This window comes from Macaca mulatta, chromosome 13, assembly GCF_049350105.2.
Source record: "Macaca mulatta isolate MMU2019108-1 chromosome 13, T2T-MMU8v2.0, whole genome shotgun sequence".
Taxonomy (NCBI): Eukaryota; Metazoa; Chordata; class Mammalia; order Primates; family Cercopithecidae; genus Macaca; species Macaca mulatta.
In genome coordinates, this window is record NC_133418.1 from 62,875,774 (window position 1) to 63,019,952 (window position 144,179).

The following is a 144,179-nucleotide window of genomic DNA, read 5'->3' on the forward strand; positions in this document are numbered from 1 at the left end:
TTATTTATTTATTTTTAAATGTGGTGAACTTCGACGTAGCAATTTTTCTTTTTCTTTTTTTTTTTTTTGAGATGGAGTTCCACTCTTGTCACCCAGGCTAGAGTGCAATAGCAGGTTCTCAGCTCCCTGCAACCTCCGCCTCTCGGGTTCAAGTGATTCTCCTGCCTCAGCCTCCAGAATAGCTGGGGTTATAGGCGCCTGCCACCACGCCTGGTTAACTCGTTTGTATTTTTAGTAGAGACGGGGTTTCATTATGTTGGCCAGGCTGGTCTTGAACTCCTGACCTCAGGTGATCCACCCGTCTCAGCCCCCCAAAGTGCTGGGATTACAGGCGTGAGCCACCGTGACGGCCAAAATAGCAATTATTACAACAAATGTTATAGTCTAAAGCTCAAACACAGTTTTGCAATTTTGAAATGAATTGCATACAAACCAAATAAAACTTACACAATAACAAATATTTCCATCTAAGACTGTGGGAGCATTTGAGCCTTCCCTGTTTGATCTCAGGACCTTTTCACGCAGGTGCTTTTCTATGTCATCAAAGTTATGTTCAGCTTCATTTTCGGTCTCCTTTGGCTTGTGCTCTGCCACTGGTTCTTGTGCTGAACAGCACAAGAATTGTTGTGGGAATAGCAATGGCTGCAGGAGTTACAGCCATTAGGCCATTAGGGCTAGCTGCCCCCACAGGCTTTTCCTTCTCATGTTTTTTGTGCTTCATGTATTTCTTATCCTTTTTATATTGCTTGTCCCATTCTTTTTTTCTGACTCCTTCTTCATAGGAATTCCTTGCCTGTGGTGGGCTTGATGTTTGAGCAGTCGCACTTGTGACCAGTTTGTAGAGTAGAGGATGACTAAGACTGGACAGAGTATGGAGGTTCTGGGTTGTTTGTGTTTTGTTTTTTCTTCTTCAGCTTCTGGCTCAAGAGATTGTGAGACAGACGGGGATAGGACTTGAGGAAGTCCAAGGAGCTTCATTTGGTTGTGCCTTCCAGGTAGACCCTTTCCTGTGCTTTGATGATGATGAAAGAGAACATCTCTTGGTGACTTGGGAAATCCTTTGTTTGGGAACTGAAGAATGGAAGATCCTGTGCTTTGTGGGTGGAGAAAGTGATGCCCTTTGTTTTGGAAGCTGAGGTGGAGAAGAGTATCTCCTCAGTTTTGGAGGAGAGTATCTTCTTGAGGAAGGTGAGTGTTAATGGAAGGAAAAGCAGCCCTTCCTGGTGGTGGTATCAAGAGACCTGTGCTGCAGCTGAGGAGGAGTGAAAGAAGGAAAATGTGCCTTCTGGTGGGTGCTGGGGAGGGACTTCTCTTCCATCTAGCATAAAAGGACGTCTTGGCCGGGCGCGGTGGCTCAAGCCTGTAATCCCAGCACTTTGGGAGGCCAAGACGGGCGGATCACGAGGTCAGGAGATCGAGACCATCCTGGCTAACACGGTGAAACCCCGTCTCTACTAAAAAAATACAAAAAACTAGCCGGGCGCGGTGGCGGGCGCCTGTAGTCCCAACTACTCGGGAGGCTGAGGCAGGAGAATGGCGTGAACCCGGGAGGCGGAGCTTGCAGTGAGCTGAGATCCGGCCACTGCACTCCAGCCTGGGCGGCAGAGCGAGACTCCGTCTCAAAAAAAAAAAAAAAAAAAAAAAAGAGGACGTCTTCTGGTGCTTTCATGGTGATGAAGAGGCACTCTGGGGAGCTGCCTGCCTGCCTGCCTATTTTTCACACGGAACTTCTTGACTTGCTCACCATCATCTGAGGAGAGGAGCAAAGTCAGATGAAGACTGCTGATTTTGTCATCTATATTGGTATCTCTGCTGCACAGAATCTGTGGCAGCCATTTTGCTACCTTTATCTTCTGATTCAGATAACTCAACTTTTCTTGCCTTTGGGTGCTGATGAAGGGGACTCTTTTTTTCTAAGTACCTTCACATTTTGTCACTTTACTAAGTTCTTCGTGGAGCAGCAAAACCACAACTTTTTCTTATATAGTTTGGCTGGGGTATTGGGGAATGATGCATTTTTGGCAGTGGACTTGCTGGAGGCGACAGCCAGTGCACACTCACCTTCAAGGATTTGCTGAAGGAAAGAACTTACTAGTTTTTCAGGGGGCGCTGGATGTCGTCTTGGGAGGCTTCTCTGGTGGTTCCTGGAAACAAGAGGACAACGAGCTACTCCTAGACAGGATGCTGATGAGTGCCTTTTTCATCTCACTGGAGATCTGCTCCCTCTATGGCTTGGTGGACTCCTTCAAGGGGATGGCCACTTTATTGGCCCTTTTGTTCTTGTAGGTGAATATCATCTTGATGGGATCAATGGTGCCATCTAAAGAAAGTATGATAAGGAAAGCCAGACGCATCTGTGATATTGATTTGGAAAATGACAGAGATCTTGGTTGAATCTTCTTTAACTTTTCAGATTTGTTTGTTTGTTTCTGGAGAAGGTTCGTTACTTGCTCTGGTACAAGTGCACGTTTGGGAACTTTCAGCTGTCACTAGTAGAAATGGCCTTTTGTACTAGGTTCTTTCACTTTCTTGAAAGGTTCTTGTAGTGCTAGAGTTTTCTCCTTTTCTGGAGCTGGGGAAGCTCTCTGCCTCTTGGTTCTGTGATGGGGAGATTGAAAATGACTGTGCATTATCTTGCTCCTGACAGGGTAGGATCCTCTTTTAGGAGAAGGAGATCTGAATTTACATTTTCTTGGGCTTTAAGACCTCTCCCCCTTTTCTCTGCTTTCTTTTTTCTTCCTTATCCTTATTTTTCTCTTTATATTGCTTTTTCATAGACACCAATTTTTTTCTTGTTCTATCTGTCCTCCTCCTCCTCCTCTTCCTCCTCCTCCAGTTCTAGGAAAGCAGAACAGATTCCAGTGATGTCTTCTTGTGCACTTAACAGCAGGGACTACAGTTCTCCCATAATTCTCTAGTAATTATTTCATTCAAAAACCCAGTCAGATTGCTTTGTATCATTTTGGAGTCTGGATTTTCCAAACACACATAAGGGAGTGCAGTGTGACATTGGGATGTCCATTCTGCTGAGACCTAATACAATGATGATGTTACACTTGAGATGCAAGGAATAACTTCCATTTTGGTTCATGTCTCCACTTCCACTTGGTTGAATATAAACTCAATCACAACATCTTCTTCAAACCCAAGGATTTCCATTATTCATATTGTTATCTAAGTCTTTATTAGCCTCCAAATTTACTTTGCTTGTGTCTGCCTTTTTTTTCTAGGCATCCTGCAAATTTCAGCTCCTTCAGTAGCATGTTTGTTGCTGAACCAATGATCTTGTCTTGCACTTGTTTCTTGGAAAGTCATTTTGCTTCTGAGCTCTGAGATTCCTGCCTAACCCAAAGTGCACTGGACCTCCTGGACCAGAGGGAAAGTCCACTTGTTGGGGGAGTGGCTCAGTAACATTTCATTGTATGCATACAACACATTTTGTTTATCCATTCAACAGTTGAAGGAGTGGCTCCTATTAATGCTGCGATGAACATTTGTGTAAACTACAACAAAGATCGAGGCTGGGCATGTTGGTTCATGCCTGTAATCCCAGCACTTTGGGAGGCTGAGGAGGGTGGATCGCTTGAGCCCAAGACCAGCCTGGCAACAGAAGTGAAACCCTACAAAATAATAATAATAAGTTGGGTGTAGTGGCCCGTGCCTACAGTCCCAGCTACTCTGGAGGCTGAGATGGGAGGATCTTTTGAGCCCGGGAGGCAGACATTTCTGTGGGCTGAGATCATGCCACTGCATCTCAGCATGGGTGACCAAAAAAAAAAAAAAATTGAGACACAGAGGTCAAAGGAAATAGGAAATATCATTTAATTTATTTGGGAAACAAAGAATTGCAATTCACATACACTGAATCAGAGCAGGCCTGAATAGTGTCTCATAAGGCAAGCACAGGAGAGGGTTTTTTAAAATAGGGGATTCCCAGTTTTCAGAGGCAGTTCATTGGCTGGGCGGAAATCTTAAATCGCAAACCCATTCTGATTGGTTGGTTAATTAGGGTACTCACCGCTGAGAGATAATGAAGGCTGGCAGATACTTACTGACTTCAGTTGTTTCTACAAGTCTATTCTGTGGTTTGACTTTTTACCAGGTGTGAATGCAATCCCCTAGCAATTTCCTGACTCCACTTTAGAAAGCCTTCACCTTAGTTACTTCATTTTCTTCCACATTGCACAAGTTTTTGTGTGAACATGTCTTCAATTATCTTTGCTGTATACCTAGGAGTGAGTCATATAGTAATTGTATGTTCAACTTTCAGAGGAACCGTCACAATTACTTTTAGCGGGTTTATAGCTTTATTTGACATATATGATGATTGGCAGTTAGTTCTCATCCACACTGACTATCTAGATTTTTGAAAGTGGTAACAGGTATACAGGTAACCAGAGTATAGAGCTTGTTTGGTGAATTTTCATCTTTGTTATGTTTTCTGAACAATCGCACATGTACATGGTGTTAGACATTCCTTATTCCTTTGGCCCTGATAGCTGTGTTAAGCCTGGTATCAGTGCACATATCTGGAGTGCCCATCTTCATGGCAAATTTCTGAATCTCTTTGAATGCCCACAGGGCATGCTTCTTAAAGCCCACTCCATGCATGTGAGCTAGTGACCCAAGTGCGTTCTTGAGTCACTACCTTGTTGATGGCAGAACAGCTCATCTTCTTGCCACCCTTCTTTGCAGGAGCCATTCTGCCAGGCCCAAGATGGAAAGGAAGAACATGAGCGACAGTGGGAGAAAGAAGGCCTAAACTTTTAAATAAAAGTGGCTGCACCATTTTACATTTAAGGCATTTTGACACACTGTATTTTTGTTATTATTTGACTCTCTATATAATTTCTGCCACGACTTTTTCTGTATGCACAAATTGTTTTTTGAAGAGTTTTAAATTTCCCAACTAAAAAGGCTTTTCTAGTTATTTTTCTTTTATAATGTCTAACTTGGCTGGGTGTGGTGGCTCATGCCTATAATCCCAGTACTTTGGGAGGCCAAAGCAGGCGGATTACCTGAGGTCAGGATTTTGAGACCAGCCTGGCCAACATGGTGAAACCCCACCCTCTACTAAAAATACAACATGTGCCACGTGTGGTGGTAGGCGCCTGTAGTCCCAGCTACTCGGGAGGCTGAGGCAGGAGAATCACTTGAACCTGGGAGGCGGAGGTTGCAGTGAGCCAAGATCGCACCACTGCACTCCAGCCTGGGCAACAAGGTGACTCCATCTTAAAAAAAAATTAAGTTTTGTTAATTACAATAAATTATGTCAAAAACAAAGACAATTTCTTTTTTTCTTTTTTGGAGACGGAGTCTCTCTCTGTCGCCCAGGCTGGAGTGCAGTGGCTGGATCTCAGCTCACTGCAAGCTCCGCCTCCCGGGTTTACTCCATTCTCCTGCCTCAGCCTCCCGAGTATCTGGGACTACAGGCGCCTGCCACCTCGCCCGGCTAGTTTTTTGTATTTTTTTTTTTTAGTAGAGACGGGGTTTCACCGTGTTCGCCAGGATGGTCTCGATCTCCTGACCTCGTGATCCGCCCGTCTCAGCCTCCCAAAGTGCTGGGATTACAGGCTTGAGCCACCGCGCCCGGCCCAAAGATAATTTCTTAAAACTCTTCACTTTCTCTTATGTTCCTTGCATCTACTGTATCTGTATGGTGGAAATACTATATAACGGTGTGCTACTAGACGTCTTTTCTCAAATTCGCGTTAAGTGATGTCATATTGGTGGCTTGAAATTGGCCATGATGGGAGTATTGACATCATGGAAATCAGCAAATGCTAAAAATTGGACATTTAAACTTAAGAAACTGATGTGGAAAATATTAATAATGCACAGTAAACTTAAAAGTTTGTGTTATCTGTAGCCTTTACATTGTGACTTGCAGAAAAAATTAAGAAAAATTCTTCCAGTGTTAGAAAAGTATTATCTATTTCAGCAAAGAAGTTGCTCATAACACTGACAAGTGAAATTCTGACATATATCTCGGATATGTCACTCTCATCCTAATCATATATAAAAACAAAAATATTAACCAACATTCATGTTGGAACTAGGTTGTTAATCGCAACCATAAGTTGGCCACAAATATAGGAGTACAGCATAAACCAACCAAAGCATTCTGAGAGAAGCAATTGTCTATGAGGAATTTACAGTAAAGAGAATAGTATATTTCAGTATTTATAATTCATGTGCTCTAATTCCTTATCAATACTTTTTTGTTGTTGTTTTTGAGACGGAGTCTTGCTTTATTGCCCAGGCTGGAATGCAGAGGCAAGATCCGGGCTACCTGCAATCTCCGCCTCCCGGGAGGGCGCCTGTAATCCCAGCCACTCCGGAGGCTGAGGCAGTTTTGTAGCCACAAAACTGGCTGCCGTGACTGACTGGAAATTGCTCCCCTGGACACTTGGCCATACCTGGCGGTCCATATCCCATGGTTCTAGCTCTGGCTTCTGCTTAGAACCCAGCCAGCATCTGTTCCAGCACTGGAAGGAACTGTTTAGCCAAAACAAAGAGCAGCCTGAAGGAAGTGGGGACGTGGGAGACTTTGCTGGCGCTCACACCCATACAGGAGAACAAAGGTTTGGTAAGGGCTCAGACCTTAGAGATGGATTCTCGACGATGTGCAACGCATAACGAGGAAAATACTGACCGGAGGGGGCCTGTCCTAGGGCTGGGGAGCGGGAGGAGGGCAAAGGATAGAGAGGGGTAGATAGGGAGGGAGTAGATAGGGAGCGGCAGCCTCGGCCTCAGTAAGCAGGGGCTTATGGAGCAGATGCCTGAGACTGCACCACGTCCGCTATTTTGAGGTTTGGCTTCTCTTACGACCACGTGGTGCAGAGGGAAGGCGCCATTTGATGCGTCCAAATCCCGAGTGGAAAGAGAAGATACGGATGAGGGAGATGGGTGTGTCTGTGATGACTCTTGGGCACTCGCGCCGTTCAATCCTGTCACTCTCAAGCTGATGAACCCAAAGCAAACGCCAGGTTTACACTACCTGCACCCTCACTCATTAGTGGGAGGGTCAGGCACCACCCAACTCTGGGCTTTTATTGGTCAGGCCAAGAAAAACGCTAGAGGGACAACTGGGAGCCTCCTTCTGATTGGTGGATTCCTACTAGCCCTCAAGTAAATCAGAGTAGAATGCACCTCCCTCCTTCCCACGCTGGCTCCCGCGGGAGACATGTTAGGTAGCGCGACGCCAACCTTGCCACTCTTCAGAGGCCGCCACCCAGTAATACGCCCTGCTTTCCTCCTCCGCCGCCGTCTCCTCCATCAACCGTCTCCTTCTAACATATTATTGCAGTTAATAAAAAAGCGCTCTTTTCTTCACAAAAGCAGTTGTTTCATTGTATAATGTGAGAAGTCTGCGTTCAGGCGGTTAAACGCAAAGGAGAGGAAAAGTGCCCTGTTCAGCCTGCCAACCTTCGGAACCAGCAAACAGACTCGGTACTGACCGCCATGATCCAGTAAGCACCCGACTCGGGTCTCTGGCAGCCTGAGAGGAGTTTTTGTGACTTTTGGTCCCTGGCGGCTCCTGTAGTGTCCCCAGTTACGGCGCCCATAGCAACCGGCTCCCTAGCTAGGAGCCCCCGGGTCGCCAGGGACCGCACCAGCTTTCCCGCCCCGGGCCAGCGCAGGCGCTCAGGTCCCGGAGGCGGGGCGATGGCCGCCTCCCACCGAGCGGCAAAGCTGGTGGCCTCCAGTCTCCAGACTCCTGTAAATCCCATCACTAGAGCGCGGGTCGCCCAGTACGAACGCGAAGACCCCTTACAGGCCCTGGCGGCAGCAGAGGCGATCTTGGAGGACGAAGAGGAGGAGAAAGTGGCGCAGTCCGCTGAGGCGTCGGTAATACTGGGGCGGGACGTGGGTTGGGACCTCGCACGGGCTGGGTGCTGGCTGAGGGCTGTCCGGGTCCCCGCCCAGCTGAGGGCAGGCTGGTAAACGCGGGACCCTGTGCACATACTCCCTACTTGGTGGTCCTGGCCCAGCCCCTTCTCTACGCTCACGAAAAATACTCTAAATCGAGGCGTTGAAAAGTGTTTTAATTTTCACCAGAGAGTCTGTTGTAAAAGTTTCCTAGACAACATTTATGTTACTCTGTTTCTGGCGAGTGCAAAGTATAGAATTTTACTCTTTACTCTCTAGCATCTCGGGAATGGATGGATAGATAGATAGATTTTATAATTTGAGGAAAACTGTTCTGTCAGGTGTGTTTCGTTATTACCTTAAGAACTTGGTTATAAGTGGATCTCAACATAATGCTGGAGAGAGGCGTGTTTAAAACCATCACGTGTTCACTGGCTAAATCAGACACGGATACAGATAAGCAAATCACTGAGGTTTCAGTGTTTCCTAAACGGCTCTTTAGGGTACAGCGAGACAGCCTTTTCACTGATCAGTTTTCAGTGTTAAATCTGTTGTGGACACCAGTCTAGCAGGTGGAGGGCAGGGTCTGCCATCTGCTCTATTCACTTAAAAGATGGGAATCTTGGCTGGGCGCGGTGGCTCGTGCCTGTAATCCCAGCACTTTGGGATGCCGAGGCAGGCAGATTACGAGGTCGGGAGTTCGAGACCAGCCTGACCAACATGGTGAAACCCCGTTTTTACTAAAAATACAAAATTTAGCCGGGCATGGTGATGCGCGCCTGTAATCCCAGTTACTCGCAAGACTGAGGCAGGAGAATCGCTTGAATTTGGGAGGCGAGGGTTGCAGTGAGCTGAGATCTCAGACCCAGTCTCAAAAAAAAAAAAAAAAAAAAAGGAATCTTGAATTTAAACTAGCAATCTGCAGATAGAAAAAGTTTCTTTTTTTTTTTTTTTTGAGACGGAGTCTCGCTCTGCCGCCCAGGCTGGAGTGCAGTGGCCGGATCTCAGCTCACTGCAAGCTCCGCCTCCCGGGTTTACGCCATTCTCCTGCCTCAGCCTCCCGAGTAGCTGGGACTACAGGCGCCCGCCACCTCGCCCGGCTAGTTTTTTGTATTTTTTAGTAGAGACGGGGTTTCACCATGTTAGCCAGGATGGTCTCGATCTCCCGACCTCGTGATCCGCCCGTCTCGGCCTCCCAAAGTGCTGGGATTACAGGCTTGAGCCACCGCGCCCGGCCAGAAAAAGTTTCTTAATACCATGTGTCCAAAGCTTCTCAAACACAAAACTTATGATTGAGGACTAGTTGAAATCCCTGGATATTTTGGAATTCTAATCTCTTTAATCTACCATAAAATTGTTAATGAAAGCATCTTTAGCAACACCTTTTGTGACCAATCTTTCTCCAGTAAACAACTTGAAGTTATCCAGAGTAAGGTAGACTGAGACCCTGAATGTGAACCAGGATCAGAGTGCTAGGACTGATTTTGTTCATTATAACCTACCCCTCAACACAATTTTCAGTAGGCAACAAGGCAGCGTGATGGAGAAAAACTATTTAAGAGTTACATATTAGGATCCATTCCCTGCCACTCCCTAGGTGGTGTTAGGACACACTTTCTTTAAATCTCGGTTTCCTCATCTGTAAAATAACTATAATAATTGTCTCTTTTTCCCATCTCAGCTCTATGAGAACCAAATGAAAGAATGTGTGTCTCCTCTAAAGAGCAATCTATATAAAAGAGTAATCTATATAAACGAGATGCCAGTGGGAGTGTCATTTGTGTGCCTTCCCAAAGATTAAACTACTTTGGCTTGCTGTGGGAAAGGAGTCAGTCACTTCTAAGTTGCAGATATGCTTCCAAAGTGCCCTGTTAAACTACAAATTTGTTTTTTTTTTTTTTTTTTTTTTTTTTTGAGACGGAGTCTTGCTCTGTAGCCCGGGCTGGAGTGCAGTGGCCGGATCTCAGCTCACTGCAAGCTCCGCCTCCCGGGTTTACGCCATTCTCCTGCCTCAGCCTCCGGAGTAGCTGGGACTACAGGCGCCCGCCGCCTCGCCCGGCTAGTTTTTTGTATTTTTAGTAGAGACGGGGTTTCACGGTGTTAGCCAGGATGGTCTCGATCTCCTGACCTCGTGATCCGCCCGTCTCGGCCTCCCAAAGTGCTGGGATTACAGGCTTGAGCCACCGCGCCCGGCAACTGCAAATTTGTATTAGAAACTGTTATTACCTTAGGAGGGATCAGTTTATACAATAATCTAGTATGGAAAGGACAGGATCCTACAAAAAACAGAAGGAATCCAAGTCTTAAGAATCTGATACTGTTCTGAGACCACCACACATGAGGGATCTAAAAGTAAAGCTGGGTAAGCTGCCACAGTGGGTCTGATAGCCAGGCGCACAGGGCTTGGGGAAGAGGCATTAAAAAGGCAGGAAGAGTGCAGGAAAGAGACTCTGATTTCTTCACTGGTTGGCTTGGGTCTCCATCTTGATTTCTTTTTTTTTTTTTTTTTTTTTGAGACGGAGTCTCGCTCTGTCGCCCAGGCTGGAGTGCAGTGGCCGGGCGCGGTGGCTCCATCTTGATTTCTAAAGGTTAATTTGCCTTAACCTTATCATCTATAAAATGTAGTAAAGTCAAATATTATACCTAACCCACAAGATTGATTTGAGAACCACCCATCACAATAGGCCTCTTTCAGCTCTTTGGTTTTGCCAAAGCCAGACCACTCATCGCACCCCACACTACCCCCCCCAACCCCTGCACCATCCCTATACACCCTCCTGGCTCTGGCATGCACATGCATCCCCCCTTGCAGTGCCCATATTGGGCACTGATGCCTGTTCCTTGAATCTAGACTTAGTCAGAGATGTTGGTCCACATATCCTGTTATATGGCTGATGATGACACAGGTAAAGCAATGTTCTGTAATTCGCAATTAAAATCTCACTCACTTTGGGAGGCCAAGGCGGGTAGATCACTTGACGTCAGGAGTTTGAAACCAGCCTGGCCAACATGGCAAAACCCAGTCTCTACTAAAAATACAAAAAGTAGCCGGGCGCGGTGGCTCAAGCCTGTAATCCCAGCACTTTGGGAGGCTGAGACGGGCGGATCACGAGGTCAGGAGATCAAGACCATCCTGGCTAATGCGGTGAAACCCCGTCTCTACTAAAAAATACAAAAAACTAGCCGGGTGAGGTGGCGGGCGCCTGTAGTCCCAGCTACTCTGGAGGCTGAGGCAGGAGAATGCAGTAAACCCAGGAGGCAGAGCTTGCAGTGAGCTGAGATCCGGCCACTGCACTCCAGCCTGGGCGACAGAGCGAGACTCCGTCTCAAAAAAATGAGTAAGTAAAAATTAAAAAATCTCACTCCTAATGCGGCAACCTTATCTTTTCAACAAATATTGAACATTTATTAGGTGCTGGTCATTAACTATTCAGTGTATAGCTCACATCCTCACAGAATTTTCAGTCTGGTAAGGGAAATTAGACAATTAAAAACGAACAGGGCTGGGCGTGGTGGCTCACGCCTGTAATCCCAGCACTTGTTGGGAGGCCGAGGTGAACGGATCACCAGAGGTTGGGAGTTCGAGGCCAGCCTGACCAACATGGAGAAACCCCGTCTCTACTAAAAATACAAAATTAGCCAGGCATGGTGGCACATGCCTGTAGTCTCAGCTACTTGGGAGGCTGAGGCAGGAGAATCACTTGAACCCAAGGTGGAAGTTGTGGTGAGCCGAGATCACGCCATTGCACTCCAGCCTGGGCAACAAGAGCGAAACTCCGTCTCAAAAAACAAAAAATGAACAGACACATAACTATAACATGGGAAATGTTGGGAAAGAAATGAACAGCCAACATTGATTAAAATAAATAGGAGATAATGATTAAAAATAAATAGGAGATAACCCATTTTTTTTCTTCTGACTCTACTTTTTGTTTATTTATTATTATTTTTTGAAACAGAGTTTCACTCTGTTGTCTGGGCTGGAATGCATTGGTGCAGTCACAGGTTGCTGCAGCCTCAACCTCCCAGGCTCAATCTCCTCACCTCAGCCTCCCAAGTAGCTGGGACTAAAGGTGCATGCCACCATGCCCAGCTAATTTTTATATTTTTTTGTAGAGACAGAGTTTTGCCATGTTCCCCAGGCTGGTCTTGAACTCCTGGGCTCAAGTGATCCACCTGCCGTGGCCTCCCAGAAGTGCTGGGATTATAGGCGTGAGCCACTATGCCTGGCTCCACTGTCTATATACATACATACACACATATACACACACACATATTTTTTTGAGATGGAGTTTCACTCTTGTTGCCCAGGATGGAGTGCAGTGGTGTGATCTCGGATCACCACAACCTCCACCTCCCAGGTTCAAGCGATTCTCCTGCCTCAGCCTCCCAAGTAACTGGGATTACAGACATGCGCCACCATGCCCGGCTAATTTTGTATTTTTAGTAGAGACGGGGTTTCTGCATGTTGGTCAGGCTGGTCTCGAGCTCCGGACCTCAGGTGATCCGCCTGCCTCAGCCTCCCAAAGTGCTGGGGTTATAGGCATGAGCCACCGTGCCCGGCCTATATTTTTTAATTCAACGGTTATTTTAGATACAGAGGTGCATGTGCAAGTTTGTTACATGGGTATATTGCATCCAGGTAGTGAGCACGGTACCCAATAGGTAGTTTTTCAACCTATGCTGCCCTCCCTCCCTCCCCACCTGGTGATAGTCTGCAGTGTCTATTGTTTCCTTGTTTATGTGTTTATGTTCATGTGTACTCACTGTTTTACCTGCCACTTATGAGAACATGCAATATTTGGTTTTCTGTTCCTGTGTTAATTTGTTTAAGATTATGGCCTACAGCTCCATCCATGTGACTGTGAAGGATATGATTTCATTTTCTTTTTTTTTTTTCTTTTTTTTTTTTTTGAGACAGAGTCTCGCTCTCTCGCTAGGCTGGAGTGCAGTGGCACAATCTCGGCTCAATGAGACATGTGCCTCCTGGGTTCAAGTGATTCTCCTGCCTCAGCCTCCTGAGTAGCTAGGACTACAGGTGCACACCAGCAGACCTAGCTAATTTTTGTATTTTTAGTAGAGACGGAGTTTCACCATGTTGGCCAGGATGATCTCAAACTCCTCACCTCAAGTGATTCGCCAGCCTTGACCTCCCAAAGTGCTGTGATTACAGGCTTGAGCCACCATGCCTGGCTTACTTTTTTTATTTTTATTTTTATTTTTTGTAGAGACGAGGTCTCACTATGTTGCCCAAGCTGGTCTCAAACTCCTGGGCTCAAGCAATTCGCCCTCCTCGGCCTCCCAAAGTGCTCGAATTAGAAGTGTATGCCACCACGCCAGGTGACATTCTTCTCTTAAAATATCAAATGTTACATATGAGGCTTAGACCCTTTTAACAGCTCTCCCCCAAAGAGAAAATATGAATACCTACTCCCTCCCTAATGGTAGCCACTGTTTCAAAATTGATATGTATTCTATTCTTCTGTCCGTTTTTCTATCTCCTCCATATATTTTAATATACAGTACATACTATAAATATGCATATATCTAGAGAGGGAGATAGTTCTGCAACTTGCTTTTTTTCTTATTTATTGGGAGTTTACCCATGTTAGTACGTGTAGATCTGTGTCATTCTTTACAAATTCAGTGAAAAATTTTTTTCAAAAATTACAGATTGCAGATGAAACTATGTGGGCTATAGCACAAACAGTTCTTCATGGGTGCTGATTACTAATAAAGCAACAGGTGCTGGAACGATTCATTATCTAAATGGGTCAAGCCAATCTAGGGAAGATTATCCTCTAATCTGGTGGCTGCATTTACAACATTCCACAAAAAGCCGATTAAAGGGAGAGGATGCTATTTTAGGCTCTTGGAAAAATAATGTCTATGGCCCTTATTTTGTATACTAAATATTTTCTCAGTGGACAATTAAAGATTAAATTAGAATTGGAGGTCATTTACTAGCCATTCATCTGTTTTAGGTTAAACACTGTGAGATCAGTTTATCTGAAAAGTTCCAGCTAGCGTTAACAGTATTAAGCTGAAAACAGAATGGATCCAGTGCAAAATCAGTACATAAGTATAATTTATCAGACCTGCTGCATCTTTCAGAAGCTACTCATTCTTCTATATGGTTTTCAAACGGTTCTTCCAGGTCCAAATAAATTTGATCCTTCTTGTGTAAATGACTGCTATAAGACTTTTAAGAGATATTCTAAAAGAATGAATGAGAGCACATAAATTCTTTTGCTTAAAAACAGTTCTTTGGAATACCCTCCCTGTTTTAATTATAGTTTTTGGAACATAGGCCTTTTACTTAATACTTGGTGGAATATAACTCTTTAGAGCAGCCAGCATTTCTTTGCATGGTTCATTCTTTTGGGAGGGAGTAACTGCCCTCTTCCCATGGTGGAATTTTTTTTTTTTTACTGTACATTTATTCATTCATTCAGCAAATATTCCTTGAACATCTGCCATTAGCCAGGTACTTTTCTAGACACTGGGTACACAACATTGAACAAAGCAGACAAATCCTTGCCTTTGTTTTTGTTTTTGTTTTTGTTTTTGAGACAGGGTCACACTGTTACCCAGGCTGGAGTGCAGCGCCTCCATCATAGCTCACTGCAACCCCAACCTCCTGGGCTCAGGTGATCCTTCTGCCTCAGCCCCCCAACTAACTGGGACTACAGGTGCATACTACCTCACCAAGTTAATTTTTTGTAGAGATGAGGCCTTGACATGTTACCCAGGCTGGTCTGAAACTCCTGGGCTCAAGCGATCCACCTGCCCCAGCCTCCCAAAGTGCTGGGATTACAGGCCTGAGCCATCATGCCTGGCAAATTCTTGCCTTTGTAATGTTTACTTTTTGTTAGGGGCAGACATGTAATACCCAATCAAGTATAGATACGTAGAACATCAGTGGTGATGAGTACTTCTGGGAAAAATAAGACAGACAAGGGGGCTGACAGTGAGTCCTAGGAGGAGTTGTAATTTTAAATAAATAGGAGAGTCAGTGAAGACCTTGTTGAGAAGATAACATTTACATAAAGACCTGAAGGAGTGAGCAAGTGGGCCATGTGGATATCTGGAGGAAAAGCATCCTAGGGAGAGGGAACAGCAAGTGCAAAGGCCTTGAAGTAATTCTGTGGATTTTTCTTTCTTTCTTTTTTTTTTTTTGAGACAGAGCCTCATTGTGTCGCCCAGGCTGGAGTGCAGTGGTGCGATCTTGGCTCACTGCAACCTCCACTTCCTGGGTTCAAGTGATTCTCCTGCCTCAGCCTCCCGAGTAGCTGGGATTATAGGCATACACCACCACACCCGGCTAAGTTGTGTTTTTAGTAGAGTTGGGGTTTCACCGTGTTGGCCAGATTGATCTTGGATTCCTGACCTCAAGTGACCCAAAGTGCTGGGATTACAGGTGTGAACCACTGCGCCTGGCCAATTCTGTTGATTTTTCTAGCGCAAACTGCAAACTGGATTCAGACACTGCTACTAAAACGAATTGCTGCTGCCCAGATGAAGAACCATTGCTGGGCTGACACAAGCAGACAGGAAGCAGACAGAGGGCTAACAGGAAGGAGTAAGTCCCCTCTTTCTCCTCTAGCCTTGTGTCTCCCTCTAACTCCACTTTTGGCAGAGTCTGATGAGAAGCACTGGCAAAGCAGAAGTGTGGTTTGCAGAGTTCCAGCTCTGGCATTGCAAAGCAGAGTCGAGAAGGGTGGCATTGGAGCTGAGAGACACTAGTTTAAAACCTGGCACACCTACTTTATGGATCTTAAAGCTGATGTTCAAGAAGTTCGTGCCCACATCACATTGCTAAGTGCAGAACTCAGACTTGACTGATTATCCTGATATCACATCTGAAATCTTTCTCCTAAGCTGTGAGAACACTCCAAACTAAAAGTTATTTAACTCCCACCCAACACTTTCATCTTAGAAGGGTCATAAGGGGGCTGAAACGAGGTGACCAGTAATCAGGAGCCAGTGGTAGACAGGAGAGGGAAACCCCTTCTTGCTTGCCCTAACCTCCCTTTCTAGGTTTGCTTCCCAAAAGTGCTTTATGGGTTTTCGTCTCCTTTTATCTGGCAGCCCTGTACACCTTGCCCTCTGCTATGCACAGCCTCCCCAACCCCAGCCTGCACATTTGCTAATGCCATTTCCTTTGTCTAGGGTACTTCCCCCCCTCTTTCCCATAAACACTCTGTGATCCTATAGATTTCTCCATTCTTCTTCTTCTTTTTTTTTTTTTTTTTTTTGAGACAGAGTCTCGCTTGGTCGCCCAGGCTGTAGTGCAATGGCTCGATCTCAGCTCACTGCAATCTCTGCCTCCCAGGTTCAAGCTATTCTCCTCCCTCTGCCCCCTGAGTAGCTGGGACTGCAGGCACACACCACCACGCCTGGCTAATTTTTGTATTTTTAGTAGAGAAGGAGTTTCACCATGTTGTCCGGGCTGGTCTTTAACTCCTGAGCTCAAGTGAGCCACCCACCTCGGCCTCCTAAAGTGCTGGGATTACAGGCGTGAGCTACCATGCCCAGCCTTCTTTTTTCTTGAGACAAGGTCTCACTCTGTCGCCCAGGCTCAAGTGCAGTGGTGCACTCACGGCTTACTGCAGTCTCAACATCCTGGGCTCAAGTGATCCTCCCGCCTCAGCCACCACATCCAGCTAATAAAAAAAAAAAAAAAAAAAAAAAAAAAAAAAATTTGTGGCGACATTGTCTTCCTCTGTTGCCCAGGCTGGTCTGGAACTCCTGACCTCAAGTAGTCCTCCCACTGCAGCCTCCCAAAATGCTGGGATTGCAGGCATGAGCTGCCACACCTGGCCTCCATTCTTTATGACTCATCTCAAATATCACCTCCTCCAGGAAGTCTTTCCCTATCTTCCAAACTCAAGCCAAACAAAAGTTCCCTCCATTTCCTGTCTACCACTGGCTCCTGGTCACCGGTCACCTGGTTTCAGCCCCCTTATGACCCTATAAAGGTGAAAGGGTTGGGTGAGAGTTAAATAACTTTTAGTTTGGAGTGTTCTCATGGCTTAGGAGAAAAATTACGGATGTGGTGTCAGAATACTCAATCAGAGGCTCCAAAGGCCCTTATCAGTTGGTCTTTGTATCTCTCATGCCACTTTCTACCTCCTATTACTCCTCCTTCCACTGCTTATTTAAATGTTGGTGTTCTCTAACATCTCCATTCTCGGGTCCTCTCATCTCTTGTTGCCCACACTCCCTCCAGGCAGACTCGTCCATATCCAAGGCTGCACCTGCTACTTCTATGTGGATTGGTGGCTCCTGTATCTGCTCTCCAGCCCAGCCTTCTCACCAGGTCTCCAGACATATTTATCCATGTGTTTCCTGGTGATGGATGTTCTAGCACTATGCCTCGGATTTATTTATTCCTTTTTCACTGCCTCCCTGATCTGGCAAACTTTGTCCTCATCCAACCATATGTCTCTAGTTTGACTCACCTCTGTGAATTGTGCCTCTGTCTCTTAGTATCTGACATTGTTACGTACATCTGCCTCCCTACTTAGCTGGAAGTAACTTGTGGGCAGGAATCAGGTGTTCTGTCTCGTTCTAAGTCATCTGTCAATTATTTATATACATGTCCTTTCCTAAGCTAGCTGGAAACTTCTCAAAGGTAGAGTTTTGTTTGTTTGTTTGTTTGTTTTAAGTGAGACGGAGTCTTGCTCTGTCACCTAAACTGGAGTGCTATGGTACGATCTTGGCTCACTGCAACCTCCACCTCCTGGGTTCAAGTGACTCTCCTGCCTCTGCCTCCTGAGTAGCTGGGACTACAGGCACGTGCCACCATGCCCGGCTAATTTTTGTATTTTTAGTAGAGACAAGTTTCACCATGTTGGCCAGGCTGGTCTCAAACTCCTGACCTCAAGTGATCTGGCTGCCTCGGCCTCCCAAAGTGCTGGGATTGTAGGTGTCAGCCACTGCACCTGGCCTCAAAGGTAGAGTTTAAAAAAAACTGACATACCTTTTAGCAGCTAGCTGATTGCAAGATAGCCCCCAAATATTTAATGAATGAGGAAATTCACAAAGTAGTCATCCTACAGGTAAGAAGTTTATGGTGAGAAGCACATACAGAAACAGCAGAAGATATCAGAGAATTCTCTTAATTGAATTGTTTGACATACTTAAAGCAGTTCTGATTCATAGAGTTGTTAGTAGCAAATTTCTACATATAAGTTCTATTGAAGACTGATTTTTTTTTTTTTTTGGAGACAGAGTCTTGCTCTGTTGCCCCAGGCTGGAGTGCAGTGGCACGATCTTGGCTCACTGCAAGCTCTGCCTCCCGGGTTCACGCCATTCTCCTGCCTCAGCCTCCCGAGTAACTGGGACTAGAGGCGCCCGCCACCATGCCCAGCTGATTTTTTGTATTTTTAGTGGAGATGAGGTTTTCCCGTGTTAGCCGGGATGGTCTCCATCTCCTGACCTCATGAACCACCTGCCTCGGCCTCCCAAAGTGCTGGGATTACAGGCATGAGCTACCGCGCCTGGCCCCTGAAGACTGATTTTTTAAAACTTGTTTTCTCTAAGTTACCCCAAATAGTACAACATTGTCCTCTTATACACTGATTTTAGCCCATTAAAAAAACACCATATCTTCTGAGAAGCCTCCAATGGGAAACAAAAACACCACATCTATAACTACTATTTATAATTGACTCTTCTGAATTTTTCTTTTGAGAGAAGCTAAACAGATTTATTTTCTAGAGTCTTATCAGATTGGATCTATAATTTTCTGTAGCAAATTTTTTCATTTTGCGTCTGTTCCAGACAGTAGACTAAATTTAAAACCGTGGTTGGCAGTCTTTTATGCATAGTATCATAAATAATTTCAACTGTTTCTCAACTGAAAACATAATAAAAATTGTATATTTATAGAGAAAATGGGGTTTTATCTCTTTAGTTGCTTCAATTAAAAGAACTGAAAGGGTAGGGCACAGTGACTCACACCTGTAATCCCAGCACTTTGAGAGGCTGAGGGGAGTGGATCACCTGAGGTCAGGAGTCCGAGACCAGCCTGGCTAACATGGTGAAACCCCATCTCTACTAAAATACAAAAATTAGCTGGGTGTGGTGGTGGGCACCTGTAATCCCAGCTACTCGGGAGACTGAGGCAGGAGAAGGCAGAGGTTGCAGTGAGCCGAGATCACACCACTGCACTCCAGTCTGGGTGACAGAGTGAGACTCTGTCTCAGAAAAAAAAAAAAAAAAAAAAAAAAAAAAAAAAAAAACCTGAAAGGTATGTAAAGGGAGTGAGGGAGAAAGGCCAGTCAGACCCTTCTAAACATGATCTGTGTGTTGAATAATTACACCATTTTTTCTTCTCTGCTTTGTTGTCATCCCAAAGTCCCTGTCACCCATGGGAGCTACTGCTTTTGTGCCCAGGAGCAGCTGCCCTGAAAATCCCTCCTACCCCCTCCCATGTCCTCTTACTCCCTCCCAAGGTCTTGCCCCACTGTGAGGAGGGCTTCTCCCTGGCTCCTTGATAAGCCACTGAGAACTTTGTCCCCGCCTCCATTCCCTCTATTTCCCTGCCTTCTCTCACTGGCAGTCCTTGGAGGCACACTTCAGAAGCGCAGCTGAAGGGAGAGCATTGGGCTGTGGTTGCCTGGTTTGCAGCAGGAAGAACTGTGTTCCTCTTCATCTCAGTTAAGACTTACAACTCAAGCCGGGCGCGGTGGCTCACGCCTGTAATCCCAGCACTTTGGGAGGCTGAGGCGGGTGAATCACGAGGTCAGGAAATCGAGACCAACCTGGCTAACACAGTGAAACCCCGTCTCTACTAAAAATACACAAAATTAGCCAGGTGCGGTGGCGGGCGCCTGTAGTCCCAGCTACTCGGGAGGCTGAGGCAGGAGAATGGTGTGAACCGTGGAGGCGGAGCTTGCAGTGAGCCATGATGGCGCCACTGCACTCCAGCCTGAGCGACAGAGCGAGACTCTGTCTCAAAAAAACAAAACAAAACAAAAAAAAACTTACAACTCAGGAGGCTCCTTATAGAAATACTTTGTAAACAATTGTTGGGTTCTATCCTGTTATACCTTTTGTTGGTTGATCTGGGAATCTAACCATCCTTTATCAAATGGATTAAATAACATTTATTTTCTGACAGTTTGGTCTCGCTCCCTCTTGTTCTTAAAATATCACTGGGGAAAATGTACACACAAATAACCTGTAACTCATTCTATATGCATAACCCATAATTAACGTATAACCTAACTAGGTGGACTCTTTAGGAAGCAGCATTTTGGATCAGTGTCAGCTTAATTTGTCTTTCAGCTCCAGTCACCATATAACAGGTGTTTTCTCCCCACCAGGCTGATTTGAACACCAGCTTTTCTGGGGTGGATGAACATGTACCAATAAGCTCTGAGGACTTTGTGAACTTTCCTGGTATTCACCACTCTAATGAGGAGTATTTCAAGAAAGTAGAAGAGTTGAAGGCTGCCCACCTAGAAACTATGGCAAAATTAGAGAAAATGTACCAGGATAAATTACATTTAAAGGAAGTTCAGCCAGTGGTCATCAGGGAAGCCTCTCTTAGTGACGGTTCCAGGTAAGCTTGTAACTCAAAGTTATTTGTGGAGTATAAAATAAAATGTATCCTTAAAAGGACAGAACATAGTTATTTCAGAATATTTTCTCTTAAGTAGCCCTTTGTACTCTTAATGATATACAGAGGTAGGATTTTCTTCAAAATGTTTAATGGCTTATCAGCTTACTAGATGACTTTTGCTTGAGGGTCATTTGGTGGCCATTTGGTCTTTTCTCTCTGATCCACCCATAGAACTGAGGGCATGTATCAAAATACTTAGTCTGGGCCATTTTAAATGGTAAACATAAAAGTTTAACTTTAAAAGCTCTTTATAATATGTGGATTAACATGAGCTCATTAAAGATCTAGTACAAAGAGTTCAGAACTAGGAGACATGTATCTGATTTATGTTTTCAAAATAGTCTGCAATTTCAAGACCCATTTCTGCTGTGAATTCACCTGCTCTGAGACTTACACATCTAGTCAGTCAGCGATGCTTGCATGTCTCCTGTATGCCAGACTATACCTGGGCACTGAGGAGTCAAAAACAAGATGCCCTCAAGGAGCTTAGAGACTAGCTGAGAACCAAAAATTGCATTACAGCATGATGTAACAGAGTGTTACAGAGGAAGAAGCAGTTGGTTATGCCAAGCTTTTGGAGGGATGCAGGCCAGAATTTTCCACTGAAGTGTTACATCTGAGTTCAGTCTTGGAGGAGGTATAAGTAGTGGTCTTCTAGCCAGCAGCAACCATGTATGCAAAGGCAAGATGGCATGAGAAATAATATCGTGTGTGAGGAACTTCACAGGACTGGATATGAATGCAGAATGGAGACTGGGGTAGCCAGTGGTGAGGAGTAAGACTGAAAAGATAGATGCCAGTCTCAAAGGGCTTGTAATCTAGGCTTGACTTTGTAGCAGTAAGGAATTATCAAAAAGTTTCAAGCAGGAGAATGACATGATCAGATCTATGCTTCAGAACTGTGACTCTGGAAATTGTGGGGAGAATTTAATAGAGGTTTGTCACAAGGAGCCTCTGCCATCTCAGGTTCCTTCTCTGTAAAATGAAGAAGTCAAAGTAGATAAGGTATGGGCATCTCCCAGCTCTGTTCCAAATAAAAGTGATAATTCTTACAAGCCCTGTCCAGCTCCTCTCTTCTGATTATACCCTGATCTTAGAAATGTAACTCTTCGCTGGGCGCAGTGACTCACGCCTGTAATCTCAGCACTTTGGGAGGCGGAGGCAGGCAGATCATGAGGTCAGGAGATTGAGACCATCCTGGGTAACATGGTGAAACCCCATCTCTACTAAAAATACAAAAAATTAGCTGGGCACGGTGGCACATGCCTGTAGTCCCAGCTACTCGGGAGGCTGAGACAGGAGAATCAACCCGGGTGGCAGAGGTTGCAGTGAGCTAAGATCAGGCCACTGCACCCCAGCCGGGGCAACAGAGTGAGATTCTGTCTCAGACAAAAAAAAAGAAAAGAAAATATGTAACTCTTAATTTTTATATTTGGTCACATACAACTGAAAGTATAACATAGTTATTCTTCTCATTTAGATCTGTGTCAGAAAAGAACTCCTATCACCCTGTCTCATTAATGACATCATTTTCAGAGCCTGATTTAGGCCAGTCTTCCTCCTTGTATGTGTCCTCCTCTGAAGAAGAGTTACCCAACCTAGAAAAAGAGTATGCTAGGGAAAACAGAATGATGGCCTATGCTAAGGAGCTTATCAACAACATGTGGAAAGACTTTTGTGTTGAAGATTATATTCGCTGTAAAGATACTGGCTTCCACACAGCTGAGAAAACAAGGAAGAAACGAAAAGAATGGGTGCCCACGATTACAGTACCGGAGCCTTTTCAAATGATGATAAGAGAACAGAAGAAAAAAGAAGAGTCCATGAAATCTAAATCAGATATTGAAATGGTAGATAAACTGCTCAAAAAACAAGAAGAGGATCCAGAGTGTAAGAAGAAATTCCGAGCCAATCCAGTTCCTGCATCTGTCTTTCTCCCCCTTTACCATGATTTAGTCAAGCAAAAAGAAGAACGGAGAAGGTCTCTGAAGGAGAAAAATAAAGAAGCTCTTTTGGCCTCACAAAAGCCATTTAAATTTATAGCAAGGGAGGAACAGAAGCGAGCAGCCCAGGAAAAGCAGCTGAGAGACTTTTTTAAGTCTAAAAAGAAAACAAATCGATTTAAAGCCAGACCCATTCCTCGATCTACTTATGGTTCAACTACCAATGACAAGTTAAAAGAAGAAGAGCTCTATCGAAACCTTAGGACGCAGCTGAGAGCCCAGGAGCGTTTACAGAACTCATCTCCTCTGCCTTGTAGGTCAGCTTGGGGACGCAGGAACCCCACGTGTCCCGAACAGGCTGTAAAGTTGAAGTGTAAACACAAGGTTAGGTGCCGGACTCCTGATTTTGAGGACCTTCCTGAGAGATATCAGAAACACCTCTCAGAACACAAGTCTCCAAAACTCTTAACGGTGTGTAAACCATTTGATCTTCATGCATCTCCACATGCATCTATTAAAAGAGAAAAAATTTTGGCAGACATCGAAGCAGATGAAGAAAAGTTAAAAGAAACACGTTGGCCTTATTTGTCTCCAAGGCGTAAGTCTCCAGTAAGACGTGCAGGTGTAAAGCCTGTGCCTTGTAACTACAACCCTCCAGTGCCCACGGTGTCTTCCAGAGGACGAGAACAAGCTGTAAGGTAAGTAACTAAGACACAGTACTGACTGACTCAGGGTTACCAGATGAGTGTATGTAGCTCTGTGGAGTTTATGTTGGTGAATTTGAAAATATTTAGAAATTATTATTGTATCTATAAAATATTTTACTATATAATATATGACATTTTGTCAGAGAGTATTCTAAGAAATGAATGTATTTTTCATTTTATAAATTTTCGTGGATTAGAAAATATTAGTCTTAAGATTTCTAGTTTTACCTGGCCAGGTGCAGTGGCTCACACCTGTAATCCCAGTGCTTTGGGAGGCCGAGGTGGGTGGATCACAAGGTTAGGAGTTCAAGACCAGCCTGGCCAAGATAGTGAAACCCCATCTCTACTAAAAATACAAAAAATTAGCTGGGCATGTGGCAGGTGCCTGTAATCCCAGCTACTCAGGAGGCTGAGGCAGGAGAATCGCTTGAATCCAGGAGGCAGAGCTTGCAGTGAGCCAAGATCGCGCCGTGGCACTCCAGCCTCAGCGACAGAGCGAGACTCCGTCTCAAAAAATAAATAAATAAATAAATAAAAATTTCTAGTTTTACACGTCAGATCCTTTTCAAAGGGTTGCCTTTTTTCAAATTTTGAATTATCAAAATTCAAATTATCCCATGTTGAATCTTTGCTAAACAACATTCGCATTGGCTTAAAGTGGATTAAGCCTTAGTTTGTTACCCTCAGGAGATCACTTGAGGAAAAGAAAATGTTGGAAGAAGAGAGAAATCGGATCCTAACTAAACAGAAGCAAAGAATGAAAGAATTGCAGAAACTCCTGACAACCCGGGCTAAGGCTTATGACTCACATCAAAGTTTAGCTCAAATATCTAAATCCAGAGTAAAATGTCTCAGGTATCATAAAAAAATCTTGAACCTCCAGACCACTGGTTTTCAAACTTTCTTTTTTTTTTTAATCAGTAGATAGTAAAATATGAGCAGATTGAAAATGGCATTAGTGTTTTAGCTTATGGATTTAAATTGTCATCAGTTACTTATGTTCAGCACACACACACTCACCTCATGGTGAGAACCAACATATATACTCACTTTCATGGTAAGAACCATGAAGCTATGTTGAGGAATACAAACATTTTCTATTGTGGCCTTAGTTAATAGTTATAATCTTATACCAGTATCTAATCTTGTTCTTTATATTATTTTTGATTGCAGTAAACTGATATATCAAAGAGCTTTGTTCTAAGGTTTGGATGAAATCTGATAGCACAAATTAACACATTAAACATCCATTATGTGATGTGTTCATTAGCACATATGTTAATGTTTAGTAGTATGTGTTGCATTTTGTTAATTTCAATATAAAAATAAAAATATTCACGGAATCCTTAGAACCCCTTCACTAGAATTCTGCAGTACAAAGTTTGAAAACCAGTGTTCCAGATGTTGCACATAAAAATGTTGATGTTTAAGTAGGAAAATATCTCCCTCAAAGCCAGGTAAGTAATATGATTTATTACTTTTTAATCTGATTTCTAAATATACATATGTGCTTTTAATTACAATGAGTATTCTTTTATAATTTAGCATTAATCCATTGACAAAGGGAGCTTAATTTGGTTAACTTGAGCATAATGTTTCTTAGAAATAGATTACTTACCCTCAGGAAGTAAACTATTAATAGCTTTTTTTTTTTTTTGAGACAGAGTCTTGCTCTGTCGCCCAGGCTGGATCGCCCAGGAGATCAAGCGATTCTCCTGCCTCAGCCTACAGAGTAGCTGGGATTACAGGCACTCACCACCACGCCCAGCTAATGTTTTTTTTTTTTAGTAGAGATGTGGTTTTACCATGTTGGCCAGGCTGGTCTCAAACTCCTGACCTCAGGTGATCCGCCAACCTCGGCCTCCCAAAATGCTGGGATTACAGGCGTGAGCCACCGCACCCGGACGATAGCTTTTTCATAACCCCAACTTGTGTATAATTAAGCCTAATTATTTGGAAGTATAATTGTTTTCCCCAATCCATTAATTTTATTATCTTGGTAGCAATTAAATAGTGTAGTTTAATTTATTATAGGACCTTGCCCAAATAGTGAGAACACTTACGGTAAATTTATATATTTTGGTTCCTGTTTCTCTTTATGTTATGTTTCCATGCGCTTTATTTCTCCTTTGACTTGCTCCCATTGAATTAACTTTGCCACTAACCTGTAGGAGATCTTATTTAGGGGGAAAAAATAACAGCAAAGGCTGGATGCCATGGCTCACATCTATAATCCCAGCGCCTTGGGAATCCAAGGCAGGAAGATTGCTTGAACCCAGGAGTTTGAGACCAGCCTGGTAAACATAATAAGACCCCCATTTCTACAAAAAATTTTAAAACATTAGCCAGGTGTGGTGGCATGCACCTGTAGTCCCACCTACTCGAGAGGCTAAGGTGGGAGGATCATCTGAGCCCAGGAAGTTGAAGCTGCAGTCAGCCATGATTGTACCACTGCACTCCAGCCTGCGCAGCAGAGCAAGAACCTGTCTCAAAAATAATAGGCCGGACGCGATGGCTCATGCCTGTAATCCCAGCACTTGGAAAGGCCGAGACAGGCAAATCACCTGAGGTCAGGAGTTCGAGACCAGCCTGGCCAACATGGTGAAACCCTCGTCTCTACTAAAAATACAGAAAATTAGCCAGGCATGGCGGTGCACGCCTGTAATCTCAGCTACTCAGAAGGCTGAGGCATGAGAATTGCATGAACCCAGGAGGTGGAGGTTGCAGTGAGCTGAGATGGCGCCACTGTGCCAGCCTGAACAACAGAATGAGACTCTGTCTCAAAACAAAAAACAAATAACAACAATAAAATAATAAATAAGAGCAAGGTCTTGTTTTCTTTTTTTTTTTTTTTTTTTTTTTTTTTTGAGACGGAGTCTTGCTCTGTCGCCCAGGCTGGGGTGCAGTGGCCGGATCTCAGCTCACTGCAACCTCCACCTCCCGGGTTTACGCCATTCTCCTGCCTCAGCCTCCCGAGTAGCTGGGACTACAGGCGCCCGCCACCTCGCCCGGCTAGTTTTTTGTATTTTTTAGTAGAGATGGGGTTTCACCGTGTTAGCCAGGATGGTCTCGATATCCTGACCTCGTGATCCACCCGTCTCGGCCTCCCAAAGTGCTGGGATTACAGGCTTGAGCCACCGCGCCCGGCCAAGGTCTTGTTTTCGGAAGAAATTCCTTACAGAGAAGATAGCTGATTTGTTCCAAAATGTTCTTGGTTTTATACACTTATAAATGAGACAAGAGGGCTTTCATTCATCTCTTCAGGTCAGTTTGAAGTCCCTTAACATATGTATGCCTTGGGGATTTCAGAAATTAAAGTGTTCAGACTATTCCTAGAGCATAATATGTGTGGTCTCAGAACCTAGGATTTTATTCTGCATTCCGTGAGAATTAACCAGTACAGAAGAGGAATCGAGGTAAACTGTGAACTGTGCTCATAATTTCTGATTTGTCAGCTAAGCTAAATGTTATTTCTTTTTTTTTTTTCATTGACTTTGTAGAGGTTGATAAGTTAAATGTTACATATGTAAGTTCTTATTTCTTAGATGATCTTTTAAAAAATTCCATTGCTTTTATTTAATTTTAGAAAGAGCGAAAAGGAAAGGATGAGAGAATACCAACGAGAACTAGAAGAAAGAGAAGAAAAATTAAAAAAGAGGCCACTGCTATTTGAAAGAGTTGCTCAGGTTGTGTTTATTGGAATTTAAGAGCTATTGTCAGTTGTTGTTGTTGTTGTTGTTGTTGTTGTTTTTTTACAGCTTTAGCTCCTAAATTTACAGTCCATTTTTCTTATGTGTTATATAACTGTTGGGATACATTATTGCTGTTTATGTTGGCTTCATCATATCAGCCAATGAGTAATTTTGCTTAAATCCGAGCATTTAACCAAGTGTGGTGGTGTGCACCTGTAGTCCCAGCTACTTGGGAGGCTGAGGTGGGCAAATTGCTTGAGCCCAAGAGTTTTGGTCCAACCTGTGCAACGTAGCAAGACCTCATCTCAAAAAAATAATCTGAACATTGAATCTTTTTGATGAAGCACATAAGTTTGATAAATAACATGCCAATCCAGTAGTTTGTAAAATAATTTTGCAAGCTGTTTTCTAATGGCTAGTCTTTTTTCAGTACAAACTTGGTTAGATATTAAGATGAGGCTTCATGATATCACTTGGAGGTCTTTGAAGAATTAAAAAAATGAAACAAAATGGCTAATTGAATCAGAGTTATTTCTGCCAGTTTTTTTTTAAGTGAGTTTGTAATTCACTCTTCTCTGCAATTACTAAAAAAACTTCCTTTCTATAAGAAAAACAAACTAGCCTTACAGACAGTAGACCCTGAGTTTACTCAGTTTATGCCCAGTTTTATAATCTTTCCCTTAAGGGAGATTTGTTCATTTTAGGTCATCTTCTCCTTTATCCCATAGGGGAGGCATCTGTATGGGTGACATGGCTTAACAATTGACAAAATCACTGGAGGTTGCAGGTTCTAAATTGTGAATTTGAAGCTGTTATAATTGGACAATAGACAGTTGGAGAATTTACCTGTAACAGATGAGCATGGTTACAGAACTGTACTTGTCAGTGACTCAGTGAGGACAGTGGACATGTATTGTGAGTGAATCTGCACGTTACAGTCTCTCAAAGTTACATAATCTTTTTGCTCACTGATCTAGATATAATTTTATGTAATGCCTTTCATTTTAAGGGATGGATTTTTTTAACATCTTTATTTCAACTTTAGGGGGAAAAATCATTTTAAGCTGTTATACATTATAATCATAAAGTGATTGGCTTTTGCCCGAAGACATTATCTCCAGCTTTGAACTGCAAGTTTTTTGTTTTTGCTTTTTACACTGCTTCTGGGTTTTTCTTATTTTAATTTTTTTCAACTTTTATTTTAAATTCAAGGGGTACATGTGCAGGTTTGTTACAAGGGTATGCCAGGTGCTATGGCTCATGCCTGTAATCCCAGCCAGCATTTTGGGAGGCCGAGGCAGGTGGATCACCTGAGGTCAGGGGTTCGAGACCAGCCTGGCCAACATGCTGAAACCTCATCTCTACTGAAAATACAAAAATTAGCCGGGCATGGTTTTGTGTGCCTGTAATCCCAACTACTTGGGAGGCTGAGGCAGGAGAATTGCTTGAACTTGGGAGGCGGAGGTTGCAGTGAGCTGAGATCGCATCATTGCACTCCAGCCTGAGCAACAAGAGCGAAATTCCATCTCAAAAAAAAAAAAAAAGGGGGTATATTGTGTGAGCTGGGGTTTGGGGTATGATTGAACTCATCACCCACGTAATGAGCATAGTACCCAATACGTAGTTTTTCAACCCTTGCCCTCCTGCCTCCACTCTCCCTCTTATATTCTCCAGTGTCTGTTGTTCCCATCTTTATTTCCATGTGTACCCAGTGTTTAGTTCCACTTGTAAGTGAGAACATGTGGTGTTTGGTTTTCTGTTTCTGCTTTAGTTTGCTTAGGATAATGGCTTCCAGCTGCATCCATGTTGTTGCAGAGGACATGATTTCATTCTTTTTTATGGCTGTGTAGTATTCTGTGGTATATGTGTAACATATTTTCTGTATCCAATCCACTGCTGATGGGCTGGGTTGATACCATGTCTTTGCTGTTGTGAATAGCACCAGCACTTGTTATTGTCTGTCTGGTTTTTATAAAAAACTATTTTTAGAGACAGGGTCTCACTCTGTTGCCCAAGCCGGTGCAGCAGTACAATCTCACTGTAACCTTGAACTCCTGGACTCAGATGATTCCCAGTATCAGCATCCCTAGTAGCTGAGACAAAGGCCCACATCATCATGCCCAGCTAATTTTATTTTTTGTAGAGACTGGATCTCACTGTATTGCCCAGGCTGGTCTTGAACTCCTGGCCTCAAGTGATCTTCCCACCTCCACCTCCCAAGTTGATGGGATTATAGGCGTGAGCCGCTGCACCTAGGCACCCAGGCTGGAGTGCTGTGGCCGGATCTCAGCTCACTGCAAGCTGCACCTAGGCACCCAGGCTGCAGCTTGCACCCAGGCTGCACCTAGGCACCCAGGCTAGAGTGCTGTGGCCGGATCTCAGCTCACTGCAAGCTCCGCCTCCCGGGTTCCCGCCATTCTCCTGCCTCAGCCTCCCGAGTAGCTGGGACTACAGGCGCCCACCACCTCGCCCGGCTAGTTTTTTGTATTTTTTAGTAGAGACGGGGTTTCACCGTGTTAGCCAGGATGGTCTCGATCTCCTGACCTCGTGATCCACCCGTCTCAGCCTCCCAAAGTGCTGGGATTACAGGCTTGAGCCACCGCGCCCGGCCTTCAACTGTTCTTTTATCTTTTTCATTACAGACTCTATCTACTAGCTTATTGATATGGTAGGTGAGGATTTAGCTGTTTTACCACATTCTCTCGGAAGCACACTTACCTTACCTTTCTCTGTCTTTCCATCCTTCCATTTCCCAGTCAGCTTTATCACAGATCAGAATTCATTGTTATGACTTAGTAAACAATGTTAGCAGCTGAGCCCTATATTATTATCATCACATTCCTTTTTCTTTTTTTTTTTTTTTTGAGACAGTCTTGCTCTGTCACCCAGGCTGGAGTACAGTGGCACAATCTCGGCTCACTGCAACCTCTGCCTCCTGAGTTCAAGCCATTCTCCTGCCTCAGGCTCCTGAGTAGCTGGGATTACAGGCGCGCACCACCACGCCCAGCTAATTTTTTTTGTGTTTTTTAGTAGAGATGAGGTTTCACCACGTTGGTCAGGCTGGTCTCGAACTCCTGACCTGATGATCCGCCCACCTTGGCCTCCCAAAGTGCTGGGATTACAGGTGTGAGCCACCGAGCCCGGCCCATCACATTTCCTTTAAAAAAATTTTTCCTTGTGTTAATAATTACTAATTTTGTTTGGTCCTCCCCCCACCTTCCCTCATTCCCTGCCAATGTATATATCATTATTATTCTTAAATTTTTCTGTTAGCTCTCAAAAATCCCCCTCAAACAGTTAAACACATTGTTAATTCATCAGTTCCTTTCCTCCCCTGGAGCCCACAAGTGTCCTGCTCCACTTTGGAATGGTTTCTCTCTAGGCCAGCAGTCCTCAATCTTTTTGGCACTAGAGACTAGTTTTATGGAAGACCATTTTTCCACAGACCAGGGTTGCATGGGGTGGGGTGGATGGATGAGGGAATGGATCATTTCTGGATGGAACTGTTCCACCTCACATCATCAGGCATTAGATTCTCATAAGGAGCATGCAACCTATATCCCTGGCATGAGCAGTTCACGATAGGGGTCACGCTGCTATGAGAATCTAATGCTATAGGAGGCAGAGCTCAGGTGGTAATGCTCACCCTCCCACTGCTCACTTCCTGCTGTGTAGCCTGGTTCCTAACAGGCCACAGCCCCGTACTTAGTTCGTGGTAATGACCCCTGCTATAGGCCTCTGGCATAAGTGACATTTTAGGACCTTTTTCACTGTTACACTGGGGATTAGTTAGATATTAACCTTTTGGATTTATCTACATTTCTTGTATTTCTTTTAAAGTCACTATTAGTTTATTCTGGTTCTGGAAGGTTTCCTCAAATTTATCTTCCAAATCTGCATTTTTTGCTCACCTAATGAAAAATGACATAATTTCCAGAATGCTTCTCATTTATTTATTTATTTATTTATTTATTTATTTATTTATTTATTTATTTTGAGACGGAGTCTCGCTCTGTCACCCAGGCTGGAGTGCAGTGGCCGGATCTCGGCTCACTGCAAGCTCCGCCTCCCGGGTTCACGCCATTCTCCTGCCTCAGCCTCCCGAGTAGCTGGGACTATAGGCGCCCGCCACCTCGCCCGGCTAGTTTTTTGTATTTTTTAGTAGAGACGGGGTTTCACCGTGTTAGCCAGGATGGTCTCGATCTGCTGACCTCGTGATCCGCCCATCTCGGCCTCCCAAAGTGCTGGGATTACAGGCGTGAGCCACCGCGCCCGGCCGCTTCTCATTTATTAAATGTTCCTTTGGTATTTTTCATGGGTGCAGTACCTTTTTTTTTTTTTTTTTTTTGAGACAGGGTGTTACTCTGTCCCAGGCTGGAGTGCAGTGGCATGATTGCGGTTCACTGCAACCTCAACCTCTTTTGCTCAGGCGATCTTCCCACCTAAGCCTCCCAAGTAGTTAGGACTACAGGCACAAGCCACCGTGCCAGGCTAATTTTTGTATTTTTCGTAAAGACAGGGGCCTTACTATGTTGTCCATGCTGGTCTTAAGCTCCTGGGCTCAAGAAATCCTCTTTTCTCAGCCTTCCAAAGTGCCGGATTCCAGGTGTGAGCCACCACACCCAGCCTCTTTTATATCTCTGCGCATACTGGTGATGTTGTCTCAGTTTCCTTCAAGTTTCTTTTTCTCTTTTTTTAGCCTCTTGTCTATCATATTAGAAGCTTTTCTCAGATTATCTTTGGTTGTCTGTTTGCATTTAAGAGGGAGATTGTACAAAGTTATTTGGAAGGTGGTTTCTAATGTTTTTTGTGAGGTTACTGAAAGACAAGCGCTCCACTAAGCACTTTATATGCATTATCTTAACTGACCTTTACACTGCCTCTGTGAGGTTCTTATTTCACAGATGAGGGACATCTCAAGGCTTAGATGATACAACCAGAAGAAGGGGAACCAGGATTCAAACCCAGACTTGGCTGTCTTCGTGTGATTGTTTTATCTGTCATCTTGTTTTCCTGCCCCCTTCTCAACAAATGCTTTTTGAATATCAGAAAATCCCTTGAGACTCTTAAAGTCAGATAGAAACAAGACCGACAAATGTAGTCATTCAAGACACACAACTGCAGCAATTACAGATGTGTATTAAGACAAAATTGTCAATATGATTGTTTGGGAGGTTGGGGGAATGGTCAGATTGATATATTCTTTTTTTCTATTAACCTCAATTCCAGGGAGCCAGGTACATAACTTGGGAATACTAATATTTGTGTTAGTGACATGTGAGGCTTGTTCCAAGAGGTCTAGAAAAAAAAAAAGGAAAGTAAATAAAATGCTAAATTAAAGGAATCTTTATGGGTGATACTATAAAACCAGAAAGAAAGTATGAGGTATTATTTGGGAAGACCAAAAACTGAACACATATACAGCAATGATTTATTATAGTGCTGTTTGTCTAAGAAATATCTTTTTTTTTTTTTTTTGAGACGGAGTCTCACTCTGTCACCCAGGCTGGAGTGCAGTGGTGCAATCTCAGCTCACTGCAACCTCCGCCTCCCGGGTTCAAGTGATTCTCCTGCCTCAGCCTCCTGAGTATCTGGGATTACAGGCGTGCACCACCATGCCTGGCTAATTTTTTTTTTTTTTTTTTGAGACGGGGTCTCGCTCTCTTGCCCAGGCTGGAGCGCAGTGGCGCAATCTCCACTCACTGCAAGCTCCGCCTCCCGGGTTCACGCCATTCTCCTGTCTCAGCCTCCCGCTAATTTTTTTTGTATTTTTAGTCAAGACGAAGTTTCAGCATGTTGGTCAGGCTGGTCTCGAACTCCTGACCTTGTGATCCGCCCACCTCAACTTCTCAAAGTTCTGGGATTACAGGTGTGAACCACCACATCCAGTCAGAAATATCTTTATATTAGAAAAATTAGGCCAGTGACTCACACCCTGTAATCCCAACACTTTGGGAAACTGAGGGGACAGGATCATTTGAGGCCAAGAGTTTGAGACCAGTGTCTACTGTTCTCTTTTTTTTTTTTTTTTTTTTTTTGAGACAGGGTCTCACTCTTGTCGCCCAGGCTTGAGTGCAGTGGCGTGATCTCAGCTCACTGCAACCTCTGCCTCTTGGGTTCAAGCAATTCTTCTGCCTCAGTCTCCCGAGTAGCGGGGATTACAGGTGCGCACCACCACACCTGGCAAATTTTTTTTGTATTTTTAGTAGAGATGGGGTTTCACCATGTTGGCCGAGCTGGTCCCAAACACCTGACCTCAAGTGATCCACCTGCCTCGGCCTCCCAAAGTGCTGGGATTACAGGCATGAGCCACCGTGCCTGGCCTACTGTTCTCATCTTCATATCTGTGTGTACCCAGTTCCTCCCCATTCAGCTGGTCATTGAGAGACCTGTCAAATTTTCTTCCTAAATAATTTTTGGATCTGCCCTTCACCATCCTTGATGGTGAAATGCCAGGTGGAACTTTTATTTCCTATTTGAATCATAATAGTTTGATTGATTTTTCTGCCTTGCTCTTTGCAGAACCATTCATTATATCTTCACCTTACCATTTCCATTCCCCTACTAACATGTTAACCCTGGGTAGACAGTTAATAAGCCTTTATAACAGGGGCAATCATCCATTCTCACCAATTCCATTTATTCTCATTTTCAATGAATGATATCAAGGGGTCTTCTCATTAACTCCTCAAACAGAGTTACTGTGGCAGTGAATCACCATTGCTTTTTTTTTTAGTACATTTTTTTTCCTGCAGTGTATTTTGCTGGAACTATTGCTGCTAATTAACAGTTGGTTTTATTAAAAACAATTTTTATAGCTTGCAGCTATTTGCTTTGCCCATTTATAGGAGTTAATTGTGGTCTCACTCCTGCTGAGTGATTCCCTAACACAATATGCCTGTGATTCTTTACAGAATAAACTATGTTGTCCTGTTTCTTGGAAATCACAGGATTAATTAACTGAGAAGATGTTAGATTGAATTTTAAACCAAAGTCAGATGAAGGCTTACTGGCACAAATTTTGACTAATGTCTTACATATTTACTTTGCTGAAGTCAAAATATACTATTGGTAATGCATTCAGAGCTAGGTTTGGGGTTTCTTTATTCTTCTCTGTAGTCTTTAGGGTATAGTTCTTATTTCTCATTTTGCCCTTCCTTTCAGTTCCCCAAGGCTTGTCTGTTGATATTCACAGACTCTGGATGGGTTTTTACTTACATTTCTAAAAAATATTATTGTTATTCACAGTGAGTGCATTTTAGCAGCAGTTTGAGTGCTTCTTTTTCAGTTTTCCAGAGTATCAGGAAATGCACTGGTGATAGTTTTATCCATTGTAATCAGTCCTTGCTATTTCGGGTTCTCCTGTGTAACACTAGACTCCATGGTCCCTCGTTATACTAGATTTGGCAAATATCTGACAACTACATTGCTCAAGTCAGGCTTTAGGTCACCTTCAAACCCTAGAACAACCATTACCACTTAGAGAAAGCAACATGATGTAATATAAAAGACCTAGGAAATGGTCAAGAGACTTGGTTCTACCACTCACTAGCCTTGTGACCTTAATCAAACAATTTCACCTTTGAGGCAGGGGCCGGGGGAGATTTGGTTTCTTTATTGATTAAATATGGGGGTTAGACTGGATGCTCCTCCACACACTTCCCAGTATGAATGCCATTGGTACATTGGAATTGGGCTAGTCCTAGTCACCTTGCTCTAGTTGGAGGTCCAGAGGGCAGTTCTTGGCCCTCTCACAGTTCAGATCCACTCATAGGAGCTAAAATGGACTAAAGTCGAGGCACTAGTGTGAACCCAGGCACTTTGTGACTCCATAAAGCCTGCCATCTCTGGAATTGTGATGACTTCAGTTTGACCCAGGTATGAGAGAGTCATCACAATTCCAAAAGATCTTAAAGCCAGGAAGTGACATTCTACAGATTTGAACCCAGTTCTAAATTCATATTGTTTTCGTTATATCCCTTGCTTCCTCCACAGAGTAAAGATTACAACACTGGTGCTTTTATCATTAATGAATTGGGGATATGGCTCATAAAGAGTAAAAATCACAGTAGATACATAAAATAAAAGAATTTGGCTGGGCGCCATGGCTTATGCCTATAATCCCAGCACTTTGGGAGGCCAAGGCGGGTGGATCACTTGAGCCCAGGAGTTTGAGACTATCCTGGACAACATAGTCCCATCCTACAAAAAATACAACAAGCCCCATCCTACAAAAAATACAAAAATTAGCAGGGCATGGTGGTGTGCGCCTCTGGTCCCAGCTACTCTAGAGGCTGAGGTGGGAGGATCGCTTGAGTCCAGGAGGTTGAGGCTGCAGTGAGTTGTGTTCACACCACTCCAGCCTGGGTAACAGAGCAAGACCCTGTCTCAAAAAGAAAAGAAAAGAATCCTCTGACAACAATTATTGCATGAAATCTTTTTTTCAGATATCTTTATAAACAGTCATAAAAGTATATAAAACCTAGGTACAATATAAAAAATAATTATAGATCAATCTAATGTGGCCGCCACCCATGTTAACAGACCATTGCCCGCACCCCAAAAACCCTACGTGCCCCTTGCAAATCACAGCCCTTCTGCCTCTCCCCAAGAGGTAACCACCATTCTCTCGGGATAAGTACTTCCTTGTTTTTCATTGCAATTTTACAGTGTGTGTACCTATCCTCAAACAATATAGTTGTTTTGCCCATTTCAGAACTTTATATAGATCATACAATATGTACTTGTTAGTGCTTTGCTTCGTTTGCTCAGTATTATATTTGTGAGATCCATCCATGTTGTGGCATGTAACTGTAGTTCATTCATTTTCATTGCTTTATTTTACTCCATTATAGGAATAGACCACAATTTATTTATCCATCCTTCTGCTAATAGATATTTGGGTGATTTCCAATTTGGGGTTATTGAAGGACAGTACTATCCTGAACATTCTTGTATATGTCCTCCCTTGGGACACATATGTGGGAGCTTCTCTGGGCATATTCCTAGGAGTGTAATTGTTGGTCATAGGGTATGCAGATTTTCAACCAACTGTGACTGCTGAACTTAATTATCACTGGCACTTTTAATCCATACATTTTTAATGAAAATTTAAAGTCTTCTGTTCTCGTCTAAAAGGGTTTGTCTTTCCTATAGAAAAATGCAAGAATGGCAGCAGAAAAGCATTATTCTAATACCCTAAAAGCACTAGGAATATCTGATGAGTTTGTTTCAAAGAAAGGCCAAAGTGGAAAAGTACTTGAGTACTTCAACAATCAAGAGACAAAAAGTGTCACTGAAGACAAAGAAAGGTAACATGTATAAGATGTCTGAATGGCTTACCTTTGAAAAAGTATTACCTGCAGAAAAGCACAATTTTATACTATATATACTTTTTGTTCTATATTGTTTTAAAAAGATCTTTTACCCAATAGTAAAAGACGTGTGAACTGTTGTAAAACATACTGATATTTTAACATGTTTGACACATTAACGTTCACATGAAGTATTTTATTTTTAAAGCAGAATAACTTAGATTTCTTACTGACATAAGTAACAAAAATAATAGCATGCTTTCAAATGAAGTTTAAAGAATCAATCACTCAAATTTTGAAATAGGGCAGGCGCGGTGGCTCACGCCTATAATCCTAGCACTTTGGGAGGCCGAGGCAGGTGGATCACAAGGTCAGGAGATCGAGACCATCCTGGCTAACATGGTGAAACCCCGTCTCTACTAAAAATACAAAAAATTAGCCGGGTGTGGTGGCAGGCGCCTGTAGTCCCAGCTACTCGGGAGGCTGAGGCAGGAGAATGGCATGAACCTGGGAGGCTGAGCTTGCAGTGAGCCAAGATCGCGCCACTGCACTCCAGCCTGGGTGACAGAGACTCCATCTCAAAAAAATAAAAAAATAAAAATTTTTGAAATAAATTAATTTTCAGGAATATTAAATTTCTCAATGGGCACTTTTATAGCATTTTCTTTCTTTTTTTTGAGCTGTCTTGATAACAAATTGGAATTCATACACTTGAGGAAGACTGGCTACATGGTGGCATACTTGCAGAGGGTTTGTTTACTTTTAAACTAACTCATTTTTCCTTTGAAAGATTGATAAATTTCTTCCCCTAGCTTTAATGAAGAAGAAAAAATAGAAGAAAGAGAGAATGGGGAAGAAAATTATTTTATTGATACCAACAGCCAGGATTCTTACAAGGAAAAAGATGAAGCCAATGAAGAAAGTGAAGAAGAGAAATCTGTTGAAGAATCACACTGAATCATCAAGGTCTCCTCTATATGCCCTTGCTGTTGTTTGCAGCGTCAGGGTGTCAGCAGCTGCATTTGTGTTTAGAACATCTGTGGGGATGCCTCTGATATGTGCAGGGCTGTTGATCAAAGTCATCTGTAGCCTGAAAAGCCTGAATCCAGCTGATTGGTCATTTGATCAGTTAGAGTAAGGCTTTGCCTATTCAGTTTTAAAAATCACTGTATATGATCTGTTTGCAACTATGATTTTGTATTTTTAAAAAGTGTTTCAGAACCACAGCTGTCACAAACTGATTAGTTTTAAAAAAATACATTATTTCATTAATTTTACCGGAAAAAATGGCGTAGTATTGAAAGCAGAGAGAAGTATTGGTCTTTGGTGATTTACTTTTTAAAAATTTTGGAAAGTGTGAATCAATAAGTATTTTTAATTATACTATTTGCCCATTCTTTTTCTCTGCAATACATTTCACAGAATAAATCCTCGAACTTGTTTTGCTGCTCTGAGCCATTTTTAAAAGTATAGAAAAAAAATAGATACTTGCAAATTTACATTTATTTTTGCACTGAAAGTTTACTGTTAAATTGTCTACACCATCATCCCTTTTTCTTTTTATCCTTAGTTCTACTCCAAATTATTTTTGATATTATTGGGAAAGTTTTTGTACTAGCTTTTTTAACCCTATGTATTATTACAGATGGAAGGAATTATGGCATGTGCTAAATTAGGGGCAAGTATCCCTGTTTTATATATGATGAAATTGTGCATAATAACTTGGCTAAGGCAAGTCTTCAAAGTAATTCAGATTTAATTCTTTACTGCTAGATCCAGTTGTGTTCAACTTTTTACATATTATTGCCAACACGCTTTGTCTCTCTGTGTACAATGTTAATCTGATTTTATAAATCTATAATTTTTTTCTGTAAGCAAATTTTTGTTTTAAAATTTGAAGTCAGTCATAAAGATAATACAGCATAAGACATTTTCTTCTCTAAAAACAATCAGCATCATTTTAAAAGGATGAACTAATACAGGTGTATGTAATAGCAGTGTTTCCCAACTGGCAATTTATGCTTTAAATTAAAAAGTAAGGTCGTTTTTCTCCATTAGAGGCAAATGTTTACTCGTAATTTTCTCCCTACAGTTTGTGTTAAATTGCTTTTCACTATTATTATATTGTAAACTCCTTGGGAGTTGGCACCACTTAAAAATTCATCTTTGTATTCCCTTAATATTTGGCACAGGATTGTACATATGGTAGGTACTTAATAAAGGTTCGAATGAATGTGTAGATGAATATGGTTTTTATACACTTACAGCTACTTCAGAATGAGTACACATGGGATTAAAAACATTTCCCTCCTAGCTCATTGGGAACCTGTGAAACACAATCTGCAAATTGTAATAGTGCTTAAAACATTACTTGCTTTCAAGGATTCATGCCTGTCCCTTCTCAATTTCATGGGGAGAATATGGGCTTTGGTCATGAAACACTTGGCTTCAGGACCAATCTCGTTTTCTTACCTTTAAAAAAATGGGAATAGTACCTATCTTGAGTGGCCGTGGGAAGGACTGGATGAAATCATGTATGGAAAGGTCTTTGCAAACTGTGATATACAAATGATGGTGTCAGAAGACAGAATATTCCTGAGGAAACTATTAACTTAAAATACTTGTACTTAAATGAGATACACTGTGATTTAAATATTATTTTGTTAGAAATAACTTTTGAAGCACTTTGTTAGACATGATCTGGTAAACACAGAACCAAAGTTAAAAAGAGAGAGAGAGACACTGACAGCTTCAAATCATTCTATGCATATCACTGTTTTCTTAAGAAAGCCGTCAAATTGACGGCTGAAAGATTACTTTAGCAGGTCACATTACACAGTGATGGTCAGAAGTCAATTGGTTAAATCAAACATGTTTTCAGGTGTTAGGTAACTGAAAATTTTTTACATTTGTATCATCTGAATTGGCTCCAGAATTCCTTTTGCTTATGGGATTTTACTTTATACAGGATTAACCTAACATCAAGAAAAAGGTCATGCTCTTTTTTTCTTTCGTAATATTACTGGATACCCTATGACTTCATATTTATTTCTGCAGAAGAAATGGCCTGCAGACTTGTTGGAGAATTAAGTTATTTTAGACATACACAAACACATGTATATACGTATCTATATATATGATGGAAGGCTGGATGCGGTGGCTCATGCCTGTAATCCCAGCACTTTCGAAGGCAGAGGAAGGCGGCTCACTTGAGGTCAGGAGTTCAAGATCAGCCTGGGCAACATGGTGAAACCCTGTCTCTACAAAAAATACAAAAGTTAGCCCGGCAGGGTGTCATGTACCGAGTAGTCCCAGATACTCAGGAAGCTAAGGTGGGATGATTGGTTGAGCCCAGGTGGTTGAGGCTGCAGTAAGCCCTGATCACGCCACTCCAACCTAGGTAACAAAGTGAGACCCTGACTCAAAAATAAAATATATATATGATGGAAAATTTCACTTTTTTTTTTTTTTTGAGACAGAGTCTCTCACTCTGTTGCCCAGTCTGGAGTGCAGTGGCGTGATCTCGGCTCACTGCAACCCCTGCTGCCCAGGTTCAAGCGATTCTCCTGCTCCACCTCCCAAGTAGCTGGGATTACAGGTGCCTGCCACCACGCCTGGCTAATTTTTGTATTTTTAGTAGAGACGGGGTTTCACCATCTTGGCCAGGCTGGTCTTGAACTCCTGACCTCGTGATCCACCTGCCTCGGCCTCCCAAAGTGCTGGGATTACAGGCGTGAGCCACCATAACCAGCCACCAATTATTCTTTTACTCTGTTGAGTTAGTCTACACAATAAAACAAATGAGCCTTTAAGGGTATCTGGTATTTTTCTCTTACACAGTATTTCTCAAGTTAATTCTAGTCACTTGAGAATAGCAAAGATTTCAACATTTGGACCTAGGCAATAAAAAGTCATTAACTTCAGGCCGGGTGTGGCAGCTCATCCCTGTAATCCCAGCACTTTGGGAGGTTGAGGCAGGCGGATCACCTGAGATCAGGAGTTTAAGACCAGCCTGGCCAACATGGTAAAACCCCGTCTCTACTAAAAATACAAAAAAATTAGCCACGTGTGGTGGCATGTGCCTATAATCCCAGCCACTTGGGAGGCTGAGGCAGGAGAATCGCTTGAACCTGGGAGGCGGAGGTTGCAGTGAGCCGAGATTGTGCTACTGCACTACAGCCTGGGCAATAAGAGTGAAAATTCTGTCTCAAAAAAAATAAATAATAACTTTATAAAAATTACCGACCAGGCACGGTGGCTCACGCCTGTAATCCCAGCACTTTAAGAGGCCGAGGGGGGCGGATCACAAGGTCAGGAGACCAAGACCATCCTGTCTAACATGGTGAAACCCCGTCTCTACTAAAAATACAAAAAATTAGCCGGGCGTGGTGGCAGGTGCCTGTAGTCCCAGCTACTCGGGAGGCTGAGACAGAATGGCGTGAACCTGGGAGGCAGAGCTTGCAGTGAGCCGAGAGCGTGCCACTGTACTCTAGCCTGGGCGACAGAGGGAGACGAAGTCTCCAAAAAAAAAAAAAAAATTGCCTCTGCTTCAAAGAAAAATGTATGCCCTTCTCAACCAACTATCACATGTGTATATGTGTGTTTTAGTGGTTGTTTAGAAGGGAGCAAGTTATTGTGAAATGAAGTTTTTGTCAATTTGACAAGATTTAGACTGTAATATTATAGTGTCAAAGTTATTACTTTGTCCTAAATGCGTTAGGCAGTCTCATTTCTTGTCACTTATATGTAGTCCTGATGTGGCCTGTGGCTGGCTAACTTACCTGTATTGTTAGAAAAGTTATAGGAATAACTTTTTTAATTTTTAATTTTAATTTTAATTTAGCTTAGAGACAGTGTCTCGCTATGTTGCCCAGGCTGGTCTCAAACTCCTGGGCTCAAGTGATCCTCCTGCCTTGGCTTCTCAAAGTGTTAGGATTACAGGCATGAGCCACCGTGCCTGGCCAGGAATAACTTTTATGTTATAGCAACTTTGTTTTTAAGGGAGGAAATAATAATCAGGGTCACAGTATATAGTGTGTTTTTTAATTTTTACTTAAAAATTACAATATTCTGCCAGGCACAGTGGCTCACACCTGTAATCCCAGCACTTTGGGAAGTTGAGGCAGGTGGATTACTTGAGATTGGGAGTTTTGAGACCAGCCTGACCAACACGGTGAAACCCTGTCTTTACAAAAAATACAAAAATTAGCCAGGTATGGTCGTGGGCACCTGTAATCCCAGCTACCCAGGAGGCTGAGGCAGGAGAATCCCTTGAACCTGAGAGGCAGAAGTTGCAGTGAGCTGAGATCATGCCACTGCACTCCAGCCCGGGCAACAGAGCAAGACTCTGTCTTAAAAAAAAAAAAAAAAAATCCAATATTCTGGCCAGATGCAGTGGCCTACACCTGTAATCTCAGCACTTTGGAAGACTGAGGTGGGAAAATCACTCGAGTCCAGGAGTTCAAGACCAGCCTGGGCAACAGAGTGAGATCCTGTCTCAGAAAAAAAGAAAAAAAGATATTCAGATTCTATTTTACAACTAATATAGATGGAGTAAATGAAAAATAAAACTATGGCTTGAAAAATTTTCTAGTTAAGAAAGCAGATATACTAACATTTAGATGTCTACTTTATTTTTTCATTTGTGTAACAACTAAGACTGTGGTCCTTGGCAAATTATAAATCTCAATAAGAGAAGGAGATAAAAAATTGAGAAGGAAAAAAATTGGTATATAACTATTAAAAGTCAAGGCATAGCCGGGTGCGGTGGCTCACGCCTGTAATCCCAGCACTTTGGGAGACCAAGGCAGGCAGATCACAAGGTCAGGAGTTCAAGACTAGCCTGGCCAATATGGTAAAACCCCATCTCTACTAAAGGTTCAAAAATTAGCCAGGCATGGTGGCGGGCGCCTGTAGTCCCAGCTACTCTGGAGGCTGAGGCAGGAGAATCGCTTGAACCCGGGAGGCCAGGGTTGCAGTGAGCCAAGATTGTGTCACTGCACTCCAGCCTGGGTGACAGAGCAAGACTCTGTCTTAAAAAAAAAAAAAAAAAAAAAAAAAAAGAAAGAAAGTCACAGCATAAAATGCATGCTTATATCTAAGTCTGAAAAGATATACCAGAAAATAAAAATGTTAATAGAGTTAGCCTCTAAGAGGTGATGGAAGAGAGACTTCATTTTTTTGTTTCTTCCTTTTCAACACTTGCATATGTTAAAGAAAAATATAAACGAGGCTTTAGCTTTGTAGGAAGGTATTTTCTAGTCATATCTTCTAGATGTGCCCATCACCTAATGTCAAGAATTATCAACTCACAATTAAGTTTATTTCTTCTATATTCCCACTCTCTGGCCCCTAGTTGTTTCGAAGCAAATCACAGACATATTTCATGTATAAATATTTCAGTATAGATCTTTAAATGATAAAAACTTTGCCTTGTTACACAGCTCCAATACCATCATCACACATACAAAAAAGAATAATACAAAAAAGAATAACCCCTTAATACCAGTTATCTAGCAGTGTTACATTTATCCTACTGTCTTTAAGGTGATGTTTTTCAGTGTCTTCCTTAATGCCACCAACAAATAACTTCTTAACAGCCGAGTGGCACCTGGTCTATGAGAACATTCTCTTGAGACATCCCTCTTTGGTTCCACAGCTCTCCCATCCACCTTGTGTGGCCTTGTATTCATGACTGCATCCACCTGCTCCACAGTGTCATAGGTGACAAACCCAAACCCCCTGGAGTGCTTGGTGTTGGGATCTCTCATGACCACAACCTGTGAGCATTCCCCATTGCTCAGAATGGCTCCTCAGCCTCTCATCAGTCGTTTCAAAGCTCAGCCCTCCAGTGAAGAGCTGCCACAGCTGCTCGGCTCTTTAGGATACTGACTTAGACATGACGGCAGTGGGAAGAGAAATTTTAACCATGCTTCCTGGTGGCAGCCATGGGCAGAAAGTGGGTTTCTATTAAATGCAGCAGAACACAGTTCCTAATTCAAGAGATACACCCAACCCATCATTAAATATACTGTATGAAGTAACATTTCTGAATTTCCACCAGCTACATGTGTCTGTGATGTACAGTGAGGTTCATCATTTACTTCTCTTAGAAGAATGCTCACTTCTTCCAAGACAAAAAATATCCTCTATGAGGAAAAAATGCAAAACAAGACATTAACATTGTATAATAGAAAAAAATCATAAAGGAGCCTTTCTCAAACAAATAACGATATTCGTTTATCTTGAATGCTTAATAAAAAGATGGTATACTTCATTATGAAAATAAGTTACCCTGTTGCATTATAATAAAGCTCAGATAGATGAAAAAAAACCCACAGCATCCTTTTGCTAACCCTAAAATTTATGTTCCTGAAAACCATGCCAAGAGAGTATGTGGTCGAGGAACTGCAATACTTCATGGGGAACAAAAAGAGGAATCAAAATAGGACAGGAGGAAGCCTGACAAAGTCAGTGATTTAAAAAAATGTTCACTAATATAGAACAGTCCACTGAAGATAATGTCAATGACATTAATGTACAATTAGTTGTTTTTTGTTATTCCTTGCTCATCACCACATTTTCAGGACTTCTCTTTCTATCAGATTTGAACAAGATTTTGGTTTTTTTTTTTTGTTTTGAGATAGAGTCTCACTCTGTCACCTAGGCTGGAGTGCAGCAGCGGGATTGTGGCTCACTGTAACCTCCACCTCCTGGGTTCAGTGATCCTCCTTCCTCAGCCTCCTGAGTAGCTGGGACTACAGGCATGTGCCACCACCATGCCCGGCTAATTTTTGTACTTTTTGTAGAGACAGGGTTTTGCCATGTTGCCCAGGCTGGTCTTGAACTCCAGGAATCCAGTGATCCACCCACCTCAGCTTCCCAGATTGCTGGGTGCATTTAGTTTTGACAGCTCTTTAGTCTCTTTTTGTCTAAATAGCTCTCTGCCTTTTTTGTCCTTCATTTCATTGTTACTTTGTAAGAGTCCAGGCCAGTCATCTGTAGCCTGGCATATAATTTAGATTTGTCTAATTGTTTGCTTTGATTGGATTCTGGTTAAACATTGTGGGCAGGAATACTACCTAGCTAATTTGTGTACTTTGTATGACATTAAGTGGGGAGGCACAGAATGTCACTTTGTCGCATTATTATTGATACTAAATTTGATCACTTGGTTAAAGGGTTATCCATCCATCAGTTCTCTCCATTGTAAAGGCACCTGTATCCCTTGATGGCTTAAGTAACCTAGTAGTGTCGGGGGGATACTTGACACGGTGTGAACATCCTGTTCCCCAACACATTTTACCTAACGGTTTTAGTATTCCTTGATGGTCTTCACCTGAATAAGTTGTTATGCTGGGGGTTGCAAAATGGTTGTTTTCTAATTCTATTATGCGTTCTATATTAGCTGATAGTCTCTGTAAAGAAGAGCTTCCCAGTCTCTATTATGTGAGGTATCACCATGATGCACAAATTCTTCATTTATTCAATGTGTTATAATGTGTTACCATCATTAAAATTTTATAATTATGCTCAAATTGTCCTAAATTTGGCCAGTGGGAGCTCCTACAAGCTGGTTTGTGTGTTTTATTTATATCTTTCCATCAGTCTTTGTGCACTTTCTTACTTTCTGGAACAAGAAGAAATCCAAGGATCATCTTGTACTTTCTCTGCCCCAGCCCTGGCATCAGCCATTTATTTGACAGACCCTGAAGCCTTTTAATGGAAAATGGTGTTCAGAAATTAGGATCCAGCCGGGGATGGTGGCTCATGCCTGTAATCCCAGCACTTTGGGAGGCCGAGGCGGGTGGATCACATGAGGCCAGGAGTTTGAGACCAGCCTGACCAACATTGTGAGACCCCATCTCTACTGAAAACACAAAAATTAGCCGGGCGTGGTGATGGGCGCCTGTAATCCCAGCTACTCGGGAGGCTGAGGCAGGAAAATCGCTTGAACCCGGGAGGTGGAGGCAGTGAGCCGAGATTGCACCACTGCACTCCAGCCTGGGTGATAGAGACTCCAACTCAAAAAAAATAAAATAAAAATAAAAATTAGGATCTGAATGTTAGGGATACTCATTGTTACTAGATGTCATTGTTTCTAGGTCTGGGAAACATACATGCTTCCTGTTTTGGTTTGGTTTTGGTTTTGTTGCTTGTTCCAGACAGGGTCTTGCTTTGTCACCCAGGCTAGAATACAGTGGTAGAATCACTGCAGTCTCAACCTCTGGGTTCAAGTGATCCTCCCACCTCAGCCTGCTGAGTAGCTGGGACCACTCTTACAAGCCACCACACCTGGCTAATTTTTAATCATTTTTGTAGAGATAGGGTCTCACATGTTGCCCAGGCTGGTCTTGGACTCCTGAACTCAAGCCATCCTCCTGCCTCGGCCTCCCAAAGTGTTGGGATTACAGGCATGAGCCCCTGCACCTGGCCTATGTTTCTTTGTTTTTGAAAATGTTGGTTTAACACTTGGTGATGAAGCAACTTCAAGGATTTGTCCTAAGCTGAGTGTATCTCAATGCTGGGCTTGAATGTCTGTCACACGAAAAAGAGACCCCACCAGGCTCCATGCTCAGGATCCAGTATTCACATATGGTGAGTGTGTTATTAATTATATTGAATTTAAATTCTTATTTCAATAATCTTCTTGATAATTTTGAATTTGTTGGCTTAGTCCAAAGTAAGAATTGGTTAGATCACCATTATTTTTCCTCCTAATGTAACTGATTAAGAGCTTGTACCAGGTACAGAGAAGCATTCTTGCATTTTCTTGTTTCCTTGTGCTGTGTTAATAGTATTATCTTCAGTCTGAGGTTTCTCTGCAGGATTTTCTTTTAAAGCTGCTTGTCTGTTTTGTGAGGATTGGTTTTGGAAAGCTGCTAATATGATCTGTGAAGTGACTCACAGGGCACACACAACGTGAGGGGCATGGCCAAGTTCCATGCAAATGAAAGCGAAGGGCCCTGTCCCCGCGTGGCACTCGGCCGTCTGCAGACCAGATCATGTGAGCAGCCAGTGACAATCCACATATTAAATCTTGGTAAAGTTTTATTTCCTTTTTAGACAAAGTTAGTATAAATGTTCTACCTATTTCAGTTTTGAATTGCAGTTTCTTTCTGCAGCAAATGGGTCATGTTGCTCCCCTCCCGCCCTGGGTGTGTGACCCCACTTGGAAAATGCCTGCTTGGGGCCCCTGCGACTGACTCCCGGCTGCTTTCCCTGCTTCCTCTCTGGCCGATGCAGCCAGTGTGGCTAGAATGAAGAGTGACTATAGGACTGTGATTGCTGAGGCAAGTAGGGCAAAGAATGAAGGGCCATTTGCTCTAAGTTAAAGTACACACAGGCTGGCGCTGTGGCTCACACCTGTAATCCTAGCACTTCAGGAGGCCGAGGTGGGAGGATCATGTCCAGGAGCTCGAGACCAGCCTGGGCAACATAGCGAGACCCTCCCCCCGCAATCTCTACAAAAAATACAAAAATTAGCCACACCTAGTGGTGTGTGTCTGTGTTCCCAGCTACTCAAGAGACTGAGGCAGAGGATTGCTTGAGCCCAGGAGGTCGAGGCTGCAGTGAGCAGAGATTGCACCACCATATTCCAGCCTGGGTGACAGAGTGAGACCCTGTCTCAATTAAAAAAAAAAAAAAAAAAAAAAAAACGTCAGTTTACAGGAAGCCAGGATGGAGAGAGAATAAACCCGAACTCCCCAACCCACCATTGCCCCAGTGTCGAGATGATACTTGTAGATTTGGGCAAGGGATGAAGGGATGCCTCCGCTGTCAGTCAAGGTCAGAGTGCTAATGTGACCCAGGCAGTGGGAGGGTGAATGTAAGGTAATAAATAAAGTGAAAACAGTGTGTTCACAGGAGTAAGACTTCTATGCGTAGCTCAAATGTGGGGTTTCAGAAGAAATGCATCCTCAGGGTGGAGGTGTGTTCAAGTTTATGCTATGGGAGAAAGCCAACGTCAGTGGAGGTCTCATTGCCACCCAAAGATCCACGCTTACCTCCTCTCAAGGGGTAGAGGTTGTGGGGGAAGCAAGCAAGACTTGAGCTTAGGAGGCCTCTCTGCAGAGCCAGCAGCAACTGGTTTAGGGCTCAAGAAAAGATGTTGATTTTCCACAGAAGCCTAAGGATGAAAAATTTGCAAGACACAGAAAAAAGGGGATAGGCTTTCAATTATTTTTGTTGGGAGGACTGGTTTGCTTTGGGTAAAAGGAGGTACAGTGGAGGAGGGACAAAACATAGGGAGAGGCCGGGTGTGGTGACTCACACCTGTAATCCCAGTATTTTGGGAGGCTGAGGTGGGCAGATCACTTGAGGTCAGGAATTCAAGACCAGCCTGGCCAACCTGGTGAAATCCGGTCTCTACTAAAAACATAAAAACCATCTGGGCATGGTAGGGCATGCCTGTAATCCCAGTTACTTGGGAAGCTGAGGCAGGAGAATTGCTTTAACCCGGGAGGCGAAGGTTGCAGTGAGCTGAGACCGTGCCACTGCACTCCAGCCTGGGTGACAGAACGAGACTTCATCTCAAAAAAAAAAGAGACACATCTTTCAGGGTGGACACGGAGGATTTTGCCAGTAAACAGCAAACATTTTGCTCAGGTTGGAGAGGCTTCTGGCCCTTTGTACGTGCTTTCCTGGGGCGATACAATTGGCCGTCAGGACATTAGTCATAAGTTGTCCCCTCCCTTGAGGCTGATTCAACAAACAGGTTCTTTCCTGCTCTCCAAGCACGCCATCATACAGCATGCTGGCATGGCATTTGGACAAAGATTTTCTACCTAACTTTGTACTTATATGGAATCTCTCCGAGAAAGGTCCTCCCAGATAATGGTGTGACTTACTAGAGGACAGTAATTTAAAGCTGTAATTTGTTAATCCCATGAGTATCCCTAGAGGAGGAAAAATCTTGATTGTATGGAAGCTGTGGGGACTTAAGGTCTTTATAAAAGAATTGACCCAGGGCTGCCCCTGGTCATCTGATGGGAACAACTCCTTCTTTGTGGACCCCTAGGCATCAAGGAATAGCTTCACACCCACAGATAGTGACTGATTTGGACAAACGGAGCTGATCACTCACTCTTCAGACTGATAGAGACTGTCAACCGAAAAATCATGAGAAATTCCAGCATCTCTAACCTCACTCTGAGAGTGGCAGCCCTGGAAAGGAGAAATTTATTTCTTAAGAAAGGGATTCAGCCTCCGGCTGAAAAACTGAAAGCAAACTCTTTGAAAGAGAAGAGCTTGGCAAGGGATTTATACTGAAGTTGGCCAAGTATACGCATTCAACAGGTTGTAGGAGGAGCTATGAATATTCATGAAGGGGGTCCTGATCACGCATTTTGAACAAACATGCATTTATTTCCTCCTGTCTTGCCCTGCTGCCCAGGCTAGAGTGCAGTGGTGCAATCATGGCTCACTGCAGCCTTGACCTCCTAGACTCAAGCAATCCTCTCACCTCAACCTCCCAAGTAGCTGGGATTACAGGTGCACATCATCAAGCCTGGCTAATTTTTGTATTTTTTGTAGAGACGGAGTTTCGTCACATTGACCTGGCTTGTCTCAAGCTCCTCTCAAGCAGAGGAAAGGAAGAGAAGCAGAGATACAGATTACGATTGTGCTAACAGTTGTCTGAGCATAACTGTATAACAGTATTACAACTACTGCATTTCAACTCATGTTACAGCAAGCATTTCAATGATATGACAATATCTTTGATCAAGGCATTCTGTAGTTCAGGAGTGGGCAGAAAGCAGTTAAAAGATCTAACAAAACTAATAAGAAGCAAAAAAGTTCAAAGAGCAAACTGTCAGGAACCTAGGAACTCAGATAAAATGGGGATAAGTTCTGGACGAACAGAATTTACGTACAGAATTCCAATCCATTTCTGAGGCAATAATTTTCTCACTGGTAGGTGACACTCCAGCTACCCACAAACCTCATGCCCCTTGTCTCAGTGGTGCTCCCCTTTGCCCCCTGACTGAATCTGAGGGGCTTCTGCATTTTCCTTCCCACTGCTGCCTCCAGGATGCATCTTTCTGGCATCTCTAACCTCACTCTGAGAGTGGCAGCCCTGACTGCCTGGCACTTTACACACACTGCTAAGTCAGAACTCCTCAGGGTTGGGTCATAATTGTTGTAAGGTTGTATCCCTGAAGGCCAGATTTTATCTTTCCACTTTCTATCCCCAGGACTGGCCCGGAGTCCAGTATGTAGGATGGGCTTAATCCATGTTTTTGAGTGAATGACTAATACATAAATCCATAATAATCAAGCACACTATGTTTCAGCAAACACCTCAACAATATAGCTATCAGAGTGACTTTTTTCTTTCTTTTTTCTTTTTTTTTGAGACAGGGTCTTGCTCTGTCACCCAGGCTGGAATGCAGTGGCACAACTGCAGCTGACTGCAGCCTCACCTTCCTGGGCTCAAGTTATCCTTCCACCTCTGCCTCCCAAATAGCTGGGACCACAGGTGCGTGCCACCACATCTGGCTTACTGTTTTTTGTTGTTTTTTTTTTTAGGTGGAGTCTTGCTGTGTCGCCCAGGCTGGAGTGCAATGGCATGATCTCAGCTCACTGCAACCTCTACCTCCCGAGTTCAAGCAATTCTTCTGCTTCAGCCTCCTGAGTAGCTGTTACTACAGGCGTGCATCACCATGCCTGGCTAATTATTGTATTTTTTTTTTTAGGAGAGACCAGGTGTCACCATATTGACCAGGCTGGTCTTGAACTCCTGACCTTGTGATCTACCCGCCTCGGCCTTCCAAAGTGCTGGGATTACAGATGTGAGCCAGCATGCCTGGCCACATCTGGCTAATTTTTTAAATTACTTGTAGAGATGAGGTCTCTCTAGTTGCCCAGGCTGGTCTTTAATTCCTGGGCTCAAGTGATCCTCAGCCTCCCAAAACGCTGGGATTACAGGCATGAGCCACTGCCTAGAATATCTTTTTTCTCTTTTTTTCTGGTATTGTTACTTTAATCTTCATAAGAACATAACACAAGACTATTCACTACCAAATTTACACTTAAGCATTCTGGTTTTTTTTGTTTTTTTTTTCTTAGACGGAGTCTTGCTCTGTCGCCCAGGCTGGAGCACAGTGGTATGATCTCAGCTCACTGCAAGCTCCGCCTCCCAGGTTCATGCCATTCTCCTGCCTCAGTCCCCCAAGTAACTAGGGCTATAGGCACCGCCACCACACCTGACTAATTTTTTTGTATTTTTAGTAGAAATGGGGTTTCACTGTGTTAGCCAGGATGGTCTCAATCTCCTGACCTCGAGATCCACCCGCCTCGGCCTCCCAAAGTGCTGAGATTACAAGCGTGAGCCACCGCACCCAGCCAGTATTCTTTAAAGGATGGAATGTTTGTTGTTTTTGTTGTTGTTTTGGTTTTTAAGAGTCTCACTTTTTTTGCCCAGGGTAGAAAATAATGGTGCGATCTCGGCTGACTGCAAACTCTGCCTCCCAGGTTCAAGTGATTTTCCTGCCTCAGCCTCCCGAGTAGCTAGGATTACAGGCGATGCCCGGCTAATTTTTGTATTTTTAGTAGAGACGGTATTTCACCATATTGGCCGGCTGGTCTCGAACTCCTGACCTCAGGTGATCCACCTGCCTTGGCCTCCCAAAGTGCTGGGATTACAGGCATGAGCCACCATGCCCGGACTAAAGTATGGAATGTTTTATTGGAGGCTTTTAATTATTTTATTTCAACCAGAGAGCTAACTTATAAATAATCCATATAAAATCATCAGACTGTCCCATAATACATGCTAATTCATTAATTAACAAAAACTTAATCTAGGTACTGAGAATACATCACCAAACAAAAAAGAGAGTCCCTAGTCCCATAAAATTTACATGCCAGTTGGGGGAGGATTGGACATAAGCAGTATAAAAATAATGTCAGTTGATTAATAAAAAAAAATAAAGCAAGGTGAAGGGGTGAAGAGTAACTTGGGGAGAGTTTGCCTAGTTAGAGTCAGGAAGGCCTCTCCAATAAGCGACATTTGAGTAAAGGCCAGAAGGAAGTTAGGGCTGTATGTCTGTGGATAACTGGGGGAGGCATCTTAGATAGAGGAACAGCAAGTACCCTGGGCCTGGGGTTTTGAATTACGGGGAAACCCATGAGGCCACAGCAGTGAGATGTGGAGAGAGTTGCAAAATGTGAAGTCAGAAAAATAGCAGATTCAGTGGGGCCTTCTGGGACACAGTAAAGATTTTGCATTTTATTCTGAGTGAGATAGGGAACTTTGGGAGGGGTGAAAACTGAGGAGGGACTTGGGTTTTAAATGGTCACTCTGGGCCAGGCACAGTGGTTCACGCCTGTAATCCCAGCACTTTGGGAGGCTGAGGCAGGAGGAGTGCTTGAGCCCATGAGTTCAAGACCAGGCTAGGCAACATAATGAGACCACACTTCTACAAAAAATAAATTTAGGCCAGGCGTGGTGGTTCACACCTGTAATGCCAGAATTTTGGGAGGCCGAGGTGGGCAGATCACTTGAGGTCAGGGGTTCGAGAGCAACCTGGCCAACATGGTGAAACCAGTCTCTACTAAAAATATGAAAATTAGCCGGGTGTGGTGGAGCTCACCTGTAATCTCATCTACCCTGGAGGCTGAGTCAGGACAATTGCTTGAACCTGGGAGACAGAGGTTGCAGTGAGCTGAGATCGTGCCACTGCGGCACCAGCCTGGGCGACAGAGTGAGACTCCATCTAAAAGAAAATAAATAAATAAATAAATAAATAATTAGCCAGGTGTGGTGACGCATACCTGTAGTCCCAGCTGCTTGGGAAGCTGAGGTGGGAGGATTGCTTGAGCCTAGAAAGTCAAGGCTACGGTCAGCCACGATCTCATCACTGCACTCCAGTCTGGGTGGACAGACCAAGACTCGATCTCATAAAAAAATAATAAATAGGTGGTTGCAACAAGCCAATAATCCAAGTGAGAGGTGCTGGTTGCTTGCACCAGAGTTGTAGTGGAGGAGGTAGAAATATTTGGATTCTGGATATATTTCAAAGGTAACACTAAAAGGATTTGAATGTGAAGTGCGGAAGAAATTAATGCATCCAAGGATGAAGTTTCTGTGGGAAGCAATTGGAGGATGGTGTTGCCACTTAATGAATTGGGGAAGATTTGGGAAGAAATGGGTTTCGGGAGTTAGTAGATGCTGTGATGTCCTGTCCTGCATCCTCCTGGCCTACCTCTGAGTTTGCTTGCAGCCAGGGTGGACAGTTCCTGTATATGCTGATGGCTTCTACCTCAAGTTCACCTTTGTTCCTCTACTTCCCTGCCTGCAAGATCTCTCCATTGCCAGCGACCTTATTCAGCTTGGCTGCACAGCAGATCACAAGTGCTGGGGACCAGGCCAGGCGCAGTGGCTCATGCCTGTAATCCCAGCACATTGGGAGGCCGAGGTGGGTGGATCATCTGAGGTCAGGAGTTTGAGACAAGCCTGGCCAACATGGAGAAACCCCCTCTCTACTAAAAATACAAAAATTAGCCGGGCATGATGATGCATGCCTGTAATCCCAGCTACTCAGGAGGCTGAGGCAGGAGAATTGCTTGAACCTGGAAGGCGGAGGTTGCCATGAGCCGAGATCGCACCATTGCACTCCAGCCTGGGCAACAAGAGTGAGACTCCATCTCAAAAAAAAAAAAAAGGAAGTACTGGGGACCTAAATCCCCCGGGGAACCACTGGCCAGTGAGGCATAGGGTAAGGAATTAATTGGTGAGTAACCTGGCTTCTCTTTCCGTGGCGAGACTGTTCTGAGATACCTTCTACAGGACTCCTTACAGGGTATCCAGCAGGATTTAGCTTCAATTGCCCACAGTAATAACCTGCTCCTTATAGCACCCCTTATTAACTCTCCTCCCTTCTCTGTCTTACTTCTTTTATTTCCTCACTTGTGCTTCCTGGGATAACTTCCTCTGTAATTTAGTTTCTGCTGCATAATAAACCACCCCCAAAATGCAGTGGCTTACAACGGCCATTATTTTCGCTCATGATTCTGTGGGTCAACAATTTGGGCTGGACTCAACTGGGCGACAAATTTTCTGCTGGTCTTGCCTGGGCTCACACAGTGGCTACAATAATATGGTGGCTTGACTGGGGCTGGAAGGTTTAAGATGCCCTCCAATGGTAGATAGTGGATGCTAGCTGTCAGCTGGCTGATTTCAAAGGCCTCAGATGGGTTGGCTCATGTAGTCCAAATGCCCTCTCCTCTCCATCAGGCTAGACTGGGATTCTTCACATGGCAGTCTTGGGCAGTGTTCCAAAGTGACAAAAGTGGAAGCTGTGAAGCTTCATGAGGTCCACAGTGCTGCTCCTACTGCATTCTTTCCATCAAAGCAAGGCTCAGGTGCTAAGCCAGATTCAAAGGGTAAAGAGACAAATTCCACTTCTTGAAGGCAGGGAAGTCAAAGTCACATTGCAAAGAAAATATCATACAAGAAGGAAAGAATGCTAAGGCCATCTTTGCAAACAACCTACCCATCTCCCCCAACCCCCAAATTGCCTACGGATCTCCTTATCTCAGAGTCTGCCTTTGGGGGAATCCACACTAAGCTGGGGTGGGTAGGAATCAAAGCTCTGCCGCAGACATGCTAAGGGAGATGCTTCCTGGAGGAACCCAAGTGGAGACTTTGAACTGGCAGTTGGATTTATGAATCTGGAATTCAGAAGGGAGGTCTGGACTGGAGATAATCTGGGAGTCAACGAAATATATGTAAACAAAGATAGTCCTAGTTTGGACAAGAGCATATAAGGAATGTATGTAGAGAAAAGACGTCAGAATGCTGAACCCCAGACCACTGCAGTGTTGACGGGTCAGGGAACAAGAGGGGGCAGCAAAGGACGCTGAGAAGGAGCAGCAGGTAAGGACACCAGCAGTAGTATCCCGGGGGCCAAGGAGAGAGTGTTTCAAGAATAGCACTAGATGGGGCGCGTTGGCTCATGCCTGTAATCCTAGCACTTTGGGAAGCTGAGGCGGGTGGATCACCTGAGGTCAGGAGTTTGAGACTAGACTGACCAACATGGCGAAACCTCATCTCTACTAAAAATACAAAAATTAGTTGTGTGTGGTGGCAGGTGCCTATAATTCCAGCTACTCTGGAGGCTGAGGCAGGAGAATTGCTTGAACCTGGGAGCAGGAGGTTGCATTGAGCCGAGATCACACCACTGCACTCCAGCCTGGTGACAGAGCGAGATTCTGTCTCAAAAAAAAAAAAAAAAAAAAAAAGTCAACATTACAGTGTTTGTTTACAATTAACTAGTGATTGGGCCTTTCGGGTCTTCTCCACTCCTCGCTCCCACCCAAATTTTGCCTCACTATTTGTGCCTCATTTTATGTTACCCAGAATGCTTTGATTCCTCCCCTTCCCCAAAGAGTAGCAATTTACCTTTTCTCCTCCAAGCCTTCCTGAACTTATTCTTATCAGGCATTCCAGAATGTAGTAATGCTATAATTTCCTGAATATCGTATTCTATGCCCAAAAGAAAAAGAGCCAACCATAAAAATCTGGATTCAGCTCAAAATTAAAGAATTTTTCCGGCTGGGCACGGTGGCTCACGCCTGTAATCCCAGCACTTTGGGAGGCCGAGGAGGATGGCTCACAAGGCCAGGAGATCGAGACTATCCTGGCCAACATGGTGAAACCCAGTCTCTAGTAAAAATACAAAAAATTAGCTGGGCGTGGTGGCGGGCGCCTGTAGTCCCAGCTACTTGGGAGGCAGAAGCAGGGGAATTGCTTGAACCTGGGAGGCGGAGGTTGCAGTGAGCTGAGATTGTGCCACTGCACTCCAGCCTGGGCAACAGAGCAAGACTCCATCTCAAAAATATATATATATATCTTTCCCACTGTCTGTAAGCAGTTACTAGGAAGCTTTAATTACATTTCCTGTTAATAACTGAAACCTCAAAATACTTTTTTTGAAAAGATAAGACAATTTCCTCTCTCTGCCCCCTCAGAGATTGGCAGATAGCAGGTGGCCATGTCACTGCCTCACCCCTTCACTGAGCTCCCTGCCATCACCTCCCAAATAAATCCTTGCAGCCAATCCTGGTCTCAGGGTTAGCTTTTAGGGGACCCCAGGACAGTGTTCTCTGGAATACCCAAATGTCTAGCAGCACTGGACCCACACTTTGTGTGGCAAAAAATGGAGTCTGGATGGACACAGTGGCTCACATCTGGAATCCCAAAACTTTGGGAGGCCAAGGCAGGAGGTTCATTTGAGGCCTGGAGTTTGAGACTAGCCTGGACAACATAGTGAGACCGTGCCTCTACCAAAAATACAAAAATTAGCCAGGTGCGGTGGCATGTGCCTGTAGTCCCAGCTACTCAGGAGGCTCAGGTGGGAGGATTGCTTGAGCCCCGGAGGTGGAGGTTGCAGTGGCCCCAGAGGTGGAGGTTGCAGTGAGCCATGATCACGCCACTGCACTCCAGCCTGGGTGACAGGGCAAGACTCTGTCTCAAAAAAAAAAAAAAAAAAAAAAAAAAAAAAGTCTGGAGTCTAGAGGCAGCTAACCCTTTCAGGGTCCCAGAATAGGCTATGCAAAGTAGGGGATATGGTCCCCCACTGCGCCTGGCAGGAAAAATTATTTAATTTTGAGCTGAATCCAGATTTTTACGGTTGGCTCTTTTTCTTTTAGGCATAGAATACAGTATTCAGGAAATTATAGCATTACTACATTCTGGAATGCCTGACATTCTGGACATGGTCCCCCACTTTGCAGAACCTCTTTTGAGATCGGCCCAGTGGGCATCTGAGCTTGTAATCCAGCACATGTAAGATATAGGCAAGGGGAGTTCTTTTTTACATTTTAAAGTAGTGAGAGAAGAGACACACAACAAACAGACATAGTTTTACAATTTCATAACCATAGTATAATCTGTGTAATGCTTATAATGGAAAAAAATAAATACTTAAACAAAAAAAACCCTTCCTAAGTGCCTTTTATTTTGTGATTTTTTTTTCTTTTTCTAGTTTTTTTTTTTTTTTTTTTTTTTCCTGCCTCTTTATTTTCTCAAGTTGGGATTTCCAGAGTTTCATTTCAAGAACCAACTTGCTTTGCTTCATTTCCGTCCTCTGGGCTTTTGTTACCTGATGAGTTTGAGTGCTTTCAGGACATTCGATGCTTCAACTTCAATTAGCAAGCCCTCCTGGAAGAAAGAACACACCGTTGTCACTTCTAAGTTAATTCTATAACCTTGCAAAATTTGATTTCCACGCAAGAATGTGAAAATTATCTTAGATAATTTAGGCAGCAATTTATCTGACAAATGTGAGACTCAATTCTTTCAAATAAAAGGATGTGGAGCCGGGTGCGGTGGCTCATGCCTGTAATCCCAGTACTTTGGGAAGCTGAGGGGGGAGGATCACGAGGTCAGGACATCGAGACCATCCTGGCTAACACGGTGGAACCCCGTCTCTACTAAAAATACAAAAAGTAGCTGGGTGTGGTGGCGGGCGCCTGTAGTCCCAGCTACTCAGGAGGCTGAGGCAGGAGAATGGCGTGAACCCAGGAAGTGGAGTGTACAGTGAGCTGAGATCACACCACTGCACTCCAGCTGGGGCAACAGAGCTAAACTCTGTCTCAAAAAAAAAAAAAAAAAAAAAAAAAAAAAAAGACGTGGAAAGCAAAATTGCTTTCATGTAAAAAAATTAGAGCATACATGTGATTTCAACTTTTTAATATCAATTACTCATTAAATCTTCCCCTAGGTTTATTTCTAAATCAGAAAGTTTCATCTGTGTGAAAACTAAAAACTGAGAATTAGTATTAAATTTTCAAGACCATTAATGCTTTATCTGATTTTAAAGCATGATTAATTTTCCCTTCTCTAGGTGTTTAAAATGAATATCTCACAATGACAATGACAGAATGACAGAATAATAGGGGGCAACTGCAATCACTGCCACATCTGAAGGTGGTTCATTGTAAAGTAATGCTACACTCTTAACCTGGGACTAAAAAATAATGTGAGTTTTTAAACAGAACTTTAACATGCATGTTTTCAAGTAGTGATGGCGCCCTCAAAAGAATGGTTCTAACCATCCTTCCAGATTGCAATTTCTTTCTTTTTTTTGAGACAGATCACTGATCTTGTTCTGTCGCCCAGGCTGGAGTGCAGTAGTGCAATCTCAGTTCACTGCAACCTCCACCTCCTGGATTCAAGCGATTCTCCTTCCTCAGCCTCCCAAGTAGCTGGAATTACAGGCATGTGCCACCACACCCAGCTAATTTTTGTAGTTTTAGTAGTGATGGGGTTTTGCCATGTTGCCCAGGCTGGTCTTGAATTCTTGAGCTCAAGTGATCCTCCTGCCTCGGCTTCCCAAAGTGCTGGATTTACAGGTGTTAGCCACCATACCTGACTGAGAACAGGTTAATTTTTATTTTTTATTTTTATTTTTGTTTTTTTTGAGACAGAGTCTCGCTCAGTCGCCCAGGCTGGAGTGCAGTGGCGCGATCTCAGCTCACTGCAAGCTCCGCCTCCCGGGTTCACCCCATTCTCCTGCCTCAGCCTCCCGAGTAGCTGGGACTACAGGCACCCGCCACCATGCCCGGCTAATTCTTTGTGTTTTTAGTAGGGACAGGGTTTCACCGTGTTAGCCGGGATGGTCTCGATCTCCTGGCCTTGTGATCCCCCCGCTTCGGCCTCCCAAAATGCTGAGAGTACAGGCGTGAGCCACCGCGTGTGGTGGAACAGGTTAATTTTTAAAAAGTAACATAAGTGATTTGATAAAAAGCCTAGCGAATAAGATATGTAATCAAACTAATAGTATTGACTTAGGGAAAAAAAAAAAAGCCTAGCAATAAAAGAATGAGATTGGTGTTTTTGCATTGCTCGGAATCTGCCTCTGGGTGAGTCTGTTTTGGGCACTGCAACAGATCACTGGCAGTTGCAGCTCCATGAGGGCAGGGACCTGTGCCTGGTACAGGACTGAACTGGGGTCTGCTCACCTGGCTCAGTAAAGCCAAACATTCACTCTGCAGTTTGCCTTAGGAGGAAGAAGGGTATTTATCTTTGCAGTGCACCAAGCAAGAAGAATCAGGCAGCTCATACTTAAGACCTGATCTCCCCAATGGCTTGCAAGTAAGGGTTTTTATATTTATTTAGTTTTTGAGATGGAGTCTTGGTCTGTTGCCCAGGCTGGAGTGCGGTGGCGCGATCTTGGCTCACTGCAATCTCCCAGGTTCAAGCAATTCTCCTGCCTCAGCCTCCCTAGTGGCTGGGATTACAGGCTCCCGCCACCACGCCTGGCTAATTTTTGTATTTTTAGTAGAGACGGGGTTTTGCCATATTGGCCAGGCTGGTCTCGAACTCCTGACCTCAGTTGATTTGTCCGCCTTGGCAAGGGTTTTTAAAGGCAGAGGCAGAGGTTACAGGCAAAGTCATAAATCAATACATGGAGGCTATATGCTGGTTTGACCTAAAAAGACGGGACATCTCAAAGTGGATGGTGGGGCATGGGCCGGGTTACAGGTCATAGATTCAAAGATTTTCTGATTTGCAGTTGGTTAAGATGGCAAAGGTTTGTCTAAAAATTTGGGGTCAGAAGAAAAGAGTGTTAGCTTTGGCTCATGGGCGTGACTTCCTCCAGGCCCCTCAGAAAGAACTTCAGAAAAAAAAAATAGCGGTTAGAGTTGAGTCCTCAGTTCCCGCTTACCTGAAGTCTGGGTGCCAGTGGATTCATTTGCTGGGCATCCATGTTTCTGAAAAACAACTCAGTGACCTATGTTAGGAGGTTATCTTTAGTTTCTCTTTCTTTCTTTCTTTTCTTTTCTTTCTTTTCTTTCTTTTTTTTTTTTTTGAGACAGAGTCTCTGTCACCCAGGCTGGAGTGCAGTGTTGGAATGTTGGTTCACAGCAATCTCCACCTCCCAGGTTCAAGCGATTCTCTTGCCTCAGCCTCCCACGTAGTTGGGATTACAGGTGCGCACCGGCACGCTTGGCTAATTTTTGTATTTTTAGTAGAGACGGGGTTTCACCATGTTGACCAGGCTGGTCTCAAACTCCTGACCTCAGGTGATCCGCCCGCCTCGACCTCCCAATGTGCTGGTGTCAGAGGTGTGTGAAACCAGAGCAACTCCATCTTGAAAAGGAGCTGGGTAAAAGGAGGCTGAGACCTACTGGGCGGTATTCCCAGATGGTTAAGGTGTTCTCTAAGTCACAGGATAAGATACAAGGTCAGCACAAGATACAGGTCATAAAGACCTTGCTGATAAAACAGGTTGCAGTAAAGAAGCCAGATAAAACCCACCAAAACCAAGATGGTCGTGAGAGTAACCTCTGGCCGTCCTCACTGCTACACTCCCATCAGCCCCATGACAGTTTACAAATGCCATGGCAACATCAGGAAGTTACCCTATATGGTCTAAAAGGGGAGGCATGAATAATCCACCCCTTGTTTAGAATATTATCAAGAAATAACCATAAAAATGGGCAGCCGTGGGAGCTGCTCTGTCTATGGAGTAGCCATTCTTTTATTCCTCTACTTTCCTAATAAATTTGCTTTTGCTTTGCACTGTAGACTTGCCCTGAATTCTTCCTTGCGCAAGATCCAAGAACACTCTCTTGGGGTCTGGATCAGGACCCCTTTCCTCTGACATTGAGATTACAGGCATGAGCCACCGTGCCAAGCCTCTTTTTTTTTTTTTTTCGAGACAGAGTCTTTCTCTGTGCCCAGGCTGGAGTACAATGGTGCAACCTCGGCTCACTGCAACCTCGGCTCACTGCAACCTCCACCTCCCGGGTTCACACTATTCTCCTGCCTCAGCCTCCCGAGTAGCTGGGATTACAGGCTGGTCTTGAATTCCTGACCTTGTGATCCACCCGCCTTGGCCTCCCAAAGTGCTGGGATTACAGGCGTGAGCCACCGCACCCAGCCTTATTAATGCTATTGTGAAAAATCCTCACGGGCTGCAGATAACATCCTTGCAGTACCTTTACTCCTTCGGCTTTTTGCCAGCACCAACATTGGCCTTTGCAGTCCCCCTGACTTTCTCCATTCTCTTCTTGCATTCTTTTAGTTGGTTTCTTGAGGTCTTTTTCTTCTCATACAGGCCTTGTCTTGCAAGTCTGTGTTTGGTATGTTTGGGTTCATTTTACTTTACATAATCCAGGGAATCATAAATTGTGCCAAAGCCACAACCAACATGAGTTCTGAATCCAAATACAAAGATGACATCCAGTGTGGTCTTGTACATTTTGGCTAGTTTTCCCTGAATTTCTGTCTCAGGCACTGTTGCCTTCCAGGGGTGAAGGACATCAATGAGCATCTTTTTCTTCTGAAGTAGTCATGAACTTTCTAGTTAGGATAGTTACCGTGTGGTTCATGATGGCAGCCTACCCTCAGCCAGCCAGGGGGGAGAAGAGTTCTCTTTAGTTTCTGTAGGGAGCAAAACATCCCGGAATTCAAACTTTCTTGGCTATTGTTTTAAGCTACCATTACCTTCTTGCTTATCAAGTTGCTCATTTACTTCTCAGGGCTCACTAGGTGACTGGAATTTCCCCTGTGATAACTAAAACTTTTCCTTTATTTCCATGCTTGGAGAAAGTGCACGGCAGGCTCCTAAGAGAAGTCCCTGCTACATCTTATGACCATCTTGCGAATTACTGTACCCTAGCAACTACTATGGTGCCTGGTGCATAGGAGGATGATTGATTGAATATATGCAGAAATTCACAATGTGACTAATTCAAAGTACCTGACACTCATTTGAATGCACACATTTGAAATAGTTTTTAAAAGAAAATAGCTTCCATAATTTCCAAATACAACAATAACAGTTTATAGGAAATGTCCCAAGCTAGTCCACTTACTTCTGTTTCTTTTTCACACAATACCATCTTCTGAATGTATTCCATATTGCAAAATAAAAAAGCACTTTACGGTGATTATGTTAAATAGAGCCAACAGCATCATCCCTGTTTTATAGATTAGAATGTGGGGATGTGGAACAGTGAGTAATTTTTTCAACATTAGTATTATTAATTAGAATCCCAACCTATACTTACTAATGCCCATTTCTGCCCAAATCACTGGAGGAAGGGCGGATTACCTATGGCGCTGGGGGTGGGGTCAGTTTCTCGTAGGTATGGGATGGGGAGATACTTGAGCAAGATTGGGGTACTCCAGAGAAGGAACAAAGTGGGAGCAGATCCTGCATAGGTCTTATGTCCCCTGCAGTCACCAACTAATAAATGGAAGAACTGGCACTCGCACTTAGCTCTCCTGAAGTTAAATGTGGTACTTTTGTTTTTAGGGAATGTGTTACAACAAACAGCTCATTTTAAAGAGAACTTTTAGGGATTAATAAGTTTTACCCAGATAATAGATCAGGAGTTTTATTCTAATTGAAAATTAAATCTGATTTATGTGTCTCATGTGTTTTGATTCAGTGTAATACATTTTACAAATGAAGAGATGTGGGAGACTGCAAATTATAGAAGTTTGTGTTTGTTTTGTTTTTAAATCTAAAGTTGTATACATTCCTAGAGTCCTTTTAGCAGCATTATTCAAAACCCCTTATTAACATTATTCAAGCCAGGCACAGTGGCTCACATCTGTAATCCCAGCACTTTGGGAGGCTAAGGTGGGCGGATCACCTGAGGTCAGGAGTTTGAGACCAGCCTGGCCAAGATGATGAAACCCCATCTCTACTAAAAATACAAAAATTAGCCGGGCGTGGTGGCGTGCATCTATAATCTCAGCTACTCAGGAGGCTGAGGCAGGAGAATCACTTGAACACAGGAAGTTACAGTGAGCCGAGATCGTGCCATTGCACTCCAGCCTGGGTGACAAGAGTGAAACTCCATCTCAAAGAAAACCCAAAAAACAAAAAACATTATTCAAAAGCATCTGCAGAACCTAATCCAGTAATTTATTTCTTTATTTTTGAGACAGAGCCTTGCACTGTCGCTCAGGCTGGACTACAGTGGCACGATCTCGGCTCACTGCAACCTCTGCCTCCTGGATTCTACTACCTCAGCCTCCGAAGTAGCTGGGATTACAGCCCTCGCCACCACACCCAGCTAATTTTTTTGTATTTTCAGTAGAGACGGGGTTTCATTATGTTGGCCAGGCTGGTCTCAAACTCCTAACCTCATGATCTGCCCGCCTCGGCCTCCCAAAGTACTGGGATTACAGGCATGAACCACTGCGCCAGGCCAATCCAGTAATTTTTAAAGTGGTATTCTTTAAGATTTCCCTGCAGAGGAAAATTGTTTCCTGTGAGCATCAACCCTAAGGCCTCCTAAGAAATTTCTGAGCTCAATAAATAGCAGATTTATGGCTGAGTGCGGTGGCTCACACCTGTAATCCCAGCACTTTGGGAGGCTGAGGCAGGCAGATCATTTGAGGTCAGGAGTTCAAGACCAGCCTGGCCAACATGGCGAAATCTTGTCTCTACAAAAATTAGCTGGGTGTGGTTGTGCATGCTTGTAATCCCAGCTACTTGGGAGGCTGAGACAGGAGAATCACTTGAACCTGGGAGATAGAGTGTGCAGTGAGCTGAGATTGCACCACTGCACTCCTGCCCGGGTGTGACAGAGTGAGACTTCATCTCAAATAAATAAATAAATATCAGATTTATAATGAGCATCTTTAAGACACATTTTATGCCAATGTGGCAGACACTGCCAGCTGCTTGCCAATAGCCATTTTCCCATTGTGTTTACTCACAGAATCCAATTTTATTCTGGGCACAGTCTACCCACTTAAAATATTGAATGCCCAGCCTCTCTTGTAGTTGGGGTTACTTTATGACATGATCTGGCCAACTCTCAGCTCTATAAACAGTGGCTTCGTGGTGCTTCCAGGAACATGCCCATTGTCCTTCTTCCTCCTGCCTGACTCATGGACTCGATGCTTGATGGTCAAGTAGCTGTCCTGCCACCATGAAGATGAAAGCAACAATCTAAGGATGGTACAGGGAGCTAGGAGGAACCTGGGTCCCTAGAGCAGCTGCAGCAGCCTGGCCTGCCCACCTTTGAATCCTGACCATGTGGAAAAACAAATCCCTATTTGGTAAAGACATGGTAGTTGAGTTTCTGTTTGCATGCATGCAGATACAATGCTGACTAATACGTTCAATATTTCCATTTTTGTGCCTTTTGTACAGCTCCAATAAGACCAAGTAACAAGATCATTGCTACACAAAATCTTCTCCTCCCTAACCTCCTGAACATAGTCCTTTCTTCTATGATGTGTTTCTGTAATAATAGGTCACATGTAAATTGGTAATTAGGGCACTGAGGACAGCATAACATGGAAGTCACATGGTTTCTATGCTATTTTTCATTGCACATTAATATTTTGAAGCAATGTATGAAGATCTTAAAGGAAAAAAAAACAAATCCTGAAGAAATACTTTCCTTTTGTGCAAGTAGTGGCAATATAGTGACTTTAAAGACCACGAGTTTTTCCCCAATGTTAAGCTATCTGGTAAAAGTGCAGACGAAGAAGTTATGTGTACATGTCATTCATTTAATTCCAGAAGCCTTTTTTCCCAATGAAGATGATCTCTAATTCCCTCACGTGTCTACATCTCAGAGTAGGTAGTGTGAGCCCAAGGGTTTGATGCTGCAAAGGCTGGCTGACGATGAAGGTGGGTGCACATGCAAGTGTAGATAGAATGGGCTCATATTTTTTTTTTATCAGCATTATGATTTTTTTTTTTAGTGCTCTGGTTACAACATCGCATTAGGATTTGAGCAGTTTGCTACTGACCTATTTCCCTGAAGTCCAGTTTATTTTATTTTATTTTATTTTATTTTACGAGACAGAGTTTCACTCTGTCACCTAGGCTGGAGTGCAGTGGTGCGATCTTGGCTCACTGCAACCTCTGCCTCCGGGGTTCAAGTGATTCTCCTGCCTCAGCCTCCCGAGTAGCTGGAATTACAGGTGCCTGCCACCAAGCCCGCCTAATTTTTGTATTTTTAGTAGGACAAGGTTTCACCATGTTGGCCAGGCTGGTCTTGAATTCCTGACCTCCTGACAGGGTTACATCATATTGCCTACGGCTGGTCTTGAACTCCTGGGATCAAGCCATTTACCTGCCTTGGCCTCCCAAAGTGCCGACATTGCAGGCATGAGCCGCCACACCCAGCTGAGAATTCATTCTTTTTGCTTCTTCTGGCTTCTGATGGCTGCTGGCATTCCTTGGCTTGTGGAAGCATCACTCCAATATTTGCCTCTGTTTTCACATTACCTCTTCTATGTCTGTCTCAAATCTCTCTCTGCCTATCTCTTACAAAGATGCATGTGATGGCATTTAGGACCCACCTGGATAATCCAGGAGAATCTCCCTATCTAAAAATAAATCTGAAAAAAAAAATCACATCTTCAAAGAGCCTTTTCCAAATACGGTAACATTTTCAGGTTCCAAAGGTATTAGGGATTAGGACTTGCTATCTTAGGGGACCATTGTTCAGCCCACTACACTAATGTTCTTGTAGCTGGAGGAAAATTCCTACCAGGAGAATACCAGGAAGTATCTTTTGCTTTCTGCTTTTGTCCTTTTCTGTCCTTGGAAAATATGTTTATTTCTGGAAAACTAAGAAACATGATGTCTTAGTTTGTTCAGACTGCTGTAACAAAAATACCATAGACTGAGTGGCTTCAACAACAGATTTATTTCTCATAGTTCTGGAGGATGGGGAGTCTAAGAGCAAGGTGCTAGCAAAGTCAGTGTCTGAGGGTCCACTTCCTGGTTCAGACACAGCCATCTTCTTGCTGTATTCTCACAAAGCAGAAGGAGGGCCAGAGAGCTCTCTGGGGTCCCCTTTTATAAGGACACTAATCCCATTCATGAAGGTTCCATCCTCATGACCTTATTTCCTTCCAAATGTCCCACCTCCTGATACACACCAGTGGTTAGAATTTCAACATTTCAACATATAAATTTGGTTGGGGGTGAGGGGAGCACAAACATCAGTCTATTGCAGGTGATGACTGTTTTCTTATAAAACAATAAGAATTACATTTTCCAAAGAATCAGTGTAATAGTATTTGCGACTCATTCATAAAAATGTTTGATTGTCTTCCATCAAGAAACTCCTACCAAGTTAAATTAATGAGCAGTGGAGGTGGCAAAGCAATACTTGGGAAATTTTACATGCTGTGCCATTAGATCCATCATGATTTGCACACAGAATATAAAATCTTTGGCGTTCACCACTTAAAGTCGTTATCACCACATCACAAAACCAGGCTGTGACCTCAGGGTCCTTGCCAAATGCCACTGGACACAGGGGTGTCTTGCTTCATAGAGAGAGCTGGAGCCTTAGCAGGCTTTGGTGTGTTTGAGAGCCCCTAGAATGAAGGCACAAACAAACCCTGTTAATAATAAGGTGATTCTGGAACGATTAAGTCTTTCTGAAATCTGGTTTGGAGGTCCAGAATTTAAACTTGCCCTGGTTTTAGACTAAAAAAAAAAAAAAAAAAAAAAAAAGTGTTCTACAACTTTATTAAAATAAAGTTTTCTTTAATAGGAAAGAATATTGTATTAGTCCATTCTCATGCTGCTATAAGGGACTGCCCAAGACTGGGTAATTAAAAAAGGAAAGAAGTTTAATTGACTCACAGTTCGGCGTGGCTGGGGAGGCCTCAGGAAACTTACCATCATGGTGGAAGGGGAAGCAAATACATCCTTCTTCACATGGCAGCAGGAAAGAGGCAGTGCTGAGCAAATTGGGAAAAGCCCCTTATAAAACCATCAGATCTCATGAGAACCCACTTGCTGTCATGAGAACAGCAGCATGGGGGTAACCACCCCCATGATTCAATTATCTCCCACTGGGTCCCTCCCATCACACGTGGGGATTATGGGAAATACAATTCAGGATGCGATTTGGGTGGGGACACAGCCAAACCATATCAAATATTATGGATTAATTAACTATGGCCAAATTTAATCAGTGCAAAGTCACACTTATTTTTCAGAATAGTATTTTAGTCTTGTAAAAACTCTCATTCTTAAGTAATACACATTCTATTGAGAAAGTCAGGTCTAAGAAAAGGAAGAGTTGAATGATTCTCATGGGTCTTATCTCATTTATAACAGATTTGGGGGGACATTTTATTTTATTTTTTGTAGAGACAATATCTCGCTATTTTGCCCAGGCTGGTCTTGAACTCCTGGGCTCAAGTGATCCTCCTGTCTTGCCCTCGTAAAGTGCTCGGATTAGAGGCATAAGCCACCACACCTGGCCAAACATTTTAATTTCATTTCTCACATCAGTTTTTTTTTTAAAAAAATCAAACCATGACAGTAAATTGGGAATTTCTCCTTTATCAGAAAACCTACTTTTAAAGAATTGGATTCTAATTTAGTCCATAAAATTGATGGCATACATATTTTTTCTTGGGAATTAAAAATGTTTCAAATATTCCACTTATTCATGCAACATGAACAGGTTCCTTTTTTAAAAAAAAAAATTAATTTTAGGTTCTGGGATACACGTGCAGAACGTGCAGGTTTGTTACATAGGTAAATGTGTGCCATGGTGGTTTGCGGCACCCATCAACCCATCACCTAGGTATTAAGCCCCTCCCTCCCCCAGCGCCCCCAACAGGCCCCAGTGTGTGTTGTTCCCCTCCCTGTGTCCATGTGTTCCCACTGATGAACAGGTTCCTAGTTTCTAAACACCTATTATGGACCAGGCACACTAGACACTGGGATACAAAAGTCAACAAGACCTGGTCCTGCCCTCAGGGAGCCTGAAGTGTAAGGGGATGGAGAGAGGACCCAACTTCTCATGGGCTGTGAATGGTCCAAGGGACTGGGCTAGGCTGGGCTGGGCTGTGAGAGTGAAGCAGAACCCAGCCAGTCTCAGGGAGGCTAGGGGCCTCTTCCAAAAGGAAGCTAAGGCCTGAAGAAGAAGAAAAAAGCCATTTCCTTCAACAGTGACTGCGTGAGGGAAGGGGGTGTGTATAAAGGCCCAGAAGTGATGTGCTTGAGAAAGGGAGGCTGCATGGCACAAGCACCAGGTTAAAAGAAGAGGCTGGGCCAGCCCCAGAGTGGCCTCATAAACTTATTAGAGGGTTTGGACTCCAAAACAATGAAAGGATCCCTTCCTTCTATTCCTTTTCTTTCCCTTCCTCTTTCTTCATTCCTTTCCTCCTTCCTCCCTTCCTTCCTTTCCTTTGTCTTCCTCCCTTCCTTCCTTCCCTTCCTTCCTTTCATACTCCCTCCCTCCTTCCCTTTTTTCCTTCCTTCGTTCCTTCCTTCCTCCCTCCCTCCCTCTCTTTTTTCTTTCTCTCTCTCATCTTTCTCTCTCTCTCCCCCGCCTTTCTTTCTTCTCCCCACCCTTCCCTCCTCTTTCTCACACTCTCTCTTTCTTTCTCTTTTAGACAGGTCCTCACTCTGTCACCCAGGCTGGAGTGCAGTGGCAATCATAGCTCACTGCAGCCTCCAACTCCTGGGCTCAAGCCATCCTCCCACCTCAGCCTCCCAAATAGTAGGGATTACAGGTGTGCACTACGACACCAGGCCATTGAAGGATTTTCAAGCAGGGCAAAGACATACTCAGATCTGCATTTTATAATGATCATTCTACTTGCTGTCGAATGGCTCAGATGCTGGCAAGCCTGGAAGCAGAGAACCCTCAAGGTAGGGAGAGGCAGATCTAGGGGAGAGAGTGTGGTTCCCTGAACTATGACTCAGTTGGGAAGAAAAGAAGTGGATGGATTTGAAAAACAATTTCCCCTAGCAGGTTCCCCTACTGCAACCTCCACCTCCCAGGTTCAAGCAATTCTCCTGCCTCAGCTTCCCGAGTAGCTGGGATTACAAGTGCACAGCCACCACGCGGGGCTAATTTTTGTATTTTTAGTAGAGACAGGGTTTCGCCATATTGGCCAGGCTGGCCTCTAACTCCTGACCTCAAGTGAACCGCCCACTTTGGCCTCCCAAAGTGCTGGTATTATAGGCATGAGCCACCATGCCCGGCAGCCCTAGTGATATTCTTGAAACAAACAACAGTTAAATACTTAGGTATTCAATACATCTAACTACTTTCTTGGAGCCATGAAAAATGTCAGTGGTCTGTGGTGAACGAGTTTTCAAATCTCTTGCTTACAGGCCTAATTTTATACCTACAAGAGCAGGCTTGAAAATTGCTTTCTCTAATTTTTATTCCTAAGGTCATATGACATTAGCCTAAATAAGTAAACTTCACCTGTTCACACACTATAGAAGCACATCAAAGCTGCTCCAGGCTGGATGCCGTGGCTCATGCCTGTAATCCCAGCACTTTGGGAGGCTGAGGCAGGCGGAATACACCCACCAGGAGTTCAAGACCAGGAGTTCAAGACTAGCCTTGGCAACAAAGAAAGACCCTGCCTCTACAAAAAAAAAAAAAATTAGCCTGGCGTGGTGGTGGGCGCCTGTAATCCCACCTACTTGGGAGGCTGAGGCAGGAGAATTGCTTGAACCCTGGAGGCGAAGGTTGCAGTGAGCAGTGAGCTGAGATCGCATCACTGCACTCCAGCCTGGGTGACACAGCAAGACTCCATCTCCAAAAACAAAACCAAACAAAATAAAAAAACGGCAGCCATAAAAAAGGATGAATTCATGTCCTTTGCAGGGATATGGATGAAGCTTGAAACAATGATTCTCAGCAAACTATCACAAGAACAGAAAACCAAACACCGCATGTTCTCACTCATAGGTGGGAGTTGAACAATGAGAACACATGGACACAGGGAGGGGAACATCACATACCAGGGCCTGTCGGGGGGTGGGGTCTAGGGGAGGGATAGCTTTAGGAGAAATACCTAATGTAGATGATGGGTTTAAGGGTGCAGCAAACCACCATGGCACATGTATACCTATGTAACAAACCTGCAGGTTCTGCACATGTATCCCAGAACTTAAAGTATAATTAAAACACACACACACACACAACACAAAAACAAAAACAAACAACAACAACAACAACAATAAAAACCCAACCCTGCTCAGATCCTCACAGCAGCAGGTGTGGCCACCGCTCCTCTTACCATTGCACTTCCCCGGCTTCTCTCCAGCAGGGGAGTCCGCCTGCTGTTTTGCGGTTCGCCGAGGTGCCCACCCCCACAGTAAAGGGAAGGGTGCAGGTCGCACACACCACACTCCACAGGAATGGAAAGGGCGGGAACCCGCCTTTGCCAGAGCCCACCGCACATAGCACATACCGTTCTTCAGCCTTCACCTGGAGCACCAGGGCGGTGCCTTGGAGCGCGGGATGATTTCGGGCTGCGGAGGCGGCGGCACAGGCCAGACACGGCGGCAGGCGTCCGGCTGCACTTCTTCTCTTCTCCAGCAGGTGGCAATGAGTTAGCGGCAGCCTTCAAAGAGAACTAACTTCACCGCCGAGGCCGGAAGGCACAAATATTTAAAATTCTTTTATTTTTTTTTAGACGGAATCTCGCTCTGTCGCCCAGGCTGGAGCGCAGTGACATGATCTCGCCTCAGTGCAACCTCCGCCTCCCGGGTTCAAGCGATTTTTCTACTACAGCCTCCCGAGGAGCTGGGATTATAGGCGCGAGCCACCACGCCCGGCTAATTTTTGTATTTTTAGTGGAGATGCGGTTTCACCATATTGGCCAGGCTGGTCTCGATCTCCTTTCTTCGTGATTTTAACTGCCAACTTTAAAAATATTTAAATTTTGCTTAAACTAGAATAAAACAAAAGGTCCTAGGAGCTGTGAACAAGGAGAAGGCATCTGAAAATGCTCATAGAAATAGAATCCTAAATTTTATGACTTTTTTTTTTTTTTTTTTTTTTGAGATAGGGTCTCACTCTGTTGCCCAGGCTGGAGTGGAGTGGTAAGGTAACCTCCGAGTAGCTGGGATTACAGGCGTCCGCCACCATGCCCAGCTAACTTTTTATATATTTTTTTAGAGATGGAGGTCTCGCCATGTTGCCCAGGCTGGTCTCCGGCTCCCGAGCTCAAGTTATTCTCTCCTGCTTCGGTCAACCAAAGTGCTGGGATTACAGGCATCAGCTATCGCCCCGGGCCCCTTTATGGCTTTTTATATTAAAAGATGATGCCACTGACCAGTGCCAGTGGTGAAACAGTAGAGTCTGAAGATGACTCTGGGCTTCCAGGACGGGGGAAGAGCTGTAACCCAGTGCCTTCCTATTTCTTCCAAACTCAGCTTCCCATGACTTTCTCCCTCCCCGCTGGAGGGGCTGCAACTTCCAGTGAGCACCCAAGACTTCCAGATAAGAGGCAACTGGCCTTCTCAGATAACTCCTGACTCTTGGCATCTACATCAAGACAGCCTGATGCCACATTGTCTATGTGGACCCCACGGATAAGAATGTTCAAGTTTTGGTCTTGAAAAAGAGAGAACAAAAAGGGAGGGATGTGCCTTCACTGGAATGCTCACTATGACCTGTCCAACAGAACACCCCGTTAGTGGTGGTAGTTCCCTGCAGATCTGCATCTATGATGCTGTGACTTTGCCTGGGCTCCGTTGTACAACATCTGCTTGCCTTCTCAGAAGAAAGAATTCGAATGAGGAGCATAAGGCCGAAGAAAGGTTGTGGCAAGTTTTAGAGCAGGAGTAAAAGTTTATTAAGCTTTAGAGCAGGAACTAAAGGAAGGAAAGTACACTTGGAAGAGGGCCAAGTGGGCGACTTGAGAGACCGAGTGCACTGTTTAAACTCTTGACTTGGGGTTTTATACGTTGGCATGTTTCCAGGGTCTCGTATTATTTCTTCCCACTCCTGAGATCTTATCGGGAAGCTGCTGATCACCAGTTCTTTCTTTTCCTTTCCTTTCCTTTCCTTTCCTTTCCTTTCCTTTCCTTTCCTTTCCTTTCCCTTTCCCTTTTCCTTTTCCTTTTCCTTTTCTTTTTTTTTTTCATCAGAGTCTCACTCTGTCACCCAGGCTGGAGTGCAGTGGTGCCATCTTGGCTCACTGTAACCTTGGCCTCCCAGGCTCAAGCAATCCTCCCACCTCAATCCTGAGTAGCTGGGATTATAGGCGTGTATCACCATATCCGGCTAGTTTTTGTATTTTTTGTAGAGATGGGATTTGGCCATGTTGCCCAGGCTGGTCTTGAACTCCTGGGCTCAAGTGATCTGTCCGCCTCAACCTCCCAAGGTGCTGGGATTACAGGCGTGAGCCACCATGCCCAGCCTTCAGGCATTTTCTTTTCTTTCTTTCTTTTTGAGACAGAATCTCCCTCTGTTGCCCAGGCTGGAGTGTAGTGGCACCATCTCAGCTCACTGCAACTTCCGCCTCCTGGGTTCAAGCGATTCTCCTGCCTCAGCCTCCCGAGTAGCTGGGATTACAGCCACCAGGCCCGGCCAAGCATTTTCTAGTTATTAGGAGACTGCCTTTCCCTGGTGGTGGCTGTGACCAATTATTACTTTAGAAAGACAGTTAACAACTGCCAGACCATCACCTGATGGTCGATGGACACTCCTGGTGTGTGCGTGAGGGGAGCCCTCTCCTGCCCTGCCCATACCTCACTAGCTACCTCCTGTAACAGCCCTGGTCCCAGCATATCCCCCATGCCTTCTCTTGCAGGCTCTCAGCTTGTAAGTTTCCCAGTAAAGCCTGCTCCTTTATCTACGATGCTGTGACTTTGCCTGAACTGCATTGTACAACATCTGCTTTGAGCTGCTTTCCAGATGATGAGTATTTCTTTTCCTTCCATGCTCTCACCATTGTAAGCTCTCTGGGGACCAACATACAGAATGAAGCAGCAATCTTTCTAATTGGAAGAAGGCAAATAAAACCATGATCTATTTTCCAGTGGGATGTCTTTTTTTTTTTTTTTTTTTTTTTTTGAGACAGAGTCTCGCTCTGCCGCCCAGGCTGGAGTGCAGTGGCGTGATCTTGGCTCACTGCAAGCTCCGCCTCCCGGGTTCACGCCATTCTCCTGCCTCAGCCTCCCGAGTAGCTGGGACTACAGGCGCCCGCCACCTTGCCCGGCTAGTTTTTTTGTATTTTTTTAGTAGAGATGGGGTTTCACTGTGTTAGCCAGGATGGTCTCGATCTCCTGACCTCGTGATCCGCCCGTCTCGGCCTCCCAAAGTGCTGGGATTGCAGGCTTGGGTCACCGCGCCCGGCCTAGGGATGTCTTTAAAGCACTTAAAAAGCATCATTTGGATTTGGTGTGAGACTTGAGAAATATATAATTTTCATTTCTCCTTTCTTATTTATGGCACTATCAGTTTAGTTGATTTGTAAAATTTATCCTGGCATTTTCTGCCCTACATCTCTATGGAAATATCAAGGTTAGCTGAACATGCCTCTTTTCTCTGGATTTGATGGAGGCACTGAAGAAAAGAAGTTGCCCATTGTGACATCCACTTATATACTCTTTTGTGCTTCAAAATACATGCATAAAGACCTTATCAATTATACAACAACACAGTGTCATGATTTCACAACTTCTTGTAAACTGTTTGTATAAACAAACTCTTTTATATTTGGCCTACTAAACTAATGAAGAGAGAACAGCTGTCTAAAGTTACATTATGGAAATCTCTGTTGTGCCAACATACAAAAATTGTTATTCTCTTGAATATGATTAAGGTATTGTGTTTGGAAGTAGCCTTGAGGGTTCAACCTTTTTTTTTTTTTTTTATTTTTTAGACTGGGTTTTTTGAGACTCTGTTGCCCAGGCTGGAGTGCAGTGACGTGATCTTGGCTCACTACAACCTCTGACTGGGCTCAAGCCATCCTCCCACTCAGTCTCTCAAGTAGCTGGGAATACAGGCTCATGCCACCATGCTCGGCTAGTTTTTGTATTTTTTTGTAGAGACAGGTTTTTGCTGTGTCACCCAGGCTGCTCTCCAACTCCTGAGCTCAAATGATCTTCCTGACTCGGCCTACCAAAGTGCTGGGATTACTGGTGTGAGCCACCGTGTCCAGCATAAAATTTCTCATTACACCTCAGTTTCAGGTACAATTTTTGGTAACTCAATCCCAGCACTTTACATGTGTTCTTCTATTGATTTTTTTCCTTTTCAATGAGGAAAATCAGCATCTGATTGTTGCTGAATTCTGTTTCTTTTTAATAGCCAAATGATTTCTATCTTTGTCTCATACTAAGTGTATGAAAACTACACTTGCCATCATTGATATCAACCCTTTGATTTTTCCTTCCTTCCTTCCTTTTCCTTCCTTCCTTCCTTCCTTCCTTCCTTCCTTCCTTCCTCTCTCTTTCTTTCTTTCTTTCTTTCTCTTTTATTTTCTTTTTCTTTTTGAGACACAGTCTCCCTCTGTCACCCAGGCTGGAGTGCAGTGGTGTGACTTCAGCTCACTGCAACCTCCACCTCTCAGGTTTAAGCGAATTTCCTGTCTCAGCCTCCTGAGTAGCTGGGATTACAGGTGCCTGCCACCACACCTAGCTAATTTTTGCATTTTTAGTAGAGATGGGTTTTTGTCATGTTGGCCAGGCTGGTCTAGAACTTCTGACCTCTGGTGATCCACCTGCCTCAACTTCCCAAAGTGCTGGGATTACAGGCATGAGCCATTGTGCCCGCTGGCTTCCCTTCATTTTATTAATAAAATAGGAGCAAAATGCAATCGAACATTCAAATAATTGCATAAACAAACTCATCACAAAAGGTAGTGACTGCCAAAACTGAACTGAAACTCTTGGCTGTATCACCATACTGTAGTTCAAAATACCAATTCATCAGCTGATATAGAAAAACCTGAACTGAATGAAAGGTGGGTTGGAGTGAGAATGTATAATACATAGAAGAGCAGGTGGTAAAATTGGAAGGACTACCTATATATCATTACAGTCAATGACTCTATCTAGTAGTTTAAAAGCTTATTTTCAATTTTTTCTTAATAGACTTTAACAGGCCTACTTTTTCCAGGGAAGCAATGACAGAAGAGTGTGCCAGGTACAGGATACATCAATGTCCACTGAGGCTAAGGATCCATTTGTACTAGTAATCTTCAAAAACCAGACACCCTTCTCAGAGCCCCTACTGAGGATCTCAGCTTCTGCAAGATTCCTCTAAATAGAGGCCTCCACTTCCCCTGATTTTCCAGGAGAATGCTGATCTCTTATTTCCCTCTAAACCTTTTCACTTTTATTCTGTTTTTTGTCAGATTGAAAAGAAATCACCGAAGGTTTATTTCAAGGTTTCTTCACATCGGCATAATTAGGCTTATTGTCTTTAGCCAATCGGGTATTGTTCCTTTTTAAGTAATTATATAATTCTTCTTAAAAACATCCAGAAACCCCGGCTCTTAAAGACAAGGATGGAATACTTTGACTATCTAACAGGAGCAGATCTTTATCTTTAATCAGATGCTTATTGTGAAGGAAGAAAAAAACAGTAGAACACACACACACACAATGCTAGAATGATTTTATTCATTGATTCAACAAATATATGAATCCTTATGAGCAAAGTGCTAGCTTCTAAGAGGGTACAAATTGTATAAACTTGGGTCATTACCCTGAATTTATTATCTCACTGGGGCAACTAGGCATACATGCTAAAAAAGGTCATGATACTAAGGGAGTTTATGAATAAAGCATGAGATGTGTTATACAGATTATAGTTGCTGTGGAAGTTCCGCCCTTTTATATTCTCGGTTCATTACTCCTCTTATAATTTCAGATGCCCTTGTACCCTGTCTAGACTTCATGCCCAGCCACTTTAATTACATTAGCATCTCAGAATCCTCTGCCCACTTGATCTTTCATATCTGCCTTATTAATCCCCACACCTGGGTAAGCTCCACTGTCTGCTTTCTCAGCTTACTCTCCCAGGGTGCTAAGCCTAGCTGGAGAGAATTGTGTTCTTTGCTTTATCTGATTGTCTATGTGATATCGAACAGTAGCTCTTCCAATTTTTCCTGCTCTTGGAGCTCTTGATCCCAGAGGTTCCTTTATCTCAGCAGAAGACCTGATCTCCTCCTTTGATGAAGGAACCAAGAACTTGATATCACCTTCCATTTCAGATCAAAAAATCTGAAAATTTTTCTGATCCTCACTCTTTCTTTCCAAAAATAACTTCACTCTTTACTGATGATCCTACCCCCTAGAAACTTCCTCCAGAATTTAACCTAACTATGATTTCCCCTCTCCTTGTGTGATCTTCACTCTCGGTCTCCACTGGCTCCTTCTTCTCAATCCACAAGCATGTTTAAGACTCTCTTTTTACAGCTGTGCGTGGTGGCTCACTCCCCTAATCCCAGCACTTTGGGAGGCTGAGGCGGGTGGATCACCTGAGGTCAGGAGTTCAAGATCAGCCTGGCAACACGGTGTAACCCTGCCTCTACTACTAAAAATACAAAAATTAGCCAGGTGTGATGGTGTGCTCCTGTAATCCCAGTTACTCAGGAGGCTGAGGCAGGAGAATCACTTGAACCCGGGAGGTGGAGGTTGCAGCGAGCCAAGATCATGCCATTGCACTCCAGCCTGGGCAACAGGAGTGAAACTTTGTCAAAAAAAAAAAAAAAAAAAAAAAGAGAAGACTCTCCTTTTCCAACCTCCTGCATTAGTTATCTATTACTGCATCACAAATTACCTCAAAGTTTAGTAGATCCAACAACAACACGGGATCTCATAGTTTCTGTAGGTCAGGAATAGGAGACCAGCTTAGCTTCTGGTGGTTCCAGCTCTGCATCTTTCACGGGGCTGCAATCAAGATGTCAACCAGGGCTGTCATCATCAGAAGGCTTTACTGGGGCTGGAGAATTCACTTCCAAGGTTGAGCATCCTCACAACATGGCAGCTGGCTTCCCCAGAGCGAGTAATCTGAGAAAGTAAGCAAGAAGGAAGTCCCAGTGCCTTTTATGACCTAGTCTCAGAAGTGGCACACTGTCACTTCTGCCTCATTCTATTTGCTAGTAGTCAGTTGCCACATTCAGCCCACATTTAAAGGAGCAGAATTCATCACTGCCTCTTAAAGAAAGGAATTTTAAAAAACTTGTGGACATATTTTTAAACCACCATATGTCTCAAATAAACCATTTTTCAAGGCAGCTAGTCCTTCAAGCTATTTCTCCATTCTCTTCCTCCTTTCAGGGCCACTCTTCTCAATGTACTGATCTCTTTCCTTCCCTTACTTTTTCGTCTTTTAACATTCAACTTCTGACAGTCCAGATTATAGTCCCCCTAACAGAACAACACTGCTCTTGAGCATAATATCCAAATTAGCACGGCATTCAAGGCCTAGCCATAAGCTTGAATTTTCATCTTATCTCCCACAGTGTCCTTTACATATCAGCCAGTTGGATTTCTCAGCATTCCACAAACATGCCTTCGGTTTTCCCACCTCCATGCTTTCGCTTAGATGGTTTCCCTCACCAGGAAGCATCTTCTACTCAAGTCTTTTTTTCTTTTTTTTTTTTGAGACAGAGTCTCACTCAGATGCCCAGGCTAGAGTGCAGTGGGGCGATCACGGTTCACTGTAGCTGCCACCTCCTGGGTTCAAGCGATTCTTGTACCTCAGCCTCCCAAGTAGTTGGGATTACAGACATGTGCCACTATGCCTGGCTAATTTTTGTATTTTTAGAAGAGATGAAGTTTCGCCATGTTGGCCAGGCTGGTCTCGAACTCCTGACCTCAAGTGATCTGCCCACCCTGGCCTCCCAAAATGCTGCGATTATAGGCGTGAGCCACCGTGCCCAGCCTCAGGTTCTCATTTTCAAGACCCAGTTCAAATGTCATGTCATGCAAGAAGACTTCCTTTATCTCCCTTCCTCCTTCACACTCCCAGAGCACATTGATCATCAGCTTTACCATAGTCATCCCATTTTACACCATTATGGTATTGGTACATGGCTCTGTGTTCTTTTTAGTACCCTGAACAACACTTTGCTCAGACTAAGTTCTTAATCTTTTTTGATGAATAAATTTACCTAAATCATTAAGATTTAATTTTACTCTCACCAAAAGGCAAATTAAAGTCTCTATAATCTCCAGTACTATTAGATTAACATATGGAGCTAAGAGAAATTGCAGAAGGGTCTCTGCTGAAGAAAAATACAGTTTTATTTTCTATTATTTGAACAGTTTCAATGGAGTGACTCAAAGTAAATCACAATTATTCTCTAAAAAGGTCTGCTTCTAAGATATGTTTGCATATAGTATTTTTACAATTCCTGGTCAACATGTAATTTCCATGGAAACAGATCACACACACTGGAGAATAAAGGAATTGAATTGTGTTTGAGCTGCAGTTTGTCATCTCCATGGAGCTATTTGTGCTAAATATTTGAGTATTCAGGGAAACTATAATTTAAAATCACCGAAGTAAAGACATAATTGATGCTTTTACAAATTGCAATATCTGCTATTAATTTTAAAGATTTTTATTAATATGTAGAGATAATATAAAGGGAAGTTTGAATATGTCTTAAATCATACTTTAACATCAATAAACAAAATACCTTTTTTGGCTGGACATGGTGACTTAAGCCTGTAATCCCAGCACTTTGGGATGCCGAGGTGGGCGGATCACGAGGTCAGGAGATCAAGACCATCCTGGCTAACATGGTGAAACCCTAGCTCTACTAAAAATCAAAAAACAAATTAGCCAGGCGTGGTGGCAGGCACCTGTAGTCGCGGCTACTCAGGAGGCTGAGGCAGGAGAATGATGTGAACCCGGGAGGTGGAGCTTGCAGTGAGCCGAGATCGCGCCACTGCACTCCAGCCTGGGTGACAGAGCGAGACTCCGTCTCAAAAACAAACAAAAAAATAAAGAAAAACCAACCTTTTCTTGCCTCTTTGCTAGTGCAGAAAAGGGAAAGAATTAAAAGCTCAGCCTGGGCCAGGCACAGTGGCTCACACCTGTAATCCCAGCTACTCGGGAGGCTGAGGCAGGAGAATGGCTTGAACCCGGGAGGCGGAGGACGCAGCCAGCCGAGATGGTTCCACTGCACTCCAGCCTGGGCAACAGAGTGAGACCCTGTCACAAAAAAACAAACTCAGCCTGCAAAGGGTGGTGGTGTTGTTTTTGGTCTATAGATAAAATAATCTGCTCTGATGTCATTCAACTGTACAAAAAAGGCCTGCAGTCTACATTTGCTGTCTAGCAATAAGCGGTCTAAATTTTGATTCCAAATATTACTAATCAAATAAACAGTTTGTTTAAAACACATGCATAGAAGCGATATGACGAAGATGCTTTCACTCGCTTGCTAGTGCTGTAAACTTTTATGACTTGTGTAATGTATTATTTCCTCAAGCATTGTAAAAACTCACCCAGAAACTTCAAATCACTAGAAATATCGCATTTTGAAAATACGGTATTTCTCTAATCTATTTTTGGAATAATAATCTAAGCTATTTTTGGACTAATAGTCTAACTTTGTAAATGAAAATTCACAGACACCTATTCAAACATCTCGAAATGTTCAAGAGGCATCAGAAACACCACCAGATTTTCCTTTGATTCTCATGTATTGTACATCAATTGCTGATTTTTATTTTTACATTTCAATAAATGTAATCAGAACAAACATAACAGAAAAAAGGAAAATAATTATAAAAGCCATACATACTTTTCATTTAAAATGTGCACATAGGCTATTATTATAAAGAAGTTACATCTCACTTCCACTGCATGTTCCACAATCATAACAACTGTTTTTTGTCTGTTTGTTTGTTTGAGACGGACTTTCCCTTTTGTCGCCCAGGCTGGAGTACAGTGGCACGATCTGGTCTTGCTGCAAGCTCCTTCTCCTGGGTTCAAGTGATTCTCCTGCCTCAGCCTCCTGAATAGCTGGGATTACAGGTGCCCGCCACCACGCCTGGCTAATTTTTTGTATGTTTAGTACAGATGGGGTTTCGCCATGTTGGCCAGGCTGGTCTGGAACTCCTGACCTCAGGGGATCCACCTGCCTCAGCCTCCCAAAGTGCTGGGATTACAGTATGAGCCACTGCGCTTGCCCTTTGTTTTTCTTTTTTTTCGAGACAAGGTCTTGCTCGTCGCCCAGGCTGGAGTGGAGTGGTGCGAGCTCAGCTCGCTGCAACCTTTGGCTCACTGCAACCTCCACCTCCCACACTCAAATGATCCTCCCGCCTCAGCCTCCTGAGTAGTGGGACTAAACGTGCCCACCATCATGCCTGGCTAATTTTTTGTTGTTGTTGTTGCCTAGGCTGGTCTCAAACTCCTGGGTGCAAACAATTTGCCCGCCTCAGCCTCCCAAAGTGCTGGGATTACCAGCATGGGTCACTGCGCTGGGCCTCAACTGTTCATTTTTACTGTTAATGAAAGAATGCATTGGTAGAAGGCAATTTAAGTGTAACACACTTAGCGTCTTTATAGACGTCTCTCTTTACATCTGTCTCTCTACGCTAAAATGTATGGTTCTTTTTCTTGCAAAAAAGAACCATATCTCATTCTGCCAGTGGCAAAAACTTAAAAAGCAAGAAGGTAAAAGTCCAAAAAAAAAGCAGCAGAAAGCTGCCAACAGAGTATTCCTTTCATTGGGCCAGTTTTCATTATTTTCTGGTAGTTATGCTCCAGTGGAAATCGGAATGAAGCCTTTACTTATTTGGACGGAATCCGGCAGAGTGATAACAACCCCCTCACAGAGGTTTGGTTCATGCTCAGCCCCTTCCTCCAGCCAGGGAGGGCTGCCTCCTAGGGCTGCGCTTCTGTTCCCTCACAGGGCACTGTAGGGCTGCCTGCCCCCTCAGCTAAATAACTGGCACCATGCTCAGAGGAGTAAGAGCTCCAGTTATGCGCTTGGTCCCAGTTACTCTCTCCTGTCCCGGCTTTCCTTTTCTGGCTTTGATTGGAATTAATAGCGACCCAGGGGTTCGGAGATGATTCAGCTTTGACCCTCCCTGAAAGTGTGTGAATTTAGTGGACAGAGGGCCTATGGTAAGCCTAAAATCCAAGATGTAATAACAGAGGCAAAAACAGATGGGAAAGCCAAAATACTCAGGCCTGGATACCCTCTTTGAGTCAAGTTAATAGCAATGTGCATGCCATAGACAGTCTTCTATTTTTCCCTTCAGATTAATTCTCTAGCCTTTTTTTGCCGGCTCTGTGCCCTGAGAGGCGGACCCTCCTGGACTGCATCACTGGGCTCCCTTACCTCCCGGCTTCTAGTGGGTTCAACACATGTGGAGGGTTGCTGGTTCTGACAGGAAGTTGGTGAGACAGTGAGGAAGGGGTGCTTATTTCCCTGGCTCCCCCACTGCCACATAGCCACAGGTTGGCTTTTCTTCTAGCGAAAGCTATGGCTCCTGTCAAGGGCTCACACAACCCAGTTCTCCCTCAAGGGTTTAGCAACCACCCCTACTCTTTCCCCCTTCAAGCATTAGGGGGGTCATAGCTCCCTGCTGTTACTAGCCTGGGGGTACTACAGCATCCCCCACCCATTTTTCTTGTTTTTTTTTTGAGACGGAGTTTTGCTCTGTGGCCCAGGCTGGAGTACAGTGGCAAGATCTCAGCTCACTGCAGCCTCTGCATCCCGGGCTCGAGCCATCTTGCCACCTCAGCCTCCTGAGTACCTGGGACCACAGGCGCGCACCACCAGGCCCAGCTAATTTTTGTATTTTTTGTAGAACGGCGTTTCACCATGTTGCCCAGGCTGGTCTTGAACCCCTGGACTCCCACCTTGAATTCCCAAAGTGCTGGGATTACAGGTGTGAGCCACTATGCCCGGCATCCATCCACCTTATTTTGTCTAAGCCTTGCCTTTATAAATATCTCCTTTAATAAACTCTCCTCACCCAGTGTGATAGTCCTGTCTGTTTCCAGGATCCTGACTGATACAGATGGTATGGATTGTCCCCAAGAAATCTCAGAAACATGACATTCTACATCACAACTCAGATACTCAATAACATTCATGTTATGGAGGCATTTCTTTGTTCACAGCACATTTTACAATGAAAACCGTCCCAATCCTCCACTCCGCATCTCCAAGATATCCCTGGAGGTACACTGCTTTCTCTCTCTGCACTAGTGAGGGATTCAGAACAGTACTTTCCATCCTGTAGATGAACTGAGACCCTGTGCACATTCAAGAACAATCAGTCAGTCCGTCGCTTTCCTTCAAGGACTAGTCTAACTTTCAATCCTTGTTACTGGATTCCAGTTGCAGCACCCTGCTGGGCCAGGAGCCTGGCTTGAGTCCCAGCCTTGTAAATCTTGCCAGTACTTTACTCAGAGATTTGCTTGTTTCCCATTGTCTTTCAATGTCTGGCTGCTCCCTGTGTCACCCAGATGGACGTCCTTGTCATTAGGTTTCTGACCTACTCCTAAACCTAAAAATTATTTGCCTCAAAGTGTCTTCTATTATATTGCCTAGTCCCTCAGATTGGAATAATATTCACTAATTCTCCCAGAATTTTCTTTTTTTAAATTTTTTTTAAGTTTTAATTTTCTGTAGAGACAGTCTTGCTGTGTTGCCCAGGCTGGTCTTGAACCCCTGGCCTCAAGCTCACGCCTGTAATACTAGCACTTTGGGAGGCCGAGGTGGTAGGAGCACTTGAGGCCAGGAGTTTGAAACAAGCCTGGGCAATATAGCCAGATCCTGTCTTTACAAAAAATAAAAAAATTAGCCAGGCAGGGTGGTGGATGCCTGTAGTCCCAGCTACTTGGGAGTCTGAGGTGGGAGGATCACTTGAGCTCAGGAGTTGGAGACTGCAATGAGCTATAATTGCACCACTGCACTCCACCCTGGGTAACAGAGTGAGACCCTGGCTTTAAAAAATAACTAAGCACTTAAACATTTTAAATTAAAAGAAGTAATAAAAAAAACACAATTGAGTTTTGTATCCTGCAACCTTGCTAAACTCACTTATTTGTCCTAGATTTTTTTTTGACAGATTATTTAGGATTTTCTTTGTAAACAACCATGTCATCAGCAAATAAAGAAAGGTTTTGTTGCTGTTGTTGTTTTCCTTCTTTCTAATCTGTGTGCCTTTTCTTTCTTTTTCTTGCTAACTGGCTAGGACTTCCATAACCATGCTGAGTAGGAGTGGTAAGAGTAGACAGCTGTGCCTTGTTCCTAATCTTAGGGGGAAAGCATTCAGCCTTTCATCACTAAGGATAATGTCAGTTGTAGGTTTTTTTTTGAAGATACCCTCTATCATGTTGAGGGAAGTCCCTTCTATCCCTAGTCTGCTGAGAGGTTTTATTTTCTTTCAATCATAAATTGGCATTTACCTTTTCTATTTTTCTCAATTGATACACGATTGGTAATTATGTATCAATTAACAATCATGTAGTTTTCCTTCCTTAGGCTGTTAAGATGGTAGATGATATTGATTTTATTTTCTCTCTTTTTTTTTTTTTGAGAGGGAGTTTTGCTCTCGTTGCCCAGGCTGGAGTGCAATGGCGAGATCTCAGCTCACTGCAAACTCTTCCTCCTGGGTTCAAGCGATTCTCCTACCTCAGCCTCTTTAGTAGCTGGGATTACAGGTGCCCACCACCATGCCTGGCTAATTTTTGTATTTTTAGTAGAGACAGGGTTTCACCATGTTGGCCAGGCTGATTTCAAACTCCTGACCTCAGGTGATCCGCCCACCTCAGCCTTCCAAAGTGCTGGGATTACAGGTGTGAGCCACTGCACCTGGCTGACATTGATTTTCAAATATGGAACCAGTCTCACATTCCCAAAATAATCCTTGCTTGGTCATGATGTGGTCAATTTGTTGTTACTGAATTAAATTTTATTGAAGATTTTTCTGTCATTAAGGTACATTAATGTGTAGCTTTCTTTTCTGTAATGTCTTTGATTTTAATATCAGCCTAATGATGGCATCATAAAATGAGGTGGGGCTTGTTCCCTCTTCATCCCTTCCTATTTAATTTTGGGTGAATTTTAGTAGTTTGTGGTGTTAAATCAAGTTTAGCCTAAAGCTGCCTCCTTGAATATTTAAGTTCGACCTAAAGGTTTTTCTGTACATCGTGAACTATAACAAGTGGAGGTATAAACCGAACATAGCCCACACCTGTGCCAGTCACTGAGTTTTGGCCAATCAAATGTAGCCAACTGTTCAAACCGTGTTCCAATAAGGCAAACGCTGAACTGTAACCAATCTAGCTGTTTCTGTACCTCGCTTCCATTTTCTGTATGTTACTTTCCTTTTTCTGTCCATAAATCTTCTTCCACTACATGGCTGTGCTCGAGTCTCTCTTAATCTGCTGTGATTTTGAGGGCTGCCTGATTCACGAATCATTCCTTGCTCAGTTAAACACCTTTAAATTTAATTTAGCTGAAGTTTTTCTTGTAACAGTGGTTTGCGAGGAATTGGTCCATTCCATCTAAGTTGTTGAGTTAATGTGTATATGGTTTATGTGTATAAAGTCGTTTATATTGTTCTCTTATTATCCTTTTAATGTCTGTAGAGTTTTAGTGGTACAGCCTCTTTCAGTCTGGATATGGGTAATTTGTATTATCTCTTTGTCAGTCTTGCTAAAAGTTTGTCAATTTTATTGATCATTAAAAAAAACCAACTTCTGGATTATTAATTTTTCTCTATTTTTCTGTTTCCAATTTAATTGATTTTTATGCTCTTAGTTTTATTATTTCCTTTCTTCTGCTTGCTTTGGGCTTATTTTACTCTTCCTTTTCCTAGTTTTCATAAGATGAAAACTGAGGTAATTGATTTGAGAGCTTTCTTTTCTAATATAAGCATTTCCTACTATTATTATTATTATTATCATTATTATTACTTTTCAGACAGTCTTGCTCTGTCCCCAAGGCTGGAGTGCAGTGGCACTATCTCAGCTCACTGCAACCTCTGTCTCCTGGGCTCAAGGCATCCTACCACCTCAGCTTCTTGAGTAGCTGGGACCACAGGCATGCACCACCATCCTTGGGTAATTTTTGTATTTCTTTTTTTTTTTTTTTTTTTTTTTTGAGACGGAGTCTCGCTCTGTAGCCCAGGCTAGAGTGCAGTGGCCGGATCTCAGCTCACTGCAAGCTCCGCCTCCCGGGTTCACGCCATTCTCCTGCCTCAGTCTCCCGAGTAGCTGGGACTACAGGCGCCCGCCACCTCACCCGGCTAGTTTTTTGTATTTCTTAGTAGAGACGGGGTTTCACCGTGTTAGCCAGGATGGTCTCGATCTCCTGACCTCGTGATCCACCCGTCTCGGCCTCCCAAAGTGCTGGGATTACAGGCTTGAGCCACCGCACCCGGCCTAATTTTTGTATTTCTTGTAGAGATGGGGTTTTGCCATGTTGCCCAGGCTGGTCTCAAACTCATGAGGTCAAGCGATCCATCTGGGCCTCCCCAAAGTGCTAGGATTACAGGCATGAGCCACCCTGCCTGGCCTAATATAAGCATTTTAATGCTATAAAATTTCCTCTAAACATTGCTTTAGCTGCATCTCACAGTTTCGATATGTTCCATTTTCTTTTTTAAAAAAAACTTCAAAACATTTCCTGATTTTCTTTTAGACTTCCTCTTTGATCCATGGATTATTTTAAAGTGCATTGTATAATATCCAACTGTTTGGAGATTTTCTTGTTATCTTGTTTCTGTTATTGATTTCTAATGTCATTATGGTCAGACAACATAGTTTGTATTATTTTCTGTTCTTTTTAATTGGTTATTGTTTGTTTTATGATCCAGTACATCGTCTATCTTTGTTAATCCTCCTTGTGCCCTTAAAAAGAATATGTATTCTTCTGTTGTTGGGTGAAGTGTTATATTGTATTAGACCTTGAAGTTTAATTCTTCCATATCTGTATCTTCTATGTTTTTGTTGATTTTCTGTCTGTTTTATCTGTTTGCAAGACTGGAGTGTGGAATTCTCCAATAATAATTGTGGATTTGTCTATTCTTTTACTTCTTACAGGCTTTGCTTAATGTATTTTGAAGCTCTATTGTTAGGTGCAAAAACAATTAGAATTCTTATGTCCACTTAATGGACAGACTCCTTTATTGTTATGAAATGACTTTCTTTATCCCTGGCCACTTTATTTGCTCTGAAGTTTATCTTGTCCTATATCCATATAGCCATCCAGGTTTTCTTTTGATTAGAGTTTGCATGTTATATCTTTTTCCATTCCTTTACATTTAATCTCTATATCATATGTGACACAAGTTTCTTATAATAGCACATATTGGGTCATGGGTTTTTTGAGGTTCATTTAGACAATCTCTGTTTTTAGTTGGTGCATTAAGGTAATTTACATTTAATATAACTACTGATATATGGGTTTCAGTCAACCATTTTATTACTTGTTTTCTATTTGGTTCCTCTGTTTTCCATTCCTTTATTTCCCCTGTCCTGCATTCTTCCGTGTTTTATTTGAGCATTTTTTAGTATTCCTTTTTTTTTTTTTTGAGATGGAGTTTTACTCTTTTTGCCCAGGCTGGAGTGCAATGGCGCGGTCTCAGCTCACTGCAACCTCCTCCTCCTGGGTTCAAGTGATTCTCCTGCCTCAGCCTCTGGAGTAGCTGGGATTATAAGTGTGCGCCACCACACCTGGCTAATTTTGTATTTTTAATAGAGATGGGGTTTCACCATGTTGGCCAGGCTGGTCTCGAACTCCTGACCTCAGGTGATCTGCCCGCCTTGGCCTCTGAAAGTGCTGGAATTACAGGCGTGAGCCACCGTGTCTGGCCTAGTATTCCATTTTAATCGATGTATTGACATTTTTACTATATGTTTTTGTCCAATTTTTAAATGATTGCTCAAGGGATTGAAACATATATAACTTTTCAATGTCTACTTAAAATTAATATATTACCACTGTAGGTGAGATTTAAAAACATTACCACTGTATACTCCCCCTCCATATCTTATTGCTGTCTTATGTACGACATCTGTAATCACTGAAAACCCTATCAGACATTGTTATAATTTTTGCTTTTAACCATCGAACATATTTTAAAGAACTACAAGCATAGAAGAATAATTCATTATATTTACCTATATACTTACCATTTCTGTTGCTCTTCATTTTTTTTTTTTTTGAGACAGGGTCTCACTCTGTTTCCCCAGCTGGAGTGAAGTGGTGTGATCTTGTCTCACTGCAACCTTGGCCTCCTGGGTTCAAGTGATTCTCTCACATCAGCCTCCCCAGTAGCTGGGACTACAGGCATGCACCACCATGCCCAGCTAAATTTTGTATTTTTAGTAAAGATGGGGTTTCACCATGTTGGCCAAACTGGTCTTGAACTGCTGACCTCAAGTGATCTGTCCACCTAAGCTTCCCAAAGTGCTGGGATTATAGGTGTGGGCCACCTCACCCAGCCTCTTTATTCCTAATGTCCTAAGTTCACTTTTAGTATAATTTCCCTTTTGCCTGAAAACTTCCTTTAGCATTTTTTTTTTTTTTTTTTTTTTTTTGAGACGGAGTCTCGCTCTGTCACCCAGGCTGGGGTACAGTGGCCGGATCTCAGCTCACTGCAAGCTCCGCCTCCCAGGTTTACGCCATTCTCCGGCCTCAGCCTCCCGAGTAGCTGGGACTACAGGCACCTGCCACCACACCTGGCTAGTTTTTTGTATTTTGTTTAGTAGGGACGGGGTTTCACCGTGTTAGCCAGGATAGTCTCGATCTCCTGACCTCGTGATCTGCCCGTCTTGGCCTCCCAAAGTGCTGGGATTACAGGCTTGAGCCATCGTGCCCGGCCTTTTTTTTTTTTTTAAGCACAGGTCTTGCCACAAATTCTCTTAATTTTCATTCATCTGAGACTGTTTTATTTCACCTCAATTCTGAAGGATTTTTGTTGGCTATAAAATTGAGGGGAATATTAAAATCTTTCAGCACTTTATAAATTATTTGCCTCTTCTGGTCTTCATTATTTCTTATAAAAAAATCCATCATTATTTTTCCCCTATGTAATGCATTTTTTCCCCTCTAGATTCCTGGAAAAAATCTCTTTCAAGAGTTTTTTGGCTGGGTGTAGTAGCTCACACCTGTAATTCCAGCACTTTAGGAGACGGAGGTGGGAGGATTACTTGAGGTCAGAAGTTTGAGACCAGCCTGTGCAGCATAGTGAGACCCTCTCTCTACAAAAAAGGACAAAATTATGCAGGCATGATGGTATACACCTGTGCTCCTAGCTGCTCAACAGGCTTTGGCTGGAGGATCTCCTGAGCCCAGGAGGTTGAGGCTGTAATGAGCGTGGGCAACAGAGTGAGACCTTCTCTCTTAAAAAAAGGAAGGTTTTTTGTATGTGTTTAGTTATCCACCAGTTTGATTATGATGTGTCTGAGGATGGATTTCTTTGGGTTTATCCTTTTGAGGTTTGTTGGGATTCTTGAACCTGTATGTTCACGTCTTTCAACAAATTTGAAAGGTTTTCAAGCATTATTTCTTCAAATGCCTTTTTCTTTTTTCTTGAGACGGAGTCTCACCGTTGCCTAGGTTGCAGTGCAGTGGTGTTGTAACCGATCTCAATCCCTGGTGGACTGAACGAAGGGAAGCGAGCGTGGGAATAAAGACAAAGACAAAAGAGTATGTTTGGAAGAAGGGGTCAGGGGGCACCTTGCCTCTAGTAGACAAGGGTCCTGAGCTTTACACAGCCCTCCATATTTATTAGGCAAAAGAGATAGCGAGAAGGGGGTGTGTGGAAGAAGAGGTCAGCTGCTTGGTCTACAGTAGGCTTGCAAGACTGCATTCCTTGAACAATAGACTCTAAATGTCCCAGTAGATAACCTCAAGGAGTCCAGCACTACCACATCCGGCTAATTTTTGTGTTTTTAGTAGAGATGGGGTTTCACCATGTTGGCTGGGCTGGTCTCAAACTCCTGACCTCAGATGATCCACCCACCTCGGCCTCCCAAAGTGCTGGGATTACAGGCAAAAGCCACTGCGCCTGGCCAAACACCTTTTTCTACATCATAGTCTTTCTCCTCTCTGGGACTCTAATAATATACATGAGGCATTTTAGTACTATCCTACAGATCCTCAAGGCTCTGTTCTTCTCTATTTTTTATATAATTTTTTCTCTCAGTTGTTCAGATCAGTAATTTCTATTATGTATCTTCTAGGTCACTGACTCTTTCCTCTGCCATCTCCATTCTGTCCTGATCCCATCCAGTGGGTTTTAAATTTTGGCTATTGTATTTTTCAGTTCTCAAATGGAAAAACTAAATACAATAGGAATAGGAAATCGTGGCAGGGTGTGGTGGCTCACACCTGTAATCTCAGCACTTTGGGAGGCTGAGGTGGGCAACCTCACCTGAGGTCAGGAGTTTGAGACCAGCCTGAAAAACATGGTGAAACCCCATCTCTACTAAAATACAAAAATTAGCTGGGCATGGTGTCGGATGCCTGTGATCCCAGCTACTTGGGAGGCTGAGGCAGAAGAATCACTTGAACCCGGGAAGCAGAGGTTGCAGTGAGCTGAGACTGCACCATTACACTCCAGCCTGGGCAACAAGAGTGAAACTCTATCTCAAAAAAAAAAAAAAAAAAAAAGAAGGAAGTCTTTGCCAAGACTTTCTTTTTTATGTTTTATTTCAAGGATGTTCTTAGAATATTTTTATAATATCTACTTTAATGTCTTTGTCAGATAATGCCAACATCTGTGTCATCTTAGTGTGTCTATCAATTATCTTTTCCCAGTTTAGATTTTTCTGGTTTCTCAAATGCTGAGTAATTTTAGATTGTATCCTGGATATTTTGAATACTATGCTACAAGACTAGAGGTTTTGTTTAAATCCTGGAGTGAATGTTGATATTTTTGTGTTAGCCATAATCAATCAGGTTGGGATTAGACTGTAAACTCCAATTAGACTTCTCTAGGTTGTAATTTTAATATCAGTTCTGTTTTCAAAGGCTTTGCAGTGTTATTTGGATCAGTCCTGAATGTTCTCCACCCAGTGGTTAGTCAAGGTCTGGGGCAGGAACTGTGTAGTTCAGTTCTCACAGCCTGTGGTACAGTGTTGAGGATCAGATCCACACATGCACAGCCTGGGAGTTACCTCAGAAATGATAAAACTTTTGCTCCTTCCTCTACTCAGTTTCCAGGTTTTATCCCAATTCCTTGGGGCTCCCTTTTATAGTTCTCTGATCAGAAAACTAGGGTTTTGTTTTTTATTTTATTTTTTGAGACAGAGTCTCTCTCTGTTGCCCAAGCTGAGGTGTACAATCTCAGCTCACTGCAGCCTTGACCTCTTGGGCTCAAGAGATCCTCCCACCTCAGCCTCCTGAGTAGCCAGGACTACAGGCATGCACCACCACACCCAACTAATTTTTGTATTTTTTGTAGAGACAGTGTCTCACTGTGTTGCCCAGGCTGGTCTCGAACTCATGGGCTCAAGTGATCCTCCCACCTCAGCCTCCCAAAGTGCTGGGATTATAGGAATGAGCCACTGTGCCCAGCCAAGTACATACACTACTTTGCTGTTCACTTCCCGTAACTATGCTTATGTCTGGAGCGAGGCAGTGGGAGGACAGAGATGAAAAAAGAAAGCAGTGGGGGTTTGCCATTTACCCTACTCTGATTTGTGGGAACACAGCACCTCTGATTAGAGAGGAAAGTTGTTTTTTCTCAAAGTTTTTGGCACCTGCCTGCTCCTCTTACCATTTACTGTCACTTTCACTTCTGCTCTTATAGGATTTCTTGAGGTTTGGGTGCTAGAGAATGGAGAAAAGAAAAAAAAAAAACAACAAAAAAAAAACAAAGCAAAACAAATCAAAACAAAAAACAAGGCACATGAGATTTCTCCCACTTTGTCTGTATATTAAGGAAACTTTTTTCCCACCCCTCAAGCCAGATCTAGAAGTCTTCTCCTGGAGCTCTTTCTGTCCACACTGATTTGGACCTCAGGCTTTTAGGCTGCACTGAGTCCAGACTAGCGATATCAGAGGGGAAAAAATGGTAAGTTCTCTGCATGTTCAGTGGTACTTCATATTCATGCCTTCTTCTCCAACCTTTCTGTTTCGATTTACTTTTCAGAGTCCTCAAGTTTGGGAGCCATGCATTCTTTCCAGGTTAATAGCTACATTCAGTAGGAAAGACAGGTTGGGATTTGCTCACTCCATCTTCCTTGGAACTAGAAACTTCCTAAAGCAGTTATGTTACAAGAAGATAATTTGAATTACAGTTTTCTAGTTTTACAATATTTTAAAGCTGATTGAATATAAATAATTTAAAAATATATTTCCACGTCCAAATATTAACATTATAATTTAAACTATTGGATCCATCATTGACCCTTTTAATAACTGGAAGGTTTAAGACTTCCACACTCAATATACTAGAAAAAAAAAGTTCACGTTCATTCTCCCATTTTTTGTTTCTCTTGCAATATAGCACATTTACTACTAATGCTCATTTATCCCATCAAAAATGTCTAATAAAAATTGGAATAATTCAGAAATTTGGAGTGGGATTCATTTATGATTCATAAGTTACATGGTAGAGTTTGACTTATTAGAAAGCACATCGTGAGGGCTGGACACAGTGGCTCACGCCTGTAATCCCAACACTTTGGGAGGCCAAAGCGGGTGGATCACCTGAGGTCAGGAGTTTGAGACCAGCCTGACCAACATGGAGAAACTCCGTCTCTACTAAAAATACAAAATTAGCTGGGCATGGTGGCACATGCCTGTAATCCCAACTACTCAGGAGGCTGAGGCAGGAGAATCGCTTGAACTTGGGAGGCGGAGGTTACAGTGAGCCAAGATCACACCATTGCACTCCAGCCTGGGCAACAAGACCGAAACTCCGTCTCAAAAAAAAAAACTAAAACTAAAACAACAACAACAACAACAAAAAAACAGTACATCATGAGGCCAGGTGCAGTAGCTCATGTCTGTAATCCCATCACTTTGGGAGGCTGAGGCAGGCAGATTGCTTGAGCTCAGGAGTTTGAGACCAGCCTGGGTAACATGGTGAAACCCTGTCTCTACAAACAAACAAACAAAAAAGAAAATTAACTGGGCATGGTGGTGTGCACTTGTAGTCCCAGCTACTTAGGAGACTGAGGCAAGAAGATCACTTGCGCCTGGGAGATCAAGGCTGCAGTGAGCTGTGATCGTGCCACTGCACTCCAGCCAGGGTGACAGACTGAAACCCTGTCTAAAAAAAATTTTTTTAAGTACATAATGAAACATATATAAGGTTTAGTGTTAGCTAGGATTTGGCTCAGCTTTGAATAACGAAAAAAGAAAACCCCAGAATAACAGTAGCTTATATCATATATGTCTATTTTTCTCTAACATAAAGTAGGAAGTAAGTGCCCCAAGGTGGATATAGTGTTTCATTGTGTCAGAAACCCAGGTTCCTTCTTTCTGATGCTCTGCCATGCATGACCTAGATTTCTTCGTAATTCTCTCATGATCTAAAATGGTTGTAACATAGCTCCAGTCATCTCAGGAAGGAAGGGTAAAGGAGAAAGCACACAGTTCCTCTTTTAAGGACACTTCCTGAAAGCTGTACACAATATTTCTGCTTATATCTTTTTGGCCAGAACATACTCACAAGGCTACACCTTGCCACAAGAAAGACTTGGAGATGTATTTATATTCTGGGCAGTTATACCCACTTAAAAATTGAGGATTATGTTACCATTGAAAGAGGAAGAGTGATTTTGAGGGTCAGCCAGTACTCTCTGCCACAAGACTGTGTCCTTAAGCAATCCTTATGTTGTAAATAGCAGAAACTAAATTCAAGTAAGCATAAACAAAAAAGAAGATACACACACACACACACACACACACACACACACACACACACACATAAGCTTATTTAACTGAAAAGACCAGAGGTAAAGGAAGCTTTAGAGTTAATTTGATTCAGGGGATTTTTTTTTTTTTGAGATGGAGTCTTGCTCTCTTGTCCAGGCTGGAGTGCAATGGTGTGATCTCGGCTCACTGCAACCTCCGCCTCTCAGGTTCAAGTGATTCTCCTGCCTCAGCCTCCCAAGTAGTTGGGATTACAGACACCCGCCACCATGCCCAGCTAATGTTTGTATTTTTAGTAGACACAGGGTTTCACCACGTTGGCCAGGCTGGTCTTGAACTCCTGACTTCAGGTGATCGCCCACCTCAGCCTCCTCAAGTGCTGAGATTATAGGCATGAGCCACCGCGCCCGGCCTGATTCAGGGCATTTTTTAATGCCATAATGTACCTGATATAGTTTGGGTATTTGTCCCCGTGCAAATCTCATGTTGAGATGTAACCCATATGTTGGAGATGGGGCCTGGTGGGAGGGGAGGTGTTTGGTCATGGAAGTGGATTCCTCATGGCTTGGTGCTATCTTTGCAACAGTGAGTGAGAAGTCACAAGATCTGGTTGTTTAAGTGTGTAGGACTCCCCACCCTGCCACTCCCTTTTGTTCCTGCTTTTGACGTGTGACATGTCTGCTCCCTCTTTGCTTTTCACCATGAGTAAAAGCTCCCTGAGGCCTTCCCAGAAGCTGAGCAGATACTGGCACTATGCATCCTGTGAAACCTGCAGAACCATGAGCCAATTAAACTTCTTTTCTTCATAAATTACCCAGTCTCAGGTATTTCTTTATAGCAACACAAGAATGGCCTAATACTGTACCCAATTTCGTTTTTCTAGTAGCTTACTGCTCTGTCAACTTCATTATAAGACTAGCTGCCTTCTTTACGGCAAAATGTCCTCAGAAGTCACAAGCTTCACATCTGCACATAACACTGCCCAGAAGGAAAGAAAGGGTTCACTTCTGGTAACTATTGGGACAAATTATCAGTTTGCCCAGACTGTCCTGGATTTTGCGCTGAAATTTCTATGTTCAGGAAAATGTTGCAGTCCCAGGCAAACCATGATGGGTGGTTATCCACCTGCTGGCTCTCTCAGAAGGATTCAGAATCTTCTTTTTCAGAGTCCCCCAGGTAATCTCTCATATCTCATTGGCTCAATTTGGACATATTCCCCTTTAGCCAGGGGAAGAGTAGGCACTGATTTGCTTACACCTGGCAATTACTGTGAGAAGAGCCATAGAATTGCCTCATTAAATAAGCAAATCAGAGGTAATCTCTGAAAATAAGAACTCCATCTCTCCTACCCTATAATCACATGGCTGCAACACAAGTGGGGAGACAGCCACAATGTCCATAAGACTGAACTAACATCATACTATAAATGTTTAGCATTTGTAAAGCAGAAGCCCCAGATGACACCAGATGACTTTCTATCTCAAAAGTCAATGAAATTCTATTAAGGGGAAATTGTTCAAGCTGTAGAAAAATGTGTTAATAGAGATTTTTGCTCATTTGTCTAAGCAAATCAGTGCCTAATATTCCCCTCAGTAAAGGGAACATGCTTCAAGTTGAGCCAGTAAGACAGAGTATCTCGAGGACAGGTTGGCACAAAACTACCCTCTTATATTCATACAACAGTGGCAGCAGTAGTACCTGATATTATTTCACTTTCTTATGTCCAATGCTGAAGCTGGGGCAGCAAATAATTTAGTCAAAGTAATCATGCTGAAATAAGGTTAAATGTAATTTTAAATAATCCCATACAAGACTGTAGTCTTTATGAGGTATTCTGTCTACTACTGACTCATATTTGGTACCCTTTCTGTGGTGTCTCTCCTAAACGCTGATTATATATCCCCTTCCTGAGGAAATCAGTCATGTAATTTGCTTTGACCAGTAAAATGCGAGTGAACAGGACGTGTGTCAACTCCCTGGCAGGAGTTTGGAGAGCCAGTGGTTCGCTATGTTCTGCTTTCTCTCTGCCATGATGAGCAAGTGTCCCAGTGTAGCACAAGTGGGAAATAAATCTCTGTTCTAAGTCCTTGAGAATTGGAGGGCATTTTTTACTACAGAATCATTAGCCTACCCTGCACATGGTTTGCTTCCTTCAACATTCCTTTCTAGCCTCTTCTCTCTCCTGCTTTTGCTTCTTGTGTGTTTAGTTTCTCCCTTTGTATTTTACCACAGTCTTGCTCTTGAGAATTTGAGTCAATGCAAAGCAGAGAAACAGTTAACTAACCTGGAGCCTTGAAAGATTGTCTTGTCCTACACCGGCCAGATACTTTCAAAAAGAACCTTGGGCATATTACCTCCTAGACAGAAAACTAGAAACTGAAGCATTAAACAAATGCTTACATTTAACTAGCTTTTAATTATTGACTTCATAGTAAACTCTTCAAATACATTTATAAATGTAATTTTTAAAAAAAAACTATATTTATAAATTTAAAATAAATTTATATTACTCCAGCAATTGTTATTTCTATTCCATATAACAATAATACTAACATAAAATTGGAAATGAAGGCTTTCAAAAATTTTTAACACTCTGGTCACTTGAAGAGAGAATATCAACAAGGCCGAGCACAGTGGCTCAGGCCTGTAATCCCAGCACTTTGTGAGGCTGAGGTGGATGGATTGCCTGAGGTCAGTAGTTCCAGCCTGGCCACACTACCTTGCATTCCTCTTCTGCTTTGCAGTGAACCAAGGGCAGCAAGCTGCCCAAGCAGGAGGTGACAAATGATGACAAAGAAATAGGATTCTGAGTTTGGCCATGAGAACTGGGAAATGTGAAGAAAATTTAGTCAGCAGTGAGAGAAGCAGGGGAAAATGCCTCCAAGGGTAGTAGCGATCAAGAGAATAGCTGAATCATGTTAAAGTGGAATACCACTCTTAAATAAGAGTATCCAAACTGCAAGTGAAGGATTACCAAAATAATGTAGTTTTAGAGATGGATCCTGTGATTTCCGTCTCCATGGGACTTGTCTGTGCTTTGATTACTGCTCTAGGATTTCTGTGGGATTCTTCTGTCTCTTATTGACTCACACAGTCTTGTAATAAATCTCCATTGAGATAGCCCGAATAAGTCACTATTGCTAACACACTCATATTGTCATTCATTAGGGCCTCCAATTTCTGTAGAAACTTACATTACTCTAAATCTGCAGTGTTTCTCAAAGTGTTGTGTTAATCCCCTACTTCATAATGATTCATATTATCAATAATTTAGAGTTCCAGTCATCTCTGAATTATTGAATCCAGGGGAGAAGCACAAGAATATACATACTTTTAAATAAACTTTATTTTTAAATTTTAAATAATTTTTTAAGAGACAGGTTTTCACTATGTTGCCCAGGCTGGCCTTGAACTCTTGGGCTCAAGTGATTCTCCCACCTCAGACTCCCAAGTAGCTGGGATGATAGGTGGGCACCACTATGCCTGGCTAGTAAATTTTATTATTTATTTATTATTATTTTTTGAGATGGAGTCTCACTCTGTCACCTAGGCTGGAATGGAGTGGTGTGATCTTGCCTCACTACAACCTCCACCTCCTGAGTTCAAGCGATCCTCCTGCCTTAGCCTTCTCAGTAGCCGCCCTCTCGCCCCACTAATTTTTGTATTTTTAGTAGATACAGGGTTTCACCATGTTGGCCAGGTTGGTCTCAAATTCCTGACCTTAGGTGATCTGCCCAGCTTGGCCTCCCAAAGTGCTGGGAATAAAGGCGTGAGCCACTGTACCCAGCCACACTTTATTTTTTAGAACAATTTTAGAATTACAGAAAAATTGAGCAGAGAGTATAGTTCTCATATCCTTCCCTACCCACTACAGTTCCCCTTACTATTAACATCTTACATTAATGGAACATTCATTACAATTAATGAACCAATATTGATAAATTCTTATTAACTAAAGTTCATAGTTTATTCAGATTGCCTTTTTACCTAATATCCTTTTTTTGTTCCAGGATCCTGTCCAGGGTACCACGTTTAAATTTAGGTGGTTGTCTTAGGCTCCTTTGGATGATGCCATTATCTCAAACTTTCCTTGTTTTTGATGATATTGACAGTTTTGAAAAGCCCTGGTCAGGCATGATTCTCCTTTATTGGAATTTGTCTTTCTCTTGTGATCAGATATGGGTTATAGGGAGGAGGTTCACAGAAGTAAAGTGGAAATAAGTATTTTTACTGGCACCCCGGTGACTTACGTGTATACATTGTAGTTAGAGGCCCTGTTGTTAACATGTGCATATGTAGTCATTGTGCCTTTGGGCAGCTTTGAGAATTATACTACTATACTGAAATTTTCAAGAGCAGGAACCATGTCTTACTCATCTTTGAATCCTTAGGGTTTAGAACAGGGCTCATCATATAGTACATATTTCATAACGTTTAATCAAATGAAAGAAAGGTACAAAGCTGGAAATTTATCCTATGAATTTACTCCTATATCAAGTACTCCCATATCAAGTAGAAACACAAGAGTTTCTACCCTGGGAGTTTGGAAAAACAGTGGAGCAACAGAAGCTTACTTTAGAGGCCACTTGTCTCAGCCTGGATTAATCAATCTTGCTCATTCCCTCTGTAAAGCAAATTCACATAGAACATGCAGCACACTGCAGGCTATAGTAAAGTTGTAGGCTACTTAATAGGCCCATGCACTTCTGCTCTTACCAGCTGAGATTTTTGCTTACCAGGAAAGTTTGTTTGTATCTAATCTGTGTGTCACTCATATTCGTTATTACAAATATGCAATTTTATTCATATCAGAAAAGTTAGCTAAGTAAAAGTGAAAAAGAACTGTTTCTCTAAAAATGAAAATGGTAGGTCACCAAAAATAACTACTATGGATTGAATGTCTGTGCCCCCACCCCCCAATTCACATGCTGAATCCCAATACAGTTTGGATATTTCTCCTCTCCAAATCTCATGTTGAAACTTGATTCCCAACACTGGAGGTGAGGCCTAGTGGGAGTTGTTTGAGTAATGGGGGCAGATCTCTCATGAATGGCTTGGTGCTATCCTTGCAGTAATGAGTTCTCACTCAATCTCTGAGAACTGATTGTTAAAAAGAGCCTGGCACCTCCTTTCCTCTTGCTCCCCCTCTTGCTGTGTGACACACTGGCTTCCCTTCACCTTCTACCATGAGTGGAAGCTTCCTGAGGTTCTCATCAGAAGCTGATGCCAGGGCTGCTGATGAATATACAGCCTGCAGGCCAAGCGTGGTGGCTCACGCCTGTAATCCTAGCACTTTGGGAGGCCGAGGCGGGTAGATCACCTGTGGTCAGGAGTCCAAGACCGCCTGGTCAACATGATGAAACCCTGTCTCTACCAAAAATACAAAAACATTTAGCTGGGCTTGGTGGCAGGTGCTTGTCATCCCAGCTACTTGGGAGGCTGAGGCAAGACAATCACTTGAAGCCAGGAGGTGGGGGATGCAGCGAGCCGAGATCGCGCCATTGCACTCCAGCCTGGGCAACAAAAGCTAAACTCCGTCTGGGGAGCGGGGGCAGGGAGAAGGCTGGGGGGCAGTGGCTCAAGCCTGTAATCCCAGCAACTTTGGGAGGCTGAGGCGGGTGGATCACCTGAGGTCAGGAGTTCGAGACCAGCCTGGCCAATATGGTGAAACCCCGTCTCTACTAAAAATACAAAAATTAGCCTGGCGTGGTGGCACGTGCCTGTAGTACCAACTACTCGGGAGGCTGAGGCAGGAGAATCGCTTGAACCCGTGAGGCGGAGGTTGGAATAAGCCGAGATCCCGCCACTACACTCCAACCTGGGAGACAGCGAGACTCCATCTCAAAAATAAAATAAAATAAAAAATCTTGCATCAACACTCCTACGTAAATGTCTCTGCTATTCACTCAACAACTGGTCATCAACCTCCACCCCGCAAACACAACCGTCAGGTCTATCTGGTTCCCAAGTAGGCGGGTCGGTGACCCTCACGAGGAAAGGGAGTGTGTGGGCCTGTCCGTCTCCAAGGCCTCTCCACCCAACAGTCCCTCAGCGGTTTCGCTGTTCTGCGAGGTCTTTACCCCAGGATGTTCCGGGAAGTCAATCCCTCCCCGCCCTAGGCTACACCTGGAGCGGCCAGCAGCTGACCCGAACTTTCTGCCGGGCCTCCTTTCTCATTCCTCGGGTTCGCCAGTGCCACACCCACCAAGGGCTTGGTCTCGTAAGAAGGCCTCGCTGGACTACCGCGACTTGTTACTTATGGGGGAGGATTTACGCGCGTCCTTCCGGAAGCCACACATCACTTCCCTCGCTCCGCCCAGTTTATAGACCTGCGCACCCGCAAGGGCATGAGAGAGACTAGCCGGCGCGCGGGGACGCCGCGGGGACGCCCTTGCGCACGCCCGTACTTCCGCCCCGTCCAGCCCCCTGGTTGCGGAGCCACGGGCCAATCAGATCATGCCTCGCCTCTACGCCCCCGGCTCCCCGAAACTTCTGTCCTCCTTTGAGGACGACTTTGGAAACACAATAGTCCCCTCGCCGACGTCGCCTTAGACGCGTTGCCATACGTCGTCACCCATAGAAACGGCTTTCCGCGGGGCGGACTCCAAGCCTCTCTTGTGTGAGCGGGCGGGGGTAGCGGGAAAGGCTGTTTTTCATTTCCAAGAGAAAACCGTCACCCCGCCCACCTCGAACCTCCTCCCAACACCTCAGGATAGAAACGCCGCGCTCAGGGAAATGAGAAGTGTTCTGATACAGGAAAAAGGAGTTCGTATTTCTTTCAGAAGGTGACCGTTTTCCTCCTTCTGAGGTCACGAGCTGTCCGTCCCATGCCCAGAATTCCTGAGGCCCGGCGTGGCGTGTTTCCGGTCGCTGGGCTCCTCCGAGAGCTGTGGGAAGAGGCGCGGGCGACGGAGGGCGTCAGCGAGCTCGGTCTTCGCCTGCCTTCGCCGGCGTGGACTCTTCCCAGTGTCCGTCTTCCCCCGCGAAGTAATAGTGTCCTGTATTTCCTGATTGTAAGAATAGTGCTTTTAAAAAATGCCTGCTCCCTGTAATAGCAGTAGTTCAATAGTACATACATGTTTATAAAAGAAACTTAAACTCTCATTCTTGCCACCATGGATAATACTATTAACATATTGCTACATAAATTTAGAGTTTTCATACATACACGTAAAGATGTTTGGTTTTTTAAAATAGGAAAACGTAACCGCGTTGTCTCCCAGTAATGTCTTTGCAGGTAAATTAAAATAGATTTTATATATACATATATGTATACGTGTGTATACATTATATATAATGTATGTGTGTAATATATGTATAATATATGTATAATATGTAATATATACATATTATATATGTATATGTAAAATCTCTTAATATATATATTTTATATATATATATATTTTTAATAGGGTCTTGCCCTGTTGCCCAGGCTGGTCTTGAACTCCTGGGCTCAAGTGATCCTCCCACCTCAGGCTTCCAAAGTGCTGGGATGGTGGGCATGAGCCACCGGGTCCAGCCTACAGAATCATTTTTAATGGCTGTATGGATATAATTTGTTCAACCAGTCCCTAAGTTGTTGGACTTTTCAGGTATTGACAGCTTTTCAGGTCTACAATCCTAGATGAATATTCTTATATGTAAATCTGTATATGTCCTTGATTATTTTCTTACAATAAATTCATAGAAGTAAAATTACTGGATCAAGGAAAATGCACGTTTGTAAGATTCCAAATGTTACCAGACGCTCCCCTAGAAACCTATTTACTACTTTTCCATTAACAGTATGAGAACGAATATGCTGTCTGCATCTCCTTGCTAATCTTAGATATTGTCAATCTTCCTGATCTTTATCATCTCTTTAAAAAAGGCCTGTTTTAATTTGCAGTTTGTTGCCTACGTGTAAAACTGAACATCTTTCATATAATTATTGGCTCTATTTTTGTGAATTGCTAGTTCATGACTTCTGCCTATTTTTCAAATGAAATATTCATATTTTAGAAATTGCAAGTGCTTTTTGTATATTAGAAATATTAACCTTTGATTGAGATATTTACAGATATTTTTCCTGTTTTTTAAATTAATCTTTTAATATCACCTATGGTTTTTTTTGTTTTGTTTTTACTGAGGAAAGTTTTTAATTTTTATGTAGTTATGTCTAATGAGTCATTTCCTTTGTTTCTAGCTTTGATGTCATGGTTACCTGTATTTTCTTCTAGCATTTTTAGAGTTTAAAAAAAATAATTTGCCAGGCGCAGTGGCTCACGCCTGTAATTCCAGCACAAATGCTATGCATTTACATCGCGTTAGGTATTATAAGTAATCTAGAGTGATTTGAAGTATACGGGAGGATGGATGTGGGTAGGTTATATGCAAATATTACATTTTATGTAATGGGCTTATTATCCACGGGGGTTCCTGGAAACAGTCGCACATAGTTACCATGGGATGACTGTACTAAATGTCCATATGTACTTTTTCTGTTTCACTGATTTATCTGCTACTGGGCAGTAATACTGTTTTAACATACCTTTAGATTATTTAAAAATTTCTGATGGGATAAATCCCTGCTTACTAGTCTTTAAAAATATATTTAACACATGTAAAATATAATTTTGTGATATATGTAAGTTTAAAAGCATAATAATATGAAGCCAACCTCAACTTAACCTAGAACATTACCAATAGTGTATAAATCTGTGTGCTTTTCCCAGGATGGCAGAGGATATCCCTGCCATCCTCTCCAGAGATACATTATTTCTTCCATGGTAACTTTAAACTTTGTCAAATTAAAAAAGAATTGTGGCCGGGCGTGGTGGCTCATGCCTGTAATCCCAGCACTTTGGGAGGCCGAGGCAGGTGGATTACCTGAGGTCGGGAGTTCGAGACCAGCCTCACCAATATGGAGAAACCCCCATCTCTACTAAAAATACCAAATTAGCTGGGCGTGGTGGTGCATGCCTGTAATCCCACCTACTTGGGAGACGGAGGCAGGAGAATCGCTTGAACCCGAGAGTTGGAAGTTGCGGTGAGCCAAGATCACACCATTGCACTCCAGCCTGGGCAACAAGAGCAAAACTCTGTCAAAAAAAAAAAAAAAAAAAAAAAATTGTAACTTTGATTGCGATTGCAGTTACTTTTATTGATAAATTTAGGGGCAATGGATATATTTATGAAAGTAATAAATACGTAAACTACGAAGTGCCTTATTTGTGTTATGTAATCCACACAACTCTATTATCACCCTCATTTTACAGATGGGATAACTGAGGCATAAAGAAATTGAATAATTTGGCTATGCGCATTGACTCTTGCCTGTAATTCCAGGACTTTGGGAGGCCGAGGTGGGCGGATCAGGCGGTCAGGAGATCAAGACCATCCTGGCTAACATGGTGAAACCCTGTCTCTACTAAAAATACAAAAAATTAGCCGGGTGTGGTGGCACCCGCCCGTAGTCCCAGTTACTCAGGAGGCCGAGGCAGGAGAATCGCTTGAACCTGGGAGGTGGAAGTTGCAGTGAGCCAAGACAGCGCCACTGCATTCCCGCCTGGGTGACTGCGAGACTGACTCCATCTCAAAAAAAAAAGAAAAAAGAAAAAGAAAAAGAAATTGAATAATTTGTCCAAAGTCAAGCTGCTAAGTGGCGAGGTCAAAAGTCAAAGCTAGGCAGTTTGACCCCAGAGCCTGTGCTCTTGTCCTATTGCCTCTCCACAATATGGAATTGTTCATATGTTTATAATGAACATGCCAGTCAGTTTGCCTCCACCACTCTCCCACGTCCCAGTTGGCATCCTTATCCTTTATTAACCCGCTTCTCCCTTGCCATAGCTGATTGGAATAGAGGCAGGTAGAAAACTGATTCAAGCTGGTCCAATCAGATTCTCTTTCTGGGAAATGTGGACTAGGGGTGGGTAGAAAACCGATTCAGGCTGGTCCAATCAGATTCTTTCCTGGAAATGTGCAGTTACATAGTTTTAACTGGTCTCTTGACCTAGAAAGTAAGGGAAAAGGAGGGAGAGATGTTTGATCCACATGTATGTATTACAGAGAAAGCAAGGCTGCAGAAAGAAGCAGATGCACAGAGAAGCAGTTTCGAAGTCCTGTGGCGACAGAGGGGGATGATGGATTACCTCCCCTGGGTTCTGGGGCTTTCCAGGTCCTAGCTTGTCACTACTAAGTCTCTACTGCCCTATCCACTCTTAGGGATCTCCACAAGGTACCCCTCCTCCTTCAAATAGACCCCTTTTTGCCCAGACTTGGTGGCTCATACCTATAATCCCAGCACTTTGAGAAGCCAAGGCAGGGGATCATGAGGTCAGGAGTTCGAGACCAGCCTGGCCAACATGGTGAAACCTCGTCTCTACTAAAAATACAAAAATTAGCCAGGCGTGGTGGCACATGCCTGTAATCCCAGCTACTCGGGAGGCTGAGGCAGAAGAGTCACTTGAACCTGGGAGGTGGAGGTTGCAGTCAGCTGAGATCATAATGTACTCCAGCCTGGGCGACAGAGCAAGACTCCATCTCAAAAACAAAACAAACAAAACAAACAAAAAAACACCAAAACAAATAGACCCCTCTTTCAATTTAAGCTCACCTGACTATTCTTTGTTTTGAGACTAAATATGCCACCTGAAAACATGTGGTCCTCCATTTACCCAAGTTTTCTTTTAAAGTTTCCCAGTAGCATTTTCTTCACACAGAACCACACATTTCTTGTTTGGTTCATTCCTAAATATATTTTAGGTGGGTTTTTTTTTCTCTTTGCAATAATTTCAGTTTGTCATTGCCCCCTTCACATCTTAATCTGCAAAAATTAGGCTTTCATCTGTTGAGACTGCCAAATGTCAATGGCTTATAAATGTGACATTAATCTTCCAAATGCATTCCAAAATAATGTTATCCACTAGATATATCTTTTAGTTCTATACTTTGAAATTGTTCTGGCGATGATTCATATGAGGATGACGATGATTCATCTGATGGAAGTGAGCCACAGGGATCCCAAAGAAGTATAGAATTCCCTATAATCTGATTTAAAAAGAAAGTCTAACATATGAATGGGAACATTGAATTTCCAACACATTTAACTGATATTAAAATAGATAAAATGAAGAAAACTACTTTCAAGACAAATTTTCACATATGAAGCAATAAGATAACAGAGGGTATATTTGGATAAATATTTGGAATACAGTAGATAAATAACAGAGATTAAGAGAAATTCGTATCTCATTCTTAGCATAGGCACATAATCCTGTATCCAAATTCTTTCTTGCCAGATGTGTTTCAGAACTGAGAGTTGTCAGGATTTTAGACAGGAATATAATGCATATCCCATATATTCTGTAACAGCCCAGCAGGATCTGGAGCAGTATCTTGCTATCAAACCAAAATATGCATGCAAAAATTGCATTAGTATTAACCATACGTAGGATAAACAAAGGCTAGAAACATATACACATCTGTTTAGCTCAGATCTTGCTGCTAAATGAGTTTGCCACGAACTTATGAAAAACTTTAGGTTTCTAGAGTTTTTTTCTTTATTTTGAAATTTTAGACAATAGTTTGTAGACCTCTACAAACAAATACGTTCAGATTTCAGCATCTGGCCAGGTGTGAGTCAAAGAGTTGTTTTCAAGACATGGTTGTGTTAGATAGTCTTGTGGTTTGGGGTGTTTAGTCTGAAGGCAAAGAGTGCACTTTTTTTTTTTTCCTTCGGAGTATTGCTCCGTTGCACAGGCTGGAGTGCAATGGCACAATCTCAACTCACTGCAATCTCTGCCTCCCGGGTTTAAGCGATTCACCTGCCTCAGCCTCCCAAGTAGCTGGAATTACAAGCACCCGCCACCATGCCTGGCAAATTTTTGTATTTTTAGTAGAGACAGGGTTTTATCAATTTGGCCAGGCTGGTCTCTAACTCCTGACCTCACGTGATCCACCCACCTCAGCCTCCCAAAGTGCTGGGATTATAGCTGTGAGCCATCACGCCCAGCAAGAGTGCACTTTTAGTAGAACAAAATACAGACTTTGAAGCAATTATTGAAAAAAAATAGGTCAAGTTTTTTTTTTTTTTTTAAATCAACTTGCATTCTTGACCTTTGTTGTCCATCATTATTTCAGTCTGGTGTTTTGGTTGAAATGAATTGCAACAAACACAAAAACTTCCCAGCAAATCTTAACTAAAAAAACCTTGATGTATTTTTCCTTAAACCTATCAATCAAGAGATCCTTGCCTTGATGTTTTCATTTTTTATTTCTAGTACATAGGAGCATTTTCTTCTAAATACTGTATGGCTGTACAGATATTGCTTCAGTTGAATCTATTAAAGTGTCAAAATTAAGGAATTTATTCAGTCATCATATAAATTGAGTGCCTATTCTGTGCCAGACTCTGTGCTAGGTGTTGAGGATACAGTCTGGTGAGCAAGAAACACTTATTAATAAGATTTTACAGTAGAGTATGATAGGTGATAAGGTAAGTCCAGTGTGCCATGGAACACCATGTATTGAGCTGAGGGAAGGACTACAGGTTAAGTAATAAGTCAGGCAGGTGAAGATGAGGAGGGAAATTTTAAAATGTTCTAAGACAGTTATTTTCAAAGTGTGGTCCATGAATCAGCAGCATCAGCATCATCAGCATCATAAGGGAACTAGTCAGAAATTCAGATTCTCGACCCTTACCCCAGACATACTGAATCCATAACTCTGGAGATGGAGCCCAGGAATCTGTGTTGTTGTGGTTTTTTTTGAGACGGATCTTGCTCTGTCGCCCAGGCTAGAGTTCAGCGGTGTGATCTCTGCTCACTGCAACCTCCGCCTCCCGGGTTCAAGTGATTCTCCTACCTCAACCTCCCGAGTAGCTGGGATTATAGGCTCGTTGCCACTATGCCTGGATAATTTTTGTATTTTTAGTAGAGATGGGGTTTCACCGTGTTGGCCAGGCTGGTCTTGAATTCCTGACCTCAAGTGATCCGCCCACCTCCGCCTCCCGAAGTGCTGTGATTACAAAAGTGAGCCACTGTGCCTGGGCTATATAACATTCTTGAAGTAACAAAATGATAGAAATAGAGAACAGATTAGTGGTTGTCAGGGGTTAAGGGAAGTGGATGCGGCTATAAAAGGGCAGCACGAAGGATTCTGAGGTGGTGGAACTGTGGAAATACTCTGTATCTTGACTGTAGCAATGTCAATTTCTTAGTCGTGATAGTTCACTACAGTTTTGTAAAATGTGACCATTGTAGGAAACTGAATAAAGGGTACACAGAATCTTGGTATAATTTTTTACAACTACGTATGACTCTATAATTATTTTAAAATGAAACATTTTAAAATAATGCTATGAAGAATAATAAATTAAGATATTCGAAGATGTCCTGAGGCAGCTAATTAAAAAAAAAAATCAGGATAAGGGGACAGAGAGAGATGAGAAAATTTATTTTATATGGGGGTAGTTAGGAAAGGCCTAGCTATTAAGGAAGTTAGGGTATTACCTGTGAATGTCTGGAGAATATTAGAAGTACAAAGATTCTGAGATGGGGTGTGCTTGACGTAACTGAGGAATAGCAAGGATACCATTGTGGACAGAGTAGGGTGAACACTGGAGAGCTATAGGAAATGAGATAAGAGTGGGTGGAGATCCTGGTGGTAGACGCATATCATAGAAGAGCTTATTTCACCCTGAGTAGAATGGGAAACCATAGGAGAGTTTCAAACAGAAAACGAACATGATCTAACTTGAATATTAAAAGTATCACTTCACTGGGTAAAAAATCGAGTGAGGGGGATGTGGATAGAAGTGGAGCACCAATTGTGAGGCTACCGCAATGATTCAGGCAAGCAATGATGGTGGTTTGGACTAAACTGGCAGAGCAGGAGTAATAAGAAGCAGTCCGACTATGAATAAGTTTTGCAGGAATGGCTTACTGGGTATTCTAATGGAGTGCATGTGGGACGTGAGAGGAGGAGTAAGAGTCAAGATAGATTCCCAGATTTGGGCCTGAACAAGTGGAAGAAAGGAGTTACTACTTTTATGAAATGGTGAGCTGAATGAAGAGCAATATGAGGCTCTTCAGAAGATCAGGAGTTTTGTTTTTGGCTTGTTTAGATGCCTGTAGACATCCAAATAGAGATGTCACATAGCCTGCTGGATAAATGCATATTTCTAGAATTTGGGTAAGAAGTTGGGCTAGTGCTATTGTTTGAATGTGTGTGTCCCTCCAAAATTCATATGTGTGGAACTTAAACCCCAAGGAGATGGCATTAAGAGGTGGGGTCTTTGGGAGGTGATTAGGCCATGAGGGCTCTGCCCTCTTGAATGGGATTAATGCCCTTGTAAAAGCTGCCTGGCCCTTTCGTCTCTTCTTCCATGTAAGGACACAGCATTTGTCTCTTGTAAAGGACATAGCAACAAGACAGCATCTTGGAAGCAGATAGAGCCCTTTATCATACACTGAATCTTTCAGCACCTTGAGCTGGGACTTCCCAGCTCCCAAAATTGTGAGAAATAAATTTCTATTATTTATAAGTTACCCAGTCAGTGCTATTTTGTTATAGCAGCAAAAACAGACGAAGACAGCTAGGTATATGAATTTGGGAGGCAATAACATATAAATGGTCTGGTTGAGAACAGCGAGGAGTGAGGATATGTAGATAGAGAAGAGAAAAGATCTGTGGAATGTGACCCAGGTACACCAGTTTTTAAAGGTTAGGAAAATAAAGAAGACCTCAACAAAGAATGCAGAGAAGGAATGCAATTGAGGTATGAGGAGAACCACGGAGGGTGGTGTCTTGGAGACAAGGTGAAGAAAGGGTCTCAGGTAGAAGAGACCAACCAGCTGGGCGTGGTGGGTCAAGCCTGTAATCCCAGCACTTTGGGAGGCCGAGGCGGGCTGATCACAAGGTCAGGAGATCGAGATCATCCTGGCTAACACGGTGAAACCCCGTCTCTACTAAAAATATAAAACAAAACAAAACAAAAATTAACCGGGTGTGGCGCCTGTAGTCCCAGCTACTTGAGAGGCTGAGACAGGAGAATGGCGTGAACCAGGGAGGTGGAGCTTGCAGTTAGCCGAGACCACAGCACTGCACTCCAGCCTGGACAACAGAGCAAGACTCTGTCTCAAAAAAAAAAAAAAAAAGAAGAGACCAACCGGTAAGACAAATGCTACTGATAGGCAGAACAAGATAAGAACTGAGATTCGTCCTTTAGATTTGACTGCATGGAGGTCATTGGTGATTTTCATAAGTGCAGTTTCAGTGAAACAGTGGAAGGAAGACTTGATTGGAGTGGGTTCGAGAGAGGAGAGAAAATAGAAATTAAGTATAGACAAGGCCAGGTGCGGTGGTCACGCCTATAGTTCTAGCACTTTGGGAGGCCAAGGCTGGTGGATCACTTGAGGCCGGGAGTTCAAGACCAGCCTGGCCAACATGGTGAAACCCCATCTCTACTGAAAATACAAAAATTAGCTGGGCCTGGTGGCGGGCACCTGTAATCCCAGCTGCTTGGGAGTCTGAGGCAGCAGAATTGCTTGAACCCAGGAGGCAGAGGTTGTAGTGAGCCAAGATTGTGCCACTGTACGTCAGCCTGGGTGACAGAGCAAGACTCTGTCTCAAAAAAAAAAAAAAAATCTGAATATTATAACAAAAGATTCTCCTAGTGTCCCTATTGACAATGGTTTTAAGAGCTCTATGTCAGGACCTAGGGGCAAAGACCAATATACATATTTCATATTATTTCATAGCTATTTATACCTTGATAAAGCTGTTTAGAATGTTTATGGAGTGACATAACTCTATATGGGCTATCAACACTGGGCTAGGCATCCAGGTCACAAACAGGACATACACAGGACCAGCCCTCAAAGAGCTTCTAGCCCAGTGTGGGGCCCTGATGTAGACACACACAACTCACAGCACAATAGAGATTCCTCAATATAGAGATGCTGAACTGTGAGAATCCAACTTAGCCTTACCCTGGGGCAGTGACTGCCTCTCTCAGCACCTCAATTTCATATTCTATAACATCTGCCTACCTACCTCAGAGGATGTGGTAAAGATCCAATGAAAACACTTTGTGACAAATGCTATACAAACGTAATGGGGTGTTTTTCAAAACAAGATGGTTGCTGTTAAGCATCCGATTTAGAGTCCTTAATGAGCTAATTTCAGATAATGGTGATGTAAAATAATTATTGAGGGTGTTATATCTATTTACAAAGTGATGAAAAATTGTCAGCTTGAGTTTGAATCTGACTTTGCCATTATTATTACAACGATGTCATTTGTGTGACTTTGGGTTAATAACCTCTCTAAGACTCCTCTACAAAATGGAAATATTAAAACTGACCTCAAGGGTTGCTGTGAGGGTAACACGGTATAATGTATTTTAAGTGTTTTTTACAGAGTAATACCAAAAGATGCAACTGATTTGAATTTTTTAAAAGCAAAAACTATTAATTCCTTTTGAATGAACTAGTTCACATCTGATATTTCCTCTTATCTCTTGTGCTATGGTTTAAATAGGTCCCCCAAAGTTCATGTGCTGGAAACTTAATTGCCATTATGATAGTATTAAATAAGAGGTGGGGCCTTTAAGAGGTGATTAAAGAGCCCTCATGAATGGATTAGTGCCATTATTTCAAGGGTAGGTTCATTGTCCTGGGAGTGGGCTCCTGCTAAAAGGATAAGTTTGGCCCCCATCTTGTCTCCCTGTCTAATGTGCTCGCTTCCCCTTTCCACTCTTCTGCCATGGGATGACCCTTGTCAGATGCTTGTGCTATGCTCTTGGACTTCCCAGTCTCTAGAACCACGAGTCAAATAAACGTCTGTTCTTTATAAATTACCCAGTCTATGGTATTCTGTTATAGAAACGGAAAATGAACTAAGTCATCCTGTTTAAACTATTTTTACACATAGGAAGTTTTCAATTAAAATGTTAATCTCTATAACAATTGTCACAATAATTCCAAATGGCATTCCTATTTTATTGCAGTTATATGTTTAGATTTTATGATTTGGAGCACGGAAAAAGATGAAATTGGTTGTCAGATCAAATTGGTTGTCACCCTCCAGTCAGAGTAATTCAACTTACTTTTATCCCACTTTTATGGCCCCAAATCATTCTGGACTAATATTTTTACCTGCAGAGAAGGGCTTTATTTGTTCCCTTTTTTTGTTGCCTTTGCTAGTGGAAGAAATACAGATAGGGTCAATAGAGGTGAAGGAAAAAATGTATACTCAACCTATCCCAGTTCATTCTTTTTCCTGTTTCAGTTTATGTGTCCATAAACTGAGGTAGGGAATGCAATTTGGGGATATTTACAGAAGGTTATCTAAGTGGGTGGCTCTATGAAGTACCCCTAAAGACAATTAAAGAGAGAGTATTATTATTATTATTTTTTTTGAGACAGAGTCTTGCTCTCTCACCCAGGCTGGAGTGCAGTGGCGCGATCTTGGCTCACTGCAAACTCCACCTCCCGGGTTCACACCATTCTCCTGCCTCAGCCTCCTGAGTAGCTGGGACTACAGGCACCTGCCACCATGCCCGGCTAATTTTTTGTATTTTTTAGTCGAGATGGGGTTTCACCGTGTTAGCCAGGATGGTCTTGATCTCCTGACCTCATGATCCGCCTGCCTTGGCCTTCCAAAGTGCTAGGGAATACAGGCGCGAGCCACCGTACTGGCCATTATTTTTGGGACGGAGTCTCACTCTGTCGCCAGGCTGGAGTGCAGTGGCGTGATCTTGGCACACTGCAACCTCCACCTCCCGGGTTCAAGCGATTCTCCTGCCTCGGCCTCCCAAGTAGCTGGGACTACAGGCTTATGCCACCACACCCAGCTAATTTTTGTATTTTTAGTAGAGATGGGGTTTCACCATGTTGGCCAGGATGGTCTCGATCTCTTGACCTTGTGATCTGCTCGCCTCGGCCTCCCAAAGTAATGAGATTACAGACATGAGCCACTGCACGCAACCTAGGTTTTTTGTTGTTGTTTTTTTTTTTTTTTTTTTTAGACAGAGTCTCTCTCTGTCGCCCAGGCTGGAATTCAGTGGCATGATCTCGGCTCACTGCAACCTTCACCTCCCGGGTTCCAGTGATTCTCCTGCCTCAGCCTCCTGAGTAACTGGAATTACAGGCGCTCACCACCACGCCAGGCTGATTTTTGTATTTTTAGTAGAGATAGGGTTTCACCATGTTGGTCAGGCTGGTCTTGAACTCCTGACCTCATGATCCTCCCACCTTGGCCTCCCAAAGTGCTGGGATTACAGGCATGAGCCACCGTGCCCGGCCAAGAGAGAGTATTATTAATACTTTATTTCCACAACCCAAATCCTAAGGATCTTATCATATCTCGCTTTTGAATTGTGATAAAAGTTTAAATCTATGCAGATATTGTGTACTTTTCTAGTGCTGATGTGAATTTAACAAAGCGGCTTGAAGAATTTCTCAGAATAAAGCCTTGAGTTTTATTTCCATTTTAAGACCTACTAAGAACTATGCTAACATGCCTGGAATTCCATCAAGTACATCTTCATAATCCTTCTCTTGTCAACTTCAGTCACGAGTCATAGAAATATACAGACAGTCCTCAACTTACAATGGTTCAACTTACGATTTTTTTACTTTCCAATGGTGCGAAAGCAATATGCATGCAGTTGAAACCATACTTCAAGTGCCCATGCAGCCATTCTGTTTTTCACTTTCAGTGCATTATTCAGTAAGTTATATGAGATATCCAACACTTTATTATAAAATAGGCTTTGTTTTAGATGATTTTGCCCAACTAATGTAACGTTGGGCTAATGTAAGTGTTCCGAGCATATTTAAGGTAGGCTAAACTAAGCTATGATGTTTGGTAGGTTAAGTGTATTAAATGCATTTTTGACTTACAGTATTTCCAATTTAAAATGTTTTTTTGTTTGTTTGTTTGTTTTGAGACGGATCTCACTCTGTCACCCAGGCTGGAATACAGTGGCATGATCTCAGTTTACTGCAAGCTCTGCCTCCTGAGTTCACACCATTTTACTGTCTCAGCCTCCCGAGTAGCTGGGACTACAAGCGCCCACCACCGTGCCCGGCTAATTTTTTTTTTTGGAGTTTTAGTAGAGACAGGGTTTCACTGTGTTAGCCAGGATGGTCTCGATCTCCTGACCTTGTGATCTGCCCACCTTGGCCTTCCAAAGTGCTGGGATTACAGGTATTAGCCACCGCACCTGGCCCCAATTTAAGATGGTTTTATTGGGACTTACGCCCGTTGTAAATCAAGGAGCACCTGTATGAGAACACATGGACACATAGAGGCGAACGACACACACTGGGGCCTATCAGAGGGTGGAGGGTGGGAGGAGGAAGAGGATCAGGGAAAGTAACTAATGGGTACTAGGCTTCATACCTGGGTGATGAAATAACCTGTACAACAAACCCCCATGACACAAGTTTACCTATGTAACAAACCTGCACATGTACCCCTGAACTTAAAATAAAACTTAAAAAAAAGAAATGCCAAATCTGAGCCAGAAGTGAAGGAGAAATATTTTTATTTATTTTGCCCTGTCTTCAAATAAAGAGGTTGATTAACTTGAAAAAAAACAAATCATATGTAGTGTCTTGCTTAGGGACTATATTTCCCTTTAGTTAAGCCCATATTACTAGAATTATTCTGTTTATTTTTTTTTAAATTATATAAACTACAAACTCCTTATCATGCTTCTGAGGCCCGGCATAATCTGGCTGGGTCCCTGTCAATTTTTCCAGCCTCATCTTTTCCTACTCTTGTCCCTCCTTGATCACTTTGCTCCAGCCACACTGATCTTTTTCAAGTCCTCAAACATTCCAAGTTCTTCTCCACTTCAGAGATTTTGTATGTGCTGTTTTCTCTGGCTGGAATGCTCTTCTCTTTGAATGGTTGCCAATCTTGGGTTTCAGCTTATGTGTTATCTCCTTACTCATATATTGAGTGCCTAGTGTTCCAGGCATGTTCTATGTGCCACTCACAGAGCAGTGATCCGGGATGATCCCTGCCCTTGAGACCTTCCCCAAGCATCCTGATGGAAGCTTCCTTGCTCCCTCCCCTACTATTGTACATCTTTCTTCCTTTTTTGTGCCCCTTCTTGTACTCACGGTAGTTTGTAATTATTTTACTTCTTTGCCTTACCTTCCCCCAATGGAAATGTAAGCTCTGTGATGGCTGGGGCCTTATCTGTCTGTTTGCTATTATGTCCCCAGCATCTAGCAGAGTGACTGGGATAGAACAGATCTCAATATATATTGAATGAATGAATGAGTAATCAGCATCTGAAGAAATTTGAACATGTCATCTGTTAAGAACTAAAGCTAAAGAAGATGCAAATTATGTTCATTGCAGATTCAACATAGAAAATGAGTAGTTAATCTCTAGCAAAGTGCCTAGCTCATAATAGATGCTCATCAAAATAGATTTTGAATATATAAAGAAGTGAATACATTTGAATTTATTTTTCCATGCCCTGTAAGGAAGATTTTTAATAACTAGTATACCAACCAGTATCTCAGCGGATTCTATCTCATTTAAAGTTAAAAGTCCTGGCCAAGGATTCAGAAAGTGAAATCATTTCCCTAAAAAGTCATACATTTATGTTTTATGTATTTTTTTTTTTTTTTTTTTGAGATGGAGTCTCGCTCTGTCACCCAGGCTGGAGTGCAGTGGTGTGATCTTGGCTCACTGCAACCTCCGCCTCCTGGGTTCAAGTGATTCTCCTGCCTCAGCCTACCGAGTAGCTGAGACTACAGGCATGCACCACCATGCCTGGCTAATTTTTTGTATATTTTTAGTAGAGACAGGGTTTTACCATGTTGGCCAGGCTGGTCTTGAACTCCTGGCCTTAGGTGATCTGCCCGCCTCGGCCTCCCAAAGTGCTGAGATTACAGGCATGAGCCACCACGCCCAGGCTTTTATGTATTTTCTTAAAGCATTATTGTCATGATGCTAGCAGCTGACCTTATAAGCTCTGCAAAGCTACTTTGTCATAGAATGCTTAAATGAATATATTCTCCTTTATTTAAATAATATGAAAAATACTTATATAACTATAAACTTTAGCATTGGAAGGAAACCCATATTGACTGAACATGTACTACATCCCAGACACTTCCCTAAATTATCTTCTTTCATCCTCTCAATAATTGAGAGAGGTATTATTATTCTCATTTTACTGCTGCTGCAGGAAATGAGGATCAGGGAGGTTAACCAAATTGCTCCAGAAAAACTCCTAAGTAGGTGGTATGGTGAAGATTTGACCCGTATCTTTGTATTTCATGAACAGGGTACTTTCTGTCTCTTTGGGCCTATAAAATCCCAGGCATTAGAAACATAAAGATGACTATGGCACAGTTCCTGTCCTCTAGAAGTTTAGAATTCAGCCCATCACTTAGAAATGTAAACCAATAATGGAAATAGGTTCTAAACTTCTTCATGTATTGGAGAGGCAGTCATTTGGTCTCCCTGGAGTGGATACCACATTCCAGGTCTCTTCCTCACCTTAGGATATTTATTTTATTTTTCCAAGTACTTATATAGTATTTACTATTTTTTAATTCCTTTATAGGTTTTAACGTGTATAATTCTCATTTAACAACCCTATGAGGTGGTTACTATTATAGTCCCATTTTATAAATGAGAAAATAAGGAACAGATAGGTTAAATAACTTAACCCAAATTACGCAGCTAGTAGCAGAGCTGTGATTCAACTCCAAGCAGTCTGGCGCTAGAATCTATATTTTAACCACTAGATTATGTTGGCTCAAGGCCTTTCTAGGTTCAGAAAATTCAATATTAGCATTCACCAAAGTGATCTGATTTTAGAGCACTGACAACTTATTGCTTAACAATGAACAAAACAAGTATTGAGTATACTGGATATTCTCGTTCATTGCTTACTCTCTTTCTAGGCAATTCTACCTGGGTAGGCAATTTATAATCAGAGGCTCCTTGGTGCCCTGGGAATTAGATCAAGGGAAATTAGCTGGCTGACCTTAAAGACTTAGTGATTCCATTTCCACTACAGGATTATGTCTGTGACAGCCATTCTCCTGGACAATACTGAAGGTACACTGCTTTTCAGAGCTGTGAGATTACAATGCTGACCAATCCTCCTCGAAGCTGAAATAGTCTTTCTTTATACATTGTATTAGTCAGGACTCTTCTAGTTGTACGTTATAGAGTCCCAGCTCAAATAAGCTTAAACACAAATGGCAATTGTTTGACCTGTGTCTCTGGAAAGTTAAAAGGTGAACTTGGCTGCCATATCTAGTGGTTCAAATGCAATTGCCCTCCAGGTTTCTCTTTGTCTATCTACATCCCTTATCCTCCACAACTCTGGCTCAGCCTATTCGTGTGTTGACTTCTTTCACTCCTGCAGAAGGAGACATATTGGACCATGAGACTTATTGGAACATACCTATTCTGTTTTGTATCAGTAAATATGGCCATGAAAATAAGATATTACTGTTTGGTTAGGCTTGGGTCACCGGTCCCTACATGTGGTCTCGGGGCCTGGGTTTATTTGATAACCCTACCACAAGCACATGTGTTGGGGGAAAGAAGGATACAATCTTCAAAAGACATAGGAATGGGCTGAGTACAGTATTTCATGCCTGTAATCCCAGCACTTTGAAAGGCCGAGGTGGGCGGATCGCTTGAGCCCAGGAGTTCAGGATCAGTCTGGGCAGTACAGTGAGACCTTGTCTCTACAAATAATTAAAAAATTAGCTGGGCATATTGGCATGCACCTGTGGTCCCAGCTACTCTGGAGGCTGAGGCAGGAGGATTGCCTGAGCCCAGGAGGTAAAGGCTACAGTGAGCCATGGTCACGCCACTGTGTTCCACCCTGTGTGAAAGAGTGAGACTTTGTCTCAAATAAATATATAAATAAATAAATAAAATAAGAAGAAATAGGAATGATGTACAGACAAGAAGAACAACAGAAAAAACAACACATACGCATTAATTCTTTTTTTTATTTTACCATTTATTTATTTATTTATTCATTTATTTATTTTTAACTTGTAAGTTCAGGGGTACAAGTGCAGGTATGTTACATAGGTAAACTTGTGTCATGGGGTGTGTGTGTGTGTGTGTGTGTGTGTGTGTGTGTGTTTTGAGACGGAGTCTGGCTGTCTCCCAGGTTGGAGTGCAGTGGCGCCATCTCGGCTCACTGTAAACTCTGCCTCCTGGGTTCAAGTGATTCTTGTGCCTCAGCCTCCCTAATACCTGGGACTACAGGGGTGTGCCACCATGCCTGGCTAATTTTTTGTATTTTTAGTAGAGGGGGGTTTTGCCATGTTGGTTAGGCTGGTGTTGAACTCCTGGCCTCAAGTGATCCTCCCACCTTGGTCTCCCAAAGTGCTGGGATTACCTCCCTCCTGCCCCAATGGAGATTTGTTGTATGGATTATTCCATCAGTCAGGTATTAAGCCTAGTACTCATTAGTTACTTTTCCTGATCTTCTTCCTCTTCCCACCTCCACCCTTGGATAAGCCCCAGTGTGTGATGTTCCCCTCTATGTGTCCACGTGTTCTCATCATTTAGCTCCCACTTGTTTTTTTTTTGTTTTTTTTTTTTTAATTTTTTTATTTTTTTAATTTTTTTTTTTTTGAGATGGAGTCTCGCTCTGTAGCCCAGGCTGGAGTGCAGTGGCCGGATCTCAGCTCACTGCAAGCTCCGCCTCCCAGGTTCACACCATTCTCCGGCCTCAGCCTCCTGAGTAGCTGGGACTACAGGCGCCTACCACCTCGCCCGGCTAGTTTTTTGTATTTCTTAGTAGAGACGGGGTTTCACCGTGTTAGCCAGGATGGTCTCGATCTCCTGACCTCGTGATCCACCCGTCTCGGCCTCCCAAAGTGCTGGGATTACAGGCTTGAGCCACCGCGCCCGGCCTAGCTCCCACTTGTAAATGAGAACATGCGGTATTTGGTTTTCTGTTCCTGCATTAGTTTGCTAAGGATAATGGCCCCCAGCTCCATCTATGTTCCTGCAAAATACATAATCTCATTCTTTTTTATGGCTGCATAGTATTGCAGGATGTATATGCACCACATTTTCTTTATCCAGTCTACCACTGATGGGCATTTAGGTTGATTCCATGTCTTTGCTACTGTGAATATTGCTGCAATGAACATATGCGTGCATGTGTCTTTATAATAGAACAATTTAAATTCCTTTGGGTATATACTCAGTAATGGGATTGCTGAGTTGAATGGTATTTCTGTTTTTACATCTTCGAGGAATTACCACACTGTCTTCCATAATGGTTGAACTAATTTACACTCCCACTAACAGGGTATAAGTGTTCCTTTTTCTTTGCAATCTCACCAGCATCAGTTATTTTTTGACTTTTTTTTTTTTTTCGTGATGGATTCTTGCTCTGTTGCCCAGGCTGGAGTGCAATGGCACGCTCTCAGCTCACTGCAACCTCCACCTCCCCAGTTCAAGCGGTTCTCCTGCTTCAGCCTCCTAAATAGCTGAGATTACAGGGGCCTGCCACTATGCCCAGCTAATTTTTCTATTTTTAGTAGAGATGGGGTTTCACCATGTTGGCCAAGCTGGTCTCGAATTCCTGAACTCAGGTGATCCACCCTCCTTGGCCTCCCAAAGTGCTTGGATTAGAGGCATGAACCACTGTGCTCAGCCTATTTTTTGACTTTTTGGTAACAGCCATTCTGACTGGGGAGAGATGGTATCTCATTATAGTTTTGATTTGCATTTCTCTAATGATCAGTGATGTTAAGCTTTTTTTATGCGATTGATTGTTGGCTGCATGTATGTCTTCTTTTGAAAAGTGTTCATGTTCTTTGCCCACTTTTTAATGTTTTTTTTTTTTTGTAAATTTCTTTGTAAGTTCCTTATAGATGTCTTTCTCTCCTTTCTTCCCTCCTTCTTCCTCCTTTTTCCTCCTCCTTCTTCCTCCTCCCTCCTTCTCCCTCCTCCTCCTCCTCCTCCTCCTCCTTCTTCTTTTTCTTTATAAAATAGGGATGTGGGGGTCTCACTATGTTGCCTAGGCTGCTCTCAAACTCCTGGGCTCAAGTGATCCTCTTGCCTCAACCTCCCAAAGTGCTGAGATTTATAGGTGTGAGCCACTGTGTCCAGCCCATATATTCATTTTTTATGAATTCAAAATATACACTACTTATTGAATACCTACTATATCCCCAGGACTGTTGACATTTCTACATGCTACACACACACACACACACACACACACACACACACACATAAATACAGATCCCAATTTATAACAGCTTAAAAAGCAAGAAAGGGCTTTACCAGAAATGTTGCAATGTGCCTGAGAGATAGATATCTAACAGGATCAGATATATAGGAACAGTACTGAAAGAAACTACAGTCCAAAACACTTGCAGAAGACAGCAATCCAGGTAGCTCAGTGTCATCCCAACTCTAGAATCAACCAGTAAGAAAAGTGAGTGGAACGAGCCCTGGACATTCATCATAGAGATTCATTGAGGGGTTAGATAAGAAGTAAAAACGGGCCAGGCTCAGTGGCTCACACCTATAATCCCAGCACTTTGGGAGGCCGAGGAGGGAGGATCACTTGAGGTCAGGAGTTTGAAGCCCACCTGGCCAACATGGTGAAAGCCCATCTCTACAAAAATACAAAAATTAGCCAGACATGGTGGCATGTGCCTGTAATCCTAGCTACTCGGGAGGCTGAGGCACAAGAATTGCTTGAACCTGGGAGGTGGAGTTTGCAGTGAGCCGAGTTCGCGCCACGGCACTCCAGCCTGGGCGACAGAGCGAGACTCCGTCTCAAAAAACAAAAAAAGAAAGAGAGAAAGGGTAGAATGTAGAGGAGAAATCATTAAAGCAATGATAGAAGTAAATTTCTCCAAATTTCAGAAAGATACAAGTCTTCTCATTGGAAATGTTAACCAAGATGAATGAAATGGAAACCAACATCTGGACGTGTCATGGTGAAATGTTAGAACACTGGGCACGAAGGTAAAATCCTAAAAGCTTCCAAGGAGATAAACAGGTTAAGCTCAAAGTAATGGGAATCAGTGTGGCATCAGGTTTCTCATTGGCAACATTGCTGGAAGACAACAATCTGAGGAAAAATCAGACTGAGAAAAACTATCTTTCAAATGAGAGTACAAAATATGGTTATTTTTGTATATTCAAAGATTCTGAAATTGTGCCATCCACAGATCTTTACTGAAATAATTTTTGGGATTGAACTCTAACAATGTGAACAATGAATCCAAGAAAAAAGAAGATATGGGATTTAGGAACTAATGTGAGGGAGACATGAGGTAGACCTGAGGCCCTGTATTCTGTGTGACTTCTAATTACCTGGTATCCAGGAGATCCGAGGCTGTATCCCACCAGGACCCGTTCCAATCCCATAAGGTACTTAGGAGTTTCCTCAATAAGCTTCTCTTCAATAGAGATCATCAGAAGTTTTGTTGGATACAAAGGACTCATCCAACTTAGAACTAAACTCTTGGAATATGGCTTTATTCTATTGTTTCTCTTTTTTTATTTTTTAGTTTATTATTTTTTTGAAACAGGGTCCCACTCCTGTCATCCAGGCTGGAGTGCAGTGGCACCATCACGGCTCACTGCAGCCTGGAATTCCGGGCTCAGGAGATCCACCCACCTCAGCCTCCTGAGTAGCTGTGACTACAGGCCTGTCCCACCACTCCCAGCTAACTTTTTGTGTTTGTTGTAGAGACATAGAGATGGCGTTTTGCCATGTTGCCCAGGCTGGTCTCAAACTCCTGGACACAGTTGAGGTGTGAGCCACCTCTCCTGGCCTATTCTTTTGCTTCTTAAAGGATTAAAATTAAGGTCACATTGGCCATGAAAATTTCATGATATTTTGTTCATCACTGCATTTTGCCTTTGAATGAAAAAGTTTATTCTTTCTCAGAGAGGCACATAAAGATTGGAACTGGTATAGCAAAGCAGCCTGTGAAGTCAAGCTAGTGTGGGTTTGAATTATGACTCTGTGATTTCCTCTTGAGTAAAATATTTAACCTCTCTGAGCCTCAGTTTATTCATATACTTGAATATGGATAAGAGGACCTATTTTCCAGGTTTGTGTAAGGCGTTAAGAAGCTAACATGTAAAGTAGCATTGTGCGCTGAGAATTTCAACTCCAGTTGCATGTTAGAATCATCTGGGTGCTCTTAAAACTACAGATACTCAAGCCCCACCCCTAGAGATTTGGCTTCAATTGGTCTTAGGTTGGTATATTTTAAAAAGCTTTCCATGTGTTTTTAATATTGACAAAAACTATGCATATATGTGGTTGGCACAAAGCAGGACCCAATAAATAGTAATTTCAAAAAATGTAAAAAAATTATAATAGAAGGCTTCCAGAGGCAGATTTTACTTGAAGCAAACAAGGCGTAAGCTTCAAGACCCTCACTTGCCTAGGATCCTTTGAAGGCTCAGTGAGTTCTCCTCCGGCCTGAGCAGAGGGCACCAGTGGCCCCTCCACCTGGGGTCCCCTGCCTGTGCTATCTAATCCTCTTTCACTTCACTATTTCTCCAGCTGCAAAAGGAACTTTAGATAATGGAAGAGATCAGCCAAATTTCAGAACAAGGATTAAAATTATTTCCATGGAAAATAATTACCCACAAATAGGGAATTCTTGTGATTCTCATTTTACTAGTGTTGAAACCAACCCCTAGAGATTATATGATCTGCCTCAAGTCACAAATCAGCAAATAGTAGCCACAGCAGCACCGTAATAGAATCCATGCGTCTTGTCTTACGTTCCTTGCCTGAGCACATGAGCCCATCTCCTGAGCGACGGGGCAGGTCTGTGTTGGTGATCATGCATAAACTGCAGAGGATGGTGACACTGACCTTTCAAAACTTGCCCCGTTCCTTGTGTAATGGATACATGCTAGGGCCTCACTAGCTTGTGACCTCAGAACAAGGCCATGCAGCTTAATGTCCAAACTACAGCTCTGAGCCCCGGGAGCGGAGAAGTCCATTCCACTGCTGGGTCTATACCCTTATATCCCTTCCTCCTCCAAACCCAGAGAGTGCTTAAGAGGTCATCTGCATCGGTCCTGCACTCACACAGGCCTCCTCCAAGACCCTGGAAAAAGCCCTTGCTGTGTATACAAATGAGTGTATGTTTTTGTAAAATTTGTAAATATTTTCTCTTTTTTCCTTTCTTTCTCACTTTAGAGACTGAGTCTTGCTCTGTCGTCCAGGCTGGAGTGAGGTGGTGTAATCAAAGCTCATAGAAGCCTGGAACTCCTGGGCTCAAGTGATGCTCCTGCCTCAGCCTCCCAAAGAGCTGAGACTACAGGCTCACCTGCACCTGCACTCAATTAATTTTGTTAAATTATTTTTTATAAAGACAGAGCCTCTTTGTGTTGCCCAGGCTGGCCTCGAACTCCTGGGCTAAGTGATCCTCTGGCCTTGGCTTCCCCCCAAAATTTTAATATTTAAAGAGCAATCAGTTAAGACTTCTGCTACTTTCACTTCTTCATACTCTCCCTGTCTCACTGGAGTGGCTGTGGGCCTTTTATAGGATCTGGTTAAGAGGAAAGTGAATACTGTATATGTTAGATCTAAACAAACAAAAAAACCTTAAAAATTAAAAATATACATATTTTGTAGAGACAAGGTTTTGTTATGTTGCCCAGGCTAGTCTCAAACTCCTGGCCCTAACTGGTTCTCCTCCCTCAGCCTCCTAAAGTGCTGGGATTACAGGTATAAGCACCATGCCAGGCCAAAAACATTTTTTTTTTTTTTTTTTTTTTTTTTTTTTTTTTTTTTGAGACGGAGTCTCGCTGTGTCGCCCAGGCTCGAGTGCAGTGGCCGGATCTCAGCTCACTGCAAGCTCTGCCTCCCGGGTTTTTACGCCATTCTCCTGCCTCAGCCTCCCGAGTAGCCGGGACTACAGGCGCCTGCCACCTCGCCCGGCTAGTTTTTTGTATTTTTTAGTAGAGACGGGGTTTCACCGTGTTAGCCAGGATGGTCTCGAACTCCTGACCTCATGATCCGCCCGTCTCGGCCTCCCAAAGTGCTGGGATTACAGGCTTGAGCCACCGCGCCCGGCCTAAAAAACATTTTTTTAAGAGAAAGTAAAGTTGGAAATATTCTACATAGTTTTTGTTTTGTTATTTTTTATTTTATTTTATTTTTTTTTATTTATTTTTTTGAGATAGAGTCTCGCTCTGTCACCCAGGTTGGAGTACAGTGATGCAATCTCAGCTCACTGCAACCTCCACCTCCCAGGTTTTTTTTTTTTTTTTTTTTTTTTGAGACGGAGTCTCACTCTGTCCCCCTTGCTGGAGTGCAGTGGCCGGATCTCAGCTCACTGCAAGCTCCGCCTCCGGGGTTCAGGCCATTCTCCTGCCTCAGCCTCCCGAGTAGCTGGGACTACAGGCGCCCGCCACCTCGCCCGGCTAGTTTTTTTGTATTTTTTAGTAGAGACGGGTTTCACTGTGTTAGCCAGGATGGTCTCGATCTCCTGACCTCGTGATCCACCCGTCTCGGCCTCCCAAAGTGCTGGGATTACAGGCTTGAGCCACCGCGCCCGGCCCACCTCCCAGGTTTAAGCGATTCTCCTGCCAGCCTGCCGAGTAGCTGGGATTACAGGCACGTGCCATGACGCCCAGCTAATTTTCCTATTTTTAGTAGAGACAGGGTTTCGCCATGTTGGCCAGGCTGATCATGAACTCCTGACCTCAGGTGATGCACCTGCCTTGGCCTCTCAAAGGGAAATACGGTATTTTTAACAGCTTTACTCGGATATTCTTTTTTGATTTTATTTATTTATTTATGAGTTCCCAGTTCTTTTCCATCCAAACACTGTTGAAGTAAGAGACCGATCTGAACACGCTGCCTACTCAGGTATTATTGATACATAAAACGGCATTTTTTTTTTTTTGAAACAGGCTCTTGCTCTGTCACCCAGGCAGGAGTGCAGTGGCACAAACATTGCTCACTGCAGGCACCATCTCCGGAGCTCAAGTGATCCTCCTGCCTCAATCTCTCATGTAGACCATAGGTATGCACCAGGTATGCACCGTGATGACTGGCTAATTTTTTGATGTTTTTGTAGGGACAGAGTCTCATTTTGTTGCCTAGGCTGGTCTTCAACTCCCGGGCCCAAGCAATTCTCCTACCTCAGCCTCCCAAAGTGCTGGGATTAGAGGCATGAGCCAGCCGGGCACGGTGGCTCACGCCTGTAATCCCAGCACTTTGGGAGGCTGAGGCGGGTGGATCACGAGCTCAAGGGTTTGAGACCATCCTGGCCAACATGGTGAAACACCAGTCTCCAATAAAAATACAAAAATTAGCCAGGCGTGCAGGAACCTGTAGTCCCAGCTACTCGGGAGACTGAGGCAGGAGAATCACTTGAACCTGGGAGGCGGAGGTTGCAGTGAGCCGAGATCATGCCACTACACTCCAGCCTGGGTGACAGAATGAGATTCTGACTCTGTCTCAATAAATAAATAAATAAATAAATAAATAAATAAATAAATAAGGGCGTGAGCCACCATGCTTAGCCTTAAACACACGTATATTTGAAGTGTACGGTTTGAGGCCGGGCACTGTGGCTCACGCCTGTAATCCTAGCACTGTGGGAGGCCGGGGCCGACTGATCGCGAGGTCAGGAGATCGAGACCATCCTGGCTAACACGGTGAAACCTCGTCTCTACTAAAAATATTAAAAAAAAATCAGGCGTCTTGGTGAGCGCCTGTAGTCCCAGCTACTCAGGAGGCTGAGGCAGGAGAATGGCGTGAACCCGGGAGGCAGAACTTGCAGTGAGCCGAGATCGCGCCACTGCACTCCAGCCTGGGCGACAGAGCGAGACTCCGTCCCCAAAAATAATAAAAATAAAAATAGAAAAATAAAGTGTACACTTTGAAATATTTTGACTTACGTTCAGTGTAGCCTGAGATAACATTACTAAGTCAAGATAATGTACATATTCATCACCCTCAAAAGTTTTTTCATACTTCTTAGTAACCCCTCTCTCCTGCCCTCACCCCCATCCCCAGGCCACCACTGATCTGCTTTCTTTCAATATAGATTAATTTGCGTTTTGTATAATTTTCAATAAACAGAATGATATAGTATATACTCCATGTTGTCTGTGTTTTTTCACTCAGCATAATTATTTTGAGATTCATTCACGCTATTACGTCTGTCAATAGTTCATTCCTGGCTGGGCATGGTGGCTCACGCCTGCACTCCCAGAACTTTGAGAGGCTGAGGCAAGAGGATCCCTTGAGGCCAGAAGTTTGCAACTAGCCTGGGCAATACAGGGAGATCTTGTCTCTAGAAAAAAATTTAAAAAATAGTTCATTTTTAAATAGTTCATTCCTTTTCATTGCTAACTAGCATCCGATTTTATGGATATGCCATAATTTGCTTATCTATTCAACTGTCAAGAGACATTTGAATTGTTTCCAGCCCTGGGTCATTACAAATGAACTGCTATGAACATTGTTGTATATGCCTGTATTATATGACTCGTACTTTCATTTCTCTTGGGTGAATACATGGAAGTAGAATGGCTGGGTCATGTGGTAGATGTATATTTAATTTTTAAGAAACTTCCAGGTTTTCCAAAGTAGTTGTATCATTTTGCATTCCCACTAGCAATGTACAAAAGTAGCGGTTAATCCATATCCTTCTTGATACTTAATATGGTCAGTTTTCATTTTAGCTATTCTAGTAAGTGTGGTAGAATTTTATTGTAATTTGAATTTACATTTCCCTAATAACTAATGACGTAAAGTATCTTTTCATGTGCTTATTGGCTATCTCTATATTTTCTCTATAAAATGTTTTTTCAGACTGGGCGCAGTGGCTCACGCCTGTAATCCCAGCACTTTGGGAGGCCGAGGCGGGCAGATCACAAGGTTAGGAGATCAAGACCATCCTGGCTAACACGGTGAAACCCCGTCTCTACTAAAAATGCAAAAAATTAGCCAGGCGTGGTGGTGGGCGCCTGTAGTCCCAGCTACTCGGGAGGCTGAGGCAGGAGAATGGTGTGAACCCAGGAGACAGAGCTTGCACTGACCCCAGATCGTCCCATTGCACTCCAGCCTGGGTGACAGAGCAAGACTCTGTCTCAAAAAGAAAAAAAAGTTTTTTGAAACCTTTGCCCATTTTTAAAAAATATTGGGTTGCTTATCTTCTTCTTATTGGGTTTTGAGAGTTCTTTATGTATTTAGGATACCATCAAACACAGTCTGGCTCCATATGGCCAAGATAATATTTCCAAAGCTGATTGCTCAGTCTCAAATAATGCCATGTGTGGGATGCCGCACTCTCACCCCACGCTGCAATATATTCCATATAGTACCCGGCCAAATCAGTCTAAGTCCTTTTTGCTAGCATAGGAGGAAGGAGCTTTTCTCTTAGCGCAGGAGGAACACTAGTTCAGACCTACACATAATCCTGCCTACGGTCTAGTCTTACAACCTCCCATGAGCAAATGCTTTAACAAAAATACACCTACATCTTCCAAGAACCATCACTTTCAGAGACACTCCAGCCTACACTGGCAATTAGAAAAGCAAAAAAAAAAAAAAAAAAAAAACTTTTTAAAGTCTCTCACTCTAAAAGCACATAGTCCTGCTAATGATACTCCTAACTTATATCCCTGAATGGAAGGCTGAACATTTTAAACCTTCAGATGCTTTACAACTGCCTGCGGTTGTCTTCACAGTTGTCTCCAAGAACAATTGATGGATTCCTGTGTGTGATTTGCATTTTGTGGATTTTGTTTTGGCAACTTTTCTCCGAAGCAGAGATTTTCATCTCTGTCTCACTCTGTCGCCCAGGCTGGAGTGCAATGTCAAGATCTCAGTTCAGTGCAACCTCCGCCTGCCGGGTTCAAGTGATTCTCATGCCTCAGCCACCCAAGTAGCTGGGATTACAGGTGTGCATCACCACGCCCAGCTAATTTTTGTATTTTTAGTAGAGATGGGATTTCACCACATTGACCAGACTGGTCTCGAACACCTGCTCTCAAGTGATCCACCCACTTCGGCCTACAGGCGTGAGCCACCGCACCAGGCCACCTTATGATTTTGTTAATAACATTTTCTTTTCACTAGCTTACTTTATTGTAAGAAGATAGTATATAATGCATATAACATACAAAATCTGTGTTAATCGACTATGTTATAGATAAGGCTTCTGGTTAACAGTAGTCTATTAATAGTTAAATTTTGGGAGAGTCAAAAGTTATACACAGATTATCAACTGTGCTGGGGTTGGTGTCTGAAGTTTCTCATTGTTCAAGGGTCAACTGTAGCTATATCGCTGGATCCTGGGAATATGAAAATATTTCCTGAAGTTTTGCCATTTTTTTCTGCCTTGACCCTTTGTTTGTTTGTGGTACTTCTCTACTCAAAATAGAATATTTTTTAATGGGGGGGATAAGCAGGGCAGGCAGGGTCTTGCTCTGTTGCCCAGGCTGGAGTGCACTGGCTCACTGCAGCCTCAACTTCCCGGGCTAAGGTGATCCTCTCACCTCAGCCTCCAGAATAGCTGGGACTACAGGTGCACACCACCATACCTGGCTTTTTTTTTTTTTATTTTTTATTTTTTAATAGGGACAAGGTCTTGCTATGTTGCCCAAGGCTATTCTTAAACTCCTGGCCTCAAGTGATCCTCCTGCCTTGGCCTACCAAAGTGCTGGGATTACAGGTGTGAGCCACTGTACCCAGCCTAGAAACTTATTTAAGTCATTTTTCTGCCAGATTTTATTGCAGAATCATGAAAATTTTGGAAACAAAAACCAAGTCAAAGGAACTCAAAAGTCACAGTTGTTTGGGAACATTATTATAGCATCAAAAACTATTCAACCCCTCAACAGCCCTTGAGAATTTATCATATTCGATACAGCACAGTCATCATCATCATCTTCACATAAGTATTGCTCTTATTTTTAACACACTTTATATATTACATCTTTTAATAACTCAGAACAGCCCTATGTGATAAATATTATTATCCCCTTTTCACATATTGAAAAACTGAGGCACAGAGAAAATAATTTGCTAATAGCTAGTAAATGGTGGAATTAAAAATAAAACACAGATTCATTTAACTCTGGAGCCATACTCATGATTGCCTCACCGTATTCACTCCTTCATTCAATAAATGATATGTGTAGGAGCAGATTTACCATGAAGCTAGTAAAGCTCAGGCCTCTTGACTTGTCCAAGCTCCTTCCAAAGCTTGGGAGTGGGGATCCCTCATGATGTGTTCATGCAGCCGTGTGTGTCTGTAAAAGTGGCAATCAGTTCAGACTGTGGTCTCGTCACTCTGGCTCCTCCTCCATCACACGTACCCTCCCATCAAGTGGCACTGGAGTGACTGTGGACATTTTTGGGATAATGCTGAATTGGGGATTGGGGGCTACATCTGATTTGGGTTAGTTCACAATCTCTCTTGTGTAAAGTTAAACTATCACTGCCTGTGTTGCTGTAGGAATGGCTTTTAGTAATATTCTTACCATTCACTGCGAGAACTCATCTGGTGGTGTTACAGTTCAACTAAAGGAGTTAACAAATGGTGGAGAAGAAAAGAAAATATTTGGGAGGCTGAGGCGAGTGATCACTTGAGGTTAGGAGTTCGAGACCAGCCTGGCCAAAATGGCAAATCCCCGTCTCTACTAAAAACTCAAGAATTAGCTGGGCGTGGTGGTGCATGCCCATAATCCCAGCTACTTGGGAGGCTGAAGCATAAGAATTTCGTGAACCCAGGAGGCGGAGGTTGCAGTGAGCCAAGATCACACCACTGCACTCCAGCCCGGGCGACAGAGCAAGACTCTGTACCCCACCGCCCCCACCTTGCAGGAAAGTAGAAGCAATTAGAGCAAAAATTACATTTTGGACATTTTAAATTAAACTTGCATAAGAATTCATAAAATTTAAATAAAAGTAGGCTCCTTTTAGAATTAATTAAACCATTAATGAAATTAGGTATAATATAGTATTTAAACATCTTAGAGAGATTTTTATTAAATGGTTTATATAAATGAACATAATTTTTCTGGGTAATGCACTTATAGGAAGCAGCTTATTCCCCTGTGGTGAATGATGAATCATGAGTTTGATGAAGAACCCGGGCATATTATGACATACGATGGGTGATAAATTCGGGACTCTCTCAGCTTGAATTGTCAGATGAGCAGTGACGGCCAGGTCTCTACCTTCCTGGTACATAGTTACTGAAGCATTTGTCAAATTAATGATCAAATCAATGAGTGAATGAATCATCAGATTTATATACAATCCTCTAGATCGAGACCCATTGGTTCAGAGAGGCTGGGTGATTTATCTCCCATTGATCAGTGGCAGGATGAGACAAGGACCTGGGTTGCCTCACTTTCAATCCTGCGTTCTTTAATAAGATTTCAAACTGTGAATATTTTCTAGAAGGCTTTAAATAAGTCTCCACAACTTCCAACAACAATAGTACTGAAAGTATATCGTTTATACCCTGGGGACTGTTGTCCTATAGTTAAGGATGCCTCCTTAGAAAATCCAGGAAACAAGGCAGTGATTGCTTTACACATGCTTTCATATTATCCGACCTGGTTCTGATCAACAATATGCCAACAAAGTGTTGGGGGGAGGGGGGAGTCTCTCCAGATCAAGTGTTTTTAAACTGAGGGTCTTGACCCCTTAGTGGTTAATGAAATCAATTTAGTAACTGACTTTTAAAAATAGAATAAAAAAGAAAATAATCAGATTGCATGGCCACATGGTAAGGGATTAAGTATTATTCAGGGAAAACTTTATACCTTGTCACAAAGTAAAAAATATATATATATTTTACCGTGGATCATAGTCAAAACTTTTCTTAAAAAAAAAAACTAGAGTTGGTGAGGCGGGGCGCGGTGGCTCATGCCTGTAATCCCAGCACTTGGGGATCAGATCACGAGGTCAGGAGATGGAGACCATCCTGCCTAACACGGTGAAACCCAGTCTCTACTGAAAATACAAAAAAATTAGCCGGGCGTGGTGGCAGGCGCCTGTAGTCCCAGCTACTGGGGAGGCTGAGGCAGGAGAATGGCGTGAACCCGGGAGGCGGAGCTTGCAGTGAGCTGAGATCCCGCCACTGCACTCCAGCCTGGGCAACAGAGCGAGACTCCGTCTCAAAAAAAAAAAAAAAAAAACCCAGCTAGAGTTGGTGATTGAGTGCCTAGCACAGAATAAGAGGGTAACGTTCAGCATAATATGTATTTAGGAAAAGTAAGCCTAGGTATAAATGTAACTGGAGTTGAGGGGGAAAGGAGGAAGAACTACCACAGTTGGGTGGGCTCTTAAATCAAGCACAGAGGAGAAAAAGCTCAGGGCCCACGTGCTGAGGCCAGAGTTCAGGGTTAGAGGTTTCAGCAGACTGGGCTGGAGACCCAGGATCCTGAGAAGCCTCTCACTAGGTGGAGATTCAGCCCGAGTTCAGGTCTGTGATGGAATCCAGCTGGAGTTCAATTGCGAGGGGCCAAGGCCAAGCTGAGGTGTCCCTGGGCATGGGCGAGGATTAAGGTGTTGACTTTAAGGTGCGTTGAGCCCAAGTTTCAGGTGTAGTTGGTTTTATTCAGTGCTGGGCTTTGAAGGAAAGACTTGAAGAATGGACTCTGGATGTGTCCAGCGTCCATTGGAAGTGTATGTAAGAGTACTGGGGAAACTGGAACTGGGAGCCTATTGAATTGTGTGGGATGCAGTAGCCAATGGGGAGGGGATAAGGCAAGGGTCATACAGTGGGCTTAGAAAATCCTATTACTTGTTTTTTTTTTTTTTTCTCGGATTACTCAGTCCATAAACAACTATCTATGAATGATACTGTAATGCTGCTATATTAAATATTATCCAAGTAGAATAATGAGTATAAAAGTGCTATATGTGCCTTTTCGTTAGCATTTTCCTACTGAATCTTTTTCCATTCCTTTATTTTTAACTTTTTCCTTGACTTTTTTTTTTTTTTTTTTGGAAACCGAGTCTCGCTCTGTCACCCAGGCTGGAGTGCAATGGCACGATTGGCTCACTGCAACCTGTGCCTCCCGGGTTCAAGTGATTCTCCCACCTCAGCCTCCCAAGCAGCTGGGATATTTTGGGCTCCCGCCACCATGCCCGGCTAATTTTTTGTTTGTTTGTTTTGCTTTGTTTTTGAGACAGAGTCTCGGTCTGTCACTCCGGCTGGAGTGCAATGGCGCTATCTCAGCCCACTGCAACCTCCACTTCCAGAGTTCAAGCAATTCTCCTGCCTCAGCCTCCTGAGTAGCTGGGATTTTGGGCGCCCGCCACCATGCCCAGCTAATTTTTTTTTTTTGAGACAGAGTCTTGGTCTGTCACCCAGGCTGGAGTGCAATGGCGCTATCTCAGCCCACTGCAACCTCTGCTTCCACAGTTCAAGCAATTCTCCTGCCTCAGCCTCCCAAGTAGCTGGGGGTTATAGGCATGTGCCACTATGCCGGGCTAATTTTTGTATTTTCAGTAGAGACGGGGTTTCACCATGTTATCCAGGCTGGTCTCAAACTCCTGACCTCAAGTGATCCACCCGTCTTGGCCTCCCAAAGTGCTGGGATTACAGGCATGAGCCACCGCCCCCGCTGGCATTTTGTTTTATTTGTGTCTCTTGTAAATAGGATATAGGTATTTTTAGTTAAAATATATCAAAATGTGAAACAGTTTTTTGCTAGGAAGGTGAGTAACTGTCAAAGTTTGAGGTGCAATTACAAAAGAAAAATACTTTAAAATGCTAATTAGCTAACTAGATGGATTAAAACGTGGATTAAAACGAATAATTTGCCAACTGGCTCAAAATACAACTCAGTAAATCTTAACCTATGAAATTATACTTTAGAGTAAGTGACCACAAAAAAAGGACTGTGGGGAGCAAATAGTGCTATCAGATCATATTAAACCAATTCCAGAGGACTGGCGGGCGATTTGACATCCACCAACTACAACCAGGAGGAAAAAAATGATAAAAACATATATTTTGTTTTATTTTATTTATTTTTCAAGACAGAGTCTTGCTCTGTTACCCAGCCTGGAGTGTAGTGCCGCTGTCTTGGCTCACTGCAACCTCTATCTCCCAGGCTCAAACGATTCTCCTGCCTCAGCCTCCAGAGTAGCTGGGATTACATGCGCCCACCACCACGCCTAGTTAATTTTTGTATTTTTAGTAGAGATGGGGTTTCATCATGTTGGCCAGGCTGGTCTTGAAATCCTGACCTCAGGTGATCCACCTGTCTCAGTCTCCCAAAGTGCTGGGATTACAGGCATGAGCCACCATACCTGGCCAAAACATATATTTTAAAATCCTATCTACTTTTAAAATCCTTTGAGACTTTAGAAAAGGGTCAGAATTTAACTTGAAACGTTTTATTTATTTTTTGAAGGAGTGTATAGGCTGTAATTGATGGATAGACTGTGGAATTAAACTGGGTACAGCCTCAAACCCCATCTTTACCTTGTGCAGTGACTCATGCCTGTAATCTCAGCACTTTCGCAGGCTGAGGTGGGCGGATTGTCTGAGCCAGGAATTTGAGACCAGCCAGGGCAAAATAGTGAGACTCCTGTCTCTACAAAAAGTAAAAAAAAAGAAGTAAGAAAATGATTTGGGTTTTTCCACTCTTTTAACTTTTACTTTTATTTATTTATTTTTTTTCCACAAAACTAGTTCAGAAGGAATTTTTTATTATATATATTATATATAGCATATAATAAAATATATAATATATAATAAAGATATATATTATATATAATAAAAATACATTTTGTATATGTATCATTATATATATGATTGTATCACATATATGTATTTGAGACAGGGTCTTCCTCTGTCTCCCAGGTTGGAGTGTAGTGATGCAATCATGGTTCACTGTAACTTTGACCTCCCCAGCTCAAACAATCCTCCCACCTCAACCTCCCAAAAAGGTGGGACTACAGGCACATACCACCATACCCAGCTAATGTTTTTTTTTGTTCTTTTTAGAGATGGGGACTCAGTCTGTTGCCTGGGCTGTTTTCAAATTTCTGGACTCAAGCAATCCTCCTGCCTTGGCCTCCCAAAGTGTGGAGATTACAGGCATAAGCCACTGCACCTAGCTATTCTTTTACTTCTCTAGAAGAAAAATTATGTTTTTAAACGACAGGTTACAAAAGAAGTGACTGATACTGCAATTAATATAACTGGCCTCTACTACAAATTGGGTTCATATCTTTGCACCAATTTTTGTGTATATATGTGTGGGCTAGAATGTTTATGATATATGGTAAGTTTGAGTGAATGTTTTTGGAAGTACATATCACAATGTAAATATAAATAGACATTCTTATTCCTTTTGAAAATGACAGGTGACCATTGTCATTGAAGCTGATAGAGGGCAGCACGGTCTTGTCATTCTAGCAACAGATTCTGAGAAATGGGCTGCGATCCCAGTTTTGCTAACTAAAAGAAGCAGACCAGCTCAGCCATTATTTAAGTGACAGTCATTAAGAGTTCAACACCTTACTGGAACAATGTGACATAATGGCTGGAATCCTGACTTTGTTATTTATCAGCTATGTGACCTTGGGCAAATATTACACAGCCGGGCTCAGTTTCCTCTTCTGTAAATGGGAACAAGAATACCTAGTTCAAAGAGCTGTTAGAAGGATAAAATAATATATAGTTCATTAAATATCTAGGATGAAATACATTTCATTAAGTATTTAGAACCGCATCTGGCATGTGGTATGTGCAATAAATGGTAGTGTTATTATTACTGTCTGCCCCAGTAAGCATAATAATACTGTCTCCAAAGTGGTAAGTAGACAATAGAAATATTCATAGCAATAAGTAGAATATAGAAATATTCACGGTGGTAAGTGAAATATAGAAATTGAATTTTTATCTTGCACTAGGCATCCCAAGCTAGACATAAGCAAGACAACCTAACTCTTGACATGGGCAGCATTATCCAGACACGGTTTCCTTGGGCAGCATGTCAGGGTCCTTGACTTTTGAGGATCTAACATCTAAGATTCCCTTTGCCTCCTGGGGCTGGCATTTTGAGGACTTGAGCCAGTAGGAAGCTGGCCTGCCAAAGCCTGTGCTGTCCTCTCACCTGGCATCTCCACTGCTGGACTCCTCTTCCAGGTGCCCTTACTTCCAATTTGTCTGACTCCAGGGAGACCCCTGTCACCATGAAAATTGCCCAGAGTTCCCAAAGTCAGACGCTACCAGCCCTATCCTTTGCATGCCATTGCCTGTGTGGAGTTTGGCCACTCTCCCTAGGACTGGGTGTGAAGACTTCTAGTCTTCCCAGCTAGGAGAGAGTCCACCTTTTCTAATGATGGCTCTCCCACTGCAGCCTTCTCCCAGGTTATGTCCTACCCACCCCCAACCTATCCTAGCATGCTGTATGACAAGTGTAAGTATCTAGCATATAGAAGATATTCTGTACATTTTGTTCAATAAATGATGTTTATGCTCATGATGATGAGGGTGGGAGGATATCAGTTGGAAGGGACATGGCCATGGGTATGGAAACCAACTAGTCAGAATGGACACCAGCCACAGGGCTGGAGAAAAGTCCCAAATGCCCCCCTACAGTACTATGTATTAATGTTTTAATGTGTGGGCTTCTTGAGGATCTCTAGAGAAGGGCTGGGCAGCAGGAGGGCCCTTAGGGGGTCAGGTTAGAGGCCATTCCCAACCAGTATGAGAGATGGTATTTCAAGACAACAATCTCGGTGCTAGGGATGCTTATTGCTTCTAGGGTGATCAGTGTTTTTAGGCCTTTTCAGTAGACAGGCCTTGGAATTGTATATCTAGTTTTTAAAGATAAAGCATCTCAAAAATTCATGCAGACACGCACTTCCAATTCAAATTAAGGACTCAGCGTTTTTACTTACCCTCTTCTATATCATATTTGCATCTTCTTTCTTTCACACCAAGAATCCTGATTCTCAAGAACACAAGGAATGATAGAATTAGAATAACTCATAGTTTCAATGCTATTAGCAACACTAACAGTACCACCACTGATGTGTTTACTGAAAACAGCTACATTTTTTTGCCTATGCTATCTCCATTTCCCCCACTTAAAAGCATCTGTTCTTTAACTTCACTAAACAGAGCATGTAGCCATTACATGCTATACTCTCTCTTTCTATGCTCATTTGTCTTAGTTCTATAAGTAATTGTATATTTAATGTTCACCCCCACCCCCCAGTCCTTATGTTGATGTCTTCCTAGTCATTTTGATGGACTGAAGCCCATTCTGTAATATATTCCTGAGGAAAGGCACAGGACAACATATTTCCTGAGAGCAGTTTGTTTGTGTCCTTTATATTTGAGTCCATTTTGCTAGATATAAAATCCTTGGCTTCACTCTCAAGCAGGCTTTCTATAGGTAGAGATAAGATGTCTACCAGTGGCTCCAGAATTATACCTTTCTAGCTTAATAACCCCAGAAGACAGAGAGTTTTGCTTTTTAAATAATTCCAGCAAGTCTTGGGATGAGTTCTGATTGCACTGTCTTGAGTCATGTTCTCATCTTGAAGCCAGTCACTATCGCCAAGTGGATGAAATGCAAAGATGAGCCAGGCATGAATTGCACACCCATTCTGGATCTAAGGAGTGGGATAGCCCCACCCAAGCTAAATGGACCAAGAGTGGGAAGGGATGGATTCCCAAAGGACTATCAGTGTGCTGTCAGTGGAAGAGGCAGGAATCAAGGTTAGATAGGCAAAAGCAATAGGTTGATGCCCACTATAGTTTCACATGTATGGACAGATTTTCCTCAAATTATTTGCCAGTTATTTCAGGGACTTATCCTCCATCTGTCCAACTAGGAATGGAGCAGGCCTACTTTTGTGATTGTGACAGCACCTAACAAGAGGCCAGATATTTACTTAGTTGGGCAAAGCTACCTCAACACCCCAATACTTAGATGAATCTGCTCTAACATTGTAATAGTATGAATCCTGTGGCCAGATGTATTGTCATGATCAGTTATTAGGATAAATGCTTAACTGAAAAGACATTCAGACATATCAGTTGACAACAAATATGTGAAACAAAGAGACCAGCAAATAGAAAAACACATTAAGAGAAGGCTCTGACCTTTTGAAATATAATCAGAAATAGAATTTGCTTTTAATGCTGCAAATGGAAACTTCTAATGATAGAATCGGTTAAAATTACATATTAAATCTAAATAAAATTCCATTTCTAGTAGCAGAAGAAGAGAATGTTATGTGTCACTATCAAATGCAACAAATTAATTTGGCAAAAGAATCTTTTGAAGTCAGGGGCTTGAAAAAGTCCAGTTTCATGGACTGGGTTCCAGTTGGGTATCAATATTTTAGATGACAGAAATGAAGTAGCAGTTACTCCATTAGATGGGGAGGGGGTAGGTCTTTTGTAGATAAAGCATTTAGATAACAGAATACAAAGTCATTTTTTAAAATTCTAGCATTTGTCACATGCGTTTTCCCTTCTGATTTTCCATGTTGCTTGGGCTTGCGCTACGGAATGATTGAACCCTGCCTTTTTCCAGTGATTTCTTACTGCATCTCCCTTAGTACCCATGGGGAGCAGTTACATTAAAATTTAAACATTCCGTTAAAAAAAATCTCCCAAATACAATTTACCTACATTGGTATCTCCTTTCATAACTGCTTTAGCTATAACATGTGTACTTCTAAAATAATTAAGGTAGCACAAGAAAATGTGACCTAAGATTACTTCTGAAAAAATAATTAAATAAAACAAGTTCCTTATTGATAATGGTTTGGATTTATGTACCCACCCAAGTCTCAGGTCAAATTGTAATCCCCAGTGTTGAAGGAGGGGGTTCCTGGGAGGTGATTGGATCATGGCAGCAGATTTCCTCCTTGCTGTTCTCATGATAGTAAGTGAGTTCTCACAAGATCTGGTTGTTCTTCTTCTTTTTTTTTTTTTTTAATAGAGATGGGTTTTGCCATCTTGCCTAGGCTGGTCTTGAATTCCTGACCTCAAGCAATCCACCCACCTGGGCCTCCCAAAGTGCTGGGATTACAGGCATGAGCCACTACGCCTGAGATCTAGTTGTTTATAAGTATGTAGCACCTCCCTCTGCTCTCTCTCCTGCTCCAGCCATGTAAGACATGCCTGCTTCCCCTTCGCCTTCTGCCAAGATTGTAAGTTTCCTGAGGCCTCCCCAGCCATGCTTCCTGTCAGCCTGAAGAACTGTGAGCCAATTAAACCACCTTTCTTTATAAATTACCCAGTCTCGGGTAGTTCTTTATGCAATGCGAGAACAGACTAATACAATCATCTTTTATATTGTCAGTAAAAGCTAAATATTGATTCTGTTTTTCTCTTTACCCCTTTTAAATCTTCATACCACTCATTTAAAAACAATCAGATAACTGGATTTCTCAATTTATGAAGCACAGTAGATTTTGTCAAGGGGACATAACTCCCCACAAACTCGGATAACGTATCTCCTCAAGATACAGTTGAATATGCCTAGAGTTTTAATTATAAGGCACTTTCAGACTTCTCGTCTCAAGTTCAGGTTAAATTGGAATTTGTTAGGATGTAAGAAGATGGAGTAATTTATATACACACACACCAATTTAGACATTCCAGATCCATTCTGATGGACCAAAAAAGTACTGAAAGATAATTTTGGCTTTATAAAATTGTTGCAGAATATATGATTATTATAATTTTGCTCTATTCCAATTTGTCCTTACGTTTGTGCCCTTCACACACGAATACACACTTCTTCAATTTTTTCCCATTTCTCAAAAATCCAAGGATTCTATACATGTGGTACAGCTTGTCCCTGGATTTTCTGACTTCATTTTTGCATAATACTTTAGTCTCCATGAATACATTTCTCTATCAGTTGAAGATCACTAAACTTTTCTTCCCTGAACAGTATGGAGAAAAAACTCTTTTGTTCAACAGGAACATGGACAATTAGGCTTTTATTAGGTAGAGCATGGGAAATTCATTATGTTCAGTAAGTGTTTCATTTCATCAATTAGGTACTTTTAAAGACCTTTCATGATAGTCACTGGTCCACTAGGGAAATAAAACAGTTCATATCATTATCATCATGGAAATGTCTGCTGCTAAATGTCTCAGTTCAAATGACTCATCACTCTCCACGCCAGTGATTTCCAACTTTAACTTCTCAAATCTCTGACCACCCCCTCTTACCCTCTCACTGGCAACAGCTAACCTCACCTCCTACGTTGTAGAGGAAATAGAAGCCACATCTTCTCAATATAAGACATATAAGCCTACCTTTCCTCCTTCCTGTTGTTACAATAGAGAATTTATACTGATTGCTCTTTAATGTTAATCCTTTCTTCCTGATTTACAGTCCATTCCCTCCCTGCTTCTAAGGAGCACTACTTTATCAGTTATCCTTTTCTGCTCTTGTACATTCAATCTCTCCCCACCCATCTTGATTAGATCCTTCTAATGGGGCTCTAAATACATTTAAGTCATTCCCATTTTTATTTTCATTTATTTTATTTTATTTTGAGACAGAGTTTTGCTCTTGTCGCCCAGGCTGGAATGCAATGGCACAATCTCGGCTCAGTGCAACCTCCACCTCCCGGGTTCAAGTGATTCTCCTGCCTCAGCCTCCTGAGTACCTGAGTACCTGGGATTACAGGTGCCCACCACCACGCCAGCTAATTTTGTATTTACAGTAGAGACGGGGTTTCACCATGTTGGCCAGCCTGGTCTCAAACTCCTGATCTCAGGTGATCTGCCTGCCTCGGCCTCCCAAAGTGCTGGGATTACAGGTGTGAACCACCATGCCAGCCTCATTCCCATTTTTAAAGAAGTCACTCAGTCCCACATCCCCTTCCAACTATAATCTCATCTCTCTCCTTCCCTTTATGGACACACTTTTTGAATGTGTGATTTGTACTTGCTGTTTAGCTGCTGTAGTTACCTTCCCCAAATCTACTTCCCCTTCTTTCTAACAAAAACTGATTTGTGGGAGGGGAGCAGCAATGGGTCCAGCTAAAGAACTACATTTCCCAGCCTCCCTTGCAGCTAGGAGTGGCCATGTGACACAGTTTTGGCCAATGATGTGTGAGCTGAAGTCAGCTGGGAATGTATAGCAAATGTTTGCTTTCCTGATATAGCACCAGACCTTTCCCCCTTGATGTTTCTTCCTTCTTCCTATCTGAAACACTGATTTGAGGATTAGCAGCCTTCTTGCATTCACAATGGAAAAAAAAAAAAAAAAAAGAAGAAGCCACATACTGAGGATGACAGTGCAGAAAGACAGAAGGATTCTAGAACATTGATGACATTGTGTAATCACTGCACCAGCATGAACCGTCAACCTCTGTCATTCTTGTTATATGAGAGAAATAACCCAATATAGTAAAACTATCGTCAGCAGATTCCATTACATGTGGCCAAGTGCAATTCCTAATCAATGCTCTTGATCTCTACATTTGCTCATCCTCCACTCACTCTCAAGCCATGTCATTCTGGCTTCTGGCCTGTCATTCCACTGAGCTCACCAATGACCTACATGTTGTGAAATCCAGGGGACATTTTTAGGTTCTCATAATAACCTCTCAGCAGCATTTGCCTCTGCTGTCCATGTCCTCCTTTTTGAAACCATCTCCTCCCATGGCCTCCATGTCCAGTCCTCTCTGGGTTTGCTCGTTCACCTCCAGCTGCTCCCTCTCTGTCTCCTCCATGGGTTCATCTTCCTCTTCTAGCCACACTAACCGTCTTGCAGCCTCTAGGACATACCATGGCCTTTGCCACATGCTGTTCCCTCTGTCCAGAATGCTCTCTTCTCCTTCCCTTTGCCTAACTAACTCTTCCTCATCCTTCAGTTCTCCATTGATTCTCCATGTCTTCAGGGAAGCCTCCCTTGACCTCCTTGTGAGATTTCATTTCCTTGTTGAATACTTCTTCATAGCTCTTAGCCTAGGTGCAACTTCACCTTCTCTAGCATGGCTCCTTGAGTAAGTCATCTCTTCCTTCAGACAGTAAACACTATGAAGAGAGGGGCCAGTCTATTTTTGCTTTTTATTGTATTCCCAAACCCACATAATATGTGCTCAATAATTATTTCGTGAATGAGTAGACGGATCAATGTGTAATTATATAGTGATCTACTTGCTTACTTGCTTATTATCTGTCCTTCTCCATGACAGCGGGAAACAAAAACTGTTTAGTACGTACAGTTCCTAGCACATCGCACATGGCACACAGCAGGAAACATTTTAATTTTTGAATCAATGAATAAGGAGGATTCCAAAGGAGACATTCTAGTAGTTCTACCCATAGTATGTCAGTGTTTTGAGGTTTTTATTTTTATTTTTTTACTGTCTTTTAATATAGTTTCTGGTTACAATAGAGCACCAAATACCTTTATTGCCTGTAGAGAAGAGTTATTTGGAAAATGTTACCAAATAGTTTGTTCTCACAATATGTGATGTATAAAATAGACTGTCTATGAAGATCTTGAATCTATACACTTCTCCCTCTCTTCATGGCCACCACCTTACTTGAAATTACTATCATATTTCCCCTGGACCACATTGAACCACACACCTTTCCTTAAGTGTGATTTATTGAACTATATATAAACTTGAATGGCTCAGAGGTTTGATTGAATCTTAAAACCAAGAATCATATCTAATTATATTATCCCCAAAGAAAACTAGACACATATGGGTGCATAAATAGTTTTTTATTTTGTTGCGGCAGATTATTTCCATTCTGCATTTGACAAAGTGTTTAGTTCAGTTAAAGAAAATCAGTATTTTTAAACTAGCAGCAAATTTTTGTTTTCAAATGACCAAACTGAAAATATTCAGTTAAAATAAAACATCAGTCGTCAGGTGTGGTGGCTCATGTCTATAATCCCAGCACTTTGGGAGGGTGAGGTGGGAGGATCGCTTGAGGCCAGGAGTTCGAGACCAGCCTGGGCAACATAGTGAGACCCTGTCTCTACAAAAAAAAAAAAAAAAAAAAATTGTTTTTTAAATTGCCATGGTGCAACCCATGTCTGCAGTCCTAGCTACTCAGGAGGCTGATGCGAGAGAATTGCTTGAGCCCAGGCAGTTGAGGCTACAGTGAGCCATGATCACACCACTGTACTCCAGCCTGGGTGACAGAGTGAGATGGTATCTCAAAAAAACAATAATAGGCCAGGCGCAGTGGCTCACACCTGTAATCCCAGCAATTTGGGAGGCCAAGGTGGACAGACCACTTGAGGTCGGGAGTTTGAGACAAGCCTGGCCAACATGGTGAAACCCAGTCCCTACTAAAAAATACAAAAAATTAGCAGGGCTTGGTGACATCTGCCTGTAATCCCTGCTATTTGGGAGGCTGAGGCATGAGAATCGCTTGAACCTGAGAGGCAGAGGTTGCGGTGAGCCGAGATTGCACCACTGCACTCCAGGCTGGGCAAAAGAGCGAGACTCCGTCTCAAAATAAATAAATAAATAAAATAATAATAATAATAAAAAGAAAAAAATCAGTCAATGACTTTTTAAGTCTTCCCCCTCTTTCCTGCCCCATGAATTCTTAGCCATTAAGGTACCTGAGACGTTCGATGAAGCTGACCAGAAGAATCATTTATGCAACTATGACAGCCCTGAGCACGCCCTCTGCCTGTGGTCAGCTCATCTGGCTCCTGCTTCTCTTCTAAGGCCAAGCTCCTGTCTGTCTCCTTGACAGGACTTCCTTGACTCCTCGTCCTCTCACACACGTGCCACGTCACTTATTACATGTTTACATAAACACACGTGTGGATATTTCCTTTCTCCCCAACCACCCAGGGAAGGGTGAAACAAGTATCTTATACATTGTTTAGCCACAGGGCCTATGACAGAAAATGTTCCACTCCTGCCAATGCTTGTTTTCTTTTTAGCTAATACAGTTTAACAATCATTTACTATCTGCTGGGCACTGTTACACTCAATAGGTGCTGCTGTTGTTCCCTTCCCACAGATGAGAGTCTAACCAACTTGCGCAAGTCTCACAGTTAGTGAGTAGTGTGCCCCAGACTCAAAACCCAGCTCACCAGATTCCAGAGCTAAGGCTCTAACCATCAGACCACCCTGCTCCTCATCGATATTCCAAGGTGCCAGACTTCAACCAGGCTGCACTTGCTCTAGACTAACTTTGAAGGCATCAGGTGACCAGTTTTGCTCACAACTAGTCGGAGACATTTCACATTGTTCTCAAATGAAATCCTAAGTCTGCAAATAATTAAGAAAGAAATCATTTTGGAAACAGCAGGAAGGGGTGATCTGTAGAAACCCACTTTGACATTGGGATGTGCATTTAGACACACAGCTCAGGGCTATAAAAAACCATTACACTAAGATTGCAAAAGCATTAAAAATAAAATTGCCTTATAATTTTTTAGAGAACTGTAAATGGCACCCTATCATCTCTGAGGAAATCTTTCCCTAAAGCTCCGATCCTCTTGGTCACTCGGATGAATAAATTGGCCTGCTTCCTTTTCATCTCTCCATTCTCTGCCCCATCAGGTCAAAAGGAAACCATCTCATTTTAAGACTTGTTGAAGTTTCTAGCTAGTTAAGCTGAAAGCAAGAAAAGTCACTTTGGCCAGGTGTGGTGGCTCCCACCTGTAATCCCAGCACTTTGGGAGGCCGAAGTGGGCGGACCACTTGAGGTTGGGAGTTCGAGACCAACCTGATCAATGTGGAGAAATCCCGTCTCTACTAAAAATACAAAATTAGCCAGACGTGGTGGTGCATGCCTGCAATCCCAGCTACTCAGGAGGCTGAGGCAGGAGAATCGCTTGAACCCGGGAGGCGGAGGTTGTGGTGAGCTAAGATCGAGCCATTGCACTCCAGCCTGGGCAATGAGAGCGAAACTCCGTCTCAAACCAAAAAACAAAGAAAGAAAGAAAGAAAGAAAGAAAGAAAGAAAGAAAGAAAGAAAGAAAGAAAGAAAGAAAGAAAGAAAGAAAGAAAGAAAGAAAGAAAGGAAAGAAAGAGAAAAGTCATTTCATGTTGGCATGATAGTAGAAAGCATTTGGCCACATTTTAATTTAATAATGGAAGATTATTAAGATTCAGCCTCCCCATTTAACTCATAAGGTCGGTTAATACCTTTCCTGTTAAGAAGAAGAAGAAAAAAAAAGCTTTGCAATGTCTTAATTATAGATATTTTAACCAGATTACTCTTTTGTATTTTGAGTGTAAGGCACGATATTATGGACCACTGAGTTCCTCGAAAGCTCAAGAGACTTTAACATTTGGGGAAAAGTCCAGGGGTAAAATAAGTCAGAGGCATAAACCTGCAGCAAAACGGAATTTCTTCAAGTTAGGCATCAGGAGAAGCAACAGATAAAAGCAACTGGCAGCTGGAGATATCCTTTTTATTCTCTGGGCTAGAAGCATGCTGGCAGAGGCTTAAACTAACTAAATTTACTTGCAAGTTCTCCGAAGGGAGCGATCATATTGCACGAGGGTAACTTTTCAGAACATTTTACTTTGCAAACAAGTTCCTAGGGCCTTGTAAAATACTCCATTCTGAACTTCGATATAAGTATAAAAATGCCAGCATGTCCATTGCATATCCCAACTACAAAAAACATGAGTTTAACTATTTGCTGAAAATGGAAACTTCAGTAATATTTATGATTTACTAGAGCATGCAATCTTCATTTTGAAAGACTTAAAGCATCAAGGAGGTATTTATCCAAAATTAGCATCCAGTAATAGCACCTTGGGATATCCCTGTTTGGCAGAATCTGTACCCAGATCTGGTTACAGCTCAATCAAATGCTGGAGCCATTGACCTCAGGAAGACAGGTGTCCTCTCTAATAGCAGGTCTACATTCTGGGCAATGAGAAATGTGCTTGATCTAATTGCCTGGAGGCCTGGCCTGTTTGCTCAGGTATCTGGCCAGCACAGTGGCCCCTTCACAAAGAATGAAGTTTTCATCTCTTCCTCAAATTAATTGCTCTGTAATTAATTTAGCATTATATTCCCCCCCCACCCCCCCAAAAAAAGGTTTGCTTGGCTGAATACAATACAATACAATACAATACAATACAATACAATACCATTTATTGACTTATCTATTAATGAATCCAAAGTTTATTGAATGTCCACTATGTACCAAGCACTTGGCAGGCCATGGAGATAAAAATATTAAACGACAAGGAATTTCTTTCATTAACAAGCTCAACATAGTAGCTCAATAATTGTTCAAAGGACCCAGAATAGATTTTCTATCTATATTTTATCCTTCCAGCTCAATCTTTTTTTTTTTTTTTTTTTTTTTGAGACAGAGTTTTGTTCTTGTTGCCCAGGCTGGAGTACAGTGGCGCCATCTCGGCTCACTGCAACCTCTGCCTCCTGGGTTCAAGCAGTTCTCCTGCCTCAGCCTCCTGAGTAGCTGGGATTATAGGTGCGCACCTCTACTCCTGGCTAATTTTTGTATTTTTAGTAGAGATGGGGTTTCACCATGTTGGTTAGGCTGGTCTCGAACTCCTGATCTCGTGATCTGCCCACCTCGGCCTCCCTAAGTGCTGGGAGTGAGCCACCTCATCCGCTCATTTCCATCTCAATCTTAAAGGCCCAGTTCAGGTCTTATCTCCTTGTTCATTTATTTAGGAAATCTCTATTACGTTCCCAAAACGGTGTTGGGCCCTGGAACTGCAAAGATATGGAGACTGCAATCCCCATCACTAGGAGCTTTTAGCATTGCAGGCAGAAGGTAAGTGAGGCAGACAGGATCGGATCATGGCAGGTATAAGCCAGGCTAACCAAGGAGTATGGGCTTTATCCTACAACAGTGAGGAGGTATTAGACAATCTAAGGAAGAGAAGCCTGATTACATTTTCATTTTGGAAAGATCAATTTGAGAATGATAATAAAGATGGATGGTAAGGAAATGTGGCTGAAGGGAGGGAGACCAGAGGGGAGGAAAAATCAGATTCCAAAGCTATGGAAGATTTAGCTAACAAGATTTAGCAACAAATCGAATGTGAAGACAGAGGGAAAACATAAAATCTAGGATGACTCTTAAGATTCTGGCATGAGTGGCATTAGCAGAAGGAGAAGGAGGAACAGGCTAGTAGAAAAAATGAGTTCAAATGTGACTGTGTATTGTTGCCCCTTTGTAACATCCAGGTGTCACCATCAAGTTTGTTGTTTAAAATATTTGCCTGAAACTCATGAAAGAGGTAAGGATTCATGAATCGTCGCCTTGTAAATGGCAGCTGAAACATGATTGTGAATGACATTGCCAGTTCTGTAGCCAGCCCATACTACTCCCTGGTTCCAAATACCTTGTACTCATCCCCACTGTGTAACAGGAGCCCTGCCTCCACCTGCTGATCAGGGACAATGACCTCTGCCAAGAGGTCTGCTTGCCTCCTGGCTCCTGGACACAAGGACTCCAAAGTATCCATAGGACACTCCAAGGACTCCAAAGGTGGCAGCCATAGCTTGTAGTTCACTGCATCCCCTGGCAGGAATGCACTCCCTTACCAGGCCCTTCAGCCATGCGGATCCCAGAGTTGCAGGGGTGGAAAGAAAATCCTCCAGTGGGGTTTTCAGAGTGATGATAAGTCAAGGGAAAAAAAATGTTTTATGAAGTCTTTACTTGATATTTTAACCAGTTTACCCTGTTGTATTTTAAGTGAAAGGCACTATATTACTTAAATACAAAAGGGTAAGCTGGTTAAAATATCAATAGTCATATCAATGACTCACCCAGCTTTCATTTTTTCATTCATTTATTATTCATTAATTAATTCCTTTTTGGCCAACTAATACAAATGGAACTTCTATCTCATATCCTAGGTAATGTGAAAGACTATGGTGGACATGGATGAGTAAGCTTTGACTCCCTACCCTAAAATATTGCATAACCTGGTTTATGATGTTTAGGAAGTTAGGTGTCTTTTTTTTTCTTTTCTTTTTTTTTTTTTTTTTTGAGATGGAGTTTCACTCTGTCACCCAGTCTGGAGTACAGTGACCTGATCTTGGCTCACTGCAACCTCCACCTCCCGAGTTCAAGTGATTCTCATTCCTCAGCCTCCCAAGTAGTTGGGACTACAGGCGCCCACCACGACACCTGGCTAATTTTTGTATTTTTAATAGAGACAGGGTTTCACTATGTTGGCCAGGCTGGTCTCAAACTCCTGGCCTCATGATCCGCCTCCCTCGGCCTCCTAAAGTGCTGGGATTACAGGCGTGAGCCACCACATCCAGCCTAGGTTAAGTGTCTTAAATGCATTTTCAACTTATTTTCAACATATGATGGGTTTTTCAGGATATGACCCCATCATAAGTCAGAAAGCATCTGAATTAAATTATCATCATAAAAAAAGAAACATTAAACATTAAAAAGATAAAGAAAATAACAATCATTTTTAATACACTGTCCAAAGATAAGCACTATTCATATTTTATGTAGAATACTCAGTCTTTCTTCTAACTAT

General features: G+C 42.9%; 1 protein-coding gene, 1 long non-coding RNA gene and 1 pseudogene across 4 annotated transcripts; 1 reads left to right on the plus strand and 2 right to left on the minus strand.

The window, feature by feature from the left end:
* Nucleotides 1–7,186: 7,186 nt before the first annotated feature.
* FAM161A (FAM161 centrosomal protein A) lies at nucleotides 7,187–38,399 on the plus strand. Of its 3 annotated transcripts, XM_028831643.2 has the most exons (7): nucleotides 7,509–7,851; nucleotides 20,208–20,446; nucleotides 21,987–23,147; nucleotides 23,844–24,011; nucleotides 26,743–26,842; nucleotides 36,005–36,159; nucleotides 36,975–38,399. In XM_028831643.2, exons 1-7 carry the CDS (start codon nucleotides 7,669–7,671, stop codon nucleotides 37,117–37,119), a joined length of 2,151 nt encoding a protein of 716 aa, XP_028687476.2. In that variant the 5' UTR covers nucleotides 7,509–7,668; the 3' UTR covers nucleotides 37,120–38,399.
* Nucleotides 38,400–56,257: 17,858 nt separating this feature from the next.
* On the minus strand, nucleotides 56,258–69,462 carry LOC106992974 (uncharacterized). The gene is made up of 3 exons (XR_013402767.1): nucleotides 69,347–69,462; nucleotides 65,793–65,854; nucleotides 56,258–56,329 (listed from the first exon to the last, which is right to left on the minus strand). It is a non-coding gene; the product is annotated as an uncharacterized LOC106992974 (long non-coding RNA).
* Nucleotides 60,019–60,507, minus strand: LOC144333766 (small ribosomal subunit protein eS24 pseudogene; annotated as a pseudogene).
* Nucleotides 69,463–144,179: the final 74,717 nt, after the last annotated feature.

Excerpts from the sequence above, each read along its gene's own strand:
- FAM161A (XM_028831643.2), top strand. The coding sequence starts at position 7,669 with ATGGCCGCCTCCCACCGAGCGGCAAAGCTGGTGGCCTCCAGTCTCCAG. Across the intron at positions 7,852-20,207 it reads CGCAGTCCGCTGAGGCGTCG|GCTGATTTGAACACCAGCTT; the intron begins GTAATACTGGGG and ends TCTCCCCACCAG. Across the intron at positions 20,447-21,986 it reads TCTCTTAGTGACGGTTCCAG|ATCTGTGTCAGAAAAGAACT; the intron begins GTAAGCTTGTAA and ends CTTCTCATTTAG.